At 45.2% G+C, this 144179-nt stretch overlaps 1 protein-coding gene, 1 long non-coding RNA gene and 1 pseudogene across 2 annotated transcripts; 2 read left to right on the top strand and 1 right to left on the bottom strand.

Annotated features, from left to right (window-relative positions):
- The first annotated feature begins 42634 nt into the window (after positions 1-42634).
- LOC123039102 (phosphoribosylformylglycinamidine cyclo-ligase, chloroplastic/mitochondrial-like) lies at positions 42635-105377 on the top strand (annotated as a pseudogene).
- Positions 105378-106176: 799 nt separating this feature from the next.
- LOC123043852 (cis-zeatin O-glucosyltransferase 1) lies at positions 106177-108189 on the top strand. The gene has a single exon (XM_044466441.1). The coding sequence runs from the start codon at positions 106353-106355 to the stop codon at positions 107784-107786; it is 1434 nt and encodes a 477-aa protein (XP_044322376.1). The 5' UTR covers positions 106177-106352; the 3' UTR covers positions 107787-108189.
- Positions 108190-109800: 1611 nt separating this feature from the next.
- Positions 109801-114913, bottom strand: LOC123043853 (uncharacterized). The gene is made up of 5 exons (XR_006419656.1): positions 114045-114913; positions 113399-113516; positions 112611-113170; positions 110962-112279; positions 109801-110532 (listed from the first exon to the last, which is right to left on the bottom strand). It is a non-coding gene; the product is annotated as an uncharacterized lncRNA (long non-coding RNA).
- Positions 114914-144179: the final 29266 nt, after the last annotated feature.

Here is a 144179-nt window from a genome sequence, read left to right as displayed (position 1 = left end):
GGAGGGCTGGCCCGTTGGTGGCACAACGCGGTGAGGGTGCCCGTCGCGGCAGAGCCCCCTGGTGATACCTTCTTCCCTTGTTTGGGCATCTCCGCCTCCAAGTCTTTGGAAGCGGCCCTCTTCCTCCCGCACGGAGAGGAGGCTTTAACCTCCCCTTCCCGACTATCCTCCATAGGAGAGGTAGCAATTCCCCCGGTCTGGATGCGCAGTGTGTGAAGTTTGGCTTCACTGCACTTTCCTTCGCCTTTCCCCTAGGGGATTTTGCTGAGCACCCGGCCAAGCATCTTGGCAACGGTCGGACCAAGCGAGCCTTCAGGAAGTGGTGCCGGAGACCTGATTATCTCCGCCTTGTTGAGCCATTCCTGGCCACGAAGGGATTTTCAGAATAATAGTTATGGTAAATATAAATGAAGTGTCCAGCTTTAAGGTTACTCACTTGGGCATCTAGGCAATTGCAGCTTAGGCCCGCATCCTCGGTGGTGTACGGACAATTTACTTGTGGTCCGAAGAATAATTTACACGTCCCTTCGAGCTTCAGGCCGAAGAAGTGCTTAATAGTCCGCGGACCCTCCAGATTAAACTCCCACATCCGGAGAGGCCGACGTTTGCACGGCAACTTCCGTCGGATTAGCATCACTTGCATTATGCTGACAAGATTTATGTCCCTCTCAATAAGCTCCCGAATGCGATTCTGCAGGTCTGGTACATCACCAGCGGCCCAAAATTCCGTCCTACGTTGGTCCAAGACACTAACTGTGATGGAGGGCCTGAGCGGAACTCAGGGGCAGCTACCCACTTTGTGCCTCTGGGAGCTGTAACATAAAACCACCTCTGTTGCCATACATCGGATACTTCCGAGAAAGAACCCTCTGGCCATGGGGCATCAGCATTCCTACTTATTATGGCACCTCTGCACTCCGCATGTCGCCCCTCGATCATCCTCAGCGTCACATTGAAGGTCTTGAGCCATAAGCCGAAGTGTGGGGTGACGTGGAGAAAAGCCTCGCACACAATAATGAATGACGAGATATGGAGGATAGCATCTGGAGCCAGATCATGAAAATCCAACCCATAGTAGAACATGAGACCCCTCACAAAGGGGTCGAGGGCGAGGCTCAGGCCTCGGAGGAAGTGTGGGACAAACACAACGCTCTCGTTGGGCTCCGGTGTAGGGATGACTTGCCCTGGAGCAGGAAGCCTATGCTGGATATCGGCGGTCAGGTATCCGACCTCCCTAAGCTTCGTAATGTCCTCCTCTTGGATCGAGGAGGCCACCCACCGGCCTTTTGCGTCGGATCCGGACATACTGGAGGATCTGGGGTGTTGGAGCTTGGGTCTTGGGTGTTAGAACTCGAGGTGTGAGAAGGAGCAAGGGAGGTGGAAAAGAGGCGTAGGCCTCGACCCCTTTATAAAAGGGATGAATATCAAGAGTCCTCAGCGTGGCTGCTTGAGACTTATCTAAAATACACGGAGTCATGCCAACGGTCGCCGTGGGGTCACACACGCCCATATTGATGAAAGATCCCGTAATAAGAGGAACACGATCTCTGCTTTGGCAGGACGTGCCAATAAAACCGCCTCGCAACGCAAGTCGAGGTGGAGCAGGAAACGCCGGTTCGTGTTGGACCAGGCCACGATGCAAGGGCACGACGTACAAAGATTGCCCGCAGAATGGATTTATGCTATGTTCCCTACAATGGTGTGTGAAGATCATCTTGCAGATCCGGACATGGTCTACGTGTTCGATAATTACCTTGGAGTATTCGGAGAAGGAACCCGCCTTGCAATGCCGAAGAGAAGACTGCGTGCCAGACTCATCGTCATTGAAGCCTGGTTCAGGGGCTACTGAGGGAGTCCTAGATTAGGGGGTATCCGAACAACTGGACTATATACATCGTCCGGACTATTGAAGCGTGAAGATACAAGACACAAGACTCTGGCCCGTGTCCGGATGGGACTCTCCTTTGTGTGGAAGACAAGCTTGGCAATCTGGATATTATATTTCCTTCCTTGTAACCGACCCCATGTAAACCCTAGCTCTCTCCGGTGTCTATATAAACCAGAGGGGATGGTCCTTCGAAGGCCGATCACAATTACAATCATACCATCATAGGCTAGCTCCTAGGGTTTAGCCTCTACGATCTCGTGGTAGATCTACTCTTGTACTACTCATATCTTCAATATTAATCAAGCAGGAAGTAGGATTTTACCTCCATCGAGAGGGCCCGGACCTGGGTAAACATTGTGTCCCTTGCTTCTTGTTACCATCAGCCTAAGACGCATAGATCGGAACCCCCTACCCGAGATCCGCCGGTTTTGACACCGACAGGAGGCAACCCAATTTTATTTTAGTTTTGTTGTTTTTGCTTCTGTTTAGTAATAAATTTTCATCCAATTTCTGTTTAGATGTGTTTTCTTGTTTTAATTAGTGTTTGTGCCAAGTAGAACCTATAGGATAACCTATGGTAAGAGTTAATTTGATTCTGCTGAAAAACAGAAACTTTGCGCTCAGAGAAACAATTCAATAAATCACAGAAACATGCTTTTGCGTTGATTATTTTTTCTGTAGCTCAATAGACAAATTGCCTTGGACTTTCTATTTTGGTAGAATTTTTGGAGTTCTAGAAGTATTCGAAAGTTACAGATTTCTACAGACTGTTCTGTTTTTGACAGATTCTGCTTTTAGTGTGTTGTTTGCTTATTTGATGCATCTATGGCTAGTATGTGGGGGTATGAACCATAGATAAGTTGGAATACAGTAGGTTTAACACCAATATAAATAAAGAATTAGTTCATTATAGTACCTTATGTGGTAGTTTTTCTTTCTTGCACTAACGGAGCTTATGAGATTTCCTGTTGAGTTTTGTGTTGTGAAGTTTTCAAGTTTTGGGTAAAGATTTGATGGACTATGGAATAAACGGTGGCAAAAGTCTAAGTTTGGGGATGCCCATGGCACCCCAAGATATTCAAGGACAACCAAAATCCTAAGCTTGGGGATGCCCCGGAAGGCATCCCCTCTTTCGTCTCCGTCTATCGTTAACTTTACTTGGAGCTATATTTTTATTCGTCACATGATATGTGTTTTGCTTGGAGCGTCGTGTATGATACTAGTCTTTGATTTTTAGTTTATAACAATCATCCTTGCTTTACACACCTATTGGGAGAGAAATACTTGATTTCAAATTTATTAGAATACTCTACGTGCTTCACTTATATCTTTTGAGCTAGATAATTTTTGCTCTAGTACTTCACTTATATCTTTTAGAGCACGGCGGTGGCTTAATTTTGTAGAAATTGTTGATCTCTCATGCTTCACTTATATTATTTTGAGAGTCTCTTAGAACAGCATGGTATTTGCTATGGTTATAAAATTGGTCCTAGAATGATGGGCATCCAAGTTGGGTATAATAAAAACTATCATAGAAAGTGAATTGGATGCTATGATCAATTTGATACTTGATAATTGTTTTGAGATATAGAGGTGGTGATATTAGAGTCATGCTAGTTTGTTAACTATGAATTTAAATAATACTTGTGTTGAAGTTTGTGATTCCCGTAGCATGCACGTATGGTGAACCGCTTTGTGATGAAGTTGGAGAACAATTTTATTTATTGATTGTCTTCCTTATGAGTGGCGGTCGGGGACGAGCGATGGTCTTTTCCTACCAATATATCCACCTAGGAGCATGCGCGTAGTACTTTGTTTTCAATGGCTTGTAGATTTTGCAATAAGTATATGAGTTCTTTATGACTAATGTTGAGTCCATGGATTATACGCACTCTCACCCTTCCACCATTGCTAGCCTCTCTTGTGCCGCGCAACTTTCGCCGGTACCATACACCCACCATATACCTTGCTCAAAACAGCCACCATACCTACCTATTATGGCATTTCCATAGCCATTCCGAGATATATTGCCATGCAACTTTCCACTGTTTCGTTTATTATGACACGCATCATCATTGTCATATTTCTCTTTGCATGATCATGTAGTTGACATCGTATTTGTGGCAAAGCCACCTCATAATTTTTCATACATGTCACTCTTGATTCATTGCATATCCCGATACACCGCCGGAGGCATCAATATAGAGTCATATCTTGTTCTAAGTATCGAGTTGTAATTTTGAGTTGTAAATAAATAAAAGTGTGATGATCTTCATTATTAGAGCATTGTCCTAGTGAGGAAAGGATGATGGAGACTACGATTCCCACACAAGTCGGGATGAGACTTCGGACTTTGAATAAAAGAAAGAAAGAGAAAGGCCAAATGAAAAAAGGCCAAATAAGAAGAAAGAGAAAAAAAGAAAAAAATTGAGAGAAAAAGAGAGAAGGGACAATGCTACTATCCTTTTTACCACACTTGTGCTTCAAAGTAGCACCATGATCTTCATGATAGAGAGTCTCCTATGTTGTCACTTTCATATACTAGTGGGGATTTTTCATTATAGAACTTGGCTTGTATATTCCAATGATGGGCTTCCTCAAAATGCCCTAGGTCTTCGTGAGCAAGCAAGTTGGATGCACACCCATTTAGTTTCTTTTGTTGAGCTTTCATACATTTATAGCTCTAGTGCATCCGTTGCATGGCAATCCCTACTCACTCACATTGATATCTATTCATGGGCATCTCCATAGCCCAATGATACGCCTAGTTGATGTGAGACTATCTTCTCCCTTTTGTCTTCTCCACAACCACCATTCTATTCCACATATAGTGATATGTCCATGGCTCACGCTCATGTATTGCGTGAAAATTGAAAAAGTTTGAGATTACTAAAGTATGAAACAATTTCTTGGATTGTCATCGGGGTTGTGCATGATTAAATACTTTGTGTGATGAAGATAAAGCAACAGCCAGACTATATGATTTTGTAGGGATAACTTTCTTTAGCCATGTTATTTTGAGAAGACATGATTGCTTTATTAGTATGCTTGAAGTATTACTATTTCTTATGTCAATATGAACTTTTATTTTGAATCATTTCGATCTGAACATTCATGCCACAATAAAGAATATTATATTGAAAAATATGCTAGGTAGCATTCCACATCAAAAATTCTGTTTTTATCATTTACCTACTCAAGGACGAGCATGAATTAAGCTTGGGGATGCTTGATACGTCTCCAACGTATCTATAATTTTTGATTGTTCCATGCTATTATATTACCCGTTTTGGATGTTTATGGGCTTTACTTTACACCTTTATATCATTTTTGGGACTAACCTACTAACCGGAGGCCCAACCCGAATTGCTGTTTTTTTGCCTATTTCAGTGTTTCGAAGAAAAGGAATATCAAACGGAGTCCAAACGGAATGAAACCTTCGGGAGCGATCTTTTTGGAACAAACGTGATCCAGAGGACTTGGAGTGGAAGTCAAGAAACAAGCAAGGCGGCCACGAGGGTGCCCGGCGCGCCCCCTACAGGTGGGCGCGCCCCCACCCTCGTGGGCCCCTCGAGCATCCACCGACCTACTTCTTCCTCCTACATATACCCATGTACTCCGAAAGCATCAGAAGCGACCATGAAAAACTATATCCACCGCCGTAACCTTCTGTATCCGCGAGATCCCATCTTGGAGCCTTTGTCGGCGCTCCACCGGAGGGGGAATCGATCACGGAGGGCCTCTACATCATCTCCAAGGCCTCTCCGATGAGTTGTGAGTAGTTTACCATAGACCTTCGGGTCCATAGTTATTAGCTAGATGGCTTCTTCTCTCTCTTTGATTCTCAATACAAAGTTCTCCTTCCTCTTCTTGGAGATCTATTCGATGTAACTCTTTTTGCGGTGTGTTTGTCGAGATCCAGTGAATTGTGGGTTTATGATCAAGTTTATCTATTAGAAATATTTGAATCTCCTCCGAATTCTTTTATGTGTGATTAAGTTATCTTTGCACGTATTGTATTGTTGCCATCAAGGATAAAAAGATGGGGTTTATATCATATTGCATGAGTTTATCCCTCTACACCATGTCATCTTTCTTAATGTGTTACTCTGTTCTTCATGAACTTAATACTCTAGATGCATGCTGGATAGCGGTCGATGTGTGGAGTAATAGTAGTAGATGCAGGCAGGAGTCAGTCTACTTGTTACGGAGGTGATGTTATATACATGATCATGCCTAGATAATCTCATAACTATGCGCTTTTCTATCAATTGCTCGACAATAATTTGTTCACCCACCATAATAATTCTATCTTGAGAGAAGCCACTAGTGAAACCTATGGCCCCCGGGTCTATCTCTTATCATATATGCTTTCAGTCTACTTTTATTTGCATCTTTACTTTTCCAATCTATATCATAAAATACCAAAAATATATTTATCTTATCATATTATCTCTATCAGATCTCCCTTTCGCAAGTGGCCGTGAAGGAATTGACAACCCCTTTATTGCGTTGGTTGCAAGTTCTTGTTTGTTTGTGTAGGTGCGTGGGACTTGTGAGGAGCCTCCTACTGGATTCATACCTTGGTTCTCAAAAACTGAAGGAAATACTTACGCTACTATTGCTGCATCACCCTTTCCACTTCAAGGAAAACCAACACAAGCTCAATACGTAGCAGCGCACTAAGCCACTGAAGTTTGGAACCGTGGGCCCCAAGAGGGAAATGTAACTCCTTCGGCAGGCCTTGTGGTGCTCCCCCAGTACGAGCTCATGCCAAACCCGGAATTTGTTTCTTACTACTACCAACTATTAAGGTACATGTGCATTGCACGCATGAGATTCTGGTGGTTTGTGCATTATGCTTGGCCATTATGTATCCACACTTTTTGTGGCAGACACACTTTGCCTAAGCTTAGTTGTGGCAAAGTTAGTCATGAACCAAACAGACCCTAAGGGGATGTTTGTTTCCTAGCCACACCTTGCCACACTTTGCCACACCTAACCTTAAGAAAGTTTGACCAAGTTAGGTAGATGTTTGGTTCTAGCCACACCTAAGGCAAGGATATTTTTATGAGTAGTGAGCCCCACATGTCATAGACACAGAAAGTGTGGCAAGATTCCCTCAGGCAAGCCAAAGTGTGGCTAACAATTTGAGCAACTCAACTAAGGCAAGTGTGGCAAAAATCATGTGGCAATATATGGCAAAGATAGTCACAATCCAAACAGCCCCTAAGTTCAACCATGGAGTCTTCTAGATTCTACATGTGGCAGAATCTGGTGGAATGTAGATGATATCCAACAGCCAGTATTGCCCGGATTTGCCATCTTTGTACTATCGGATTGGCTTCATCCAACGACCAACTTTTAAAGTTATTCACACACTATATAGGGGTATAGATGTTTGGTTTGCAACCTAAGGTTGCCACGCCTAAGCTTAGGCATGCCACAATATCTTAGGCATGTGTTTGGTTCATTGCTACACTTGTGGCTTGCCACACTTTTCTAGCTACATGGTCCACATGTCATAGACTCAACTTCTTGCCAAATCTTGCCACACTTGTGGTGGCCATTTTGTTAGCCACATTTTTTGTGGCAGACACACTTTGCCTAAGCTTAATTGCGGCAAAGTTAGTCATGAACCAAACAGACCCTTAAGTTCAACCATGGAGTCTTCTAGATTCTACATGTGACAGAATCTCGTGGAATGTAGATGATATCCAACGGCCAGTAGTGCTCGGATTTGCCATCTTTGTACCGTCGGATTGGCTTCATCCAACGACCAACTTTCAAAGTTTTTCACACACTATATAGGGGGTATAGATATAGATGTGTCGGCCCGTTACAATGGGTCCAAAGTATATCTATTTAGTGGAGTGCACTCTAAACACATTATCTATTTATTTTTCTCTAACCTTTCGTAGCCATGCAACCAAGCCACATAAGCTTCATGGGTGCCCTCCACATCATATTATTCATACTATGTTGACTGATAAAAAGATAAATCACCCAAAATAAGATCTTCCCGTTTTTTGTTTCTACGATGTTGTGACGTGTACGTACCTACTAGTTGTATAGTGGTAGTACTAGTTGTATAGTACAAACTTGGTACTAGTAGGAGTAGTTGTACGAAATGCTCCTACTCTATCAACGAGCCCCATTTGACGCCAAATTTCTTGGCTTTCATGGTGCAACTAGATCTTCCCCTCGTTTCTGTTTTCCAATCCGGTGGTGGGTGGGGTGCGGTTTGCCAATAGTCGGTTTGCTCAACGGCGGTCCCACATGAAAGTGAAAATGCTAGGCAACACGCCTTCCCTAAGCTATGTGTCGTGCCTGATGGGCCGTGGAGTACTCCCGATTCCCGGGCGTGTGGGGGTGCGACGTGAATGCGGCAAGCCTGTTCCTTTTACTAGCAATGTGCCCGTGCACTGCGACGGATCCAAAGTAGTAGAACAGTAGTACTTGTTCACAAACTTGAAAGAAATCACTCTTGTTTTGATATACTCCTAATATATTACTTTTCACTCAAAATATATTTCTCAAGCTGTTTTGATGAGGTGAGGGAGGGATGTGGTTTCTTTCAAGATAATAAGGGGTTTTCTGCGAATTGTAGCAGAGAAGTGGGCTATTGTTGCAAAAATGCCACAACTTACCTCACAACCGTTAGATGCAGATCTAATGGTCAGAAATGGCGGATGGCAGACACACCACCATCACCAACTGAGTCTTTTATAGGAGTAGGAGTAGAGAAGCATGTATAAATTGTAACATTTGGTTCTGCTCCTTGGCACGATCGATAGATAGAAATAACAATTGGAAACACTAGGGCGGGGCTATTTCTGCCAGATAAGCAGGGTACATAGTAGCTAGGTTGGCACATCGTCGGTTTGGTCACACGCGGTATGACATGTTTTACCGTTTCTAGCAAGATGCCCACGCGTTGCACGAAGTTGATGGAAAAGGTAAGCACACCTTATAAATTGACGGATGGAGTACTAGTTACAGTGATGCATATAATTAAGCAAAGGGATCACACATGTCGGTATTGACTAGAACGAGAAGGCAACAGCACAATAAGAATTAAGGCCACGATGATGCGATCGCAGTGGTGGTTACAGAAGGCAAGAAGAAAGATGCATCCATCAACGTACGACCTCCTCCTCCTCAACTTAGTGCGCCGGGCCACCGACCGGCGGCTAAGGAGCGGCGGCTTTTGTGGCGAGGTCGAGGTGCTTCTCAGCAAAGGCATCCAAGGCTTCCAGCCGGTTGTGGAAGTCCAACGTCGTAGCGTCCTCACTGGCCTTGTAGATACCTATGTACACGATTTGCTCGTACACGTGGATGTGTAGGTCGACGAATTATTGCAAGGCAAGGTGCCTCGCAGCGAGCGCGACCTCCAGGTGGACATTCTTCATGGCGTCGGTGGGCAGTCGTAGGGCCACCAGTGCTTGAAAGAGGTTCCGACCATGGAGGCCGATTAGGGTGGCAGGCAATGAGGAGCCCGGGCGTGCAGGATGGAGGAGTATGGCGATGTCGTCCGCGAGCTTCTTGAGGACATGAACTTGTTGGTGGTGGCATCGATCATCTGGTCCAATTGAGAGTCGTAGTTGGCATCAACGGCGGCCATCCACCAGCCGGTCTCCAACACCGTCTGGAGACGATCCTTGACGCCATGCCGCAGTCCGGCGTCGTGGACCATTTGGCATAGCCGCTGGCCGCTCGCGCGCATCGCCGCCATGGGTTTGGAGTGAGCTCTTTTGCGCTTAGGGTAGGTGCTTAGGCAAATGCTTAGGTGCGTACGATGTGGTAGATGAATTGGAATGGAGGGGCGCCTATATATGAGGGCAAACTGTGTTGCATTCACATCATGCAGCCTCTTTTCCCGGTCCTCCTCCCATTACTTCCCGCATGCATTAATTGAAGGAGGATGCATTGGCCGTTCAACATTTCAGGAACCGCTACTCCCTCCCTCGTTGGCACTAAAGCCGTATAGGGAACTACGCCGCCCGCTGCAGTCCCGACCGAACACGCTTCCTCGCCTCCATCAAACCCCTATGTTAAACCCGCATGCAAACCGAGAAACCTACTCTAGCCACACGTCCATTCATGAGCGTGCCAGAATTAAACGCAACACCGGCCGAGCTCCTCCTGTCCGCCCTCAGTTTAAACGAGGCCAGACGCCGGCCAAGCTCCTACGGTCCACCCTCTATTTACACGAGGCCAGACAGACAGCGGACAAGAATCGCACCCCTCCGCCGCTCCCCATCTCCTCCTTCACCATTTTCTACACTCTTGCGATGACTTCCAAGGAGCCGTTCTCCGGCATATTACCCGGCTGGGTGGCCCGCCAAGCCCTCCGGATACGGGCGAGGCCGCTCGGTGCTTCACCAACCTCGCTTGGCCCGATGGAGCCAGTTGCCGCCCCAAGCAGGCGCGTGATTCAGCAACTCACCGCTCCAGTTCAGCTCGATGAGGAGTGGCGAGTTGCTCCAGTCGGCACGGTGGCGAGCACGCCGGTACGGGCGTTGTGTTGCCGCGTTGTACAGCGCCACCAGTGTCTGTGGTGGCCGCGCCTCCCATGTCTGTGGGCGCGCCTCCCGTGCCTGCGGTCGTGCCTCCCGTGCCTGCGGCAACATCATGCAAACAGAGACAAAAGCTGGGTGCATGGAGAGCGACGAGTCGGTGGCCAGCTTCTTCGTGTCCGCCGCTATCATCGAGGAGAAGTAGAACACGGGAGGCCGCCGCCACTTGGGTCCCATGAAGGCCACTGCCGAGGCGACGACTGTGCCTTCAGGTGGTTTCTTTGCTGCTTCGTCTCTTCCTAGGACCTTCGTCAACCCCGCAAGTGTCTGCCGGACATGAGGAAGACAAAGGGATCTGCGGGCAACCATTTAGATTATGTACCCCCTCTCCAGCTGGCGGGAAATATTTGTTCTAAGAATGGATAAATTTTATGTATCTATAACTAAAGTAAGTCTAGATACATCCATTTCTACGACAAGTATTTCCGGACGGAGGGAGTATTAATTATACCAAGAGAGCCGGATTGGCACCGCTTAGTTCAGATAAATGTAATAAAATCAATCATGTTTGTGTGAAGATCCGGCTTTTTTATACGAAATCCTTCATGCTTATATGAAATCAGTCCGTGTTTGCACGAATTTTATCTGGTTGGTTAGAGTTGTGAAAATGTATGCCGCTCGCGTTTGATGTCATCCTCTGCAAAAGGAAGCGGGAGGAAATTTGTTGGCTGCCGTTGGAGATGCTCTTATGCTGGAAATAATAGAGTGACATCCAATCCATTTGAGTCAATTGCGTGTATGATTGTCCCTCTATAAAAAGTTGATTGCGTGTACAGTGTACACATGACTTGCAGGGTAGCTACAGCTTCGTACATAAAGTTAAAAAGAAACAAGTGCATCCTTAATCTTGTATTCTAAGTACTCTGTGGGTTCCACTGTCAGTACAGTAGAGAAAGAAGTATATATTAAATAAGTAATATATATTATAAAAAATCTAAAGTTAAAGACAGAATTTGAACTCATGTCATCACGTTGCGAGCATCCGATGCTAACCAGTCCGACACATTTTTGTTGTAAACCATGCTGGAGATATATCTCCATGTCTACTCTTATACTCCATCCGTTCCTAAATATTTGTCTTTTTTAGATTTCAAATGGACTACCACATGCGGATGTGTATGTAGACATATTTTAGAGTGTAGATTCACTCATTTTGCTCTGTATGTAGTCACTTGTTAAAATCTCTAAAAAGCAAATATTTTGGAACGGAGGGAGTAGAAAACAGAGTTGGTGATGATGGTGTGCGTGCCATCCTGCAATATAGGCTGTCGGGTTTATATCTAACGAATAGGAAGGAAACTATGGCAATTTTGCAAAAATATACCCACGCCCCTCTCCACATTCTCAAATAAGGCCTTCCCTTGTTCATCCTTTTCTCTCACAAGATAAACTACTCATACAAATGCATCTTGATGTTCCGTGCAATGCACGGGCATCAGCTAGTTTCTTTTAAAATAGTTACTGCGATAATTGAGTTGAAGTGATATATTTTATGTCTGCCTCGAATGATTTCAGATTCACTAGTAGTAATAGAGAAAAGGTTGCCTTGTTAATTAACAGAAAACAGGGTGAAAACTATCACATGAGGCCGGTAAAAATGAGGCACACTGGGTTCAGCGTCATCGTCACTACAGCTGTGCGCGCTCGAGAAGTCTACATATCGAGCGGGCTACTGGGTGAGGCAGAGACACAATGTTTGAGAGAGAAACCAATTGACAGATTACGATCAGATCAAGTTGTCACCCTTCTGCTGTCATTGTTGGGGTGGGGGAAGGGGGAGGGAGAGAAAGACGTATCGAGAGTGTGCGCGGTAGGCACAAAGGCACAACTAGTGAGTGTGTGTGTATGTGTGTGTGTTTGAAAGAGGAGTAGATATATTACTATCAAGATCGAGGTGCCACCCTACTCCTTCGGTGTCGGGTAGTGTGTGTGTGTGTGTGTTTGAGAGAGAAGCCAGTCGATAGACTAGTATCAAGATCGAGGTGTCACCCTACCCCTTTGGTGTTGGGAAGTGTGTGTGTGTGTGTGTGGGTGTGTGGGTGTGTGTTGGGGGGCAGTGACACTTACATATCTCTACTCTTATAAAAAACAGAGTTGGTGATGATGGTGTTCCTGCCATCCTGCGATATAGGCCATCCGATTTATATCCAATAGATAGGAAGGAAACTATGGCAATTTTGCAAAAAGATACCCACACCACTATCCACATTTGCAAATAAGGCATTCCCTCGTTCATCCTTTTCTCCCACAAGATAAACTACTCATACCAATGCATCTTGATGTTCCGTGCAACGCATGGGCATCTTGCTAGTAGGGAGAAGGAGTTTATGTAACACATATCTAGCTATATTAAGGGATAGGTAGATAGCATGTGTGCGAGGTATACTTAAAGCATCACGAAGATAAACAAACAGTGTGCATGCAAGTGCCGGAAAAAATGAAGAGAGAAACAATGTGTATGCATGCGCGCGTGCGCACGCGTGTGTGTGTGTGTCTGTCTGTCTGTGTGTGTGTGTGTGAGAGAGAGAGAGAGATAGAGAGAGTGAAATCTCAAAACAAAAGGTGCTCTGTTGGAATCCCATTGTATGTATTCATATGGTTCCGGAACTCGAGTTAACCTTAGGCATATGTGTGAGAGACATAATTATCCTTTGAGACATTAGTGGCTGTGGGTGGGCAGAATTGAAGGGGTGGGCGTGTTCGACAAAGAGAGCGTGTGCGTTTCTGTGTGAGAGACTTGTAGGACGGGGTAGAAAGACAAATTTTAACCTTGACAGATGGAGATAAATACACAAAGTGCACGTGTGTGATTCCGATGCCCACAGGGAAATGAGATATGTATGTGTGTGAGAGATATTGCACAATTCATTCACGTATCACTATCTAGCGATCGTGGACATGCATCGCTTCAACATAAATCAATATCTACTTCATATCATGGCCAAAGGTACAATATCGATTCAATGCAACAAAGATTGGATACTCACATATCATATTTTTTCTATTTAAATAAACCTTTTCAGTTGTGCATGCCAAAGTTACAGTGATGTTTCTTCAAACAACCAATGTAGCTATCATGTACATGAACCATTGTTACTCTTGCATTCAAATTAATTCGTCTTGGGTGATTTAAGGTTCTATTATGAAGTAATATATCTAATATTCATATATGAATTCAACGGGTACGCAATTTATGAAATGGAGGCTACGTAATCATATGAGGTAACACTTTTAAGTAGCGGACTACACTATCCATTTCTTTTTGTGCGCCTCTACACTAACACGTCAATGCATTATGTTTAAAGTAAATAACCAATGGTACTAAATTATTTATTTACCCGAGAAATACACAGGCTGAGTGTTTGATCCCTTTTTTTGTGAACGCGCCTCTACCCGTACGATTGGTCGCGCCCATGTGAACGTCCAAGTTATCGGCGCATCATCCCGAGTTATTGTCTTTTTCTGGGGTGGACTTCACACCAGTTATTAAATGCTGACGCGTGCCCCGTGTACACAGTCTCGCATGACCTTCCCGCTAGCACAGTCCAAAATTAGTTGAAACTGGATACGAACGATCCCACGGGCGGCAAAATCTCCCGCCTCCTTCTAAAATTTCCGCCACCTAGTCTTTAGCATGCGAAATTCCCCTTTTGTCATTGGTGAACGGAGACCAACAGTTACAATACCGCCCTCATCTACATAATAGGTTGGGGCTGCTTTGGTAACTTCCGGTCCCCCCCACTACACGGCACCCCATTTCCTCTCCCCCTCCCAAAAAAACGACTAACTCCACAGCACCAGAGCATCTTATATCACGCCGTCCGTACTTCATCGACCTTTCTCCCCTCCCCTCTCGAAACCCTATACTGCTCATCCACTGGCGTACCATAGCCCATTCACTGCTAGCGGCGTCCACCTTGTCGGATCTGCTTTTGCGGCCGCATCTACCCCTCCCACCTCCCCTAGAAACAAGTAGACTACTCATCCACCACTGTACCACAGCCCATTCAGTGCCGGCCTTGTCCACGGCGTTGGATCTGCTTCACCGGTACTCTCGTCAACCGCAACGAATCTAGAGTGGCTCATTCGTACTCCCCATCGGAGACGCTTCATCCACCCCCCCGGAGCTGCCCCACCGACGCCCACGTCGACGGCCTCTGATCCTCTTCGCTGACACCTCCCTCAACCCTACCGGATCTGCTTCGCCGACATCATCGTCAACCCTACCGGAGTAGCTTCGCCTATACCATTCTCAACCCTATCGGGGCTGCTTTGCCAACTCACAAGTCCACGGCCTCAGGTCCGCTTCCTCACACCCTCATCCAACCTACCGGAGCAGCTTCTGACGCCCCGTCCACGGCCGCAGATTCGCATCATCGACACCATACTTAACCCAACCACCGGAGTAGCTTCACCTACGCCCTCGTCCACGGCCACAGATCCGCTTCTCCCACACCTTAGTCCACCCTACCGGAGTCGCTCCATAAACACCCTACTCGATGGTTCTAGATCTCCTTACCGGACCCCGACAGCTAGCGCAGCATCATCACTCTTGAGGTTTCTAACCTGATTCCCACCGTCTGGCAAGATGCCAAGCACCCGCCACAGCCTAGGTACTTGTCACCTTTAAACCCGTCCAACATCACCTGCCCGATGTACTTCAAATATACTAAAAGGTCACTGTTACCTGTTATGCAGCTGGCAAAAACTACAAGGATGATGTTTCTTCTGGATCTAACAGCTTGGCCAACCAAGATCCTGGACTGAGGCATTGCTATGATCTTGTAAGTGCGTCTCTCTCTCTCTCTTGTATTGTTCTGTGCCTGCCAGCATGCTTTGCTAGGATTTTCAACCAGTAATCATTTTGTGCAGACAATGATTTCTACTACTGGCTGCTAAATTAGATATGTAGATGTCATACATGATACTACCTCGTACCTCCGTTCCTAAATACAAGTCTTTCTAGAGATTCCACTATAGGCTACATATGGAGCAAAATGAGTGAATCTACACCGGGAAATGCATCTATATACATATGTGTGTGGTCCATACTAGAATCTCTACAAAGACATATATTTAGGAACAGAGGCAGTACATTACACAAAATCGTAGGTGGCATGTAGGAATTCCAGTGCACTACTTTAGGCTCCCTTAGAGTGCCTGCTAGTCCAGCATACAGAGTCATGGCTAGTTTATGCTACACAGACAATCATTAATTGGTGGTTTAAATATGCACAAGGGATATGCAAAGTATTATCATGTAGAGATGTCTGAAATTAGCCGTGTCAACTTGCAGATAGGGTTACACAATGAAAAAGTACAAGATGTACGTGGCAATTTCATGGAACATCACAAAAAAAGGAGAGGCAACGGTAAGCCTATACATTGTGCTATGGTACGTCACTCCTCCATTGCAATCATCGTGACATGTTATTTGTATGTCAGTTCTATTGGCCAAGTCTCTTAGGGACAGTTATTACGAGTTATCCTAAGAAAATAAGCACCTATGAATATAAGCTCCATGTAATAAGACAACCAGTTCTTTTCATTGCCTTTTCAGCTTATCTTTGGCATGATCAGCGAAAAGTCTAGATTGCATTATATTTTTTCATTTTGCTGCCCATATGAAAATTAATTTGACTTGCAAACATCACAAATTGAACCCAGTGCAGTAATTAATATGATAGGAAAACAGACCATCACTATTTGCTCAAAATGCAAATACAAAAATACCATCTACTTGGCACAATCTGCTTTGGTCAATGTTTTCCATAGAGATCCCATTGCCTAATTTAAACAAAGAACGCATGACCCACATTTAAACGAAGAACAATTATTTATTGAAATTTGATGGTCCAAGTGGCTGGTTATTATCATATAGCAGCATCACCTGAAAGCATCATATAGCAGCAGAACAGCTCATAGCAACTCATCATACAGCAGTAGCAGCAGTGTGCAATTCATCATATACCACCAGCAGCTCATAGCAATTCATCATATAGCAGCAGCAGGAGCAGCTCATAGCAATTCATCATATAGCAGCAGTAGGAACAGCTCATAGCAATTCATCGTACAGCGGCAGCAGGAGCAGCTTATAGCAACTCATCATATAGCAGGAGCAGCTCATAGCAATTCATCATATAGCAGCAGCAGCTCATAGTAATTCATCATATAGCAGCAGCATGAGCAGCTCATAGCAATGCATCATATAGCAGCAGCATCAACAACTCATAGCAATTCATCGTGTAGTGGATCATAATGAAAATTTGGCAAAAAATCAGAGGAGATCCTCACCTTGTTGGATGAGCTCATCCTTTAATAGCACCTCAAGGCCACGACCTGGGAGGAGGGGAGGGGGAATAAGGTGCCTTCTGCCGCAGTGTGGCATTAGCCGTAGTTGTGCAGTGCCTGCCGGAGTAGTGCATTGGACGAACCACAGTGGAGCAGTTGCTAGAGACCATGAGAATGAGGGGCAGTGCTAGAGGGAGGAGCAGCCAGGGAGATTTTCCCCTACCCATCGGCCATGTAGCCTAGTTGGACAGAGCATCATCGAGGACCGGGCCAGATGGGACCAGTTGCGATGGCTCACCGGAGGACCCCTAGTGCTGCAGGCAGGGGATCAACGTATAGGGAAAGGGGAGAGGAGATGCAAGCGGGAAGGGCAATGAACGCTTGCATGTTTGTTTTTACTTGAGGGTCAGGTGTGACACGAGTGCCAGCAATTTATTTTGTGTGTAATATAGGCAGACAACAGAATCATTTCACTATTCCCCTTCCCTTCAATTTTTAGTGAGGTTCTACCCGAAACACCCCCCTCCAAAGCGAAATAAGTTAAGCCCAAGCCCATAACTCAAAAATGACTTCTTTACATCTTCTATGGCTTATTTTGACATAAGCCCTAAAAAGGCGGAATCAAACTGGCCCTTAACCTGCAATTCAATTGTGCGTGCAATGATGAATCACTCCTGCCTGCTATAGTGTACATTGAGGCATCATCATACATGGCATAACCTAATACATGTGCATTCCGTTGTAGAATCTGGAATCTGGAATATGCAATGTTTATGTTAGTTCATACGTTGCACATGATGTTTAAATGCCCCTTAAATCAGGTCAGTCAAGTGATGGTCTTTAAGCCTCCTTCTTTGCTTCTTTTCTTGATATGTAAGATTTGCTCACACATCTATTCAATTGCTTGTTTGCATTAGCCAGCCATACTAGGACTGTTTGCTTTGATTACTTGTTGTTCTTGACCTAACACTATAATATAGCTTGTCAACGATTTAAACACTAAGGGATGCTGTAGTGGGGCCTTGTCCAACTCATAGGTGACATAAAGATTTGGCCTTGTCCAACTCATAGGTGACCTAACACTCTAATATAGTTTGAAGGTATGCCTAGTTTTTACATAGTGCACACATACTAAATGCTCATTTCATTGTGTGCAAGTGCAAGAGATGCGACATGTTTCATTATGTGGTGTTTTTGTTATAATCTCATCCTTTTGTGTTCACAGACTGGAAAGTATGCATATTTATCTTCAAAGGAGACGAGTAACTAGTTTGTGTCACCTTGCAAAGGGGGTGTGATACATCTCCAACGTATCTACTTTTCCAAACACTTTTGCCCTTGTTTTGGACTCGAACTTGCATGATTTGAATGAAACTAACCCGGACTGATGTTGTTTTCAGCAGAACTGCCATGATGTTATTTTATGTGTAGAAAACAAAAGTTCTTTGAACGACCTGAAAATCCTCGAAGACAAGTTTCAGAAAATATAAAAAATACTCGCAAAAGATGAAGACCAGGGGCCCACACCCTGTCCACGAGGGTGGGGGCGCGCCCACCCCCTCTAGGCGCGCCCCCTGTCTCGTGGGCCCCCTGGAGCTCCACCGACCTCAACTCCAACTCCATATATTCTGTTTCATGGAGAAAAAAATCAGAGAGGAAGTTTCATCGCATTTTACGATACAGAGCCACCGCCAAGCCCTAATCTCTCTCGAGAGGGCTGATCTGGAGTCCGTTCGGGGCTCTGGAGAGGGGGATTTGTCGCCGTCGTCATCATCAACCATCCTCCATCACCAATTTCATGATGCTCACCGCCATGCGTGAGTAATTCCATCGTAGGCTTGCTGGACGGTGATGGGTTGGATAAGATTTTGTTGGGGAATGTTGCATAACATAAATTTTTTCCTACGTTCACCAAGATCAATCTATGAGTTCATCTAGCAACGAGAGAGAGGAGTGCATCTACATACCCTTGTAGATTGCGAGCGGAAGCGTTCAAGAGAATGGGGTTGAGGGAGTCGTACTCGTCGTGATCCAAATCACCGGAGATCCTAGCGCCGAACGGACGGCACCTCTGCATTCAAGACACGTACGGTCAGCGTGACGTCTCCTCCTTCTTGATCCAGCAAGGGGGAAGGAGTGGTTGATGAAGATCCAGCAGCACAACGGCGTGGTGGTGGATGCAGCAGGGTTCCGGCAGGGCTTCGCCAAGCGACTACGGGAGGAGGAGGTGTAGCAAGGGGGGTAGGGAGGAGCCAGATGTCAGGGTCCGGCTGCCCTCCCAACCCCCCTCTTTATATAGGGCACCGGCCCTGGAGATGGGATCTCCCAAGGGGGCGGCGGCCAGGGGGGTGGAGTGCCCCCCAAGGCAAGTGGAGGCGCCCCCTCCCCAAGGGTTCCCAACCCTAGGCACAGAGGGGGGCCCAGGGGGGAGCGCACCAGCCCACCAGGGGCTGGTTCCCCTCCCACTTCAGCCCATGGGGCCCTCCGGGATGGGTGGCCCCACCCAGTGGACCCCCGGGACCCTTTCGGTGGTCCCGGTACAATACCGGTGACCCCCAAAACTTTCCCGATGGCCAAAACTCGACTTACCATATATAATTCTTTACCTCCGGACCATTCTGGAACTCCTCGTGACGTCCGGGATCTCATCCGGGACTCCGAACAACTTTCGGTTTGCTGCATACTCATATTCATACAACCCTAGCGTCACCGAACCTTAAGTGTGTAGACCCTACGGGTTCGGGAGACATGTGGGCATGACCGAGACGGCTCTCCGGTCAATAACCAACAGCGGGATCTGGATACCCATGTTGGCTCCCACATGCTCCTCGATGATCTCATCAGATGAATCATGATGTCGAGGATTTAAGCAACCCCGTATACAATTCCCTTTGTCAATCGGTACGTTACTTGCCCAAGATTCTATCGTCGGTATCCCAATACCTCGTTCAATCTCATTACCGGCAAGTCACTTTACTCGTACCGTAATGCATGATCCCGTGACCAGACACTTGGTCACTCTGAGCTCATTATGATGATGCATTACCGAGTGGGCCCAGAGATACCTCTCTGTCATACGGAGTGACAAATCCCAGTCTCGATTCGTGTCAACCCAACAGACACTTTCGGAGATACCTGTAGTGCACCTTTATAGTCACCCAGTTACGTTGTGACGTTTGGTACACCCAAAGCACTCCTACAGTATCCTGGAGTTACACGATCTCATGGTATAAGGAAAAGATACTTGACATTGGAAAAGCTCTAGCAAACGAACTACATGATCTTTGTGCTATGCTTAGGATTGGGTCTTGTCCATCACATCATTCCCCTAATGATGTGATCCTGTTATCAATGACATCCAATGTCCATAGTCAGGAAACCATGACTATCTGTTGATCAACGAGCTAGTCAACTAGAGGCTCACTAGGGACATATTGTGGTCTATGTATTCACACGTGTATTACGATTTCCGGATAATACAATTATAGCATGAATAAAAGACAATTATCATGAACAAGGAAATATAATAATAATCCTTTTATTATTGCCTCTAGGGCATATTTCCAACAGATTTACCATGTAATCAAGTTAGTTTTGTTAGGGTTTGATCCCTAGTATCCACTATGTTCTGAGATTGATGTTGCTATGACTTTGCTATGCTTAATGCTTGTCACGAGGGCCCGAGTGCCATGATTTCAGATCTGAACCTATTATGTTTTCATGAATATATGTGAGTTCTTGATCCTATCTTGCAAGTCTGTAGTCACCTATTATTTGTTATGATCCGACAACCCCAAAGTGACATTAATCGGGATACTTCTCAGTGATGACCATAGTTTGAGGAGTTCATGTATTCACTATGTGTTAATGCTTTGGTCCGGTTCTCTATTAAAAGGAGGCCTTAATATCCCTTAGTTTCCGCTAGGACCCCGCTGCCACGGGAGGGTAGGACAAAAGATGTCATGCAAGTTCTTTTCCATAAGCACATATGACTATATTCAGAATACAAGCCTACATTACATTGATGAATTGGAGTTAGTTCCGTGTCACCCTATGTTATAGCTATTAAATGAGGAATTGCATCTGACATAATTATCCATCACTAATCCAATGCCTACGAGCTTTTCATATATTGTGCTTCGCTTATTTACTTTTCTGTTGCTATTGTTACAATCACTACAAAACCCAAAAATATTACTTTTGCTATCATTACCATTACTATCATACTACTTTGCTACTAAATACTTTGCTGCAGATACTAAGTTATCCAGGTGTGGTTGAATTGACAACTCAACTGCTAATACTTAAGAATATTCTTTGGCTCCCCTTGTGTCGAATCAATAAATTTGGGTTGAATACTCTACCCTCGAAAGTTGTTGTGATCCCCTACACTTGTGGGTTATCAAGACTAATTTCTGGCGCCGTTGCCGGGGAGCATAGCTCTATTCTCTAAGTCACTTGGGATTTATATCTGCTAATCACTATGAAGAACTTGAAAGATCAAAGAACTAAAATTTATCCCTCAACAACGAGGGGAGGTAAGGAACTGCCATCTAGATCTGCACTAGATTCTCCTTCTGTTATGAATAAGCTTGCGACACCTAAACCTGCTACTGCTATGAATTCTGATATGTCGCATGTTATGGATGATGCCACTTCTGCTATGCATGATACTTATGATGAAACTACTTCTATGCTTGATACTACTGTGCCATTAGGTGAATTTCTTGATGAACAACATACTAAGGCTAGGGAGAATGAAATTATTGAAAATGAAATTATTGATGAAAGTGACGATGAAGGTTCTCCTCCTAATTATGAATTGCCTGTTGTTCCTGAAGGTTATGTTATGGATGAAGAAACTACTAGAGATTTTCTTGCTTGCAATGACAGGTCAGATCTTAAGAAATTGTTAGCTAAGATGAAACAAAAGACTCTAAATGCTAGAATAAAACATGACCCTGCTTTTGCCACTTCACCTATCTTTGTTACTGATAAGGATTATGAATTCTCTGTTGATCCTAAGATTATTACTTTAGTTGAATCCGATCCTTTCTATGGCACTGAATCTGAAACTGTTGTGGCACATCTCACCAAGTAAAATGATATAGCCACCCTATTTACTAATGATGAGAAGTCTCGCTATTATTATATTCTTAAGATATTTCTGTTCTCATTAAAGGGTGATGCTAAGACTTGGTTTAATTCTCTTGATCCTGGTTGTGTGTGTAGTCCCCGGGATATGATTTACTACTTCTCTGCTAAATATTTCCCTGCTCATAAGAAACAAGCTGCCTTGCGGGAAATATATAACTTTGTGCAAATCGAAGAAGAGAGTCTCCCACAAGCTTGCGGGAGGCTTCTCTGATTACTTAATGCTTTGCCTGATCATCCTCTTAAGAAAAATGAAATACTTGATATCTTTTATAATGGACTAACTGATGCTTCCAAGGACCACTTGGATAGTTGTGCTGGTTGTGTTTTCAGGGAAAGAACAGTCGACCAAGCTGAATTATTATTGAACAATATGTTGGCAAATGAAAATAATTGGACTCTTCCTGAGTCAATTCCTGAGGCAATTCCTGAACTGTTTGAGCCAACTCCTGAGCCTATTCCTAAACCTACTCCGAAGAAGAGAGGTGTTCTATTTCTCAGTCCTGAGGATATGCAAGAGGCAAAGAAATCAATGAAAGAAAAAGGTATAAAAGCTGAATACATTAAGAATTTACCACCTATTGAAGAAATACATGGTCTTAATATACCACCTGCTGAAGAACCACATTGTCTTGATAACCCGACACAGGTAGTGAAGGTAAATTCTCTCTGTAGATATGATAAAGTTGAAATTCCCTCTACTAAATTTCATAGCCCATGCTTAGATGAATTTGATGATTTTATGGATAGACAAGCAAATTTCAATCATTATGTTAGTAGACAATTTAAAAATAATGCTTATATGATAGGATGCTTGAGTGATTATATATCTAGAGTTAAGGATGAACTTAAACTCACTAGTAAACATGCTTCTATGGTTGCCACTCAAGCTGAACAAGTACTTAAGGCTCAGAATGAATTGCTAGATGAACTAAATAATAAACATGATTTTGCTGTTAGAGTGGCTAATAGAACTGGTAAAATGACTCCGGAACCTTTGTATCCTGAAGGCTACCCTAAGAGAATTGAACAAGATTTTCAGAATAATAATCTAGATGCTCCTAGTTCTTCTAAGAAGAAGAAAAAGAAAATGACAGTACTTTGCATGCTTCTAGTGAACCTAATGTAGAAACACCTGAGAATCCTAATAATACTTCTATCTATGATGCTGAAACACAATCCGGAGATGAACATGAACCTGATGATAATGTTAATAATGATGTTCATGTTGATGCTCAACCTAGTAATAACAATGATATAGAAATTGAACCTGCTGCGGGTCTTGATAACCCACAATCAAGAAACCAACGTTATGATAAGAGAGATTTTGTTGCTAGGAAGCATGGTAGAGAAAGAGAACCATGGGTTCAGAAACCCATGCCCTTTCCCCCTAAACCATCCAAGACAAAGGATGACGAGGACTTTGAGCATTTTGTTGAAATGATTAGACCTATTTTCTTACGCATGCGCTTAACCGATATGCTTAAAACAAACCCTTATGCTAAATATATGAAAGATATCATTACAAATAAGAGGAAAATACCTGAAGCTGAGATTTCCACCATGCTTGCCAACTATACCTTTAAGGGTGGAATACCTAAGAAACTTGGTGATCCCGGAGTACCCACTATACCTTGCTCTATTAAAAGAAATTATGTTGAAACTGCTTTATGTGATATAGGAGTCGGTGTTAGTGTTATGCCTCTTTCCTTGTACCGTAGACTTGAATTAAGTAAGTTGACACCCACTGAGATATCCTTGCAAATGGTTGATAAATCAACTGCTATACCTGTCGGCATTTGTGAGGATGTGCTTGTTGTTGTTGCGAATGTTACTATCTTAACAGACTTCGTCATTCTTGATATTCCCGAGGACGATAATATGTCTATTATCCTTGGTAGACCCTTTTTAAATACTGAAGGAGCTATTATTGATTGCAACAAAGGCAATGTCACCTTTCATGTTAATGGAAATGAGCTCACGGTACATTTTCTGAGGAAACAACCTCAAGTTCACAACATAAATTCTATTGAGAAAATTCCATCAATTATTATTGGAGGTTTTGAATTTCCTCTCCCCCACTGTCAAGAAAAAATATGATATTCTTATTGCTGGGGATGTTCATATCCCCGTTGAGGTAACTTAGTGTTATTCGAAATTTCTCCAGTTCCGTGTTATTCGGAATGAGTTTGTTAACAAGACTTGATCAACCTTGTTAGTGGATTCATTTTGATGATCATGAGATGGATGAAAGTAGAAGGCACAACCTTTTGTACCCTCTTTTTACTTTCTGTTATTTAAAATAAATAAAGCAAAAATAGTATTATCTGTCTGTTTTCTGAATTATCCATGCAATAAAAAATATCCCGAAAATAAAATTGCTCCAAATGCCCCGCAAATTTAGTATGATTTTTTATGAAATATTTGAGGATTTTAGGCACTGAAATCACTGGAGGAGGGGCAATCACCAGGCCACGAGAGTGGAGGGCGCGCCCACCCCCTCTGGGCGTGCCCCCTATCTCGTGGGCCCCTGGTGGACCCCCTCCACTTATGCCAGCACCCACACACTCCATGTTCTTCCCAAAAAAATCCCCATCCAGCTCAAGCACGAGTTCTAGCTCATTTTGCTGCGAGTTTCGATCTCCTTGCTCAAAGCTCCATTCACAAAACTATTTGGGGAGATTGTTGCTTGGTATGTGACTCCTCCATTGGTCCAATTAGTTTTTGGTCTAGTGCTTTATTCATTGCAAATCCTTGCTGTCTTGGTGACCCTATTCTTGAGCTTGCATGTTAAATTTATGAGGTCCCAAGTAATTCCAATGCATGATATAGGCTCTAGGCACTTGTAGGAGTAGTTGCTACCAATCTTGTTTAATTTTATTTACTTTTATTTTGAAGTTATTAAAAATTTCAGAAATATTGCAAAAAATAAATATGTTCAGGAAAATGTACCAAAGTGGTTCCTCAGTAAAGAAAGGACCCATGATTGCTATGCGTGAGCAAGACGATGAACCACCAAGGGAAGCTGAAGTGCGGTCTTGTGAATGGCCGTCAGAAGAGTTTATGGTCAATGCAGGCATTAAGGATGAATTTGATACATATGTGCGTAATGCCGATCTTGAGGACTTCATGCAAGATAATATCCTCAGTACTACTATCTAACTGATTCGTTTGTGAGAAGGTTTAAATTTTCACCTTCGCGTAATTCTCAAAGTGTCTTGTCAAGTGTTGGAATTAGGGCACCAACCACGTTTGATATTTATGATCAATCTTATACCATGGACTTAGAAGATTTTACAACTGCTTGCAAACTTCCGCAGTGGGGCAATGTTAATGATCCCCACAAATCTGAATTTAGAGATTTTCTTGCTAGTATTACTGTGGGAGAATCTAGGGATATTGCACAAGCTACCATAGGGAGCATTCATTTTCCTGCTATACATTATTTTGCTCTCTTCATTGGTAGATGCATTAACGGTAAACATGAGGCATGTCATATGTGTGTCCCTGATCATTGTGTCCTCAAGAGTGTTGTGTTAGGTTATAAAGATCATAACTTGGGGGCAATAGTTGCACGTAAGTTGCATAAAAATGGTAGAGCTGGAGATTTATTTGGAGGAATTTATGCGACCCATGTGGCAAATTATCTTGGTATAGCCCCACGAGAGGGGCATATGATGTTACCTTGAGACAGCCTGGTTTTTGCCCTCTTTTCTTTGCTTGATTTTCAGCTGAGTTGGTTTTGGGTTTGGAGTTTTGAATCATTTCATTTGGACTTAACCACTTGGGTATCCCTTGATTTTCGCCCAAGTGTTCCCTCTCCTCCTCAAAGCCATCATTTCACCCCTGGCCAACCCAACAATATTGCTTGGAATATTTTTCTTAAATGAAACATATTCATTTTGGCCTCTGATGACCCACAAGTGTAGGGGATCTATCGTAGTCCTTTTGATAAGTAAGAGTGTCGAACCCAACGAGGAGCAGAAGGAAATGATAAGCGGTTTTCAGTAAGGTTTTCTGTGCAAGCACTGAAATTGTAGGTAATAGATAGTTTTGTGATAAGATAAATAGTAACGAGCAACAAGTAAATAAAGTAAATAAAGTGCAGGAAGGTGGCCCAATCCTTTATGTAGCAAAGGATAAGCCTGGAAAATTTCTAATAATAATAAAGGAGCTCCCGAGGACACATTGGGAATTATCGTCAAGCTAGTTTTCATCACGTTCATATGATTCACATTCGGTACTTTGATAATTTGATATGTGGGTGGACCGGTACTTGGGTACTGTCCTTACTTGGACAAGCATCCCACTTATGATTAACCCTTATTGCAAGCGTCCGCAACTACAAAAGAAGTATTAAGGTAAACCTAACCACATCATTAAACATATGGATCAATATCAGCCCCTAACGAAGCAACGCATAAACTAGGGTTTAAGCTTCTGTCACTCTAGCAACCCATCATCTACTTATTACTTCCCCATGCCTTCCTCTAGGCCCAAATAATGGTGAAGTATCATGTAGTCGACGTTCACATAACACCACTAGAGGAAAACACAACATACATCTCATCAAAATATCGGACGAATACCAAATTCACATGACTACTAATAGCAAGACTTCACCCATGTCCTCGGGAACAAATGTAACTACTCACAAAGCATATTCATGTTCATAATCATAGGAGTTATAATATGCATAAAGGATCTGAACATATGATCTTCCACCAAGTAAACCAATTAGCATCAACTACAAGGAGTAATCAACACTACTAGCAACCCACAGGTACCAATTTGTGGTTTTGATACAAGATTGGATACAAGAGATGAACTAGGATTTTGAGAGGAGATGGTGCTGGTGAAGATGTTGATGGAGATTGACCCCCTCCCGATGAGAGGATCGTTGGTGATGACGTTGGTGATGATTTCCCCCTCCCGGAGGGAAGTGTCCCCGGCAGAACAGCTCCACCAGAGCCTTAGATTGATTCCGCCAAGGTTCCGCCTCGAGGCGGCGGAGTTTCGTACCATAAGCTTGCCCACGATTTTTTCCAGGGTAAAAGTGATGATATAGCAGAAGATGGACACCGGAGGCCCACCAGGGGGCCCAAGAGATAGGGGCGCGCCCTATAGGGGGGCATGCCCCCTGTCTCCTGGACAGGGTGTGGGCCCCCTGGCCTATTTCTTTCGCTCAGAAATTTTTAATAATTCCAAAAACTTGTTTCGTGGAGTTGTGCAGAATAGGTTCCCAACGTTTGCTCCTTTTCCAGCCAGAATTCCAGCTGTCGGCATTCCCCCTGTTCATGGTAAACCTTGTAAAATAAGAGAGAATAGCCATAAGTAATGAGATATATTGTGTAATAACAGCCTGTAATGCAATAAATATTGATATAAAAGCATGATGCAAAATGGACGTATCAGCCTCCAAAACCCTAGCTATCTCTTTGAGCTCCAAAGCAACCCTAATATTTCTTGCCCCAAAAATCCTGAGAAAAATCCCTAATATTCTTTGGACCCTAGGGCACATTTTTGAGCAAAAATATTTCACCACTCTTTGGAATATTTTGGCTACAGAAAATTAAATCACTTCTGGGCTGAACTGGTAGTTTCTACAACAACTACTTTTTTACTAGCTCCAATGTAGCTGGTTTTCTCTGAGCTTATTTACCTTAGTAAGAGACAGTAAAACCCCAAAGCTCAGCCCTTGTATCCCTGAGGTTTGACCATAGTAACTCCCCAAAGTTTCCGTCCAGTAACTGAACCTCATCACCATTTCACTTCTACTGCACCTGGAACCAAACCGAGCCATGTTAACACCTCAGTTTACTAAGGACTACATGCCAGACATCCTTGTTAGTGCGTAGGTGGCCTGATGTCACGGTCCATGCGGTGACCGCATTCGTCCGAGCGTGATGGCATGCCAAACGCGCGCTCTGCGTGTCGCCAGCGCCTCTGTTGAGCGTGTGCTCGCTGCTCGGCCAGCCAGAGCGTGTCCCCCTCGCCATCATCCTCGTCTCCACCTCCATAACTCCACTCTGCCACTTGCCGACGCCAGAGCTCGCCGCAGCGAGCACGGGCACGGTCCGGCCAACGGCACAGTGCGCGCGGACTGTGTTCGTCTCTTTCCCCCCTTGATCCTGTGCTCGTCCGCACCCGCATACAGTGGTTGTGTGACCTCCGTTGCCTTCTCCATCGCTCTCTGGCACCGCTCGTCACCGGGCGCCGGGGACAGGTGTCCTCCGACGGAGCCCGAGCCCTCCTCGCCGCCCCGCCTATAAAAGCCCCCCTCCGCAGCCTCCTGGAGCATCGCAAACCCACTCTCACTCCCTCCTAGAACCACTAGAAGCCGCAGCCTGGCCGGGTAGGCCGTGGGCTGCCGTCCCAAAGCCGAGCTCGCCGGCGATCCCCTCTAGATCGTTCCCGCAGCTCCGGCCCCTCCCAAGCCAAGGCGACCCCGCCAGGGCCTCCGCCTCTCCTCCGTGAAGCCAACGCACCTAGCTAGAGCCCCTGGAGCCGCCCAAGCCGCCGTCTTCTCCAACTCCGGCAACCTCCGCCCTTTGTCGCCGCTGGAGAGGTCAAATCCGACGCTGTCCAGCCACCGTTAGCCATGCTACGGGTACGGGTAGGTGTGCAATCGTCTTCTCCGTTGATCCCTCCCTCTCGTTCGCCTCCAAGAAGTCTCAACGCCGGCGTGAGCTCCAGCGAAGCGCTGCGCCTCTCTGTTTCCCTCTCCCCTTCCTCCGGCCTGACTAGCGGGGCCCGCTAGTCAGCCACTCATTACGTGCGCGAAGCGGTATGAGTGGTGGTGCCCTGGGAGTTTACGCATTCGACGTCACCCCCTCTGTTTATTATTTCAAATTCATTTAAATTCCAGTAGCATTCAAACAGCCACAACTTTTTACCTGAAACTCCAAATGCATTGATTCTTTTTGCATCGTGTTCTGTGTCCATAAATCTAACAGCACCCAAAGGATGGGATTTTTCCTTGCTGTCTGGATTTTCTGGCATTTTTTTAGAAGGTTTCTTGATATTTTCTTTTTGTGGTTTCGAATATTTTCTGCAGAACCAGCTTGTCTTGAGGATCACCAGGAGCTTTGTGAACCTCACCAGTACTAAGGCAAGCCACAATAACATTTTCATGGTGCCACTTCAATATTTATGATTTTCATACTTGAACCTATGAATATTGATGCATTTAAATTAGTTATATAATAAATATATTCTATTATATGCTTGATGTGTTGGAATACTTGAACTTTAGAATGTTTGAAGTAAATGTGGTTGGCAAGATAAGGAGAACTTAGTTGTAAGTAATAAATAAATAATATGGTCATAGAATTTTGATGAGTAGTTTAAATATTATTTTGCATGATGAATAATGATGAGAATGCTAGAAATGGTTCTGGTGTAAGTAAAGTGAGATTTTAACCAGAATGGTAGTATGTGTTGATGATGGCTCCGTAGGAGCGTGGTTTGTGCAGTTGTTTGCATGATTATGTGATGCATATGTTAAGTGATGCATAGTATGGCATTATGACACCGGTTATTTTTTTTACATTAAGTTGAACCTGATTAATAATTCAACTTGAACATGTTGTTGACCGGGTCGTGGTGTCACTGAAACGAGTCTTCCCAGTGCAACCACATTTGCCGGTATGGGACGGCCTTAATGTGTTTCATTGTCATGCCTCTGGTCAGTGCCTCCATTTAGGGAAGGTTATGGGCGTGATGTACCCTGGCCCGGTAGGCAAGTATAACCTTGTGAGCCTGTAGTTAAGTTAATTTTGGTACCGGGTCCCAGAGTGGATCGTGGCCACGACGGTGGTCGAGGTGTTTGGAGGTAGACACGGGGCCACCCAGGACTAGCCCATTGGGGTCTGAGTCGGAAGGGCCGGGAGAGTGTCATGACAATGAAATTGTTTCGTCGGAACGCTGTTGGTCCACCCGAATGGGAGTGCGAGGCCATGGATTTCGTAGTGTGGGTACAGTGTACTAACCTCTGTAGAGTGTTTTTAATCTATCGATAGCCGAGTCCACGGTTACGGACACACTCGAAAGTAGGGTACACCATGGGTCATCCCTTAATAAATATGCACACTAAATTGCACTAAGGATGGCAGTGAGGCCATCGTGTTGAGTTGGCCACGAGGTGGTCGGGTTGTGATCGCCATAAAGATCATGGGCCACGAGTTGGTCGGGTTGTGATCATCATAAGGATCACGGGCCACGAGTTGGTTGGGTTGTGATTGCCGTAAGGATCACGAGCCACGAGTTGGTCGGGTTGTGATCGCCGTAAGGATCACGAGTGTGTTTTGGTATTATCATGTTTATTGGTCACATCTGGTAAGCCAGTCAGGAGAATGAGTACATGTTGAGCATAATTACAACATGTTGGATATATGGTTGCATTGTTGTTTAATTGGTTAAATATCACGATATTGTCTGTCATTATGTTTATGCTTATTGTGAGCTTGCAAGTACATTCAACGTATTGACCTGGCGTGTCATGCCAGATTTCAGGAAAGTCCCGTTGGAAAGGAGTGCTGTCCGAGTCTAGACCGTGTCCACGTCGGTGTCCTTGTGCTATGGAGTCCCGCTACGATGTTGTTCCGCTGCCGAGTACTTTTCATGATCGAGGCCCCCTTTATGTTCACTAAATAATGTACATATTGTTCAGTCGCACCGTGTGTGCCGCTTGGCCTCGCTAACTGTTGTAATATGAGTTATGCTCCACTAGCATGAATAAAGCGGTTGTTTTCTGTACCCTATTGTTGTGTGTTGCCAGAAGACAAGGTCTCTGGGCTGGCAATGCAAGGTAAACCGGTCGCTCTGAGCCGGGGTGCAACAATGCTTGGTGTCAGAGCCGCGCTGACTGTAGGCCACGCTAGACTAAGCCGAGTTAACTGGACGCTAGATACGAGTTGTAGCTGAGTGTCGGTAATAACTGTAGCTGGTTGTTGCATTGCTTGCACTAATTATATATTTCTATGCTAACCTGCTAATGGTTGTGAGTGTAGATGGCTCCGGTGCTGTATCTGTGCCAGTTGCAGCTGATGCTGTACACGTCGCCGCATCTCCTTCGTAACGTGTGGTGATGGCTGTACCCTCACGGAGACGATCCAGTCTATCGAGTGTACCGGGAGCGCCTAGCTGACTCAGTGTATGAGTATCACGCCGTGGTTACTCTGCGCACCAGTTCCGATTCCGGCTCTTACACTTGTACCTCTCGTAGCGGCTACGCTTCTTCCGCTTCTCAGGTTGTCCAGTTTGCTGCGTTCGAGGTACTTGTTGAGCTTCGCTACAACGAGGTCCGGATGCAGAATCACCTAGCTTTCCATTACTACCCTTCTCTCCACGATAATGGTCATGTTCGTTTCCCTATCATTGATCCGGAGTCTGATAGTGTAGCTAGCCACCTTTCTCGCTACATCACTACTAGCTATCTTCTGAACTGCGAGCTGGCTCGTGAGCTAAGTCGTAGTCGTACCCGTACTGCTTTAGCCGCTACTTTAGTCTCTGCTCGCTCAGCCACTACTTCTCCATCCGTAGGATTTATTCCCTACGTTCCTGCCAGTTCTAGATCCCCTGTTTCTCCGGTTACTCCCCCGAGTAACTCGGGCACCAGGACTGCGAGTCTACCTAGTTCTCCGGCCGAGTGGGTTTCACTCCTCGCCACTCCTGCAGCCCCGATGGTCCACCCTCCACCTGCCCTAGAGGGAGAGCCCTCGAGGCAGCGTCGTCGTGTCACTTTTAACCCGGAGGTCTTTGTTAACCCCGTCAGTTCTGGATCCGAGTCTGCTTCAGGAGAGGACCCTGCAGCGCCAGCCGAGCAGTAGAGCTTTCGAGTATTCTCAGTCATCGAGATGGAGTACGGATGTAGTAGTACGAGTTATGATGTTTCATTTCAGGTATGAGGGTAGTTGGACCTGGCATGTTGTTATCTTTCATGTATGAGTCTATGTATAATTATGCTGGACTTTATTTTATTTGCCATATTTTTCTTCGTCTTTTCAGTTTTGCTTGGTTTTGTTGCTGGCTTCTCCCCAGTTTTTGTTGAATGCTTCTCATCTCAGTTGCGTTGACTTGGGAAAAATCATATTAGGATGATGCGGGGAGGCTGCAGTAGCAACGTTCGTGAGGGTTCCCCTGTTCGGCATTCCGCATGACAGGTAGGACAATCACCCGAGCCATACATTCCACCACCGCCTCCACCGAGCAAATTATGCGTATGTTTGAGGAACGATGAAACAATGATCTAATGGAAATATTCAGAACTATCCAAGCAATGGTGGGACAGAATGGAAATCATCCCGCCCTTCACTCTAAGCTATCGGATTTTCAGAGGACTAAGCCTCCCAGTTTCAGTCAGACCATTGATCCCTTGGATGCAGATGATTGGTTAAGAACTATGGAAAAGAAACTTGAGGTTGCTCGAACTGATGAAGAGGATAAAGTGCCATTTGTAACACATTATCTGGAAGGTGCTGCTACTATATGGTGGGAAAAATGAGAAAGCCATAGGGACTGAGAATGAAGCAATTACCTGGTCGAGATTCAAGGAGCAATTCCGGAAATATCACATCCCTGCGGGAATTCTGAAGACTAAGCAGCGTGAATTTCTCGCGCTCCTCCAAGGAAGTCAGTCAGTGGGAGAATATTTGCAAAAATTCAATCACCTGTCACGTTAGTCTCAATATGACGTGGCCACTGAAGAAAGGAAGATGGACAGATTTCTTGGTGGATTAAACCCGCAACTTCGCTGTGCTCTTAGTGTGTTCAATTTCTAGATTTCCAAACCCTGGTGAACAAGGCTTTCATGGCTGAAAGGGAACACAAACTTGCATCAGACAATAAGTCTGCCCATAATGATCACAGGCGCAAGTTTGAGCCCAAGAAGGAAATACAACTAGTGCAGAAGGTTCATACCTGGCAGCCAACGCCAGTGGCATACTAGCCTAGTTGGCAACAAAATGTTAACAAGACCACCACCCAAGTCAAGAATGACGTGCTCAACCCAGTTATGGAAAATCGATTGCGCAACAATTCCTGTTACAGTTGCGGACAAACCGGACATTATGCAAAATAGTGTCCTAAGAACAACTGGACCAATGCTACGTTCAAGCCTCAAATCCATTATCTGGAAGCCGGTCCGAGTCAGCACGACGTCACGGTATACGTTCATCATATTTCAGCCGACGAAGCCCAAGAAAATCCCGAAGTCGTCATTGGTATGTTCCCTATTAATAGCATACATGCAGTAATTTTATTTGACTCTGAGGCTTCCCACTCTTTTATTTCTCGGAGTTTTGTTGCCCAAAACAATTTCCCTTGCTCACTTTTGGGCAAGAATATGCTGGTACAAACCCCGGGATCTCTTATCCAAAGCAATCTTGTCTGCCGCAATCTGGAAGTCAGTATCAACGGAATCCGTTTCCCAACATCTTTGATACTTATTGAGTCTGATAAATTGGATGTTATCTTGGGTATGAATTGGCTGACTCAGTACCAAGTATGCATAAATTTTGCGACACGAGAAGTCAACTTGACCGGACAAGATGGGCAAGCCACCAAGTTTATTGCTCGTAGAAGCATACCCTCCAAGGAAATGGTTTTTACAGCAATAGCAGAAATTGAATTAATTCCGGTGGTCAGTGAGTTTCCTGATGTATTCCCAGAAGAACTGCCAGGCATGCCACCTAACCGAGAGCTTGAGTTTGCAATAGAACTTGTGCCCGGAACCACACCAATACACAAGAAATATTATGAAATGTCGTCATCCGAATTGGTGGAGCTAAAGAAACAGCTCGATGAAATGCTCCAAAAAGGATACATCCGCCCCAGTTCCTCGCCATGGGGATCACCCACTATTTTTGTGGAGAAGAAAGAGGGCAGCCTTCGTATGTGTGTGGACTACCGACAGTTGAATGATGTCACGATCAAAAACAAGTACCCCCTGCCAAGAATTGATGATTTGTTTGATCAGCTCAGTGGAGCCAAGGTATTCTCAAAGATTGATTTGCGGACTGGATATTACCAGCTCATAATTAAAAAGTAGGATATTCCCAAGACCGCGTTCACCACTCGCTACGGTCTCTATGAATATACCGTCATGTCCTTCGGCCTCACCAACACCCCCGCCTTCTTCATACACATGATGAATAAAGTATCCATGGATTTCCTCGATAAGTTCGTGGTCGTCTTCATCGATGATATACTTATTTACTCAAGAAGTGAAGAAGAGCATAAAGGACACCTCCGCGCAGTGTTACAACGACTCCGTGAGCACCAGTTATATGCCAAATTCAATAAATGCGAGTTTTGGCTCAAGCAAGTTGTATTCCTCGGGCATGTGCTATCCGCTGAAGGTATAGCCGTGGACCCAAGCAAGGTAAAAGATGTGCTCGACTGGTTGCCACCCGCCACCGTATCTCAGATTCGGAGTTTTCTTGGATTAGCCGGATACTACCATCATTTCATTGAAGGGTTCTCCAAGATTGCTAAGCCCATGACGGAGCTGCTCAAAAAGGATAAGAAGTTTGAATGGACTTCAGACTGTGAGAAAAGTTTCACCAAGTTAAAGAAACGCTTGACAACTGCGCCAGTGTTAACACTTCCAGATATCTACCGCAGCTTTGACGTGTGCTGCGACACTTCCCGGCAAGGAGTTGGATGCGTGCTTATGCAAGATGGTAAGGTAGTAGCTTATGCCTCACGGCAGCTACAACCTCACGAAGGAAATTACCCCACTCATGATTTGGAATTGGCCGCGGTAGTCCATGCTTTAAAAATTTGGAGACACTACCTCATTGGAAAAAGGTGCCAAATTTTTACCGATCACAAAAGTCTCAAATATATATTTACTCAGTCGGATTTAGATCTCCATCAATGAAGATGGCTTGAGTTGGTCAAGGATTATGGTCTTGGAATAAATTATCATCCGGGTAAGGCCAACATGGTGGCCGATGCACTTAGTCGAAAGCCCGTCAGTTTAAACGTCATGTTGGAATTGTTGCCTTCCGAACTTAAAGAAGAGATTGCTCAGCTCAACCTGGTCATAGCTAAGGCTGGCCATGCCAATATCCTAATGGTTACCCCTACTCTTGAGGAAGAAATCCATAAGGCCCAGTCAGGTGATGCCGATATGCAGAAACGCATCAATTCATCCGATTTCTCGAAGGATCAGTGCGGTACCCTCCGATTCACGGGAAGGATTTGTGTGCCTAATCAAGCTGACCTAAAGCAGAAAATTTTGTAGAAGCCCATGAATCCTCGTATTCAATCCACCCAGGAGGTACAAAAATGTATGAATACCTTCAACAAATATTCTGGTGGGATGGAATGAAGAAAGACATTGCATATTTCATGGCATGTTGCGACATATGCAACAAAGTTAAGGCAGAACATCAGAAACCAGCCAGACTTCTCCAACCACTGCCCATGTCACAATGGAAATGGGATGATGTATGTATGGATTTCATCACAGGACTACCCAGGACTGGATGAGGCAATAATGTGATATGGGTCATAGTGGATACATTAACCAAGGTAGCCCACTTCCTCCCAGTCAAAACCTCATACCGAGCAGAAGAACTTGCCCGACTGTATGTATCCAGGATTGTCAGTTTGCATGGAGTTCCCGGAACCATCACTTCTGACCGAGGTTCACTTTTCACATCTGCTTTCTGGTCCCGTCTCCATCAGGCCCTCGGGACAAAGTTAAAATACAGTACTGCTTATCATCCTCAGACGGATGGGCAAACAGAAAGAATAAATTAGATACTCGAAGATATGCTCCAGCCTGTGTTTTGGCCCAAGGATCCCAATGGGAAGACTACTTGCCGTATGCCGAGTTCTCGTATAACAATGGGTTCCGTAGTGTGGGTACAGTGTACTAACCTCTGCAGAGTGTTTTTAATCTATCGATAGCCGAGTCCACGGTTACAGACACGCTCGAAAGTAGGGTACACCATGGGTCAACACTTAATAAATATGCACACTAAATTGCACTAAGGATGGCAGTGAGGCCATCGTGTTGAGTTGGCCACGAGGTGGTCGGGTTGTGATCGACGTAAGGATCACGGGCCACGAGTTGGTCGGGTTGTGATCGCCGTAAGGATCACGGGCCACGAGTTGGTCGGGTTGTGATTGTTGTAAGGATCACGTGACACGAGTTGGTCGGGTTGTGACCGCCGTAAGGATCACGAGTGTGTTTTGGTATTATCATGTTTATTGGTCATATCTGGTAAGCCAGTCAGGAGAATGAGTACCTGTTGAGCATAATTACAGCATGTTGGATATATGGTTTCATTGTTGTTTAATTGGTTAAATATCATGATTTTGTCTGTCATCATGTTTATGCTTATTGTGAGCTTGCAAGTACATTCATAGTACTGACCAGGCGTGTCATGCCAGATTTTAGGAAAGTCCCATTGGAAAGGAGTGCTTTCCGAGTCTAGACCGTGTCCACGTCGGTGTTCTTGTGCTATGGAGTCCTGCTACGACGTTGTTCCTCTGCTGAGTAGTTGTCATGATCGAGGCCCCCTTTATGTTCACTAAATAATGTACATATTGTTCAGCCACATTGTGTGTGCCGCTTGGCCTCGCTAACTGTTGTAATATGAGCTATGCTCCGCTAGCATGAATAAAGCAGTTGTTTTCTGTACCATGTTGTTGTGTGTTGCCAGAAGACAAGGTCTCTGGGCTGGCAATGCAAGGTAAACCGATCGCTCTGAGCCGGGGTGCCACAATGCTTGGTATTGGTTTGTGACAGCCTGGTTTTTGCCCTCTTTTCTTTGCTTGATTTTCAGCTGAGTTGGTCTTGGGTTTGGAGTTTTGAATCATTTCATTTGGACTTAACCACTTGGGTATCCCTTGATTTTCACCCAAGTGTTCCCTCTCCTCCTCAAAGCCATCATTTCACCCCTGGTCAACCCAACAATATTGCTTGGAATATTTTTCTTAAATGAAAAATGTTCATTTTGGCCTCCAAAACCCTAGCTATCTCTTTGAGCTCCAAAGCAACCCTAATATTTCTTGCCCCAAAAATACTGAGAAAAATCCCAAATATTCTTTGGACCCTAGGGCACATTTCTGAGAAAATATATTTCACCACTCTTTGGAATATTTTGGCTACAGAAAATTAAATCACTTCTGGGCTGAACTGGTAGTTTCTACATCAACTACCTTTTTACTAGCTCCAATGTAGCTGGTTTTCCCTAAGCTTATTTACCTTAGTAAGAGACAGTAAAACCCCAAAGCTCAGCCCTTGAATCCCTATGGTTTGTCCATAGTAACTCCCCAAAGTTTCTGTCCAGTAACTTAACCTCGTCACCATTTCACTTCTACTGCACCTGGAACCAAACCGAGCCATGGTAACACCCCAGTTTACTAAGGACTACACGCCAGACATCCTTGTTCGTGCGTAGGTGGCCTGATGTCACAGTCCACTCGGTGACCGCATTCGTCCGAGCATGTTGGCATGCCAAACGCGCGCTCTGCGCGTCGCCAGCGCATCTGTTGAGCGCGTGATCGCTGCTCGGCCAGCTAGAGCGTGTTCCCCTTCGCCACCATCCTCTTCTCCACCTCCATAACTCCACCCTGCCGCTCGCCGACGCTGGAGCTCGCCGCAGCCAGCACGGGCACGGTCCAGCCAACGGCATAGTGCACGCGCACTGTGTTCGTCTCTTTCCCCCTCGATCATGTGCTCGTCCGCGCCCGTGTACAGTGGCTGGATGACCTCCGTCGCCTTCTCCATTGCTCCCTAGCACCGTTCGTCACCGGGCACCGGGGACAGGTGTCCTCTGGCAGAACCCGAGCCCTCCTCGCCGCCCCGCCTATAAAAGCCCCCTCCGCAGCCTCTTGGAGCATTGCAAAGCCACTCTCGCTCCCTCCTAGAGCCACTAGAAGCCGCAGCCCAGCCGGGCAGGCCACGGGCTGCCGTCCCAGAGCCGAGCTCGCCGACAATCCCCTCTGGATCGTTCCCGCAGCTCCGGCCCCTCCCAAGCCAATGCAACCCCGCCAGGGCCTCCGCCTCTCCTCCGCGAAGCCAAGGCACCTAGCTAGAGCCCTTGGAGCCGCCCCAAGCCGCCGTCTTCTCCAACTCCGGCAACCTCCGCCCTCTGTCGCCGCTGGAGAGGTCAAATCCGACGCCGTCCGGCCACCGTTAGACACGCTACGGGTACGGGCAGGTGCGCAATCGTCTTCTCCTTCGATCCCTCCCTCTTGTTCACCTCCAAGAAGTCTCAACGCCGGTGTGAGCTCCGACGAAGCGCCGCGCCTCTCTGTTTCCCTCTCCCCTCCCTCTGGCCTGACTAGCAGGGCCCACTAGTCAGCCACTCATTACGCGTGCGAAGCAGTATGAGTGGTGGCGCCCCGGGAGATTACGCCTTCGACGTCACCCCCTCTGTTTATTATTTCAAATTCATTTAAATTCCAGTAGCATTCAAACAGCCACAACTTTTTACCTAAAAGTCCAAATGCATTGATTCTTTTTGCATCGTGTTCTGTGTCCAAAAATCTAACGGCACCCAAAGTGTCGTGGAAATATCACGTCAGATGTCCTCATGAAAGGACTTAGTCGTGGAGCCATCGCGACGGGTTAGCTTGAAGGGGTTAAACCGGACAAAGGACACGAGAGTTATACTAGTTCGGCCCCTTCGATGAAGGTAAAAGCCTACGTGTAGTTGTGATGGAATTATTGGGGTTTCGATTACCAGGGAGCAAACACGCTATGCCTGGCTTTCGAGTTGTTGTTTCTTGTCCCTGAACCACCGCCGGGTCGTCCCTTTATATACATAGGTTGACGCCCAGCCGGTTTACAGAGTTCCGAGGCCGGCTCATACAAGTGTCCGGCTCGGTCTCTACCTCCCTAACTTACAATACAAGTTATACAACTATGGTGGTTTACAGTTATGGGCCCTAATCCGCCCTTGGGCTTCAGGCCTCTAAGCTTCATTAGTAAAGCGCCATCTTCCTGGTCTTCATGGGCTTCAATATAGTTGAGGGTGAACCGGCCCCTCCTAGGCGGTTTACACTCAGTAGTTATATCCCCAACATTGGGCCCTAGATTGATTTAAACCAGTTCATGTCAATCTTCAATACTTAGAAAAACTCTGTGAACATCTTCTTACACTTTTTGTAAACCACCATGATGTCTTCTCCTATAAACTTTGTTAAACCGCCATGACGTCATCCTCTAGACACAGCAGCAGATCATCATGATGTCATCTCTGTATAAAAAGACTAAAAAATTCCCTTCATTAATGGTATCCCGAAGATCAAGGCAACAGCTGCGCCCTCTTTTGCCGCTTTAGGCTCCTCGATTTTCGCGCCTGCCACTTATCCCCTTTCTTTATAAATAGGGCCAGGGTCTTTACATTCTCTCCCCTTGCCTCTTCGCCTCGTCTTCCTCCTCGCGCCCGATGAACTCAAGCGTCGCCGCCGCCGTCAACCTTCAACTCTGCACCGACCAGGCCGCTGCATCAACCTGAGACACGCCGGAAATCCGCACTCTCCTCTGCTGCTCCTGAGAACCCGACGAGTTTTCTTCCCTTAACCCTAGATCTCCATTAGGGCGTCATGTTCATCTGTGTTCGTCTGTGTTCATCAGTGTTCATTAGTGCTTCTCCACCTTTCCCTTAGCCTCTTTATTGAATCTAGCTAGACTTGATAGTTTTTTCTTGCGGCTAAATCCATAGTTTTAATCTGCCATTTGTAGCATCTTACTGTTTCTGAACAAATCCCATCGGAATCTTCTCTGTTCTGCTTAGCGCCATTGTAGGGCTTCAGAAATATTTCGTTACTGAGCCACGATAGATCTAAAATTATATCCTTATTTTGTGAAACTTGTTTCTGCAACACTTAACAAAATTTCAGCTTTGCTGCTTCCTTCATAGGCGGTTTAACTTGTAGAAAATCATAATCCACCTGGCACCATTAGCCCTCAATTAAACTGCCATCTAACTTGAGTAGCATTAGCCGGTTTAACATGCATAATTACCCGGTTTAACTCTGGTTGGTATACATCAACTTTAAATCGTAAACCGGCCTTCGTGCTTTTTTTAGTTTACTTTCCAATATGACCAAGCAATTCGCCGCATGCAACTAGGTTCCTTCTGGGATCACCGAAATGCAGCTCAATGGATATGTTTTGACTGGCGCTTTGGCCAAGAAAGATGTCCTCCATTGGCGAGTTCCTGGCCCTGAATGCCCTCCAGAACCTCAAGCTGGGGAAGTGGTGGTGTTTATGCAACATCTAGACCAGGATTTTAGCCCTCCCGGTTCAAAGTTTTTCCGGGATGTGCTTGCCAGCTTCCAACTCCATCCTCAAGACATTGGACCAAATTTTGTGTCCAATATATGTAACTTTCAAGTGTTCTGCGAAGCTTACCTTCAATAAGAACAAACTGTTGAGCTCTTTAGAGACTTTTTTCATTTAAACCGCCGGACCGAATTCTCTGATAGCCCCAACACTGAACTTGGCGGCGTATCAATTCAAAAAAGGAAAGAAGTTGACTTCCCTCATGCAAAACACCACAACCATCCAAAGGACTGGAATCAAACCTGGTTTTACTATCTGAACACTGCACCTGCTGATGAAAACCCTCTGTCGGGTTACCGTGCTCACCGGCTCAGCAACAGCCATCCTCTGCCCTCACGGCTCACAGCCAGAGAACGACAATATTACGCACCTCAACTTGCTAAGCTCCGGGCCCTTCTAGCCAATGGCTTAACCGGCATCGACCTTGTTCGATGCTGGGTTTCATGGAGTATCCTTCCCTTAAGCCGCCGCTCTGGTTTGATGTATGAGTATACCAGCAACATCAAAGACCCTCAACGGTCTCATGAGATATAAAAGACTGATGAGGAAGTTATTGAAGCCGTGAAGAAGATGTTGGATGAACCGATCGCTCAATGCAGCAAGACCGGATTGGCTCCTTTTTATGCCTCCAACAAATCGCCGGGAGTAAGAAATTTACCATTTTGTACTTTTATTGATTTGTCTCTGCTTTAACATTGTTCTGATAATCCCTTGTTTGATTTTACAGGCCAAGGATTCTTTCTAGAAGAGGAAAACTTCAGATAAACCGGTGAGGGCTCCTCGTCCAAAAAGCAAAGTCATAAAGAAAGCGGCCAAGAAGAAAACTGCCGAGTCTTCTGATCCGCCTGAAGATGTTGATGAGTCGGATCCAGAGGTAGAACTTGACTCCCTTGGTTCATTTTTCATACGCCTTATTGACAATGACTATTCATAGGATGATGCGGAGGCCAGCCGTGCGGACCATGTAGAGGTAATCTCTCTTTCCTCCGATTCTGACGTTGTACCGGTTCAAAGATTTCGCCGTGCCGTTCGGAAAGTAAAACACTCTCGCTCTCTTGCTCATTTGGATCCGCAATTTTCTTTGAAGACACAGCAAACTAAAGGTCGTCGCATAACCCGGCACAGTGGCCAGCAAGTCACTTCCTCCGGTTTACCGGATACACCAACCCGGAAGCGTCATCCAGAGGTTTCTTGTTCTCCCGAAAAAATTTATCCCTTGAAGGGTTGCTTCCGATACCCACTTAATCCGTCTGATCCGAATTACCAGGTGTCTTCGAATTCATCATCTGGCGGTTCATCAACCACTCAAATGCCTCCCCGCAAGACTGTCCCTTGGTAAGGATACTGTCCTTAACTTTGTCTTCTTGCACCGGTTTACCAACTGACCTCTTGTTCTAATATCACAGTGCCAAAGCTCGTCTGAGCAAGAAAGCAAAGACCACTGTCCCTACTGAAGAAGTTGAACCAGACAGAATTTCAGAAGGTGCTGACCAAGAAGCTAACATTGCCATTGATGATCATGTACCTCAAAGTCAGGATACATATGTTGAAGCGCCAGAAGTCAATCCGGCCAGTCCCCATGCTGATCCTCCAAGCCCAGCCAAGGGCGACGACGTGCCAAGCCCGGCCAGGGATACTGTCAATCCGCCAACCCCCTCAAAAGGTGGTGATGATGATGTTGTTATCACTAGTCATGGTTACACTGCCCCTGGCAACCTAGTTGCCTTGTCAAAGCATACTGCTAAGGAGGAATTTGATGCTATGGCCAAGGGAAAAGGGAAGGCCGATTTATCCAACTTTATTAACCTTAGCGCCGACGAGCTCCATTCCGGATTCTTAAACCGCCTCTATACAAGCCGGGATTATGAGGCCGGTTTAGTGAACTTAATGAACGAACATTATGAGGTAATCTTCAAAACACTTTAAATTTGCCTTGTTCTGTATAAAACCTCCATTGTAGCCCCCAAGGGCCGGTTTATCCCCTGAAGATAAACCGGGACTTTTTCAAGATCAAGAGTACTTCAACTGAGTAGCCACCAAGGGTCGGTTTGTCTCTTGAAGACAAACCGGGACTTTCTGTTAAGCATTTTATCCTTGTCAATTGCCTTCACCTTGAACTGATCAATTGTGCATTAGCCCCCAAGTGCCAAGCTTAATATTGTGTTTTGAGCCATGGGACTTGAAGATCTCTATGTTAAGAAGCAATCCGCATTAGCCCCCAAGTGCCAAGTGTATAACTTGTTATGTGCTTGGGACTTTGAGAGTAATTTTAATAGCTTCCTCTTCTGATTTTTGCAGACTGATATAAATAACAAAGAATCTCAAATCACCGATCTTCAAGAAAACATCAAGTCCTAGCAAGAAGATACCTCTAAAGCCAAAGAGGAGCTCAAGGGCGCTTTGACAACCATGGAACAATTGAAGGATGGCTTCAAAAATGAATGCACCAACTGGGAAACCGAAAGGGCTGCTTTGTTGAAGCGGGCTGAAGACGCCGAAGCAGCTCTTAAACTGGTGGAGGAAGAGATGGCTGGGCTAAAACATCAAGTGAATGCCATGATAGCTGCAGTTTTTGGTAAGTACTTTATAATATCCTGTTCTGAAGTATCTTCAACTCTGCCAGTTTAACATTTAAGTTTCAAAACCGTTTCAAGAAATCGCATTGCTAATCTAGGCGCAGATATGCGGATGAAGTTGAAGGCAGCATACACATTGATTGAGCAATTGTATACTGGTGCACAACGAGTCATTTCTGCAGCTTCGTACAACAAACCGGCACCCACCATGATCAAGGATACCTTGGCTAGGCTCTCAATGACTCCTGCTCGGATAGAGGAGTTGAAGCGATCGGCTGCCAGAGTGGGCGCTTTGCTAGCGCTGACTCGTGCCAAATCATGGATAGCTGACCTGGATCCAGTTGATATCGCCAAGGGCTATCCGGATGAACAAGAAAATGGATTAACATTCGATAATGAAGCCCTCAAGGCCCTGACCAAGGAGATGCGTCCGGTAGCAAGTCAGTTGGCTGAAGAGGTGAATTTGACTTCGCACCGGTCCTTCTATGATGCCAACAACCATCGAGTTGACACTGCTATGAAGGAAGTACAGAATCTTATTCCGCCAATTCGTAAGCACACTTATGCTCCTGACGTTGAACCGTCGAATCTTATAAGTGAAGAGGTTGTCTTTCAAGCTTTACCCCGGATTGACTAGACCACCGTTGACTTCCAGCCACTGGGTTGAGAGGAGGGGGTTGAACCGACGCCTGAAGATCCATCAACATCACGTCAACCCGATGATGAATCTTGATTCGGCAATCTGGTTATTGTCACAGACTTTGTTCTGTGTAAAAACAATCATTATTTTGGGCCTCAAAGCGCCTTGTAATAGGCTAGTTAAAATACTTTGATCTATGGTACTGATGCATGACTTTATTGATCCGCCAGGATATTTGCTGTGCTTAAATATACTTTGATAATTTCATGCATTCCGGATATCTGCATAAAAAGAATTGTCCGAGCGGTTTGCCGCCGGACGGGTCATAATGCCAAGACAAAGCCTGGTTTATTACTAAGGCTGAATAGAAATATGAAATAAATCATACCTGTGATATTAAATCACTTAGTTCGTTTACCAACTATGATTGGATGAAGGGTGAAAACCCAAATCTTGAGTATTGATAACTCCCACTGTCGGTGTCAAAACCGGTGGATCTCGGGTAGGGGGTCTCGAACTGTGCCTCTAGGCGGATGGTAACAGGAGACAAGGGACACGATGTTTTAACCCAGGTTCGGGCCCTCTTGATGGAGGTAAAACCCTACGTCCTGCTTGATTAATATTGATGATGTGTGTTACAAGAGTAGATCTACCACGAGATCAAGGAGGCTAAACCCTAGAAGCTAGCCTATGGTATGATTGTTGTTCATCCTACAAACTAAAGCCATCTGGTTTATATAGACACCGGAGAGGGCTAGGGTTACACAGAGTCGGTTACAATGGTAGGAGATCTACATATCCGTATCGCCAAGCTTGCCTTCCACGCCAAGGAAAGTCCCATCCGGACACGGGACGAAGTCTTCAATCTTGTATCTTCATAGTCTTGGAGTCTGGCCGATGATGATAGTTCGGCTATCCGGACACCCCCTAGTCCGGAACTCCCTCAGTAGGTAAAAAATAAAAGGTAAAAAGAAAAAAAAAGAACGACACACTTGAGAGCCCCTGGTGTGGTTGAGCCGCAGTCTGGGCTTATCGTGGTCGTGCCCCTCTCCCCATGCCCATGGTATCTTCAAAGCGTAATGGTGTACGCGAAGGACCTGTTTTGACGTTTTGCAGGGGCTGGGGTTGGGGCCGCACTGCTACGCGTGCTCGGAACGTGCCAGGTGGTCTTGTTGTAGGTTACTCCGGGCGCGCTTAGCTATGTCCGACCGCTTAACAGACGGACTCGAGAATTGCCTTAAGAGGCTGCATTGTACTTCTGCCGCGAGAGCCGCTGTATGTTCCTCCGTTCGGAGAGAACGTTCAGTGTTTCCGTTGACCATGATGACTCCTTGAGGGCCTGGCATCTTGAGCTTGAGGTATGCGTAGTGCGGCACCGCGTTGAACTTTGCAAACGCGGTACGTCCGAGCAAGGCATGATAGCCGCTGCGGAACGGGACTATGTCGAAGATTAACTCCTTGCTTCAGAAGTTATCCGGGGATCCGAAGACCACTTCCAGTGTAACTGAGCCTGTACAATTGGCTTCTACACCTGGTATGACGCCTTTAAAGGTCGTCTTGGTAGGTTTAATCCTTGAGGGGTCTATGCTCATTTTGCGCACTATAGCCTGATAGAGCAGGTTCAGGCTGCTGCCGCCGTCCATCAGGACTCTGGTGAGGTGAAATCCATCGAAGATTGGGTCTAAGACCAATGCGGCGAATCCGACGTGGCGGATGCTGGTGGGGTGGTCCCTTCGGTCAAAAGTGATCGGGCAGGAGGACCATGGATTGAACTTTGGGGCGACTGGCTCCATCGCGTATACATCCCTGAGTGCATGCTTCCGCTCCCTTTTGGGTATGTGTGTTGCGTATATCATGTTCACCGTCCGCACCTGTGGGGGGAAACCCTTCTGTCCTCTATTGTTCGGCGGTCGGGTCTCTTCCTCGTCATCGCTATGCAGCCCCTTGTCATTGTTTTCGGCAATTAACTTGCCTGCCTGCTTGAATACCCAACAGTCCCTGTTGGTGTGGTTGGCTGGTTTTTCGGGGGTGCCGTGTATCTGGCACGAGCGGTCGAGTATTTGGTCCAAATTGGACGGACCCGGAGTAGTTCTTTTGAATGGCTTTTTCCGCTGACCGGGTTTAGAGCCTTTGAATCCGGCATTGACTGTCGTATCCTCACTATTGTCGCCATTGATGCGGCGCTTGTTTTTGTTACGACGCGACCTGCCATTTCGGTCCTTGAAATCCGGACTGCCAAAATTTTTGCTGAGGTTGTTGCTGCGTGCTAGCCAGCTATCCTCACCCGTGCAGAAGCGGGTCATGAGTGATGTGAGGGCTGCCATGGATTTCGGCTTTTCCTATCCCAGGTGTCGGGCCAGCCACTCGTCGCGGATGTTATGCTTGAAGGCCGCGAGGGCCTCCGCATCCGGACAGTCGACGATTTGGTTTTTCTTGGTTAAGAACCGTGTCCAGAATTGTCTGGCCAATTCATCTGGCTGCTGAATTATGTGGCTTAGGTCATCAGCGTCTGGTGGTCGCACATACGTGCCTTGGAAGTTATCGAGGAATGCGGCTTCCAGGTCTTCCCAACTCCCAATTGACTCTGCTGGCAAGCTGTTAAGCCAATGCCGGGCTGGTTCTTTAAGCTTGAGGGGGAGATATTTGATGGCGTGAAGATCGTCACCGCGGGCCATGTGGATGTGAAGAAGATAGTGTTCGATCCAAACCGCGGGGTCTGTTGTGCCATCGTAAGATTCGATATTCACGGGTTTAAACCCTTCGGGGATTTGATGATCCATTACTTCATCTGTACTGGGCGATATCACGACGGAGCTCAAAAGAACTTTGTCTGTTTTGTTCGACCCGGCCGGACTTACTGTGTCCGGCGCGACGGCTGTTGTCACGTACCGTGGGGCGCCCACGCGATCCACAGATCGATCTTGATTGTCTTTCCTTATCCTCCAATATATCTCGCAAGTCCGGAGCGTTCCCCTGTGGCCTTGTGCTTTTCGAGCGATGCCGGGGTACGGGTCTAGTGAAGGGCCTAGAGGCCTCTCTGTCGCGACCACGGGGTGGTCGGTCAGCCGTATTGTCTTTTGGTGATGCGGGTTCATACGCTTCCTCCTCTAATCGGGGGAGCAGCTTGCGTTTAGGGTAGCTTTTGGAGGGGCATTCGAGCTCATGCTCTTCGGCCGCGAGGACTTCAGTCCATCTGTCGGCTAGCAGATCTTGATCAGCTCTAAGTTGTTGCTGCATTTTCTTGAGGCTGTTCGTCGTGGCCATAAGCCTGCGTTTAAAACGCTCTTGTTCGGCGGGATCCTCAGGCACGACGAATTCATCGTCGTCGAGGCTTGCCTCGTCTCCGGAGGGAGGCATATAATCCTCTACCTCTTCTTCTGCCGCTCTCTCATGAGGGCTGGCGTCTCCGTCCTCCTGCGCTGCATCTTGCTGGAGTGGGTTGTCTTCGGCACTGTCCGGTGTATTATTATCTCTGGTGCCGGAGTCTTCATTCTTGCTGTGGCGGGATTTAGAGCGGCACCGCTGACGCCGGCGCTTGGGCTGCTTCTTGGAGGGGTCATCCTCCGCTGTTTCTTCGCCATTCCCATCCTTTGGGATATCCACCATGTATATGTCATATGATGAGGTGGCTTTCCAGTGCCCAGTAGGCGCTGGTTCTTGGTCATCTCCGGCATCTTCGTCCATACCGTCGATGTCTTCGGAGTCGTAGTCTAGCATGTCGGTTAGATCATCGACAGCGGCTACCAAGTGGGTGGGTGGGTGGGCTTTGAATTTCTTCGTCGTCCGCATCCCAACCGTCCTCACCGCAGTCCGGCCAGGGCTCTCCTGATAACGAGAGATACTTTAGCGAACTCAAGATTTCGCCAAAAGGTGAGAGTTGAAAGATGTCCGCTGCGGTGAACTCCATGATCGGCGCCCAATCGGATTCGACTGGAGGGGGCGTGGGAGGTTCGGAGTCCGGCAAGGAGTCCGGCGCCTCGGAGTCACGGGCTTCATGAGGGACAAGGTCATTGTTCGGCTCTATCGCCGTAGAGGTTGCAGCTCCCGAGGCGGTGTCTAGCCATCCGTCCTCGACCTGCGCCGCCGGCTCCGAATTGATGATCGGAGCGGGCTCGAGTGCGGCCTCCAGGGTACTGTCCGGCTGCAGAGCTAAATCATGCTCGCCGTGACAGTGCGGCACGCTCGGCTGTGGCTCGAATCCATCGAGGATCAAGTCCCTGTGGATGTCAGCCGTGAAGTTCAAACTTCCAAATCTGACCTGACGGCCAGGGGCGTAGCTTTCGATCTGCTCCAGACGGCCAAGCAAATTGGCCTGCAGTGCGAAGCCGCCGAATACGAAGATCTGTCCGGGGAAAAAGGTCTCACCCCGGACTGCGTCGTTGATGATGGTCGAAGAAGCCATCGAGCCTATCGGTGACGACACAGAGGAACTCTCAATGAAAGCACCATTGTCGGTGTCAAAACCGGCGGATCTCGGGTAGGGGGTCCCGAACTGTGCGTCTAGGCGGATGGTAACAGGAGACAAGGGACACGATGTTTTTACCCAGGTTCGGGCCCTCGTGATGGAGGTAAAACCCTACGTCCTGCTTGATTAATATAGATGATGTGTGTTACAAGAGTAGATCTACCACGAGATCAAGGAGGCTAAACCCTAGAAGCTAGCCTATGGTATGATTGTTGTTCGTCCTACGGACTAAAGCCATCCGGTTTATATAGACACCGGAGAGGGCTAGGGTTACACAGAGTCGGTTACAATGGTAGGAGATCTACATATCCGTATCACCAAGCTTGCCTTCCACGCCAAGGAAAGTCCCATCCGGACACGGGATGAAGTCTTCAATCTTGTATCTTCATAGTCTTGGAGTCCGGCCGATGATGATAGTTCGGCTATCCGGACACCCCCTAGTCCGGAACTCCCTCACCCACCATGCAGTGCTGGTGTGTAATAATTCATGCCAGGTTACGATGAACACCAGATGATCAAACTGGCGATGTGTAGTCAAAGCCAGACCGGGTTTTGTAACACCGGTTTGATAATGAATATGGTCAGACAACTTGTAGTTGAAAGCCAAGCCGGGTTAACAAACACCGCTTTAATAATGAGTATGGTATGACAACTTGTAGTTGAAAACCAAGCCGGGTTAACAAACACCGGGTTATTATGATGACTGAAAAGCCCCACCGGGTCAATAGACACCGGTTCAAGACAAGTTTGTCAAAGAGTAAAAACTTGGCAAAAAGCAAATAAAAACCATGTAGTCGAGGCTTTTCAAGGGCTGCCAGGCCCAAATTCGAGGCTTTTCATGGGCTGCCAGGCCACTAAGTTAAACCATTTTGCAAAGCCTTTTAAGATGGACCTCCAACTAACCAATCGTCGTTTTAACTTTGACAAGTTCAGGGTCTGTATAAGATTGACTTGTCAAACATTCGGTGGGTCGTGCCAGGATTACCTGGATAGGAGTGGCTTACTTGATGAAGGTAGGTTAACCCGGGGTTTTAGGTGAATACACTAGGCTTCCAAGCCGTGCTTGATAGTAGTTTACAAGGGTCTTTTCAAACTCTATGTTGCAGGGCAAAAAGAGCCCCCAAGTAACTTTGTGAGCTGTGCTCATTGGGTGCCTATGTTTGAGCTGTGCATAGCATCCAGACTCTCTTTGGCCCCTTGGGTGTGAAGCTCCCAAGCTGTATTGTGGCATGATAGCCGGTTTAACAGGTAGTACTCTGCTTTGTCAACTGAAGCACCCATGTAACTCAAAGGATATTTGAGAAAAAACAGCAAAGGCCCTGCTTATAGAAAGGATGCCGGTTTATTATGTTGATCATAATATATACATTGTCGAAATATGTACATAAGAGAAGCTTATGGCTCAGGTATAGTAAGGCCGGAGGAGAGCTATATTCCACGGCCGCCGGTTCTCCTCCTCAGAACTGTGTGAGTTGTCTCGAACGTCAATGAGGTAGTATGATCCGTTGTGCAGATTTTTGCTGACCACAAAGGGCCATTCCCATGGTGGGGATAACTTGTGCATATCGGTCTGATCCTGGATGAGTCGGAGCACCAAGTCGCCTTCTTGAAAGGTTCTTGTTTTAACCCGGCGGCTGTGATAACGCCGCAGGTCTTGCTGATAAACCACCGAACGAGCCAAAGCCATGTCTCGTTTTTCGTCTAACAGGTCCAACGCCTCCTGACGTGCTTGCTCGTTGTCCGCTTCAACATAATTGGCAAGCCGGGGCGAATCATGACGAATATCACTTGGGAGGACCGGCTCTGCCCCATAAACCATGAAGAAAGGTGTCTAGCCTGTTGATCTGTTGGGGGTGGTGTTAATGCTCCATAACACAGAAGGTAATTCTTTGACCCAACAACCCGGCGTCCGCTTTAAGGGAACCATGAGCCGGGGCTTGATACCCTTCAAAATTTCTTGATTAGCTCTCTCCGCTTGACCATCGGACTAGGGGTGAGCCACGGATGCTATATCAAGTCAGATGTGCTCTCTCTGACAGAAGTCCTCCATCTCACCTTTAGAAAGGTTTGTGCCATTGTCCGTGATGATGTTGTGTGGAAAGCCAAAGCGGAAGATGATCTTCTTGAGAAATTGAACCGCCGTAGCTGCATCACACTTGCTTACAAGCTCCGCTTCAACCCATTTAGTGAACTTGTCAACCGCCACCAACAGGTGGGTCTTCTTATCCTTGGATCGCTTAAAAGGTCCTACCATATCAAGCCCCCAAGTAGCAAACGGCCAAGTGATAGGAATCATCCGTAGTTCCTGAGCCGGAACATGAGCTCGGCGTGAAAATTTCTGACAAGCATCACACCGCTTTACCAGATCCTCCGCATCAGCATGAGCTGTCAACCAGTAGAACCCATGACGAAAAGCTTTAGCCACCAGAGACTTTGAACCGGCATGGTGACCACAATCCCCTTCATGAATCTCACGTAGAATCTCTTGACCTTCCTCGGGGGAGACACAACGCTGGAATACGCCTGACACACTGCAATGGTGTAACTCGCCATTGTGAATAACCATAGACTTGGATCGCCGGACTATCTGTCGGGCTAAAACTTCATCATCTGGTAGTCGCCCCGGTTCATATACGCCAGATATGGAACCGTCCAATCCGGAATGTCATGTAAAGCGGCGACCAACTGGGTCTCCGGATCAGGAGCAACTAAATCTTCCTCTGTAGGCAACTTAACAGATGGGTTATGCAAGATATCTAAAAAGGTATTGGGTGGTACCGGTTTACGCTGAGATCCCAGTCGGCTTAAAGCGTCTGTTGCTTCATTTTTGTGCCGGTCAATGTGCTCAACCTGATAACCCTTAAAGTGACCCGCCACAATATCCACCTCACGTCTATAAGCCGCCATGAGTGGATCCTTTGAATCCCAAGTGCCAGAAACTTGCTGGGCCACCAGATCAGAATCTCCAAAGCATCGTACTCGGCTTAAATTCATTTTCTTGGCTACACGGAGACCGTGGAGTAACGCTTCGTACTCAGCTGCATTGTTAGTACAAGGAAACATTAAGCGGAGAACATAACAAATTTTATCACCTCGGGGGGAAGTAAGGACAACTCCAGCCCCCGAGCCCTCCAATTGCCTGGATCCATCAAAGTGAATCATCCAGTATGTGTTATCCGGTTTGTCCTCTGGTGCCTATAACTCGGTCCAATCATTGATGAAGTCAACAGGCCCCTGAGATTTGATGGCCGTTCGAGGCATATACTTCAACCCGTGTGGACCAAGCTCAATTGCCCACTTTGCAACCCGGCCAGTTGCCTCCTTGTTCTGAATTATATCGCCCAAAGGAGCAAAACTGACCACTGTGATGGGATGGCCTAGAAAGTACTGCTTGAGCTTCCGACTTGCCATAAAAACTCCATATACCAGCTTCTGCCAATGCGGATATCTTTGCTTTGACTCGATAAGCACCTCGCTGATATAGTAAACCGGTCGTTGAACCGGATATTCCTTCCCAGCCTCCTTGCGCTCAACCACAATGGCCACACTGATAGCACGGGCATTAGCAGCCACGTATAATAACAAGGGCTCCTTGTCAACCGGAGCAGCAAGGATCGGCGGTTCAGCCAACTGCCGCTTCAAGTCTTCAAATGTCGCATCAGCCGCATCACTCCAGACAAAAGTGTCTGTTTTCTTCAACATCTGATATAGAGGGATCGCCTTCTCTCCCAAGCGGCTAATAAACCGGCTTAGGGCTGCGATTCGACCCGCCAGATGCTGAACATCATTAATACAAGCCGGTTTAGCCAAAGATGTAATCGCCTTGATCTTTTCCAGATTAGCTTCAATGCCTCTATTGGACACCAGAAAGCCTAAGAGCTTGCCTGCCGGAACACCGAAGACACACTTGTCCGAATTAAGCATGATCTTATAAACCTGAAGATTGTCAAAGGTCTCCTTGAGATCATCTATCAATGTCTCCTTCTTCCTAGATTTTACTACAATGTCATCAACATAGGCATGAACATTGCGCCCAATCTGAATGTGAAGACAATTCTGTACACAGCGTTGATAAGTGGCCTGGGCACTCTTAAGCCCAAAAGGCATAGAAACATAACAGAAGGCTCCAAAGGGAGTGATGAAGGTTGTCTTCTCCTGGTCCTTAACTTCCATTTTGATTTGATGATAACCTGAATAGGCATCCAAGAAACTTAAACGCTCACAACCCGCCGTCGCATCAATGATCTGATCAATGCGTGGGAGAGCAAAAGGATCTTGAAAGTGCTAGTTATCAACTAGAGGGGGGTGAATAGGCGATTTTTATCAAAGTCTTCAAAACATGGAAGTTTCGAAGACAAACAATAGAAATGACCTAATTGATATGCAGTGGAAGATAAACTACAACAAGCAAACCATAGTCAAGTATGCAATAATGTGAAAGTACAAAGACTAATAGTAGCTTGGTAGTAAGGATTAGGATGGAAGATAGTATGAAGCCAACCAACGATAGTCGTCAAGCAATGAAGTCAAACAGGTATGACAAATAGGCAATGACTTCACGAAGACAAACTCAAGGTAAAGGGAGGTAGAGGATAGAACCAGTCACTTGTTGAAGACACAGGATTTGTTGGACCAGTTCCAGTTGCTGTGACAACTGTACGTCTGGTTAGGGAGGCTGAGATTCAACTCAGAAGACCGCGTCTTCACCTTATTCCCCTTGAGCTAAGGACACACAGTCCTCGCCCAATCACTCTGGTAAGTCTTCAAGGTAGACTTCCGAACCTTCACAGACTTCGTTCACCGGCGATCCACAATGACTCTTGGATGCTCAGAACGCGACGCCTAACCGGCTGGAGGATACACAGTCCTCAAGTGTAATAAGTCTTCAGGTCACTCAGACAGAAAGACTTCAGTGATGCCTAACACTCTTTGGCTCTGGGTGTTTGGGCTTTGTCCTCGCAAGGATTTCTCTCTCTCAAAGGCTTCGAGGTGGGTTGCTCTCAAACGACAAAAGCCGTAAACTAACTCTGAGCAGCCACCAATTTATGGTGTAGGGGGTGGGCTATTTATAGCCACAAGGCAACCCGACCTGATATGTCCGAAATGACCCTGGGTCACTAAGGAACTGACACGTGTTCCAACGGTCAGATTTCAAACACACACGGCAACTTTACTTGGGCTACAAGCAAAGCTGACTCATCCAGCTCTGGATAAGATTTGCTCTCATTGTCTTCGCTCGAAGACATAGGATTTGGGTTGAGCATCACTTCAGTCATTCTGACTTTGTTCACTTGGACCCCACTTAACAGTACGGTGGTTCCTATGACTCAACAAAGAAGAAAAGGAAACAACGAAACAACACAGTCTTCGCGCTCCATAGTCTTCACTCAATGTCTTCTCATGTCATAGTCTTCAATATGAATATCTTCACATACCACCATTGTCGTCAATGTCTTCATACATTTTTAGGGGTCATCTCCGGTAGGTAAACCGAATCAATGAGGGACACTACCTGCGTTATCCTGCAATTCTCACAAACGCATTAGTCCCTCAACCAACTTTGTCGTCAATACTCCAAAACCAACTAGGGGTGGCACTAGATGCACTTACAATCTCCCCCTTTTTGGTGATTAATGACAAACTAGTTGAAGTTTTCAACGGGGATAAAGTATGTGAAATTGTAAAGGATAGGGTATTGTCTTCATAAGTGGCAAAGGCTCCCCCTGAAGATGTGCATATAAGTAATTTGCTTTTGGAATGCCAATGCACATGGCAGGTTGTACTTGTGGAGATCCTCTTCAACTTATGAAGATAATTCATCATGCATGAAATGATATAACTAAGAGAGTGACATGCATAATGAAAAATGGACGTCTGCAGAATGATCTAAGTGCGGAAGTTATCATCGCACATGGAAAAGAAAATAAGTAGCAGACAACCATCGAGTTTAAGTGTTACAACTTAAAGAATGAAATGTATCAAAAGCAAGAGTTGTAATCACTAGGCAAAATATAAAGCAACCGCCCATATGAACCCGCTTGAAGACTATCAAACTCATATGCTTCTCCCCCTTTTGTCAGTAATGACCAAAAAGGTTTGAAGACATAGAGCATCTACTCGTCCTCATGAGGAGTAGCTGAAGCAGCTGGGTTGTCGTTACTTGGTGCAGTGTCGATGCGTGCAGAAGTAGGGGGCGGTGAAGTAGCATCGTCTTCATCATCGATCACTTTGGCATTCATAGTTGCCGCGGAGGAAGAATAGTCAGAGTCTTCAAGGGATGGAGTTCGACGTAGGACAGCATTCCGTGGAGGAGTGCAGTAAAACTTGAATCTTTCAGTGAAGCCATTGTCTTGAAGATCTGCTTCAGCACTGAGCAGTGTCAAACTCTTCCATGATCACTGACAGGTCTCGTGAGTGACAAAGGCATTCTTGGTGGCAAGATTTCGAATGCGATTGACGTCCACCAAGAGGCTTTGCATCTGTCGCTTGAGCCAGAAGTGATGCTTGTCTTGTTTCTGATGCAGGGCCAAAAGAAGTTCTCGGTCATTTAGGACGCGAGAACGCTTCTTAGGCCTTTGGGCAATTGTGCTCTCAGTAGCTTCAGTTTGCGCACGATGAGGCAGACGAGTGTTCCCAGCCATTGGATAGACACGAGTTACTGCTTGGACTCCTTCCATGGGCTAAGTGAAGCTTTGGTGTTCAGCATTTTGAAGACAAAGAGGCTTCTTGGCAGGCTCAGGGTATATGGCTTCAACTGACATATCAACCTCTGGTAGAAAGATCAGATGATTGCGAGCAGAGGGCTGATAGTTGATAGCAGAGTGTAGCTTGATGAGGCGCATGACCCATGGAGCATAGAATTTCAGGCCAAAAAGGTCAGATCCAGACGCAGCCAGTTGCCGGAGGAAGAATTCTTGTGCATTGAAGCTGATGCCATTGAGGATGTAAAAGACCAATGTCTTCATGGCTCCTTCAAGTTTTGCAGCTGATGAATGCCCTTTGATAGGCCATAGAGTCCGCCTGATGATGTGATATATTGTGCGAGGCAGATACTCAAGGTCATCAACAAAGAACTCCTTTGGGTATTCAGCGTCATGTGGCAAAGGCTTCATCATGCTCAACATCTGGCTCATGTTGGGTTCTGGCTTATGGAAGATGCTCTCCAGTGCATTGCGGTGGAGTTGACAATCAGGTTCGTACAGCTCTCCGGGAGTGGATAAGCCTGTAAGCTCAATGATGTCAAGAGCTTTGGCTTCATGATGAACATTTCCTGTCATCCACTCGAGAACCCATGTCTTTGTATCCCTGTTGTAGCCGCGAATGTGGAGGGTAGCATAGAATTGAAGCAAAAGTTCCTCATTCCAATGTTCTTTGTCTGTCACAAAGCTGAGCAGACCTGCATCACGAAAGCAGTCAAGTGCTTCTTCTAAGCATGGCAGTCCAGCAATGGCTTCAGTGTCGAGGCGCATATGAGGGAAAATGCGCCCTTGATCATACAGAACGCAGGAGTAATAGCTTCGCTGCTGATGACTCCAGAAACGATCAGATGATATTCTTGGCCTTGAGTAGGGGTTCTTTGCGCTGTCAAAGAAGGTGTTGTGGCTTTTGAAGCCATTTGCATTGAAGGACCCTGTAGAGGTGGCAGTACCTGGGAACCTTGGCAGTCTTGGCTTTGGTTTCTGGACCTGAGGCCTATGCTCAATATGATAATCAAACTGAGGACCAGAGACATTAGGCGGAGGGACCAGAACGGGCCATCTGACAGTGATTAGCTGGCCATGGTTGTATGCTTGCTCAATTGTATGGGGCCTTGGTGGCGGAACAGGAGCAGTGGCAACAACAGTGGCTTCAGGCTGCACAACAGAAGCTTCAGGAGCAGTTGCAGCATTGACTTCTGGCATATTGGTTGGTGCAGGCTCCACACTTGCTTCAGCCATGACTACGTCATGGGCTTCATATGTGTTGGTGGTGGCAGCCTCAAGATTTTCAACCTCCACTTGATGAGCTGGAGGGTCTGGCACTGGCACGTTCACTTCAGGAACAACTTCTTCAGTAATGGGGGGAGTAGGGACACGTTCTTCTTCTTGTTCGTCATCGGCTGATGCAGCCGGATTGTCTTCAGCAGCTTTGGCTTCAGACACGGAGACATTCACAGTTGGAGTGGCTTCTGGAAACACTTGACGTGCAACAGATTGGTGGTGCACTTCTCCTTCTGGAACGCTCGGAAGAGGGACTTGAGGCCTTGGTCCTTTGCGAAGCCTTTGTAATACAGGCGACGCCTTTGGAGATGGAGTTGGCTGGGCCTCATCCTCTTCTTCTTGCACAGGTGGTGTGACTTGTTGTTGTTGGGGAGTACTCGGGGAGTCTTGTTGTTGTGGGTGATCAGCCCATGATGCATCCTGAGCAATTGGCGTCAGAGGACGACCAATGCTGATGATTTCGCTGTTCGTGAGAACAGGCGATGATACCAAGTTGTGTTCGATCTGAGGAAGAACTTCATCATCTTCAACATTGTCATGGTGACCAATGTCTTCAGCAGCGATGGGATCAACTGCTGGAATGTCTTCAGCTTCATAAGCCTCTGTGGAAGCAGGCTCATGAACTATCATCCGTCGTTCTTGGTGTTCAGATGCAGGGCGAACCATTGAGATAGGTTCAACAACTAAGGGCTCTGTGGGAGCAACCCGATTCTTCTTGGTTTTGCGCTTCTTCTTGGAGGGAGCAACATCAGAGGCTTCTGTGTTTTTCCTTTTTCTGGCTTCAGCCTCGGCAGCCCTCGTCTTCTTCAGTTCAGAAGCGGTTGACATGACCTTTGGCTTCGAGCCAGTCATGCTGCTTGGGAAGACTATGCGAGGTTCATCCTGCCTTGAAGGTGCAGATTGGACAGTTGATAGCTTCTTCTTCTTTGCAGCCATTCTGGGGTCAATGCCAGGACGACCAAGAGCCTTTCGCTTCTCAGCCTCATTGTATGCTAGCACACACTTGTCAGCCAGACTCTTCATGCGCTCTCGAGAGCCTCGAGCTTCTTCGCGCTTCTTGTGAAAGGCTTCTTTGAGCTCGTGCAGCATGATCTTGAAGTTTTTGACATCTTGCACGCTGAGCTTGGCCACATGCTTCTTGAACTGAGCTTTCTCATAGTCGATCTTGTGCTTCAGTTCAACGATGCGCTGAGCAAGAGCTAGCTCAGAAGCAATGGCGCCATTGAAGGAGACGCTGAGGCCAATGGGAAGTTGCAGATCATCAAAGCTGAGATTTGGGGTGTCAAACCACTCATCAATGAAGTTATGGATGATTGCCACATCAAAGAGAGGCAAATTATTGAAGATCTCTGCTTCTTCCTTGCTCTTGATCAGTTGCTCAAGAGCATCATCTGCAAGATCGTCATCGCTGGACAGATCAATGTGCTCTTCACGCAGAATGGCAGCAGGAGTCAATGTCTGATCAGTATTCTTGACGATTTTCTTTTTCTTCTCCGTCTTCTTGGAGATGCGTGATAGATCTTCAGACTGCACACTGTCTTCAGGAGGTGCAGTGGCCAGTGGCTTCGCACGTGAAGCTTTTGGAGGTGCAGCTGATTGTGAAGCCTTAGTCTTCTTTAGCTTATGCGGCTTTGGAGGAGGAGCTGGGGCTTCATCAGTGTCAGCATCATTATCAGAATGATCCACTCTGGCACCTTGGACCAAGATGTAAGTGATGAGGCCATCAAGGTTTGAAAAGGGGCCGATGACATTGGGTTCTGCATCACGTGAGCCGTCAGCACGGGGAGCAGAGGGACCAGGGTTGAAGTCTAATCCCAATGACTTCTTGTTTTCCTTGGCCGATGCCTTTGCATGCTGGAAGTTGCGCTTGAAGAGATTATCGTCACGACACCAGAGCAATGATGATGGGTCGGCATTTTCAGGCTGAGGTCCACGGACCATACAAGGATAGAAATCCTGTGCAATAGCTTCAGCTCTGTTCTTGGGTGGAAGGCCTCGATAGAGAATATCACCCCAAGGACTTTTGATAGCATTCTTCTCAGCGTATTCCTGGGTCACGAACTTGTATTTGAACCATTGTTCAGCCCAATATCGTCGAATCCATTGGATTCGTGTCTTGCGCTGATTATAATCCTCTTCAGGATCTGTCTTGTAAATTTCTGCGAGGTCATCAGGCAAATCTTTTGATGTTCCCCCTCGACGCTGTCTGCCACCCTTCCTTACTGATTTCTCTGCAGCCATGAACTTCAAACTGAATGGCTTCAATACGTTCAAAGGCTTCAAAGGCTTTCGCTTGCTGGACAAACAGGAACTAGCTTCAGGAGAGTTAATGTGTTGCTGTAAGAATTCTGCAAACGAATGCAGACTATGAGAACCAAGGGATTCTCCCACGGACATGTACCTGTGACAGCATTAGAGATGCGAGGGAAGGGGAAGAGGTCATATGCATTCTCAGAAGATTTTGAAGATAAATCAGTTTGAAGACATTGACCTCATGATGCGAAGACATTCACTTATATGTTGAGAGTTGGTTCCAGATTTGTACGAATCCGTGAATAAGTACAAGTGAGGAATCTAACTAGATATGAAGCTTAAGTGAATATACTAGGCAGTATGAGATGCAGACAGAATAGATCTAACATTGTATAGGCAGAAACCAATTTTGGTAAATAGGATGAATCATTGAGGATCAAAAAGATGGTAAAAATAGAGTTATATTTACCACACGAAGAACTGCTAGATGGGATGAATAGGAGACCGAGCAGTTCAATCCACCGTGCCCTAACTTGGCGACGGAGGACACCTACGGCGGCGGCGGAGAGGACGATGTCCGCGGCCGGCGTGAGGACGGCGTCGGAGAAGTCGCGGCAGCTAAGCGCTTCGTCGCCGGCGTCGTCGAGAGCTAGCGGTGGCGCTAGGGTTTTGACGAGGTGGAGAGGTGGAAGAAGGTTTTCTTTACCGCAGGGGACATGTATTTATAAGGAAGTGTGCGGCATAGTGCAATTACGCAGGTGCCCCTGGCGGTTCACATCTGAGGGGCACGTGGCAAGCATACAACATACTCAGAGTTGTCCCACGTTCCCACGCCCGCCAGGTTTGTCGGATGGTTGTTCCGGCTTCTCCGGATTTCAAACAATAAGGATGAATCATTTAAAACAGACTTAATGTTTGTCTCTGTGTCTTCTGCTGACAAGGATGCAGAGAAGACATTCGACAGTTTCAATAGAATGCATATGATTTGGAGAGATAGAGTTTGAGATAGAAAGCATAGAGAGATTAGGGTCCGATCACATTCACTTAGTTCAAAAGATTCAACAAGGAAGACATAGCTATAAGTGAATGCTGTAGAGGACAGAATACTAGTATATATATATCAGAAAGCAATCAAATCACATAGTGAAGTAAATCATGAAGATAAGTTGAAATTGAAGACAAACCAAATGCGAAGACATTGCAACAATAACGCCATGAGTGAAACACTTCAAACCAAGAAATTTGGTGGTGGCGTTACCCACCGTATAGGAAGTATTAGACCCAGACACGGCGCACAATTATCGTGGCGCTCCGAAGTCAAATTCCACGTTAATGTATTCACACTCAGAATGTAAGTCTTCATTGATTGAAGATATACTTTACTTCGTGTGTTGCACATCTAAGTCATCAACATGCATAAGTGTTAGGATGTGTGCCTGATTACAGGACATTTGAGGATTCCAAGATATTTAGCTCACACCGTAACTTGCAAAACCTTTTCTCATCCAAGGGCTTTGTGAAGATATCTGCCAGTTGCTCTTCAGTGTTGACGTGAATGATGTCAATATCTTTCTTCATGACATGATCTCTGAGAAAGTGATGACGAATTTCAATGTGCTTTGTCTTCGAGTGCTGGACTGGATTGTTGGCAATCTTGATGGCGCTTTCGTTGTCGCAGAAGAGAGGTACTTGTTTCAGATTGATGCCATAGTCCTTGAGAGTTTGCTTCATCCACAGAAGCTGAGCGCAGCAAGATCCAGCAGCAATGTATTCAGATTCAGCAGTTGAGAGTGATACACAGTTTTGCTTCTTTGAAGACCAACAGACAAGTGATCGTCCCAGAAAGTGACATGTGCCTGATGTAGACTTGCGATCCACCTTGTCTCCAGCATAATCAGCATCCGAGAATCCAACCAGATCAAATTTTGAGCCCTTTGGATACCATAATCCGAGTGTTGGGGTGTAAGCCAAATATCGAAGAATTCGCTTCACAGCTAAGTGATGCGATTCCTTTGGTGCCGCTTGGAATCGAGCACACATGCAAACACTAAGCATAATATCTGGCCTAGATGCACATAGGTAAAGTAAGGAACCAATCATGGAGCGGTATACCTTTTGATCGAACTCTTTACCATTGTCGTCGGGACCAAGATGGTGTTTGGCTGGCATTGGCGTCGTGTAACCTTTGCAATCTTGCATTCCAAACTTCTTCAGACAGTCTTTGAGATATTTTTCTTGAGATATGAAGATGCCATTCCTTTGCTGACGAATTTGAAGACCAAGGAAGAACTTCAGCTCACCCATCATGGACATCTGATATTGCTCTTGCATCATGTATCCAAACTCATCACTATACTTCTGGTTGGTGCAGCCGAAGATAATGTCATCCACATATATTTGGCACACAAACAGTTCACCATCATATGTCTTCGTGAAGAGTGTGGGATCGAGGGATCCAGGTTTGAAGCCTTTGCTCTTCAGGAAGTCTTTGATCGTATCATACCAAGCGCGAGGAGCTTGTTTGAGGCCATACAGTGCTTTGTTTAGCTTGTACACCATATCAGGATGTTTTGGATCTTCAAAGCCAGGTGGTTGAGCAACGTACACTTCTTCTTCAATCTTGCCGTTGAGGAATGCACTCTTCACATCCATTTGATATAGTAAGATGTTGTGGTGGTTAGCATAGGCTAGCAGTATGCGAATAGCTTCAAGCCTAGCCACAGGAGCAAATGTTTCATCGAAGTCAATTCCTTCAACTTGAGTATATCCTTGAGCCACAAGACGTGCTTTGTTTCTGACGACTTGACCATGCTCATCTTGCTTGTTTCGATATATCCATTTTGTGCCAATAATGTTATGCTTGCGAGGGTCAGGACGCTTGACAAGTTCCCAAACATTGTTCAGCTTGAACTGTTGAAGTTCTTCTTGCATAGCTTGAATCCATTCAGGTTCCATAAAGGCTTCAGCAACTTTCTTGGGTTCTGATATTGACACAAACGAAAAGTGCCCACAGAAATTTGCTAACTGTGTTGCTCTTGAGCGAGTAAGTGGACCAGGTGCATTGATGCTATCAATTATCTTCTCAATTTGTACTTCATTTGCAACACGAGGATGAACTGGACGAAGACCTTGCTCTTGCTGATCATTGTCATCATTGGGAGGATTGTCTTCGGTCTGAGCATTGTCTTCAGGTTGGTTTGGTGCAGAAATGATAAGTTCCTCTTCAGGCTGTGCTTCAGAAGGCATGATTTCACCAGTTCCCATCAGCTTGATAGATTCGCTGGACGGAGCTTCATCTAGTGTACTTGGCAGGAGCTCTCTTTGTGAACCATTGGTTTCATCAAATCGCACGTCCACAGTTTCAACGATTTTGTAGTGATAGAGGTTGAAGACTCTGTAAGAGTGCGAGTCCTTTCCATAACCGAGCATGAAGCCTTCGTGAGCTTTAGGTGCAAATTTTGACTTGTGATGGGGATCCTTGATCCAGCACCTAGCACCAAATACTCTGAAGTAGCTGACATTTGGCTTCTTGCCAGTAAGGAGCTCATAGGATGTTTTGTTCAGAAGCTTATGGATGTAAACACGGTTGATGATGTGACATGCTGTATCAATAGCTTCAGGCCAGAACTTTCTTGGTGTCTTGTACTCGTCGAGCATTGTTCGAGCCATCTCAATGAGGGTTCTGTTCTTGCGCTCTACAATGCCATTTTGCTGAGGTGTGTATGGAGCAGAAAACTCATGAGTGATTCCCATTGTATCCAGATAAAGATCAAGCCCGGTGTTCTTGAATTCAGTGCCGTTGTCACTTCTGATATGCTTGATCTTGACGCCATAATTGTTCATGGCTCGATTGGCGAAGCGTCTGAAGACATCTTGTACTTCAGTCTTGTAGAGAATTATGTGCACCCATGTATATCTTGAGTAGTCATCAACAATGACGAAGCCATAGAGACAAGCTGTTGTTGTGAGGGTAGAGTAGTGAGTAGGGCCAAATAAGTCCATGTGTAACAGCTCGAAGGGTTGAGATGTCGTCATGATTGTCTTCGAGGGGTGCTTTGCCCTAGTCATCTTTCCAGCTTCGCAGGCACCACACAAATGATCCTTCTTGAACTTGACACCCTCGATGCCTATGACATGCTTCTTCTTGACGAGTGTGTGTAAGTTCCTCATGCCAGCATGCCCCAGCCTCCGATGCCAGAGCCAGCATTCTGAAGCTTTTGCAAGAAGACATACGGCAAGCTGTGGACCTGCTGAGAAATCTACCATGTATAGATCATCTTTCCGATACCCTTCAAAGACTAGAGACTTGTCAGATTCCATTAGTACAAGGCAACGATATTTTCCGAATAGCACAATCATGTTCAAGTCACAAAGCATTGAGACAGACATTAAGTTGAACCCAAGGGATTCAACAAGCATCACTTTATCCATGTGTTGATCCTTTGAGATTGCAACTCTACCTAGACCCAATACCTTGCTTTTACCAGTGTCAGCAAATGTGATGTGACTCTTGTCTGATGGACGTAAGGTTGAGTCCATGAGAAGACTTCGATCACCAGTCATATGATTAGTGCATCCGCTGTCCATAATCCATTCTGAAGCATGAGGTGTCATACCCTACAGTGCAGTTAGGAGGATAGGCTTCACAAAGTATGTTGTGAAGCATAAGCATTTGACGCACACAAGGATTATCACAGCTTAGATCAAGGTTAGAATTCATAGTATGACTGGTAAGCGATTCATATGTGAAATACATAGTAAGACCATTTTATCATGCGTCCCTTAATGTGTTTTAGGTCCCCAGCAATAGTATCGGACGCCTTTGATTGCAGGCTGGAGACCTTATTCTGCAAAAGAAAGTTAATTCTTCTTCACCACCCACATCTTCAGGGGTGGCTTAGAAGCAATGAGTCTAAGTGCAGCATCTGAGAACTTTCGGCTTTGAAGCCCTAGCAAATAGCCTTGCAGGAGATGAATGATACTCATATGAATAAGCAGAAAAGTTCTTAGTTCTATGAACATAGCGGTTTGAAGACACACGCTCATATTCATAAGTTTGAGTATGATTTCCCTGCAAAACATTGGCGTTAGGGTGACTCAGGTGAGTCCTGTATCTGTATGAAGCCTTTGGACCATATGACGCCTTAGGTCTGGGGTTTGTCTTCTTCCCTGGTGGTGTCATGATGACATTCACTGGAAGATTCTCAAGACAGCTTTTGGGAACCCAGATCTTCTTCATAGGTGGTCCATTCCTGCAGTTAGTACCAATATACCTGGCAAACACTTCACCATTCTGATTTTTGAACAGTTTATAGTTTGCATCAAAGGATTCATCAATGATAATAGGATTAGCACAGGTAAAGCCAGATAAGGTGGATGGATCCACTGAAGGTTCCTTTGCAGCAACCCATGTGGTTTTGGGATACTGCTCAGGCTTCCAGTAGGAACCATCAACATTCATTTTCCTCTCGAACCCAACACCCTCTTTCCTAGGGTTTCGGTTCAGAATCTGCTTTTTGAGGACATCGCAAAGTGTCTGATGTCCTTTCAGACTTTTATACATCCCTGTTTCAAGCAATGTCTTCAACCTAGCATTTTCATCAGCAATAGTAGTGGTATCCTCCGTAGAGGGGTTAGTTTCCACATCAGTAGTTGAAGACAATGCAACAGTAGCAGCAGTGGAACATTCAGCAACAGAGGTAGCGTTATCACGCTCAATGCATTTTAGACATGGTGGTTCAAATCCATCCTGTGTAACGCTGATTTGTTGAGCAAGTAATGAATCGCGCTCCTTCTGAAGATCTCCATAGTCCACTCTTATCTTTTCAAGATCTTGCTTTCTTTGAAGACATTCAGAAGAAAGCTTCTCGTGATCAGACAAGAGAGCATTATGTTGATCTTGAAGGGCGTCAAACTTGGAATGAAGTCTCTGAAGACTCTCAGCCAATGCTTTTGACTGATCCATTTCTTCACCCAACATATCATCGCTCTTACTAAGCATGTTTTGAACCTTTTCCAAGGCTCTTTGTTGTTTAGTGGCAAGGGAAGCAAGTTTGACATAGCTGGGGCCAAATTCATCACCTGATTCATCATCACTAGTTTCAGAGAGGTAGCATTCAGTTACCTTAGCACCCCCTGCCATGAGGCATGGTGAAGATGAAGACGATTCAGGTGGAAAGGTCATCTCTTTAAGAGACTCCTTGTAGTCATCAAGCCAAGGATCATGACGATTAAGATGACCTTCATAGACCTCAGAAAGCCGGTCCCAGATTAGCTTCGCGTGATTGAGGTGCATGACGTTCCTGAACTGATTTCGGGACAGACAGGAGCAGATGACATCCTTCGCTGTGAGGTTCAGTAGAGTGTACTTGCGAATGTCATCAGCCTCTGCCATCTTGCATAGATCGGTAAGACCAATCTCAGTGACGGTCCACAGTTCGCTATCCATAGCCATGAGTCGCTTCTTCATCATGGCCTTCCACCGAGGATACTCATGACCGTCAAAGGTGGGGCAAGATACATTCCTCAATCCTGCAGTCGACATAGCTAAACTCCAGGTGGTTAAACCGAATCACACAGAACAAGGGAGTACCTTGCTCTGATACCAATTGAAAGTGCTAGTTATCGACTAGAGGGGGGGTGAATAGGCGATTTTTATCAAAGTCTTCAAAACGTGGAAGTTTCGAAGACAAACAATAGAAATGACCTAATTGATATGCAGCGGAAGATAAACTACAACAAGCAAACCATAGTCAAGTATGCAATAATGTGAAAGTACAAAGACTAATGGCAGCTTGGCAGTAAGGATCAGGATGGAAGATAGTATGAAGCCAATCAACGATAGTAGTCAAGCAATGAAGTCAAACAGGTATGACAAATAGGCAATGACTTCACGAAGACAAACTTAAGGTAAAGGGAGTTAGAGGATAGAACCAGTCACTTGTTGAAGACACAGGATTTGTTGGACCAGTTCCAGTTGCTGTGACAACTGTACGTCTGGTTAGGGAGGCTGAGATTCAACTCAGAAGACCGCGTCTTCACCTTATTCCCCTTGAGCTAAGGACACACAGTCCTCGCCCAATCACTCTGGTAAGTCTTCAAGGTAGACTTCCGAACCTTCACAGACTTCGTTCACCGGCGATCCACAATGACTCTTGGATGCTCAGAACGCGACGCCTAACCGGCTGGAGGATACACAGTCCTCAAGTGTAATAAGTCTTCAGGTCACTCAGACAGAAAGACTTCAGTGATGCCTAACACTCTTTGGCTCTGGGTGTTTGGGCTTTGTCCTCGCAAGGATTTCTCTCTCTCAAAGGCTTCGAGGTGGGTTGCTCTCAAACGACAAAAGCCGTAAACTAACTCTGAGCAGCCACCAATTTATGGTGTAGGGGGTGGGCTATTTATAGCCACAAGGCAACCCGACCTGATATGTCCGAAATGACCCTGGGTCACTAAGGAACTGACACGTGTTCCAACGGTCAGATTTCAAACACACACGGCAACTTTACTTGGGCTACAAGCAAAGCTGACTCATCCAGCTCTGGATAAGATTTGCTCTCATTGTCTTCGCTCGAAGACATAGGATTTGGGTTGAGCATCACTTCAGTCATTCTGACTTTGTTCACTTGGACCCCACTTAACAGTACGGTGGTTCCTATGACTCAACAAAGAAGAAAAGGAAACAACGAAACAACACAGTCTTCGCGCTCCATAGTCTTCACTCAATGTCTTCTCATGTCATAGTCTTCAATATGAATATCTTCACATACCACCATTGTCGTCAATGTCTTCATACATTTTTAGGGGTCATCTCCGGTAGGTAAACCGAATCAATGAGGGACACTACCTGCATTATCCTGCAATTCTCACAAACGCATTAGCCCCTCAACCAACTTTGTCGTCAATACTCAAAAACCAACTAGGGGTGGCACTAGATGCACTTACAGATCTGCTGGACAAGCTTTGTTCAAATCTGTGTAGTCCACACACATGCGCCAAGTGTCGTTTTTCTTAAGGACTAGCACCGGATTAGCCAACCACTCAGGGTGAAACACTTCGACGATAAATCTCGCAGCCAACAGTCAGGCTACCTCCTCACCAATAGTCTTGCGTCTTTCCTCGTTAAAGCGGTGAAGAAACTGCTTGACTGGTTTAAACTTAGGATCAATATTGAAAGTGTGCTCAGCAAGTTCCCTCGGTACACCTGGCATGTCAGAAGGCTTCCATGTAAAAATGTCCCGGTTCTCACGGATGAACTCGATGAGCGCGCTTTCCTATTTCGGATCCAGATTGCTGCTGATGCTAAACTATTTTGATGAATCGCCAGGAACAAAGTCAACAAGTTTAGTCTCATCTGCCGGTTTGAACTTCAGGGTCGGGTCATGCTGAGTGGTGGGCTTCTTCAGAGGGGTCATGTCTGTCGGATCAACATTGTCCTTATAGAACTTCAACTCCTCAGTAGCACAAACCGACTCAGCATAGGCTGCATCACCTTCCTCGCAATCCAAAGCAATCTTACGACTTTCGTGAACTGTGATGGTCCCCTTATGACCCGGCATCTTGAGTTGTAAATAAATGTAACAGGGCCTTGCCATGAACTTCGCGTAAGCCGGCCGTCCAAACAGTGCATGATATGGTCTCTGGATTTTTACTACTTCAAAGGTCAATGTTTTAGACCTGAAATCATGTTCATCCCCAAACACAACCTCCAAAGCGATCTTGCCAACAGGATACGCCGATTTACCTGGTACTACACCATGAAAAATAGTGTTTGACGGTTTAAGACTCTTGTCTGTCAACCCCATGCGACGGAAAGTTTCGTAGTACAAGATGTTGATACTGCTCCCTCCATCCATCAGTACCTTGGTAAATTTATAACCTCCCACCTGAGGTGCCACCACCAAAGCCAGATGACCCGGATTGCCAACCCGGGGCGGATGATCCTCTCTGCTCCACACAATGGGCTGCTCGGACCACCACAAGTAACGTGGCACTGCTGGTTCAACAACATTAACTGCTCTCTTGTGAAGCTTCTGATCACGCTTGCACAAACTAGTAGTGAACACATGATACTGCCCACCATTCAACTGCTTTGGGTGACTCTGATAAGCTGACTGCTGTTGATTCCCTTGATTATTTTGTTGGTTATTACCACCTTGGTTGTTCTGGTTGCCCTGATTATTCTGAGATCCAGAGTTTGCACCGCCGCCACCATGAAAACCTGTACCTGAACTGCCTGATGGACCTTCATCATACCGGAAGAGATCAGAGTTTTTGAACTCCTTAATAATGTGACAATCTTTCCAAAGATGTGTTGCTGGAACCTCCTTGGTCCTGTGCTTTGGGCAGGGCTGGTTTAACAAACGCTCCAGATTCATCCCTCCACTGCGCTGGGCCGGTTTACCTTTTCGACGCTGCATATTGGTGTTAGCCACAAAATCTGAACTATCTGCTTTGTGCTTACCATTATTCCCATGGCTTCCTTAGTTGTGATGATGTCCCTTTGCACCACCATTCTTCTTTCCCTTCTCCGGTTTCTCCTCATTAGAATTGGGATCCTTGGTATTATCAGAATCAGCATACTTTACCAAGGCTGCCATAAGGGTTCCCATGTCATTGCAGTGGCGCTTGAGCCATCCCAACTTCATATTCAGTGACTTAAACCGGCAATTACGCTCCAGCGTTATGATTGCTTGGCCAGCGTTAATGCGGTCTGACGAGTGCAAAACTTCTGAAACCCAGTGCACCCAATGAGTTGTTGACTCGTTCTCTCCTTGAACACAGGCATACAGATCCACAATGGACATAGGCTATTTGCATGTATCCTTGAAATTTGCTATAAACCGGGCCTTCAATTGATCCCAAGACTCAATGGAGTTAGCTGGCAGGTTCTTCAACCAGGTGCGGGCTGTCCCTTCCAACATCATTGTAAAGTATTTTGCACAGGCCGCTTCATCCACATCTAGCATCTCCATTGCCATCTCATAACTTTCAACCCACGCCTCAGGCGGCTGATCAGCGGTGTAATTAGGCACTTTACGTGGACCCTTGAAATCCTTGGGCAGTCGCACATTACGGAGAGTCGGAATCAGACACGGTACTCCCCAGGAACTGAAGGCAAGCCCGGTGCCTCGGTCTACTGACGTTGTTGGCTGAACCGGGGCGGGTTGATAATGACCCGCATATTGTGCTGCTAAAGCGGCCTCCCTTTGTGCTCTGCCATTATCCACCACGTCCTGAGCGTTCACTTCACCACACGCCGGATTAGGTCCTTGAGGGACAGTACGACGCCGCGCACTGCTGGACACCTCCGGTTCATCTATGCGCCTGCTATAGCTTTTGCTCGGACGGGGGGTCATGTGAATCCTGTCTCGCCTATATGAGTAAGCCTGCTGCTGCACCATAGCAGTTTGAAGAAGATCCCTGGCCCGCCATGTCTCAACCGCCGCCGGCGATTCACCCTCCATCGGAATAGCTGCCAGCCAGGATGTTGCTGCTATCATGTTATCCAAAGGGGTAGAAAAGTGACCCGGCGGGGGTGTTGTGTACCACGGCAGGTTATCGATTCGTCGAGGTGGACCCATCATCCGGGGTTGATCCGGCGCTCCGGTCCTTGGCACGACAGTCCGGTTTACTGCTGATGGGTTGCTGGTTCCGGCCCCTGGCATACTGAAGAGGTTCATTGCATTATAATCCGCCGGCAGGCGAGACTGATGTCTCCTCCTCAACACTTTGTTCGAGGCGTTTTGATCCAGCAAAAGTCGAAAATTATCTGCTTGAATCCTCTGCGCCTGGGCATCTAAAGCGGCCCGTTCCTCAGCCATCCTGGTCTTCTCAGCTGCCAAGTCCTCTTTGGCCTGAGTTATCTGATCCCGTAACTTAGCGACCTCTGTGTTATGCCGATCTTGAGTCTCCGGGGTAACTGTTGTGGCCAATAACGTTGTCCAGGCATCCAACAAACCGGACAGAACTTGAGTCGGCCGACGCGCGGGGCCTCCTGCCCAGCTGCTGGTCCGGATGCCGCCGCCGTAGAATTTTGCAAAGTTGGATGTGTTCCGGCCATGAAGATTTCGACTCGGTTTGGCGGTTCAAGAAATTCCGAAATACTGGTGCCATCGGAATACCCTTCGAACACACCGTCCTGAACTTGGTACAGGGACTCGGTTTCGCCGGTGGATGATTCACCATCAGAATAAGCGACCGTCTCACCTTCGGACACCGGTTCAGATCCAATCCCGTGGACACGTCCTACGAACGCATGCTTCATGGTGGGCTGAATCCGAGCAGGGCTTGCACGCTGAGCCGTCTCGATGAGGTCGGTGCAGATGTCCGGCTCAGGGCCCGGTTTGCCGATCTTGCCGATGAAAACATGAATTCCGCCAAAGGGGACCCGATACCCGTACTCAATTGAGCTGGCCTCGGGGCCCCACCCTGTATCATCGATGTAGAGCTTGCCACGACGACTCTTGGTCATCCGGCCAACCGCGTACCCTTTGAGTCCTTCAAAGTTGCCCTTCAAGAACTCGAAATCATCGTGCGATAGCCCCACAGTGGGTGCCAACTGTCGTGGAAATATCATGTCAGATGTCCTCATGAAAGGACTTAGTCGTGGAGCCATCGTGACGGGTTAGCTTGAAGGGGTTAAACTGGACAAAGGACATGAGAGTTATACTAGTTCGGCCCCTTCGATGAAGGTAAAAGCCTACGTCTAGTTGTGATGGAATTATTGGGGTTTCGATTACCAGGGAGCAAACACGCTATGCCTGGCTTTCGAGTTGTTGTTTCTTGTCCCTGAACCGCCGTCGGGTCGTCCCTTTATATACACAGGTAGACGCCCGGCCAGTTTACAGAGTTCCGAGGCCGGCTCATACAAGTGTCCGGCTCGGTCTCTACCTCTCTAACTTACAATACAAGTTATACAACTATGGCGGTTTACAGTTATGGGCCCTAATCCGCCCTTGGGCTTCAGGCCTCTAAGCTTCATTAGTAAAGCGCTATCTTCCTGGTCTTTACGGGCTTCAATATAGTTGAGGGTGAACCGGCCCCTCCTGGGCGGTTTACACTCAGTAGTTATATCCCCAACACAAAGGATGGGATTTTTCCTTGCTGTCTGGATTTTCTGGCATTTTTTCAGAAGGTTTCTTGATATTTTCTTTTTGTGGTTTTCAATATTTTCTGCAGAACCAGCTTGTCTTGAGGATCACCAGGAGCTTTGTGAACCTCACCAGTACTAAGGCAAGCCCTAGTAACATTTTCATGGTGCCACTTCAATATTTATGATTTTCATACTTGAACCTATGAATATTGATGCATTTAAATTAGTTATAATAAATATATTCTGTTATATGCTTGATGTGTTGGAATACTTGAACTTCAGAATGTTTGAAGTAAATATGGTTGGCAAGATAAGGAGAACTTAGTTGCAAGTAATAAATAAATAATATGGTCATAGAGTTTTGATGAGTAGTTTAAATATTATTTTGCATGATGAATAATGATGAGAATGCTAGAAATGGTTCTGGTGTAAGTAAAGTGAGATTTTAACCAGAATAGTAGCATGTGTTGATGATGGCTCCGTAGGAGCGTGGTTGGTGCAGTTGTTTGCATGATTATGTGATGCATATGTTAAGTGATGCATAGTATGGCATTATGACACCGGTTATTTTTTTCACATTAAGTTGAACCTGATTAATAATTCAACTTGAACATGTTGTTGACCGGGTCATGGTGCCGCTGAAACGAGTCTTCCCAATGCAACCACATTTTCCGGTATGGGACGGACTTAATGCATTTCATTGTCGTGCCTCTGGTCGGTGCCTCCATTTAGGGAAGGTTATGGGCGTGTTGTACCCTGGCCCGGTAGGCAAGCATAACCTTGTGAGCCGCAGTTAAGTTAATTTTGGTACCGGGTCCCAGAGTGGATCGTGGCCACGACGGTGGTCGAGGTGTCTGGAGGTAGACACGGGGCCACCCAGGACTAGCCCGTTGGGGTCTAAGTCGGAAGGGCCGGGAGAGTGTCATGACAATGAAATGGTTTCGTCGGAACACCGTTGGTCCATCCGAATGGGAGTGCGAGGCCATGGGTTCCGTAGTGTGGGTACAGTGTAGTAACCTCTGCAGAGTGGTTTTAATCTATCGATAGCCGAGTCCACGGTTATGGACACGCTCGTAAGTAGGGTACACCATGGGTCAACACTTAATAAATATGCACACTAAATTGCACTAAGGATGGCAGTGAGGCCATCGTGTTGAGTTGGCCACGAGGTGGTCGGGTTGTGATCACCGTAAGGATCACGGGCCACGAGTTGGTCGGGTTGTGATCGCCGTAAGGATCACGGGCCACGAGTTGGTCAGGTTGTGATCACCGTAAGGATCACGGGCCACGAGTTGGTCGGGTTGTGATCGCCGTAAGGATCACGAGTGTGTTTTGGTATTATCATGTTTATTGGTCACATCTGGTAAGCCAGTCAGGAGAATGAGTACCTGTTGAGCATAATTACAGCATGTTGGATATATGGTTGCATTGTTGTTTAATTGGTTAAATATCACAATATTGTCTGTCATCATGTTTATGCTTATTGTGAGCTTGCAAGTACATTCAATGTACTGACCTGGCGTGTCATGCCAGATTTCAGGAAAGTCCCGTTGGAAAGGAGTGTTGTCCGAGTCTAGACCGTGTCCACGTTGGTGTCCTTGTGCTATGGAGTCCTGCTACGACGTTGTTCCGCTGCCGAGTAGTTGTCATGATCGAGGCCCCCTTTATGTTCACTAAATAATGTACATATTGTTCAGCAGCACCGTGTGTGCCGCTTGGCCTCGCTAACTGTTATAATATGAGCTATGCTCCGCTAGAATGAATAAAGCGGTTGTTTTCTGTACCCTGTTGTTGTCTGTTGCCAGAAGACAAGGTCTCTGGGCTGGCAATGCAAGGTAAACCGGTCGCTCTGAGCCGGGGTGCCACATACCTCCTGCTTATTTAGATTATGACGCTATGGTCCAACATCATTTTCTTAAGAGGAATGAACAATTCCTCCAGTATCGACTAATCTTTGACAAACATATCGTTGTCCATGTTACTCTTCCTGCTCCTTTCCTTTTTGATTACTAGGCAAAAGGAAGATATGTTGTTACCAGGAAGGAAGAAGCTGAACACGAGGGGAGAGCGGAAGCGGCTCGCCAACATGCCGCAGCTCAGGAGGCATTTGCTGTTGCATCTCAATACGACCCCAGTTACAACTACAGATATCAGCCAGGCTACCCTTGGCATTAGACCAACTTAGGCCAAAAGCCTAAGCTTGGGGGAGTACGTATTTCTCACCGATTTTACATTCATGTTCACACACTATTCTAGTCGTCGGTGCTCATACTCTTTCATTGTATTATCCATGCTAGTTTAATTTCAGGATGAAGTGACATCAACACAAAGATCTGCGAGCACTGCGGCATGGCCGTTACCGAATGATTATGGATTGGAATTGGAATGTGCTGATGTTCTCGAGCATCAACTAGAGGTGGCAAGACAACGTGTACATGATTCTCAACGTACAATCAACAAGTTGAGACCGGACATGCAGGTATTAGATGCATGAGTCAAAAAATGAAACAAGACACTGAGGTAACCATGAAGGAATTGGAGATTTTGCAAACAGAAACTTGTGCTATCTGAATCCGGCCAATCCTATTTTCTGAAGAGATTATAGTTCAAACGGTAAGTTCTGTTGATGCGTGTCCATGATGTATGAGCTTTATTTGTCCAGTGTATGTAATTTGTTGTTTATGTATGCTTTATTATTATTGGTGCCAAACTATAATGCCCAGTGGGTATATTCGGCTATAATTTCTTTATTGTATAGTGTAGGATTATTCTATGTTTCTATGTTATCTTTTTATTTTATAGTGTATGTTTTTTAGAGGCAATAGTATAGAGTAGGATATTTCTTGAATATGCCATATCGTTGAAACGGGGCCCAACACGCCCAAACATTTCCTTGACGCCATACAAACGAACAAACAGGTGTACTCAAAGCGGGCCTTAATTGGGCTGGTCAAAATAATATTAAGTGGATCCCAAATGATGTGGCCCACCGTAACAACGGCTCTTAGCAGACCGTCAACAGGCCTAAAGCTCGATAGGGCCGTATAAATGGAAATGGCCCACGGGCCTTTAGCACACCAAAATAAATGTTAATTGTGTCTCGACCCTTTTACTTTACGGGCCAGTAAGAGGTCGAAAGTGTTATGGGCCAGAGAAGGCCCAATTTGCAAACTAGGCTTTTAACAGGGTGAAAGTCTCGTTGGGCTAAAATGATGCCCTGCGAAACATGGGCCCCTAATGGAGCTTTGCCCTATGGAACGTGGGCCCCTAATGGACCTAAAGTCAAATGCCCAACTGTTGTGCGGGCCGTTAACAGGCCGAGGGACAAAATGGGCTAAGATTTGGCCCATTTACCGAATGGGCCGATGACAGGCCTAAAGTCACAGCGGGCTAGAATTGTCCCAACTGCAAAATGGGCCGATAAGCGGCCGAAAGACGTTTCGGGCCGTTAACAGGATGGAACTAACGATGGGTTGCTAACAGGCCGAAATAAGCTCGGGCCGCAATTGGGCCCAAAGACATAGCGGGTCGTTAACGGGCTTAAACTGACGACGGGCTGGAAATTGTAGAATCTAGAATGGGCCTTTGATGGGCTGATTCTATGTAACTTGTATGGGCCATACTTGTAAATGGGCCTGAATCATGTAGGCCGCTAATGGGTCGGCCTGCTTATTTTGACAGGCCCGGCCTTTTCATCGGAATGGGCCTCTCTTGGGTCGTGCCACGTGTCGACGTATCATAGGCGGCTCCTGTCCAATGAGTGGATGACATCTGTCCCAACTGTGAGGCAACACGTGTTTCCTCTGGCCAATGAGAATTTTACACGTGGAAAATCCCCATTGGTCGTGGCTGTTAGCGGGTTATCGGCGTTCCGTTATGGTGGATGCCCTGTGTCGGTCACCCTTGACAAAAGCACTTCTATGATGCGCGATTTATCGTCATGGAAGTGGACACTTCTGTGATGATAATTTTGGTAATGTCATGGAACACTTCTATGACAGCACATGTATGACTATCTTGATTCTGTCATAAAATCGTCATGGATGTACATGCATGACAGAAAACGTGACCTACTGTGACAAACACGTATCATCATGGAAGTGTTTTTTATAGTGATGCATCCTTGCATACAAAGGATTTTTTCTATAGTTTTCTAATATTGAGCATTCTTCTGTTAAGCGAGCTGCTACCATCTTTTTGGCACACGAGTTTAGATTCATAACAAAAGAGGCTAATGAATTTTTTGCACATTATAGGGTGGACGCCGGTCGTCCTCCCATAGAAGCAATTCTTTTTAATCAAGAAGACATAATGCATTTACGATCCTTAGATCATGTTGCTTACAATGAAAAAATTAGAAAGAGGGTTCCTATCGATGTTCTAGTTGATAGAATTTCTGAACTTAATGATAATTTTGCTATTCAGAACAACGGGTTGGGTTTTCCTCTTGAACAAAGGCTCATGAATTTTTGCCAAAAGAACGCTTACAATGATGAGTTGGTTGTACAATATGAAGGGCCAAAGGAGGAACCAATTCCTCCCGAGCTTGATCTTGGGGACTTTTGTCCCATTAAATTTAGCCCTTTTGATTACTTTTTCTTGCCTCAAAGAAAACTTGCTACTGAACGTAGGGAGTATGAAATGAGTTTTTGAGATTTACCCTATCACTATTATGGAAACACCTATATCTATTCTTGTTTTTATGCCTAGCTAGGGGCGTTAAACGATAGCGCTTGTTGGGAGGCAACCCAATTTTATTTTTATTCTTTACTTTTTGCTCCTGTTTAGTAATAAATAATTCATCTAGCCTCTGGTTAGATGTGGTTTTATGTTTTAATTACTGTTTGTGCCAAGTAGAACCTTTGGGAAGACTTGGGTGAAGTCTTTGCGATCTTGCTGTAAAAAACAGAAACTTTTGCGCTCACGAGAATAGCTGTCATTTTTTACAGAAGAGTGCTTCTTTTTACAGAAGATTAATAGAAAAATTCCTCACGTCACCAATTTATTTCAGAATTTTTGGAGTTACAGAAGTATTCGAAAGTTACAGATTACTACAGATTGTTCTGTTTTTGACAGATTCGGTTTTTGCGTGTGTTGTTTGCTTATTTTGATGAATCTATGAGTAGTATCGGGGGGTTTGATCCATAGAGAAGTTGGAATACATTAGGTTTAACACCAATACAAATAAAGAATGAGTTCATTACAGTACCTTGAGGTGGTGATTTATTTTCTTATACTAACGGAGCTCATGAGATTTTTTGTTGAAGTTTCGTGTTGTGAAGTTTTCAAGTTTTGGGTAAGGATTTGATGGATTTGGGAATAAGGAGTGGCAAGAGCCTAAGATTGGGGATGCCCAAGGCACCCCAAGGTAAAATTCAAGTACAACCAAAATCCTAAGCTTGGGGATGCCCCAGAAGGCATCCCCTCTTTTGTCTTCATCTATCGGAAACTTTACTTAAGGCTATGTTTTTATTGACCACATAATATGTGTTTTGCTTGAAGCGTCTTGTATGATTTGAGTCTTTGATTTTTAGTTTACCACAATCATCCTTGTTGTACACACCTTTTGAGCGAGACACGCATGATTCGTGATTTATTAGAATACTCTATGTGCTTCACTTATATCTTTTGAGCTAGACAATATCGCTCTAGTGCTTCACTTATATCTTTTTAGAGCATGACGGTGGTTTTATTTTATAGAAATTGTTGATCTCTCATGCTTCACTTATATTATTTTGAGAGTCTTTTAGAATAGCATGGTAATTTCCTTTGGTTATAAATTTAGTCCTAATATGATGGGCATCCAAGATGGGCATAATAAAAACTTTCCATATGAAGTGCGTTGAATACTATGAGAAGTTTGATTCTTTATGATTTTTTTGAGATATGAAGATGGGGATATTAGAGTCATGCTAGTAGAGTAGTTGTGAATTTGATAGATACTTGTGTTAAAGTTTGTGATTCTCGTAGCATGCACGTATGGTGAACCGTTATGTGATGAAGTTGTAGCATGATTTATTTATTGATTGTCTTCCTTATGAGTGGCGGTCGAGGACGAGCGATGGTCTTTTCCTACCAATCTATCCCCCTAGGAGCATGCGCGTAGTACTTTGTTTCGATAACCAATAGATTTTTGCAATAAGTATGTGAGTTCTTTATGACTAATGTTGAGTCCATGGATTATACGCACTCTCACCCTTCCACCATTGCTAGCCTCTCTTGTGCCGCGCAACTTTCGCCGGTACCATACACCCACCTTATACCTTCCTCAAAATAGCCACAATACCTACCTATTATGGCATTTCCATAGCCATTCCGAGATATATTGCCATGCAACTTTCTACCGTTCCATTTATTATGACACGCTCCTTCATCGTCATATTGCTTTGCATGATCATGTAGTTGACATCGTATTTGTGGCAAATCCACCATTCATAATTTTTCATACATGTCACCTTGAATCATTGCACATCCCGGTACACCACCGGAGGCATTCACATAGAGTCATATTTTGTTCTAAGTATCGAGTTGTAATTCTTGAGTTGTAAAGTAAATAAAAGTGTGATCATCTTCATTATTAGAGCTTTGTCCCAGTGAGGAAAGGATGATGGAGACTATGATTCCCCCACAAGTCAGGATGATACTCCGGATGAAAAAAAATGAGGCCATAAAAAAGAGAAAAGGCCCAAATAAAAAAATGAGAGAAAAAGAGAGAAGGGGCAATGCTACTATCCTTTTTACACACTTGTGCTTCAAAGTAGCACCATGATCTTCATGATAGAGAGTCTTCTATGTTGTCACTTTCATATACTAGTGGGAGTTTTTCATTATAGAACTTGGCTTGTATATCCAATGATGGGCTTCCTCAAAGTGCCCTAGGTCTTCGTGAGCAAGCAAGTTGGATGCACACCCACTCAGTTTCTTTTGTTGAGCTTTCATACACATATAGCTCTAGTGCATCCGTTGCATGGCAATCCCTACTCACTCACATTGATATCTATTGATGGGCATCTCCATAGCCCGTTGATACGCCTAGTTGATGTGAGACTATCTTCCTCCTTTTTGTGTTCTCCAGAACCACTCTTCTATTCCACCTATAGTGCTATGTCCATGGCTCACGCTCATGTATTGCGTGAAGATTGAAAAAGTTTGAGAACATCAAAAGTATGAAACAATTGCTTGGCTTGTCATCAGGGTTGTGCATGATTAAATACTTTGTGTGATGAAGATAGAGCATAGCCAGACTATATGATTTTGTAGGGATAGCTTTCTTTGGCCATGTTATTTTGAGAAGACATGATTGCTTTGTTAGTATGCTTGAAGTATTATTGTTTTTATGTCAATATTAAACTTTTTTCTTGAATCTTTTGGATCTGAACATTCATGCCACAATAAAGAAAATTACATTGGTAAATATGTTAGGTAGCATTCCACATCAAAAGGTTTGTTTTTATCATTTCCCACTCGAGGACGAGCAGGAATTAAGATTGGGGATGCTTGGTACGTCTCCAACGTATCTATAATTTTTTATTGTTCCATGCTATTATATTATCTGTTTTGGATGTTTAATGGGCTTTAATAAGCTATTTTATATTATTTTTGGGACTAACCTATTAACCGAGGGCCCGGTGCCAATTTCTGTTTTTTTGCCTATTTTAGAGTTTTGCTGAAAAGGAATACCAAACGGAGTCCAAACGGAATGAAACCCTCGCAATGATCTTTCTTGGACCAAAAGCAAACCAGAAGACTTGGAGATGAAGCCGGAGACATAACAAGGAGTCCACGAGGAAGGAGGGCGCACCCAGGGGGTAGGCACGCCCCCCACCCTCGTGGGCCCCTCGTAGCTCCACCGACTTAGTTCTTTTGCCTATATATACTCTTATACCCTAAAAACATCAGGGGGAGCCACGAAACCACTTTTCCACCGCCTCAACCTTCTGTACCCAGATCCCATCTTGGGGTCTTTCCTGGTGATCTGCCGGAGGGGGATTCGATCACAGAGGGCTTCTATGTGGCACCCGGCTCAGAGAAAACCGGGACGCCACGTATTCCAGCCTAGAGATCGAGGAGAAGTCTTCTAGAATACGGCACTGCTTAGCATAGAACAAACCAGCTTTCTATTATTACACGAATATGAATACAAGGTCTCCGATATTACAATGAATAACATTGGTACGGCGACACTACGCCATCCTCAGTTGCTCTATGCAAGCAGCAGAACAACACGATGCAGCTGAAGAACTCTAGCAGCAGGACAACAACGACGGTGGTGAACTCCACTTCGCAGGGACTCTGGCTGGAACGCTTATCCTAGCTCGCACGAACAGAAACCACAACAAGCAAGCAACCAAATCCGGCGTGACCTGCAAGCTGGCATGACACGCCAGGTCAGTACATTGAATGTACTTGCAAGCTCACAATAACCAGAAGCATTCAAGACAGACAACAACATGGCAATTACAGGTTTAATAGGAATTAACATGAGATCATCAGAATAACATGGCATGACCAACATAAACATGATACAGCTAGAACAATATGAGCATATTAATCCAACAATACTAGCATGCAACATGATGCCACTATATGCACCACTTATCCTGCTCGGGCTACCTCGTAACCAACACATACATCACTTACCAACCTCAGACATCACATGATCATCTCAGGATCAAATCAAGCTTGGTATAAACAATACCGTAGCGATCATTAAATGACCACAAGAAGCTTGGTTTTTACCCATGACTCTCGCACAACATCACGAATATACAACAACTCGGTATCCTTGATACCATCGTGATCCTTACGGCGATCACAACCCCAACCAACACTTGGTTTCAAACTGTGATCCTTACGGCAATCACAACCCGACCAACACTTGGCCCGTGACCCTTACGGCGATCACAACCCGACCAATACATGGCCCGTGACCCTTACGGCGATCACAACCCGACCAATATATGGCCCGTGATCCTTACGGCGATCACAACCAACTTATCTCATCGTTATTAAGCATATTATTCTTATTACTGTTGACTCATGGTGTGACCTACTTTCGACCTGGGCCCTTATCCGCGGGCGCGGCTATCGATAGATTTAATATACACTCTGCAGAGGTTAGTACACTGTACCCACACTACGGAACCCATGGCCTCGCACTCCCATTCGGGTGGACCAACGGCGTTCCGACAAAACCGTCCTACTGCCATGACACTCTCCCGGCCACTCCAACTCACTCCCCTCTGGGCTAAGTCATGGGTGGCACCGTGTCTACCTCAAGACACAACGACCACCGTCGTGGCCCAAAACAATAAACCGTCCCACACGGGGACATGTGCACATAACAACAACAATGGGCACACAAGGCTTATGTCCGCCTACCTGATCATGGTAGCGCGCGCCCATAACCTTCCCTCGTTGGAGGCACCGGCGAGAGGCACAACAATAGACCCAGTTAGGACCGTACCATACCGGTAAGCGTGGTTGCACTGGTCAGCATCGATTCAGCAGCACCATGACTCAGCCAACAGTTGTTCAAGTTCAATTTAATCCGGTTTACTTGAATGCAAATATGTTGAGCCATGATAAAATGCATGAACATGATATCAACATAATCATGAGGGTATCACATAACTGTCCACCATATCAACAATAAATCATATCCGCTGAGCATGGCATACTAACTAGCCTGACCATCTCCAACATCAACATGTACTACTAGCAATCATAAACATATGAGAGGAAATACTAGTAGGTAGAACATGATAACAGAGTACAAGACAACATAGCACAAAACTGAACATGCAACTCTAAACATCACTGGAACAACGATAACCATCTTTTCAACAAGCAAACATTCAATAAAGATTCAAGTTGAAAACCATGGCTACTGCATGACTATCATGCAAGTGGGTATTGTGGCTTGCCTGCGGATGAAGAAGGCACCGGGGAGAAGTGCAGTGAAGCCGTGGAAAGATTTGCCGGAAAATGTTCTCTCTCGGAGGGGCTGTTTACGCGCAAGGGCAAAAAGGTTATTTTCACAGTGTCAAATCATAGTGAAAATGAAACCAACAGAACCGGCTCGACGAAACAAAGAAGTGAGCGTTGGATTCACCTCATTTGGAGGTACGGTTAAAAAGATATGGATGTTTTTCTGCCAGGGACCTATCTGCAATGAAAAGATTTTCAAACAGGGGCCTGGACAGAAAAACAGAACGCGTAATAGAGAAATACGCTTTCGGAAAGCAAAGACGTAATCAGTGGATTACGCCTCCACTTATCGACGTCAACGTACCTGGGTCAACGCGGGGCTGGCTCGGTCGCTTACAGGCGGGGTCCACGCGCAGGGGCCAGGCTGGCGTCAGGCATCGTCTTCCTCCTCTCGCCCTGTTCCTCGCGTTGAACAAGGGAGGCAGCAGAGGAGAAGGGCGCCGGAGCCCGGCCAGCTCAGGCCGACTCCGGCCAGGGCGAGGCCACCGGCGGGTGCGGGCGGCCGAGCCGCACCCGCTCCCGGGCAGGGCTGCCACTGGGGAGGGGAGGGGAGGCGGCGATGGGAGGAGGCAGGAGGAGGCAGAGGCGGGCGGCCGGTGATGGAACGAGCTGCTCCGGCCACCTTAGGCCAAGGTGCAGGCACCGGAGGGTTCAGGGCGGAGCACCGCATCCATTCAGAGGCAAAGGAGGCGCCGGAGAGTGGTGGAGAGGCGGGGAGGCACGGCGACCAGGGAAGCTACAGAGAGCTCAGGCGGTGAAGGTACTCGGCGAAGCAGCGGCTCCGGCGAGAGTGCAAGGGGTGGGGGCGAACTACGGCAACGAGGAGAACGCGGCGGACAGCTCGGGAGGAGAGGGGAGGGGCTAGGCTGCTCGGAACTGAGGAGGAACCGAGGCGGCCGTGGCGGTCAGAGGCGAACTCCGGCGAGATGTCGTTGCTCCGGTGGACTAGGAGGGACTAGGAGGGGCTTGGGAGCTGCGGGAGAGTCTAGGGGTCCTTATATAGGCCGAGGGGAGGCTTCTGGAGCTCACGGGCGAGCTCCCGACCAAGCATTAATGGAGAGCAGAGGCTGGGCATGGCACGGGCATGGCATTTGCGACGCATTCATGGAGAACGACGACGCGCCATCGATGCAGGGAGATGCCGGGCATCACGGGAGAGCTCTAGGACATGAATGGAGGTCGAGACGACAAGGGAGACGACGGGCATAGGGACAAGAAGAAGCCAGAGCGCGCAATGTGGATGACATCGGCGTGATCACCACGCGCACTGGAGACAAATCCAGGTTTTGGCCAGGCCGACCATGTCTAGTGGATTGACCCTAGTGACCTTAGTATAAATGAGGAAACAAATCGTTCCAGGGGCAAAGAAGTGATTTTCAATTAGCTCCAAAGCAAATCAGTAGCCAAGTGTTTGTGCTGTGCAGTGGGGACACCAGCTAGGTGACTCAGTAAATAGCTTGTTTGGGAGGTTTATCTATCGAAGGACTTTCATTCTGGAGGTTTTGAGGGTAAATGGATCAAGATTTACTGCAGTTGCTTCACAACCACATAATCTGGTCAGAAATGAAGATCATGATGATGCACTCACATGGTTGATTGGATTGAGCTGAGTTTGAGCAAGGAAGGGTTATTTGATCATATAAAGATGATGAGAAAGGTTTCATACCATTTGAATAAACCAAAATGATACTTCCTTCACAAGCATCTCCTCTGGACAGAAACTTGGAAAACTTCTAGAGGGATAATGGCTTAATGAAATAATTCCAAATTGTGTGGAGAGATGTTTTATGGGTATAAGAATGATCTGGTAATTTATCAGGATTTTTGAAGCAATATAAAATACACTTGCTTCACAACCTAAAAATATTGCCAGAATCAAAAATTTGCTCCTGTGCTCACATAGATGATTGGATGGATCTGCAAATAGGTGGAGGGGATTAATATGAGCACATTAAGGAGTGTGCAAAAGTTAAACATATTTGGCCACTCCTAGCTATTACTTCCTTCACAAGACTTTCCGTTTGATAGAAACTTTGAGAAATCACTGAGGAAGATTGGCTAGGCAAATAAAGTTGAACTTGTGCATGAGGCAATTATTTGGACATGTAAACATGCCCAAAAAGGTTGGGAGCCACTAGGAGAAATATAAATGACACTTCCTTCACACAGTGCCACTTAGGGCAGAATAGAAAAAGGAATATTGGGGAATTATTTTTGAACATGGCAATGAAAAGTTTTGCCATATTTGATCAAGATATGACCCAAACAATTTTTGAGAATTATTTATAAAATTTTGGAGTGATGGAAATATAGGTTGCTTCACAACCTAGGGCAATCTGAGTTATTCCTTTAATAGAAAAGGAATATTCCCAATAAAAAGAATATTGGGATTTGGGCTAGGATGAAAATGACAGGGTCTAGGGAAAGATTTGGGAATGACAAGCCACTCTGGAAACAAAGAAGAGGGCATCTTCTTCAGTTTCCAGACCACAAAGCCACGAAAAAAAAAACTCAGGCAAAAACCTCGGAAAAACAAAAGAAAAAGAAAGGGCCAAAAATCAGGCTGTCACAAACCTTTTCCCCTTAAAGAAATCTCATCCTCGAGATTTGGTTGCTCAGGGAACAAGTATGATTATCTGACTTAAGGAAACCGTTTCCAGCTCGGGTATCCTTTTTCCTTTATTGTTGTTCCCAGCTAAATTTTTATCTGACTGGCCCTGGGTGGTTTGATTCATTGTATCCACATTCTGACAGATCTTACCTTGCTTGTTCATGCTTATATAGGCTCCAATTTCTTTTTAGATCTGCTGACTAGCTGAGTGTGATTTGATTATCACGACTAAAATATATGTCCGTCTCACAAATCCAAAAGTGATTTCCGCTGGGTGTGCCACCCGGCACTGACAAACTTTCATGTAATGATGATGAGAATTTTCTGATGAAAACTCAAGCTCTAACTCATTGCATTGGGTTTCTCCACTAAATGCAGGTCCTTTCGTTCCAAATAGTGAGTTAAAACATAACCGTCTCCTGACAGATTCTGACTCATCGCAGAAGTTTCTGAATCATCTTAACTGGTTCCATTGTCGTGAGTATCGGATCCATACCAAATAGTTGATTGTCTCCTGTCGCGGCCAGCATAAAGGGTTTGGCCTGTATGATGATATTTGTCCTGTCCGTACCAAATATTTGCAGACTTGACTTGTTCACGGCAGGCTATCCATGATGATTCATATAAGTGAGGACTCAGGCTTCCAGACTGTTATTCCTCATGCCGGTTACTCATGATGTAGGCATATCCATGTGGATTAATACTGACTTAGACTGTCCGGGGGATCTGCACCATGGGGGTCGTGTACAATTTTCATACTTGCATCACTGGTCTTGCTCCTTCATTATTGTTTTCTTGGTCTGGATCCTTGGCTGAAAGAGTTGGGCCATATTGTTTCTTTGTATGACCATAGGTATTACCGGTGCAATTTTTCGGCAATCGATGTTTATCCTCATTTTTCTGATAAGGTAACCCATTAAATGGCAGGTTCAACACCTCTCAAGTTCTGAGTGTTGGGATACACTGCCATATGCTGTCAATTCACATCGTACTACCTTGTACCCATGTCTTACTGAGGAAGATGGGATGGCTTGTGCTCGAAACTTTCATCGGACAGCTTGCTGAAGAAGACTAAATATCGTGCTTCAGAAGCTTACCCCCTTAAAGACTTTGCTGGGGGAAAACTCAGTACATTATGCTGGAAGCTTTTGCGTTTGCTCACTAAAGAAGATAGGGTACCTTGCACTGGAAATCATCTACGTATCGTACTGAGGAAGATAGATGAATCTTGCCTTGGAAGCCTCTTGGATATCTTACGAGGGAAGATTGGGTTGCTTCCACCAGAAGCTTCTTATTGTGATATGCGGACCGATTTCCAGATATATAACCACCTGAATATTTTTGCTTTTTGATTTCTTGCATGAAACGGGGTTTGCAGGACTATTTTCCTTTCCGAGTATATGCCATATTTTTGTTTGCTTCCAGGTACATCGAGTTCCAAAATCATCCTCAACAAAGAATTAAACTTGTATCTGAGCCATACCTTTGATAATATTCTGTCAACCTTACACACAATTTATCTTCTTGCTGATTTAATCATTTTGTTGTGATGAGTGCATGCTAATGCAAACTTGATACTGACGGTCCATCCAGGATTTCTTTTGCATTCAGACGAGATATTCCAATTTCCATTGCAGTCTGCTGCTAATTCCATTTTGTTTAGTTGAGTTTCCAAATATATGCATTTCTTGCTGACTCTTCGGGTCCAGTATCGGCTGACGAGCAACTTTAATAGGGGAAAAATTTGTAACACCGAAGGCCCAAAGAAAGAAACAACAGAAATGACTAAAACAAAAGCACACAAGCATTCTACTAATATAATAAATCAAGCAATCATCACATATTACTGCTAGTCACACAATATGCATGCCTAAATAAGCACACAAATTTCACGGAATCTTCGGTACTACGATCTAGCATGTTGTGACGATATGCACGAGGACGAATAAATTTGTGGAAGAATTGGTGTAAACAGGGCTACACCAAGTGCTAGCTTAGCCAGGTAGCAACCTGAACTAGCTCGGAGGCGAGGACGCACTCGGTAATCATGTAGTGGGACACGAAGGTTGCAACCACATTATTATCAAGCGGACGGAAAAGGATCCGTACTCGTCCAAGAAATAGGATTCCGGGGAAAAACTAAGGCTGCTGACATTGCCCTTTCTTGATAACTAAGATCATTAAGGGTTGCCAACACGACAAAATAAAAGAACGATCCAAGATAGACGCATGTCCATCACCGAAATGATAGACAGGACTGAAGGAAAGACATTGGTGCGATACCTGAGTACCATTTTTGCAAACAGTGTCGGGATCACTTGGCATCACTCTGCTGGGACAGAAACGACACCAAACACCAAAAGAAAAAGGAACTAGAGAAATGCAAAGGTCGAGCTGTAGTGGATCCGAACCGATGCCAGCTACACTCATCATTTTATAGTCATTTATATCATTATTTGGTACTAACCTATTGACATAGTGCCTAGTGCCAGTTGTTGTTTTCTGCATGTTTTTTACATCGCGGGAAATGAATATCAAACGAAGTCCAAACGCAACAAAACAATCCTGGAGGATTTTTTTGGACCAGAAGACATCCAGTGGGCCAAGGAAGCACCTGGGGGGTGGCTCGAGGGGAGCAGCACCCACCAGGGCGCACCAGGAGGCCCAAGCGCGCCCTGGTGGGTTGTGCCCACCTTGGGTGCCCCCTGAATCGCCTCTTTGCTCTATAAATACCCCAATATTCTAGAAACCCTAGGGGAGTCGACGAAAATCAATTCCAGCCACCGCAGAGTCCAGAACCACCAGATCCAATCTAGACACCATCATGGAGGGGTTCACCACTTCCATTGGTGCCTCTCCGATGATGTGTGAGTAGTTCTTTGTAGACCTACAGGTCCGTAGTTAGTAGCTAGATGGCTTCCTCTCCCTCTCTTTATTATCAATAGAATGGTCTCTTGGAGATCCATATGATGTAAGTCTTTTTGCGGTGTGTTCGTTGGGATCCGACGAACTTTGAGTTTATGATCAGATCTATGTTTTTATCCATGGAAGTTATTTGAGCCTTCTTTGATCTCTTATATGTATGATTTCTTATAGCCTTGTATTTCTTCTCTGATATTTGGGTTTTGGTTGGCAACTTGATCTATTTATCTTGCAATGGGAAGAGGTGCTTTGAAGTGGGTTCGATCTTGCAGTGCTTGATCCCAGTGACAGAAGGGGAACCAACACGTATGTATCATTGCTGGATAACAACATGAGATCTATATCTCCACAATAGATAAATGGATCTCGTCTACATCATGACATCGTTTTTATTGCATTACTCTATTTTCTCTTGAACTTAATACACTAATTGCATGTTGGATAGCAGTCGATGTGTGGAGTAATAGTAGTAGATGCAGGTAGGAGTCGGTCTACTAATCTTGGACGTGATGCCTATATAATGATCATTGCCTGGATATCGTCATGATTATTTGAAGTTCTATCAATTGCCCAACAGTAATTGTTTTCCCACCATTTGCTATTTTTCTCGAGAGAAGCCACTAGTGAAACCTGCATCCCCCGGGTCTCTTTTCATCAAATTTTCCTTTGCAATCTATTTTCTCTTGCATTTATTTTCAGATCTATTAAACCAAAAATACAAAAATAACTTGCTGCAATTTACTTGTTCCGCGATCTATTTATCCTATCTACCACTTTTACCTAACGTTATTTGCCTATCTTGAGGCACCATACCCGAAAGGGATTGACAACCCCTTTAACACACGTCGGGTTGCGAGTATTTGTTATTTGTGTGCAGGTGTTGTTTACATGGTGTGAGGAGATTCTCCTACTAGTTCGATAACCTTGGTCTCATCACTGAGGGAAATACCTACCGTCGCTATACTGCATCATCTCTTCCTCTTTGGGGAAATATCGACGTAGTTCTAGGCTTCTAGCAGACATTAGCGGGGAGGTAGATATTTCCGCGGAAGCCGAAAATTTGGAATCGCTTCAGCGAATAAACTAGCGCGCAAAGTGTCATCAGACATGGTCCCTTATTCAGAGCGGGCTGTGGACTATAGCCGTCGCACCTTCTCGCGTAAGGCGTATGCGTACTATACACCTACGATGCTCCAAGATATTTGTGCTACATCTCAAACGGTAGGTTATAATAAACTGTGTGGGATCTACTTGATTTTTCTTCTTGATTTGAATTACATAATGGGGTCACAGCGGCAATGGACGGTGTTTGAATTACTAGACCTTTTATCTGCAGTGAACATGCAACTATATGTGTGTCGTAAAAGAATTGGAATTATTCAGGGTTCATTTGGACATTTTATACATTAAATTGGTTTTCTAGCCATTTCAGTTGCACAATTCAAAATTAAAATACATGCACATGCTTCGGTGCACCAACATGGGTTGTAAAATCGTATATGTGTCCATGGGTTTATGCTTATGTCCCATGCAAGAAATGGGGATGAATTTCGAACACCACGGCACCGTGGCTCTCCGGCAAACGTCGACGTACTTGCTTTTGTAATTCTAGTAAATCCAAAAATCGTCCAAAATTCATGAAACTTAGTATGCTATCATGGAGCGGCATTAATATGTTGTGGTAAATTTTTTGTCCCATTTGGGGCAGGTTTGGATATAGGCTTCTCATAAACCAGAGCTTCTCACAACAAGTGTGATGATTTCGGTAGGGAACGTTTCACCTTTCTGGATGAAACGATATCCGTTGCCTCTTCTCGATTTCAATTTTTTCCTAGTGTCAACATAGAAAAATAGGAGTATTGTGTCAATTTTTGTGATTTTTCGGGGTTCGCTTGGACATTTTTATACATTAACTGAGTTTTCTATGCATTCATGTGCATAATTCAAATTTGAACTACATGCAAATGCTCTAATGTATATAAATTGTTGAAAATTCAAATATGTGTCTTTGGTTGTATGCTTAGGTCCCATGCAAGAAATGAGAATGAATATCAAACACCCTGCCACTGTCACTCGGCCGCAAACATTGACATACCTGGTTTCTAATTTTAGTAAATCCAAAGCTCGTCTGAAATACATGAAACTTGGCATATTGTCATGGAGCGGCATTAACATGTTGTGGTAAATTTTTTGTCCCATTTGGGGCAGGTTTGGGGATATGCTTCTCACAAACCAGAGCTTCTCACAACAAGCCCGATGGTTTTGGTTGGGAACGTTTCACCTTTCTAGATGAAACGATATCCATTTCCTCTTCTCGATTTCAATTTTTTTCCTAGTGTCGACATAGAACAACAGGAGTGTTGTGTCATTTTTTTAGGATTTTTGGGGGTTCGCTTGGACATTTTTATACATTAACTGAGTTTTCTATGCATTCATGTGCATAATTGAAATGTGAACTACAGGCACATGCTATAATGCATATAAATTGGTTGAAAATTCAAATCTGTGTCGTTAGTTGCATGCTTAGGTCCCATGCAAGAAATGAGAATGAATGTCAAACACCCTGCCAAGTCACTCGGCCGCAAACATTGAGATATCTGGTTTCTAAATTCTAGTAAATGCAAAACTCGTCTGAAATTCATGAAACTTGGCATGCTATCATGGAGCGGCATCAACATGTCGTGGTAAAAATTTTGTCCCATTTGGGGAAGGTTTGGGGATATGCTTCTCACAAACCAGACCTTCTCACAACAAGCCTGATGGTTTCGGTAGGGAACGTCCCACCTTTGGGGACGAAACAATATCCATTGCCTCTTATTGCTTTCAAAAAAATTCTCGTGTCAACATAGAACAACATGAGTGTTGTGTCAATTTTTGGGATTTTTCGGGGTTTGTTTGGACATTTTTATGCATTAATTGAGTTTTTCAATGCATTTATGTACATAATTCAAACTTAAACTACATGTACATACTCTAATGCATATAAATTGGTTGAAAATTCAAATCTGTGGCTTTGGTTGCATGCTTAGGTCCCATGCAAGAAATGAGAATGAATGTCAAACACCCTGCCACCGTCACTCGGCCGTAAACATTGCGATACCTGATTTTTAAATTCTAGAAATTCCAAAACTCATCTGAAATTCATGAGTTTTCTATGCATTTATGTGATTGATTTTATGTAAATTTTGGTATTTTTTTGGGGTTCATTTGGACATTTTTATACATTAATTGAGTTTTCAATGCATTTATGTGCATAATTCAAATTTTAACCATTCACATGACGCCATGTGTCTTGTTTTTAATGGCTCTTGATCGCAAACGTTTTAGATATAACACCCGTATGCAAAGTGAGAACATGATTTGTGCATCTCTTTAATGCAAACGGTTCTTTTGGATGACCCGTGTGCAGCCACTTACAAACAATTTGGTAAGATTTGCATCTGTCATATTGGGTATGTTACCATTTGTCAAACTGGAAAGATTGACATTTGTTGATCTAGTAACATTGCCATTTGTCATTGTAACACTGCGATTTGTCAAAATATGAAGCTAAAAATCACTAGCAGTATCTAATTTTTGCAACTAAAATTCACTAATTAAGCATAGATGGAGGCGAGGACGCGTGTTCAGCTGGGCGTGCAGCGGGCGGCGCAGTACTATTCGATTTGACAGTGGGCGGCGTAATTCCTGATACGGCTTTAATGCAGACGAGGGAGAGGGTAGCAATTCCTGAAATATTGAACGGCCAATGATGCATCCGCCTTCAATTAGCATCATGAATGCATGAGGGAAGTAATGGGAGGAGGACCAGGAAAAGAGGCAGCACGATGTGAATGCAACGCACTTTGTACTCATATAGCCCCTCCATTCCAATGCATCTACCACATCGTACGCACCTAAGAATTTGCCTAAGCATCTACACTAAGCGCAAAAGTGTTCACTCCAGACCCATGGCGGTGATGCGCGCGAGCCGCCAGCGGCTGTGCCAGACGGTCCACGCGCCGGCCTGCGGCATGGCACCGAGGATCATCTCCAGACGGTGTTGACGACCAGCTGGTGGTGGCCGCCGTCGATGCCAGCTATGACTCTCAGTTAGACCAGATGATCGTTACCACCACCAACAAGTTCACTGTCGTCAAGAAGCTCACGGACGACATCGTCGTACTCCTCCAGCCCGCGCCCCCAGGCTCCTCATTGCCTTCCACCCTAATCGGCCTCCATGGTCGGAACCTCTTTCAAGCACTCGTGGCCCTGCGACTTCCCGCCGATGCCATGAAGAATGTCCACCTGGTGGTTGCTCTTGCCACAAGGCACCTCGCCATGCAAGAATTCGTCGACCTACACATCCACGTGTACGAGCAAATCATGTACATAGGTGTCTACAAGGCCAATGAGGATGCTACGACATTGGACTTCTTCAACCGTCTGGATTCCTTGGATGCCTTTGCTGAGAAGCACCTTGATCTCGCCACAAAAGCCATCGCTCCTTAGCCGCCGGTCGGTCGCCCGGCACACTAAGTTAAGGAGGAGGAGGTCGTATGTTGATGGATGCATCTTTCTTCTTGCCTCCTATAACTGTTGGGGAACATAGCAGAAATTCAAAATTTTCTACGCATCACCAAGATCAATCTATGGAGATACTAGGAACGAGAGAGAGAGGGAGTGCATCTTCATACCCTTGAAGATCACTAAGCAGAAGCGTTACAAGAACGCGGTCAGTGGAGTCGTTCATGAAGTGATTCAGATCGCGGCCGAATCCGATCTAAGCACCGAACAACGGTGCCTCCGTGTTCAACACACGTATAGCCCGGGGACGTCTCCTCCTTCTTGATCCAGCAAGGGGAGAGGATAAGTTGAGGGAGAACTCCGACAGCACGACAGCATGGTGGTGATGGAGCTCGTGGTTCTCCGGCAGGGCTTCACCATGCACTATGGAGGAGGAGGAGGTGTTGGAGGAGGAAGAGGGCTGCGCCAGGGGAAGGGTGCGGCTGCCCTCTCTCTCCCTCACTATATATAGGGGGAAGGGAGGAGGGGGAGGCGCCCTAGGGTTCCCTAGGGGAGGGGCGGCGGCCACAGGGGAAACCCTAGATGGGTTTGGGCGCCCCCACCCCCTAGGAAACTTGCCCCCCAAGCCGGGAGGGGCGGCTGCCCTAGGGGTGGCGCCCCCACCTCTCCTGGTTACGTGAGATGGGGTGGGAGGGGCGCTCAGCCCCTTAGTGGGCTGATGTGCCCTCTCCCCTTGGCCCATAAGGCCCCAACGCTTGCCGGGGCCTCCGGAACCACTTTCGGACACGCTGGTCATCACCTGGTACCCCGGAACAATTCCGGACTCCAATACCCTTCGTCCAATATACCGATCTTCACCTCCGGACCATTCCGGAGCTCCTCGTCATGTCCGGGATCTCATCCAGGACTCCGAACAACCTTCGGTAACCACATACTATTTCCCATAACAACTCTAGCATCACCGAACCTTAAGTGTGTAGACCCTACGGGTTCGGGAACCATGCAGACATGACCGAGACGTTCTCCGGTCAATAACCAACAGTGGGATCTGGATACCCATGTTGGCTCCCACATGTTCCACGATGATCTCATCGGATGAACCACGATGTCAAGGATTCAAGCAATCCCGTATGCAATTCCCTTTGTCAATCGGTATGTTACTTGCCCGAGATTCGATCGTCGGTATCCCAATACCTCGTTCAATCTCGTTACCGGAAAGTCACTTTACTCATTCCGTAATGCATGATCCCGTGACTAACTACTTAGTCACATTGAGCTCATTATGATGATGCATTACCGAGTGGGCCCAGAGATACCTCTCCGTCATACGGAGTGACAAATCCCAGTCTCGATTCGTGCCAACCCAACAGACACTTTCGGAGATACCCGTAGTGCACCTTTATAGCCACCCCGTTACGTTGTGACGTTTGGCACACCTAAAGCATTCCTACGGTATCCGGGAGTTGCACAATCTCATGGTCAAAGGAAATGATACTTGACATTAGAAAAGCTTTAGCAAACGAACTACACGATCGTGTGCTATGCTTAGGATTGGGTCTTGTCCATCACATCATTCTCCTAATGATGTGATCCCGTTATCAATGACATCTAATGTCCATGGTCAGGAAACCATAAACATCTATTGATCAACGAGCTAGTCAACTAGAGGCTCACTAGGGACATGTTGTGGTCTATGTATTCACACATGAATTACGGTTTCCAGTTAATACAATTATAGCATGAACAATAGACAATTATCATGAACAAGGAAATACAATAATAACCATTTTATTATTGCCTCTAGGGCATATTTCTAACAGTCTCCCACTTGCACCAGAGTCAATAATCTAGTTCACATCACTATGTGATTGTAATGAATCAACACCCATGGGGTTTGATCATATCTCGCTTGTGAGAGAGGTTATTAGTCAACGGATCTGAACCTTTCAGATCCGTGTGTGCTTTGCAAATCTCTATGTCATCTCCTAGATGCAGCTACCACGCTCTATTTGGAGCTATTCCAAATAACTGTTCTACTATACGAATCCGTTTTACTACTCAGAATAATCCGGATTAGTGTCAAAGTTTGCATCGGCGTAACCCTTTACGACGAACTCTTTTACCACCTCCATAATCGAGAAAATTCCTTAGTCCACTAGTTACTAAGGATAACCTTGACTGCTGTCGTGTGATCCATTCCTGGATCACACTTGTACCCCTTGACTGACTCATGGCAATGCACACTTCAGGTGCGGTACACAGCATAGCATATTGTAGAGCTTACGTCTAAAGCATAGGGGACGGCCTTCGTCCTTTCTCTCTTTTCTGCCATGGTCAGATCTTGAGTGTTTCTCAATACTCATACCTTATAACACAGCCAAGAACTCCTTCTTTGCCGATCTATTTTGAACTCCTTCAAAATCTTGTCACGGTATGTATTTATTTGAAAGTACTATTAAGCATTTTTTATCTATCTTTATAGATCTTGATGCTCAATGTTCAAGTAGCTTAATCCAGGTTTTCCATTGAAAAACACTTTTCAAATAACCCTATATGTTGTCTAGAAATTCTACATCATTTCTGATCAACAATATGTCAATAACATATACTCATCAGAAATTCTATAGTGCTCCCACTCACTTCTTTGGAAATACAAGTTTCTCATAAACATTGTATAAACCCAAAATCTTTGATCATCTCATCAAAGCATATATTCCAACTCCGAGATGCTTACTCCAGTCCTTAGAAGGATTGCCGGAGCTTTGCATACTTGTTAGCATCTTTCAGGATTGACAAAACCTTCTGGTTGTATCACATACAACCTTTCCTCAAGAATATCGTCGAGGAAATAATGTTTTGACATCCTATCTGCAAGATTTCATAAATCATGCAGTAATTGCTAATATAATTCCAACAGATTCTTAGCATCGCTACGAGTGAGAAAGTCTCATCGTAGTCAACTCCTTGAACTTGTCAGAAAACATCTTAACGACAAGTCGAGCTTTCTTAATGGTGATACTTACCATCATTGTCCGTCTTCCTTTTAAAATCCATCTGTACCCAACAGCCTTACGACCATCAAGTAGTTCTTCCAAAGTCTACACTTTGTTTTCATACATGGATCCTCTCTCGGATTTTATGGCCTCGAGCCATTTGTCAGATTCCGGGCCCACCATCGCTTCTCCATAGCTCGTAGGTTCATTGATGTCTAGCAACATGACCTCCAAGACAGGATTACCGTACCACTCTGAAGCAGTACCTGTCCTTTTCGTCCTACGAGGTTTGGTAGTGACTTGATCCGAAGTTTAATGATCACTATCATCAACTTCCACTTCAATTGGTGTAGGTGCCACAAGAACAACTTCCTGTGCCCTGCTACACACTGGTTGAAGTGATGGTTCAATAACCTTATCAAGTCTCCACCATCATCCCACTCAATTCTTTCGAGAGAAACTTTTCCTCGAGAAAGGACACGTTTCTAGAAACAATCACTTTTGCTTCCGGATCTGAAATAGGAGGTATACCCAACTGTTTTGGGTGTCCTATGAAGACGTATGTATCCGCTTTGGTTCGAGCTTATCAGGATGAAACTTTTTCACATAAGCGTTGCAGCCCCAAACTTTCAAGAAATGACAGCTTAGGTTTCTCTAAACCATAGTTCATACGCTGTCATCTCAACGGAATTACATGGTACCCTATTAAAGTGAATGTGGTTGTCTCTAATGCCTAATCCATAAACGATAGTGGTAATTCGATAAGAGACATCATGGTATGCCCCATATCCAATAGGGTGCATCTATGATGTTCGGACACACCATCACACTATGGTGTTCCAGGCGGCGTTAGTTGTGAAACAATTTCCATAATGTCTTAATTGTGTACCAAGCTCGCAACCCAGATATTCATCTCTATGATCATATCAGACATTTTATCCTCTTGTCACGAAGATCTTCAACTTCACTCTAAAATTACTTTAACCTTTCAATAATTCAGACTTGTGTTTCATCAAGTAAATATTCTCAGCATCTACTCAAATCATCTGTGAAGTAAGAGCATAACGATATCCACTGCGTGCCTCGGCACTCATTGGACATCACACATCAAAATGTATTACTTCCAACAAGTTGCTCTCTTGTTCCATCTTACTGAAAACGAGGCTTTTCAGTCATCTTGCCCATGTGGTATGATTTGCATGTCTCAAGTGATTTAGAATCAACTGAGTCCAAACGATCCATCTGCATGGAGTTTCTTCATGCACACATACGAATAGACATGGTTCGCATGTCTCAAAATTTTCAAAAATGAGTGAGTCCAGAGATCCATCAACATGGAGCTTCTTCATGCGTTTTATACCAATATGACTCAAATGGCAGCGCCACAAGCAGGTGGTACTATCATTACTATCTTATATCTTTTGGCATGAACATGTGTATCGCTACGATAGAGATTCAATAAACCATTCATTTTAGGCGCAAGACCATTGAAGGTATTATTCAAATAAAAAGAGTAACCATTATTCTCCTTAAATGAATAATCGTATTGCGATAGACATAATCCAATCATGTCTATGCTCAACGCAAACACCAAATAACAATTATTTAGGTTTAACACCGATCCCGATGGTAGAGGGAGCGTGCAATGTTTGATCACATCAACCTTGGAAATACTTCCAACACATATCGTCACCTCGCCTTTAGCTAGTCTCCGTTTATTTCGTAGCCTTTTTATTTCGAGTTACTAACACTTAGAAACCGAACCGGTATCTATGACCATGGTGATACTAGGAGTACTAGTATAGTACACATTAATACAATCTATATCCAATATACTTCTATCGACCTTGCCTGCCTTCTTATCTACCAAGTATCTAGGGTAATTCTGCTCTAGTGACCGTTCCCCTTATGACAGAAGCACTTAGTCTTGGGTTTGGGTTCAACGTTGGGTTTCTTCACTAGAGCAGCAACTAATTTGCCGTTTCATGAAGTATCCCTTCTTGCCCTTGCCCTTCTTGAAACTAGTGGTTTCACTAACCATCAACAATTGATGCTCCTACTTGATTTGTACTTTTGCGGTGTCAAACATCGCGAATAGCTCAAGGATCATCATATCTATCCCTGATATGTTATAGTTCATCACGAAGCTCTAGCAGCTTGGTGGCAATGACTTTGGAGAAACATCACTATCTCATCTGGAAGATTAACTCCCACTCGATTCAAGTGATTGTAGTACCCAGACAATCTGAACACGTGCTCAACGATTGAGCTTTTCTCCCTTAGTTTGTAGGCTAAGAAACTCGTCGGAGGTCTTATACCTCTTGACGTGGGCACGAGCGTGAAATCCCAATTTCAGCCCTTGGAACATCTCATATGTTCCGCGATGTTTCTAAAACGTCTTTAGCGCCTCAATTCTAAACTGTTTAACATTACTGAACTATCACATAGTCATCAAAACGTGTATGTCAGATGTTTGCAACATCCACAGACGACGTTCGAGGTTCAGCACACCGAGCGGTGCATTAAGGACATAAGCCTTCTGCGCAGTAATGAGGACAATCCTCAGTTTACGGACCCAGTCCGCATAATTGCTACTATCAACTTTCAACTAAATTTTCTCTAGGAACATATCAAAAATAGTAGAACTAAAACGCGAGCTACGACATAATTAAGTTCATCTAATGAACTCCCACTCAGATAGACATCCCTCTAGTCATCTAAGTGATACATGATCCGAGTCAACTAGGTCGTGTCCGATCATCACGTGAGACGGACTAGTCATCATCGATGAACATCTTCATGTTGATCGTATCTACTATATGACTCATGCTCGACCTTTCGGTCTCTTGTGTTCTGAGGCCATGTCTGTACATGCTAGGCTCGTCAAGTCAACCTAAGTGTTTCGCGTGTGTAAATCTGGCTTACACCCGTTGTATGTGAACGTTAGAATCTATCACACCCGATCATCACGTGGTGCTTCGAAACAACAAACTTTCGCAACGGTGCACAGTTAGGGGGAACAGTTTCTTGAAATTTTAATGAGGAATCATCTTATTTACTACCGTCGTTCTAAGCAAATAAGATGCATAAACATGATAAACATCACATGCAATCAAATAGTGACATGATATGGCCAATATCATTTTTCTCCTTTTGATCTCCATCTTCGGGGCTCCGTGATCATCATCGTCACCGGCATGACACCATGATCTCCATCATCATGATCTCCATCATCATGATCTCCATCATCATGATCTCCATCATCGTGTCTCCATGAAGTTGTCTCACCAACTTATTACTTCTACTACTATGGCTAACGGTTTAGCAATGAAGTAAAGTAATTACATGGCGTTATTCAGTGACACGTAGGTCATACAATAAATAAAGACAACTCCTATGGCTCCTGCCGGTTGTCATACTCATCGACATGCAAGTCGTGATTCCTATTACAAGAATATGATCAATCTCATACATCACATATATTTCATTCATCACATCCTTCTTGGCCATATCACATCACACGGCATATGCTGCAAAAACAAGTTAGACGTCCTCTAATTGTTGTTGCAAGTTTTTACGTGGCTGCTATAGGTTTCTAGCAAGAACGCTTCTTACCTACGCCAAAACCACAACGTGATATGCCAATTTCCATTTACCCTTCATAAGGACCCTTTTCATCGAATCCGATCCGACTAAAGTGGGAGAGACAGACACCCGCTAGCCACCTTATGCAACAAGTGCATGTCAGTCGGTGGAACCTGTCTCACGTAAGTGTACGTGTAAGGTCGGTTCGGGCCGCTTCATCCCACAATACCGTCGAAACAAGATAGGACTAGTAACGGTAAGCATATTGAACAAAATCAACGCCCACAACAACTTGTGTTCTACTCGTGCATAGAATCTATGCAATAGACCTAGCTCATGATGCCACTGTTGGGGAACGTAGCAGAAATTCAAAATTTTCTATGCATCACCAAGATCAATCTATGGAGAGACTAGCAACAAGAGAGAGAGAGGGAGTGCATCTTCATACCCTTGAAGATCGCTAAGAGGAAGCGTTACAAGAACGCGGTCGGTGGAGTCGTTCATGAAGCGATTCAGATCGCGGCCGAATCCGATCTAAGCACCGAACAACGGTGCCTCCGCGTTTAACACACGTACAACCCGGGGATGTATCCTACTTCTTGATCCAGCAAGGGGAGAGTAGTAGTTGAGGGAGAACTCCGACAGCACGACGGCATGGTGGTGATGGAGCTCGTGGTTCTCCGGCAGGGCTTCGCCAAGCACTACGGAGGAGGAGGAGGTGTTGGAGGAGGGAGAGGGCTCCACTAGGGGAAGGGTGCGGCTGCCCTCTCTCTCCCTCACTATATATAGGGGGAAGGGAGGAGGGGGAGGTGCCCTAGGGTTCCCTAGGGGAGGGGCGGCGGCCACAGGGGAAACCCTAGATGGGTTTGGGCGCCCCCACCCCCTAGGAAACTTACCTCCCAAGTCGGGAGGGGCGGCTGCCCTAGGGGTGGCGCCCCCACCTCTCCTGGTTACGTGAGATGGGGTGGGAGGGGCGCTCAGCCCCTTAGTGGGCTGATGTGCCCTCTCCCCTTGGCCCATAAGGCCCCCCAACGCTTCCCGGGGCCTCCGAAACCCCTTTCGGACACGCTGGTCATCACCTGGTACCCCCGAAACAATTCCAGACTCCAATACCCTTCGTCCAATATACCGATCTTCACCTCTGGACCATTCCGGAGCTCCTCGTCATGTCCGGGATCTCATCCGGGACTCCGAACAACCTTCGGTAACCACATACTATTTCCCATAACAACTCTAGCATCACCGAACCTTAAGTGTGTAGACCCTACGGGTTCGGGAACCATGCAGACATGACCGAGACGTTCTCCGGTCAATAACCAACAGCGGGATCTGGATACCCATGTTGGCTCCCACATGTTCCACGATGATCTCATCGGATGAACCACGATGTCAAGGATTCAAGCAATCCCGTATGCAATTCCCTTTGTCAATCGGTATGTTACTTGCCCGAGATTCGATCGTCGGTATCCCAATACCTCGTTCAATCTCGTTACCGGCAAGTCACTTTACTCGTTCCGTAATGCATGATCCCGTGACTAACTACTTAGTCACATTGAGCTCATTATGATGATGCATTACCGAGTGGGCCCAAAGATACCTCTCCGTCTCACGGAGTGACAAATCCCAGTCTCGATTCGTGCCAACCCAACAGACACTTTCGGAGATACCCGTAGTGCACCTTTATAGCCACCCAGTTACATTGTGACGTTTGGCACACCCAAAGCATTCCTATGGTATCGAGGAGTTGCACAATCTCATGGTCTAAGGAAATGATACTTGACATTAGAAAAGCTTTAGCAAACGAACTACATGATCTTGTGCTATGCTTAGGATTGGGTCTTGTCCATCACATCATTCTCCTAATGATGTGATCCAGTTATCAATGACATCTAATGTCCATGGTCAGGAAACCATAACCATCTATTGATCAACGAGCTAGTCAACTAGAGGCTCACTAGGGACATGTTGTGGTCTATGTATTCACACATGTATTACGGTTTCCAGTTAATACAATTATAGCATGAACAATAGACAATTATCATGAACAAGGAAATACAAATAATCATTTTATTATTGCCTCTAGGGCATATTTCTAACAGTAACCACCACTGTGATCGCATCATCGTTGCCTTAATTCTTATTGTGCCATTGCATTCTCGTTTCAGTCAATACAGACATGTGTGATCCCTTTTGTTAAATTTTTTTGAACACATGTTGATTGTCTTGAAGAAGGTCTATCTCGTTACTTTTTGATAAAAAAATTTGAACACATGTTGATTGGCTTGAATGAAGGTCTATCCCGTTACTTTACGACATGTTTCCAAAACATGGACCTCAAGGTTAATGCAACTAATAGGACGGAGCACTTTATACATTCAACACAATTAAATGTTTTCCAAAAAAAGTGATATGATTTATGTGAAACTTATAAGTCATGTATGTCAAATTAATCTCTGTGTACTTGTTCTCGAATTAACCTCCAGGCCGTTTTGCCGCGTATCACACACATCTTGTTAAGTTGAACCGTTTATGTTCTCTTCCCTAATCAAAAACATTTCACTCGACTGAACCATATGTCGTATATCATACACACCTTGATCTGGCTGACCGTTTCTGTTGCTTTCCCTAATAGAAAACAGTTCATCAGAGCAAAGTGTATGCCATATATTGCACACACATTGATATGGCTGCCCGTTTCTGTTGTTCTGTCTAATCGCAAACAGTTCGTTTGTATCAATCGTATGCCCTGCTTCGCACACGCAACTAAAATTTGAACCGTGTTTGATGCATCCGTCATTGCAAATGTTTTGCACCTTTTTTGATGGTTTTTTACATCACCGTTTGCGATTATTGCATCGCACACAATTTTGTCGAAGGGTCTCTAATCGTAGTGTCGCATTAGCAGCAACCTGCAGTAGTGTTTGTATGCTTGAAGTATTATCATTCTTATGTCAATATTAAACTTTTGTTTTGAATCTTATGGATCTGAATATTCTTGCCACAATAAAGAAGATTACATTGATAAATATGTTAGGTAGCATTCCACATCAAAAATTCATTTTTTATCATTTACCTACTCGAGGACGAGCACGAATTAAGCTTGGGGATGCTTGATATGTATCCAACGTATCTATAATTTTTTATTGTTCCATGATATTATATTATCCATCTTGGATGTTTTATATGCATTTATATGCTATTTTATATGATTTTTGGGACTAACCTATTAACCTAGAGCCCAGTGCCAGTTTCTGTTTTTCCCTTGTTTTTGAGTTTTACAGAAAAGGAATACCAAACGGAGTCCAATTGACCTGCCAATTTACGGAGATTTTTTATGGACCAGAAGAAGCCCCCGAAGCAAAAGAGTTGGGCCGGAAGAGTCCCGAGTCATCCACGAGGGTGGAGGGCGCGCCCTACCCCCTGGGCGCGCCCCCTACCTCGTGGCTGACTCGGAGACTCCCTGACGTGAAACCGATGCCAATTTTTTTTTATAAATACAGAAACCCCTGAAAGGAAACCAAGATCGGGAGTTCCGCCGCCTCAAGCCTATGTAGCCACCAAAAACCAATCGGGAGCCTGTTTCCGGCACCCTGCCGGAGGGGGATCCATCATCGGTGGCCATCTTCATCATCCCGACACTCTCCATGACGAGGAGGGAGTAGTTCACCCTCGGGGTTGAGGGTATGTACCAGTAGCTATGTTTTTTATCTCTCTCTCTCTCTCTCTCTCTCTCTCTCGTGTTCTTGATTTGGCACGATCTTAATGTACCGTGAGCTTTGCTATTATAGTTGGATCTTATGATGTTTCTCCCCCTCTACCTTCTTGTAATGGATTGAGTTTTTCCTTTGAAGTTATCTTATCGGATTGAGTCTTTAAGGATTGGAGAACACTTGATGTATGTCTTGCATATGATACCCTTGGTGACAATGGGGTGTTCTATTGATCCACTTGGTGTATGTTTTGGTGATCAACTTGTGGGTTCTGTGACCTTGTGAACTTATGCATAGGGGTTGGCAGACGTTTTCGTCTTGACTCTCCGGTAGAAACTTTGGGGCACTCTTTGAAGTTCTTTGTGTTGGTTTGAATAGATGAATCTGAGATTGTGTAATGCATATCGTATAATCAAACCGATGGATACTTGTGGTGACATTGGAGTATTTAGGTGACATTAGGGTTTTGGTTGATGTGTGTCTTAAGGTGTTATTTTAGTACGAAGTCTAGGGCTGTTTGTGACACTTATAGGAATAGCCCAATAGATCGATCAGAAAGAATAACTTTGAGGTGGTTTCGTACCCTACAATAATCTCTGAAAGAATAACTTTGAGGTGGTTTCGTACCCTACAATAATCTCTTTGTTTGTTCTCCGCTATTAGTGACTTTGGAGTGACTCTTTGTTGCACGTTGAGGGATTGTTATATGATCCAAATATGTTATCATTGTTGAGAGAACTTGCACTAGTGAAAGTATGAATCCTATGCCTTGTTTCGAAGCATTGCAATACCATTTTCACTCACTTTTGTTACTTGCTACCTTGCTGTTTTTATATTTTCAGATTACAAAAACCTATATCTACCATCCATATTGCACTTGTATCACCATCTCTTCGCCTAACTAGTGCACCTATACAATTTACCATTGTATTGGGTGTGTTGTGGACACAAGAGACTCTTTGTTATTTGGTTGCAGGGTTGTTTGAGAGAGATCATCCTCATCCTACGCCTCCCACAGATTGATAAAACCGAGGTCATCCACTTGAGGGAAATTTGCTACTGTCCTACAAACCTCTGCACTTGGAGGCCCAACAACATCTACAAGAAGAAGGTTGCGTAGTAGACATCAACAACCCCCTTGCCAAGTTGGGTACAAGTATTATTTTTGTTTATGTGCATGCACTTTGACCTCATTAGCTTGGTGATTCCTATTGGTTCGATTAATCATTGGTTCTCAATCAAACAAAACACTTTGTTTCTGTGTTATATCACCCTTCCTCTTTAGGGAAAAACTCGACAACTCCTACGGGAGTAGCAGCGCAAAGTATTCACCCACCCCCGATGTGTTGATTATCCGGTCTTCTACAACACGGAATAGTGTGATATGTATCCAACGTATCTATAATTTTTTATTATTTTGTGCAATTATATTATAACTTTTGTATGCTTTATATGCCATTTTATATTATTTTTATGGACTAACCTATTAACTTAGTACCCAATGCCAGTTTCTGTTTTTGCATTTTATTTACTTCGCAGAAAAACCGTACCAAACAAACTCCAAAGACAATAAAAATTTACACTGATTTTTATGGACTATGAGAGACCCTAGAAGCTTCAGGGAGAGACCACAAGATGCACGACGGAGCGACAAGCTCACCTGACGCGCCATCAGCACTTGTGGGGCCCACATGGCTCTATTTGACCTAATTCCTAGCCTATAAATTCCATAATATTCTAAAAATATATAAAGCGAGACCAGAAACAATTCTTCCACCGCCGCATGCCAGTGTTCTTCCGTGATCCCATCTGGAGGCCTTCTTCGATACTCTGCCGGAGGAACCATTGCGGAGGCAATCTTCATCAACATTGCTACCTTCATGATGATGTGTGAGTATTTCTTTCAGGACCTACGTAGTAGGTGGGGAAGAACCTGACACTCCGACACCATGATGAAGATCATGCGTAGAAGGTGTGGGGACCATACTTAGGGAGGCGACACAATGGTATAGAAGATATCTTTGCGCGGGGGATAACAAAGATGACTGCGTGTAGTGACATTATGGCCCGAGTCGTTGCAATGGCAGGAGATGCATCTAATGATGTACGTGCCTAGAAATACTTTGACAACTAGAAGCGAGGACCAAGGTCGTCAAAGTTGCAGCCCAGAGGTAACACATCAGCAGACCAATGCTCGACTAGTGTTGATGCGCGCGTGCTCACACATGTTTGGTTGATCGCAATGTGTGTGTTCAGTAGATCAGACCGAGGCGCCCATGGTGTAGACCATGTTGAGTTGATGGCCCACTTTTGTGGACGAAGCAGCTCACATGGGAGTCACGACGGTGTTGTCGAAGTCGTCACGATGATTGGGGCAATGATTGACCAGCGATGGACAAGGCATGGACTAGAGAAGCCAACTATGATGCATGAAGACATCCCTCGAATGACACATGATGACTTGACGCATAGTTCATGACGAGGAGCCGGTCGGTGTCGAGTTGACACCGATGTCGAAGTACATGCGTGTGAGGCCAGTAGGCCATGGGTGAAGCAAACCTTTTATGTTCGGGGAACCAAAAAAGAAAGACCCCAGTCAAACGACCGACGGAGAGAACCGCCGATGAATCGATAGGAAAAAAGACTTTCAGGGACAGTCGACGGATACCATGGAGATCAATCTCCCGGGAGCAGGGCGATGCGGAAGTTGGGGTGGATCTAGGTTTAGGATCTTGCGATATCATGCTAGAGGATGAGAATTGAGAGGATGTGATTTGTGTCATATATTGAACCTCTCAGATGAGTATATGTAGAGGTCCTTAAGACTTAGAGTATAAAAAGCCCACTAAATATAATATGTAAACAATTCCTATCTAATTTCATCTAACTACCAAATATAACTCTGACAGATATGTGGCTCGCGCGCAAAGAGAGCATTGTTGTCTTGATTGTAGTTGTGCTACCTTTTTTTAGAAGTTTAAGATCCGTTGTGTGGGTCAGATCTTGTATTTCTTGTTTACTCAGGTTGGGCACAAGAATGTAATGCCATACTCATGATATTTTTGTTTCCTGTGGTTGGATTGAATAGAGGATGAATACCTTATGTTTAGTGTTGATGGTGTTGGGACAAAGCTGAAGCTTGCATTTGAAACTACTTCCTCCGTCCCATAATATAAGAACGTTTTTGACACTAGTGTAGTGTTAAAAATGTTCTTATATTTTGGGACAGAAGGAGTAGTATTGATGATACAGATTGATCTGGTACGTGAGTAATTGCTATATATATGCGCTCTTTGTCACATCTATCATGTGGAGTGAATCAATCCCTATATTTTTTGGTCATCATTGTAGGTAGCAATTAGTGTCAATGCCATCCTAACATCAGGCGCAAAACCATTGGTCTTCTCGGATTACTATGCTACGGGCAAGCTTGATGTCGATCTTGCGGAGAAGGTAATGTCGGTGTTGTTGTTTACTTAACGCATCATTTGTTACTTATTGTAATCTTATTTTCCGCACATGATGTGGTGTCTATTTATACTTGAATTGTATAGGTTATCAAGGGAATTATGGATGGATGCGAACAATCAGGCTGTAATCTGATAGGAGGAGAGGCGAGACCTCTCATGAGATAAGTTTTTTTTTCATAATGAATCTTATCAAGTCATTTGAATAATCTCTCATATATGAACATCAGTATAACTGCAACGATATGTATTGAGTGCTTATTTTTATCTTTGGTGCATGGGCAAATTTTTAACTAAAAATCCGTGATATTTGTCATTGTTCATTTCTTTGTAAATTTGGTATTTACTCTCCATAAACATTCCATATGGACTATGCCCTTTTTTGTATAATGAACAATACAAAAGGACATTCCCAATTAAGTAATTGATTATGACAGACTGCAGAGATGCATGCTTTCTATGCGGAAGGTGAATAGGATCTTGGTGGTTTAGCCATGGTGTTGTGGACAAGGATAAGCTCATCGATGGTAAAAACATCGTGGAGGGAGATATCCTCATTGGTTTTCCTTCAAATGGGGTTCATTCAACCAGGTTCTCTCTCCTTAGAAGGTATATTACACTTACCTAGTTCGATTTGTCTCAAATTCAAATAGATGATTCATAGTTCAACTTTTACCCGTTTGTTTTCTAGTCTTTTTCTCCAATTTGTTTATGTTAATGATAGCCAAAAAGATTCTTGTTTCTAGAGTATTGGACAAAAGTGGGCTCTCCTTGACTGACCAGTTCCCAGGAAACGACGTGAAAACAAGTACCGTCGGTGAAATTCTCATGACACCAACTGCCATCTATGTTAAGCAAGTTAGTTTTTATCGATGAATGACCCTATTTCCCATGGTTTTATTTCTGTGCCCAAAGTTGTAACTCAATCATGTTGGATGAAAAAGGTGCTTGAGATCATTAGGAAGGGTGGTGTGAAGGACTAGCCCATACCACTGGTGGTGGCTTCACTGATAACATCCCAAGAGTATTTCCCACCGGACCCGGTGCGAAAATCTTCACTAGATCGTGGGAAGTGCCACCTGCGTTCAAGTGGCTTCAACAGGTAAATATCTAACTAACAAACTTGGCTTGAACATTCTCTACCAATATATCCACTCTCTTTGTACTCAACTATTGGATTATTTGGTATACGTTTATAGGTTGGAAAAATTGAAGATGCCGAGATGATGCGGACGTTCAACATGGGCGTCGGGATGGTCCTTATGGTGAGCGAGGATGCAATTGACACGATTATCAAGGAATCAAGCCCTGCTTATCGCATTGGAGAGGTGATCCAGGGCAAGGGTGTTCACTATGTCTGATGCCCTGCGATAAGCTTTCAACTCAAATTTGGAGTGATTTGAGATTTGTTTTGTCGCGTGGACTTTATCTTAAGCGAGCTTTGAGTGTTAAGTTAAACTTGTTTCTTAATGGAGAAGTTGAGAATCGTTTCGTACTTTTGTACTGACATTTTTACATATATAAAATTAGATATTTCCATACTAAAGACCTTGTCTGCTTGTCATGGTTTTAGGTCTCTTCTTTTCAAGTGTACCGCCCGGTAAATTTCCACACTTTTAATCAGCTTGACAGCTACCGCATTTTATAGATGAACGAAATGTCTCAAAGAACAACTCAACAAGTAGGACTCAAAACTGAAAGTGTTTCACGCCTTGGGTGTTATTTTAAGATACGAAAGTTGCAAATACCAAATGTTACAAACTGTTTCTTATAGTCTTCATCATCCCATCACACCATTTGAGCAGAATTCTCCCAAGATGGAGCTGAGCCTGCGCGGATTGAAATGATCCCGGCATAACAACTGAAGCTAACCTGAACGAAGTTTTTCTTTTTCTTTTTAGGAACCTGAACAAAGATAACGATTATCAGAATCATCATCTCGTCAGCTGGCGTCTGGCATCTTAAATTGCAGAGTAACATTTGCAATTTCAGGTGGAAATTCGGGAACATGTTAATGTGAACGAGAAGAGCAGACGGAGCAATAATTTAATCAGCACTGCTATACAGACGACAGTAGGTAGACGATTATTGAACGACAATCCATTTAAGCCGTCCATGCATGGCAACAGTTGTCTGCAAACCGCTGGATGGACCATCGTGCAAGGGTCGTTCACCCTATATGTCGTGTGTACAGCAGTTTCGTAATTTAATCTGGCGTCACGCCGGCGAGTGGCGACTAGTGCGCCTCCTCTCGCGAAAGCTCTGTCTTTTCCCTAGAGTCAAAAGCGAGCCCGTGAGCCGCCGCCGCTGCATTCCGATCTGGATCACCCGCGGCGATGGAATCCCTTCCCGTCGCCGTGGTCACCGTGCCGTTCCCGGCGCAGGGCCACCTGAACCAGCTCCTGCACGTGTCGCTGCTGCTCGCGGGCCGGGGGATCCCCGTGCACTTCGCCGCGCCGGAGCCGCACCTCCGGGAGGCCCGCGCGCGCGTGCACGGCTGGGACGCCGGCTCCTTCCTCGCCCTCCGCTTCCGCGCCCTCGACGTCCCGGCGCACGCGTCCCCGGACCCCGACCCGTCCTCGCCGTTCCCGACGCACATGCAGCCCCTGTTCGAGGCCTTCTGCGACGGCGGCGCCGCCCGGGCCTCGCTGTCCGCGCTCCTGCACGAGCTCTCGGCGTCCCACCGCCGCGTCGTGGTCCTGCACGACCGCATGGCGGCGTTCGCGGCCGGCGAAGCAGCCCGGCTGCCCAACGGGGAGGCGCTCGGGGTGCACTGCCTCGCTGCGTCCTACAACGTCGGGTGGATGGACCCCGGCCACCGCCTCCTGCGGGACCACGGGATGGTGTTCCACCCGGCAGACGCCTGCGCGACCAAGGAGTTCGTGGCGCTCGCCAAGCGGATGGGCCAGGAGCGCCGCCGCGCGCCCGGGGCCGGCATGGTCGTGAACACCTGCCGCGCGCTCGAGGGCGAGTTCCTCGACGTGCTCGCCGCCCAGAGCGCTTCCTCCTCCGACGGCCACACGCTGTTCGCCATCGGGCCTCTGAACCCGGTGCTGCCCGCCACCGATGCGGCCGCGGCCGCACAGGCTCCGGCGGAGCGACACGAGTGCCTGGAATGGCTCGACAGGCAGCCGCCGTTGTCGGTGCTGTACATTTCGTTCGGCACGACGTCGTCTCTCCGGACAGAGCAGGCGAGGGAGCTGGCCGCAGCGCTGCGCGACACCAACCAGCGGTTCGTCTGGGTGCTGCGCGACGCCGACCGGGCGGACATGCGCGAGTCCGGCGGCGCGCGCGGGCTCGCGGACGCGGCGGCGTCCCTGCTCGGCGACGCAGCGGCGTCCCTGCTCGGCGACGCAGCGGCTCAGGGGACGGGCGTGGTGGTCACCGGGTGGGCGCCGCAGCTGGAGATCCTGGCGCACGTCGCGACGGCGGCTTTCATGAGCCACTGCGGGTGGAACTCGACGGTGGAGGGGCTGAGCCACGGGAAGGCCATCCTGGCGTGGCCGATGCACAGCGACCAGCCATGGGACGCGGAGCTGGTGTGCAAATACCTCGGGGCCGGCGTCCTCGTGCGGCCATGGGAGGAGCGCGGGCAAGTCACGCCGGCGGCCGCCATCCGCGAGGCCACCGAGAGGGCGATGCGATCGGAGGAAGGGGCGACAGTCCGGGAGCGGGCGAGGGCGCTCGGGCAGGCCATTCGCGCCGCCGTGGCCGACGGCGGGTCCTCGCGCCGGGACCTGGACGACCTCGTGGCGTACGTGACGAGGTGACCCACCGATCGACGCCTCGACGGCGCGGCAAGCCGGCGTTAGATGCGCAACGTGGAGCTGTGAAAGTTAAAGATCCATGGCTGTTTAACCGCTCTTGAAGAGTGACATGACCGTCCTTGACTCGAGCTAACCAGTGTTATCACATACTAGATGACTCGTTGCGCCAATGGCGCAAAGGCCGAGAGGGAGCCAAGTATTGTGAGAATATTTAGACACCCAAGTTAAAAATCAAATGTGGCCAACACTCCCACATCCTCTGCTTGGAAGCCGCATTTTCTCACCAAATCTAACATGGATACATGATTCTTCAAGAGCAAATTTCAGAGAAAATGTAAAGCATGGAAAGCTTTAAGTTGTACTATTGAGACCATACCACCATATCTTCATTTAGTTTTTTTGGAAATCTAAAGGTCCAAGAGAATGGTACATGTGAGAAGCTGTGAATCCACAACAAAAAACTAAACTAACTTCCAAAAAACATTTCAAGTTTGGAAGCCACAAAGAAGCAGCCCAGATCACTCATTGTAGTGCAGGTACATGTCCTTAATCCTGCATCCATAGCCCATGATGTTTCAACACCTAAATCCATGAAATCCAACCGAAGGAAATCATGGCAGAAACATGCGCCGTGGCTTACGTCTAGGAGAAGGACTACATTCTTGTGCAGGTTGGGCACAGCAATCCTCGCTGCGAGACCATAATTTCAGTCTTCTTTAATCTCTAACTGAACCAAATAACAAAAGCTTAAGCTTAAGCATCCACACACACAGAAAATGCAAAACAAATCTCACATAAAACTGTCCCAAGTCAGATACAGGGGAAACCAAGGTGAGATGATCATGTTTCTTATAGGAAACAATAACCATAGGTAAATACATACATTATTGTCATGTCAGAAGGTACTTAGTTGTACTTCAAGTGGTACCGGGACATGAAACTAAGCCATTGAAATTTTTGAAACAGAATAGATGATAACACCAGTGTAGGCCATGAAAAAAATACAAAGAACATAATCAAGCATAATCCACCTCGACCGAAGCAACGGTCGATCAATAGCAGTTACCTGAACCTTGTGATGCTAGACCATATATCTATGGTCACCCTTTTTATTTCTCCCGCCTAACCTGAAGTAGCTATCCGGACAAAATAGGGAGCCACAATTCAACAAATCAGTTCTTAGTAATTATAGAATGCCCTGTATTAAAGGAAGTAAAATCAAGCATGTATGTGCTCTAACTTCCATAACTGCATGTAAACTCAGCAACTAACTGTGTATACCAGTGTACAATTCTCAAGTTTAGCTACAGAGACTAAAACAGGGACAGAGGGCGTGCACCTGAAACCTGATGGAGTTTGCTTCGGCCTCCCTCTCAATGGCCAACCCAGAACATAATCATCAACCATGCGCGCCCCCACCGTGTACTTCACAAGCATCTATAAAGATGGAATTGACATAAGCCATAAATCACAAGTTCTTGGCACCAACGGCAATAGGGTGTCGTTTTAAACAATGTTCAGAATGATGGCTAAGAAGAATCTACTAATGCCTACAACAGACACATCTAAACTGAATTTTGTTTGTTTTTTCTGTAACTAAGAATTTGGAAATTGGCAATCACGTATATAGATCAAGGAAAAGTAGAGTAAAAAATGGATCACAATTATGCTAGCAGCAAAGTATTCTGGAAATGAAAAAAAGAAGAGAAACACAAGTTAGTTCATTCCAGTCAAGTGTTGCAAGTATATCTTTCAAGCTTCGAAAAAATAGATACGGATCAAAAGAGGCTATCGCATCATCCTGGTCGTTAACATCAGAACCATAATTTTGGATTTCTGAAGTTGCAAAATACTTTCTGGAAGCTGTTGTACAATTGTGTTTCAAGCTTCAAAAGAACCAAACTTTAAATATTTCATATTTTCCTAGGCACACACGACAACCGCAACAAAAGAGGAAACAGATCAGCCATAGTACAATTGTGTTTGTATAGGCCTACTAAAAGAACACATGAGTAATAAAGTCCATGAACTGAAATCTAAATAATTCCAGAGCAGCCCAAGCATAATGCAAGCAGCACAACTACGGCACCGAGTTGCGGCCATCAGTTGTGCGCAGCCTTCTACCGTGACAGTCTATTTCCACGTGTGGAGCTTAATGCCCTAGTAATCCGGTGGGGAGCCAGCGAGACATGTAGATTTTCAGATGGGCCACGGTCAACCACCGTAAATGATAAATGGCTACTGTTGTAAAGCCTACACATTTGGTACAAAAAATATGGCAACGAAGCTTAAAAAATATGTGCATAATCTCATACCATGTACCTGACATAGGAGACAAATGTTAGACTTGCAAGCATGTACAACAAGACTCACCGAATATGAAACTTACAAATTAATTGTTATTTAATAGTTTTAATGGAGAAGGTGGGGAAATACACTAGAAAAACATTCTCCAAGGGCATCTTTTCAGCTGAAGTACCAAGAAAAAAGGACTTGGGAAGGACAAAGAATAACTATATTAATAGTCTATAGATACTTGACTAACCAGTTTGCTATAATTAATTGCAATGTAAATCCAAATTTAAAATGGGTTCAATTTATATTAGCCTCATGCTTTCAGTAGCTAGAAACAAAAATATCGCATCCAGAACAACTGAAATATCACAAGAGAATAGCTTACAAAGACAATAAAACAGAACCCACATAAGAACTCTTTTCAACAGTGAGACATCAATAAGAAGACCATGACCTGAAACATAAACAAAGGAGGAAAAATCCATCAGAAAAAATCGTCCTAAGATCTTCCTAAATTTGTACAAAAGAGATATTCTAGCAAAAGAAAGAGAAATATTAATGCAGTATCACTTATCAATGTTGGTAACTTGTATGAATTACAACCTTTTTATTGCAATGTTTGTAATTTTAGTCTAAAAATTGAGCTCTTGTTTTTTTTTCAGCTTCCTAATTTTCAAGTGCAGTTGGAAAATATCCTACAACACTGAATAATGGAAGAGATAAAAGTTTTAAACGGTAAATTTCCTCGCAGAGTAACAACGAAGCTCTAACTAAGTGGATTTGCTCTTCTTTGGGGATATGCTAATTCATCTATCACGGAAAATAACACAAATTATGCTAGTGTGCACTATTTCAAAATAGCTTCAATATCACTGGAAAATACCTGCGGTCGCTTGAATTGCCCAAAGGTGAATGCCACTCAAGATACAAGAGCTCTGAATCAACCGATTAATGCATAATCCAGTTCACTGTATGGATATACCTGTGGTTTTAGAGAAGAATGAAGCAGTCAAATATAAATGACAAATTTCAATTTAATGAAACACCACAGTTTTACCTTCCCGGGAGCTTTATGCATTTAGGAATCTGCACTGTCACTGGTAAGGAACAAAATAGGAGCGAAAAAAACATGAATTCTGATTTAAGGGTAAGATGGTTCATTGCCTAGAGGTAAAGAAAAATAAGATTCACAATTAAAATAATGGTCTCAGATAGCAACAAATCAGTTATATGTGCATCTATATAACTGGTGCAGTTGCAGGTTAGGGAGAATGTCTCTTCCATTAAGTATGGCAGTTATCTAATACCTCAGTTTGGACACTTCTCAAGTGAAACCTTCCATCATACATATAGTGCACATGCAATAGTTTCACAATTCGGGCAAATTCACATATAGCACCATCGCCGGATTGGCGGGTGCAGAGCAAGAGCCCGCCAGCCTCTGTGTCGCAGAGGGCTTTGAGCCAGCACAATGATTTGGGTGGACAGTTATTGTGTCTCACTTGGCTTTTCAATGATTTTTTTTCATGTAGGCACCTTTTTAATAAATAGAATGTCAACTCGGAATCCATAACTTTTCTTGCAAGCTGAAGAAACCAGGGGGGAATGCTTTACTGGGCCTAAACTACGTGTAAATGTGGATGTTATCATGCAGCGCAGTAGGATACCAAATAAAAGTGTAAAACCTTCAAAGTGTGTGGCTGACATTGATTATGGCTATTGGAAAATAAATGCAGGAACTTCTGATAGATATGAAATGAACAATGTGCATTTACTCAAGCCCTTTCTTTTTACTGTGTACCAGCTAGAAAAGTATGTACATCTAGTAGGTTGTTGTCAACCTGTACTTTAGAATATAATTCACATAGCGTACGGGATAATTGAACAATGATGAATCACATACACAATTCATAGGTATTGACTTGAAGCTGTGAAAATTGGAGAAATGCAACCCTACTAGAAGCAGGCAGGCAGAGGCGAAAAAGTGTGACTACTCTAGATTGGAATTTGAAATAAACTTGATCAGATTCATCCGCATGAAGGAGGGTAAAATAGACCTGCTTTGACTGACGACCTGTCGAAGTGGATGTAGGTGCAGAGGTTGATCCGTTGCTGAGGCGAGGCATGCGGCAGCGGTCCGAACGGGTTTCTTCACGTTGATCCGATCGGTGGCCTTTGTGCGCCTGGAAGCAAAATCTGTTCTGAATAACATAGGTAGGTCCATTTAGAGAAAGGAACACATAGTGGCATGATAGCATCATTGTCAGACTGAATTCCTTTAACTCACCACCCAAGATAAAGACATACTGTAAGACCTATGATCCCATCTTTACATAAATTGAGAGACATATACCTATGACATAACTACAAGCTCTACATCCGAGATGACTGCTCAGAGTTTCTTCCATTTCATCGCAATTGTTTTGAATACGAATAAGAGAAACTTGTTGCACTAACTTTTTTAAATGAATAAAAGAACTCGTGCCATTCGATAGAATAGAACCTAAATAGTCAAATTTGGTTGGTACATACACTTTTCAGTTTCCAGAGTCGTCCATGTTCTGGACAACATTGTCATAGTGGATGCTAAGACCATCTCCCTTGATCCGTCAGTAGAACGGATTTTTAGATGTGGGCCTCTTCATGCCTTCTCCACTACTGCTGTTGCCACCTTGTGCTGGTCAGACCTAAACTATGATACACAAAATAACACGTATTAATAGAGCAAGCTCCAAAAATCTACAACAGGAAAGCATAGATGACCAGAGCATTGAATCAAAGCGGATTTTGCTGCCGCGACGCAGTTCGGTCAGAAGGCAGCCTTAAACGTATAGATGAACTGGATCTCCATCGTCGCTTCATGGTTAGTTGCTGCAACTGCCTCTGACTCCTCATGGATTTGGCTACAAGGTCACGCCTGATAGGAATGTCCCAGCTTCACATTGCCTGGAGTACACCACTGTCAGGCTTTACTTGCACCAGAAAAACCAGTGCCATTTACAAGGACTAAATCATAACCCATTTCTCTGGTATCCTGATAACCTCGCAGTCTATTTGCTTTAGCTCCCGCGTCTTCATATGTCGACCCAGCTCTGCATACAACGTTAAGTTACCCTTCTGTATCCATGTAAAAATTAGACAATATCATGGTGATAAGAGATCTACTCGATGGTAAAATATAGCTCATATAATAAGTATGAACAGACACCAAAGGATGCATCCTTTTAAATAATTCTGAGGGCATCATGAGTATTGCAAAAGCATGTACAAATAAATACATAGCTAAGAGGAATGAATATTTCCTCTTGGGAGTTTCATACCTCTAGTTCTTCTGGTTCATAGATGTAATGTGACCTTCGGGATGTGAGAAATAAGGAATTAAAATGCATTATGTGCAAGGCGGTACAACTCCTCTCCTTTAATTATAATATGGGTATACTGCATAACAAAGGAAACCTTATTTAGAGCTACAGCTAGGAAATTAATACTCCAATTGACCACTGAACCTTACAACATAGGCCTTAAGTACAGGGAGACAGATAAAAACCTAGATCTGTTACAAAGATGGTTCTTGTGCGATTAGCTGAATATATAGTAATAAACGCCAAGTGCAACTGTGCAAGCTTTTATCTACCAATCACAAAAATACAAATGGCAAACTAAATGATATTAAGAAAAAGATGAAGAGTTCATGAAGGGGAGAAGTAGGAAACTTGTTTGGTCTGAAATTTCGACATATCTAGAAAATGACAATACAGACTTTACAATGTTCATTTGAATAAAATCTGGCGCAACCTTATTCCAAAATAGAATAGGTCAAGAGGAGCATTTACCCTGCACCTTGCTATGGCATAAATGCTATGAAACTGAATCACAAAATACAATGATGCTCTATCTCATGCATAAGCTTTGTCAGTGTCACTATGAAAAAACCTTATTTACATAACAAGTATGTGTTTTATTCACCTTCGTTGCCAAGGCTGGCTGCTCCAAGCCCGTGCAGCCCCCATATCCAAAACTGAGCAGCCCCCAAATCCTCCCATTGTTTACTGCTATGTGTGTTTCTTCGTGTGAGAAAGGAGGAGAAACAACATAGAGAGATACATACGGGAGAAGGGGAGAAAAGGGACGTGGTCATTTGTAGACTGTAGTCAAGCCGCCCTATAAGCCAGGTCGCGCCTGACCTCGCCGGTGCAGGCCGACGCCGGCGGAGACCCTCTCCAGTTAGAAGCCACACCTCCCTCCCTCTCTCTCTCTCTCTCTCTCTCTCCTACAGATCAAACCCAGCAGCGCCGGGAATGTCGCATCCACACCCGAGGCAGACGAGATGCGGGAGGGGGAGGGGGGGAGAGGGTAAGGGGGAGGGGGAGGCGGCTGAGGTGGGAGGAAGAGGATGAGGCGGCGGGGGCGGCAAGGAACTTGTGGGGAACGAAGGCGAGGCCGGTGTTGGCCCTTGTGAGGGCGTCGGTGTCGGGGATGGCAAGGAAGGGCTTGACGGTGGTGGCGGGGTGAGGAGACGAGGGAGGATTCTGGGGAGGGGGCGGAGGCGCGCGGGTGGCGGCCCTTGGTCTTGGCCCAGACCAACTCCCCGGCGGCTAGGGCCTGGGGCCGGGGCTCGGGATCCTCGATCTCCATCGCGGGTGCGCGACCAAGAGGAGGGGATTGGAATTGGCAGAGGATGGAGGAGCGGTGGCGGCGCGGCAGTAGGAGGAGAGGTGGTCCAGCACGGGGCAGAGGAGAGCGGTGGTGGCGGCGGCAGGCGGATCCGGCGCGGGGCAGAGGGGAGGGGTGGCAGCAGCAAGGGGGGCTCGGGGGGACGCGGGTCGCTCTCGCGTGGGGGCGGGCGACGGCTAGGGTTTCTCCATTGCAGTGGATAAGTTTTATACACCTATACGTGAAATTACTAAAATGCCCTTGGCGGGGCACCGAATTAACAGGCGGTGGCACGAGTGATTTAAAGGTGACGTGGCCACCTTGGTCCTGCCTAGCGGTTCTCCAGGGTTTATAGGTTAAATTGAGATCTTCTTTGCCCCCGACAATGCTTCCCTGCTACCCAGATGTATATCCACAACCAGATAAATACTGACATAGTTGGAGAAAATTTGACCATATTGATATTACCTAAATTTTTAAAAGCAAAGCTTTGTTGTTTAGTCTTCCCGAGCAACACTAAAAAAAGACACATCCGTGACATTTTGGGCCGAACGAAACTGTTTTCTATCATACATATTACACTTCTATGACGATAATTGTGACAAAACCCGGTATCATCATAGATGTGGTGGGCTCCTACTTCTATGACAAAAAATCATGACAGAAAATAGGCTTTTCGTCCTGGCCGGGCCGGAGACGCAACTGCATGACATTCTTTTGGCCATCCATGATGGAAAAAACCGTGGTAGAAGCGAGGGCGAGGAAAATTTCAGGGAGTTCCCGGTTACGGTGGGTGGTCGGGAGCCGAACGATGCGCGTTTCTCTCGTACATGTACGCGCGTGTGTGCGAGGCGTTGGCTCTAACTGAACCCGAGCGAGGCGTTGGGCTCTAACTGAACCCGAGCGATTGCACTGCAGGCTACGCGTTACTGAATCCGAGCGATCGATCGATGGCTGTTAACTGAACCCGATCGAGCAATTCTTTCGCTACTGCTGCTAACTGAAGCCGATCGATGCTGCCTCTCTGGATAAACAGTGAGCGTTGCGGGGGGGGGGGGGGGGGTTGGATGAACAGTGAGCAGTGGGAGTGGATGAACAGGACCCATGGCGTTGCCTCTAGATGAACAGGACCCCGATCGATCGAGACGGTTGGGGCTGGATGAACAGGACCCCGTGGAGGGCTGGATGAACAGGACGACCCCATGGAGGGCAGGATGAACAGTAGACGGTGGAGGGGTGGATGAACAGTAGCCTATGGAGGGGTGGTTGAACAGGAGCCCGTGGAGAGGGGTGGTCGAACAGTAGCCGGTGGAGTAGCGCACGGTGGAGGCTGGATGAACATGAGCCCGTGGATGAACAGTCGTAGGTGGAGGCTGGAGGAGGTCGACGGTGGATGAACAGTAGCCCGTGGAGGCTGGAGGTGGTCGATGGTGGAGATGAACAGTATCCCGTGGAGTCCCGTTTTGCGGTACGCCACACCCCTCCCGATGAACAGGACCCCGTTTCGACCGTAGCACTCCAACACAAGTCCGTTTCGTCCGTTTTGCGGTACGTCACACCCCTCCCGATCAACAGGACCCCCGTTTCGACCGTAGGAGGTCCGTTTCCTCTGTTTTGCGGTACATCACACCCCTCCCGATGAACAGGATCTCGTTTCGAACGTGGCCGGTTGAATACAAGGCCGTTTCCTCTGTTCTGCGGTACGCCAGGCCTCGTTTCCATCACCTGTTCCGTCCAAGCCCTCTCGATGAACACGACCACGCATTCCGTTCTGACCTAGCCGGTTGGCTCCCCATGAATACGACGACGACGTTGTTTCTCAGTTCCGACCCAGCCATGTACACGAACCCTGACCGTACGTATATATGCGCGAGTAGGCGTTTGAGACCCCGCCCGTATGTACACATACGTGGCCGTATTTTCTTTCTTGCGCACTGGCCGTTGTACGTACGTGTACATGCTACGTGCGTGTCTCTACTATGACACTTGCACGCCTCTACTTCGACATGTGCGCATCTCTACATCCACCAGTATATATGTACGTACACGTTCGCGATCAGAATGACAACGCTACGTACGCTTCGATCGGGTGGGTCCCGACTGTCAGGCACTTCCTTGCATCCGAAGATGTCGCTGGTGGGTCCCAGCAGTCAGGGGGTCAAATCGTTTTTTTGCCCGGACGCACTTCCTTGCGTGCGAAGATGTAGCTGGTGGGTCACAGCAGTCAGGAGGGAAACGTTTTTTTCGCGAAAAATGGTGGCATGTCAGGTGGGTCCCTGCTGTCAGGTGGAGGAATAATTATTTTGTGCGTAATAAGGAGGCACTTCCTTGCTGCGGCCGTGGACCCAACTGTTAGCCTCTCCACGTACAGTCCATTTCAGATGCATGTCGGTCGTTGACCACGTTGACCAGGCCGCGCCGAGAGCACCAGGGCGGTGGACGACGGCAAGGCCTAGGAAGGGAACGACACGGAGGCAGGGAAGACTCAGCAGTTGTTTCCCAAGCGGAGGGGGGTACGACTGTACGAGGGTTTACTGGTTCGTCTGCCGTCGCCGGAGAATAACAGCAGGTGTGGGTGAGTAGAGGGATGGCTAGGCCAGTGATGGGAGTACGGTGGGGCGATGAGGCCTACGCGGCAGCACAGCCGACCGCGGGGAGGAGGGAGCAGGCAGTCCCGCCGGCGCTTGTTTAAGCGGCTGGAGCAGGAAGAGCAGAGATTGAAGAAGCACGACAGCCGTTGGATGGAAATCCAACTGTTACTGCTTGTGCGTCAACCTTTTTTTAGGAAAGCCTCAAATCTGTGGAAAATAGCATACATCCCATCTGCCATTATTTCTAATAATTTACAACCCATTTGCTAATTTTTAAGGTTTTTTGAGCCCATATTCTTTTTGTTAGCATTACAGCCCATATTGTGGCCACGGTTAAAAAATTATACAAAATTTTGCATATTTCGGTGCAGTCTGAACTGTTTTTAATCCCGAAATTTCGAGTCACGTTCAAACTGATTTTAAAAATAAATGTATATCAATATAAAATCCAACAAATTGTCCACGCATAAAAATCAATGCTATTTAAAATCTCGAAATAAAAAAAAGAAATTTGAAATTAATTGCCGATTTGATGTGTTTTAAAAATGTACAGCCCATTTCTCATTACTGATAGGCCATTTTCTTGGCCAGCCGAATGAAGTTCTGCTCGTCTTGAAAGATTTGTAGCCCAACAGGCCTAACAAAGCGACTTACTTGGCAAATCACAAAAAAAACTGGGCTGTGGCCGTGGACCCAGCTGTCAGCCTCTCCACGTACAGTACTCTTCCGATGGAAGTCGGTCATTGACCACATTAACCATGTCGCACCAAGAACACCAAGGCGGTGGATGACGGCGAGGCCTAGGAAGGGGAAGACACGGAGCCGGGGAAGACATGGCAGTGGATGCCCACGCGGAGAGGAGTACGAGAGTTCACTAGTTCGGCTGCGGCATGAGGCTGCCATCGCCACAGAATAACAGGGGGTGTGGGTGAGTAGAGGGATGCCCTGGGCCAGCGGTGGGAGTAGTAAGGGGCGGTGAGGCCTCCGTGGCATCACAACAGGCCACGAGAGGCAGGAGCACGCGGCACGACCGACGCTGCTTTGGGCGGCTGGAGCAAGAAGACCAGAGGTTGAAGAAGCACTATGGCTGTTGGATGGACATCGTACGGTCACTGTAGTTACTATCGTTTATATTGACTAAGTTGACAAAGCCCTTGGTACGCGTCAACTTAGTAGGCCCACAGCTCGGATTTGGCAGAGAACATATAGCCCATTTGCGATTTGTAAGAATGTACAACCCATTTTTTAATTCTAATGGAATTTACTACAGCCCATTTATAGTTTGTTAAAAGTACAATCCAACTTCTAGCTAGGACAACGATTAATAATTTCAAACAACCGCTCAAAACAGAATTAAAAAAAAATCAAAGAATAAACTGGAGAGGCACATTTTTATATATAATTAACAAATTAGCGAGTTATTGCTCAAAATAAAAATGAGCGCGTTATTATTAAATTGGTCCTTAAAATCTTCGCAAGCTTTTGTACGCAATCACCAGGATTTTCCTTGCCTGTGAGTCAAAAACAACCAGGATTTTCCTTGCCAACTTCCGTGAAACATTTACTTTTATAAGTTAATGACACGTGGGATGTTTTTATAATGTATATATAAGTCTCTATAAAATATACGATAATAGTAATAATATAAATATATATAATGTGGTTAGAAGGCAAAACATAAATTGGACACATCATTATTATACTTATATATAGATAAATAGAACAGAGACATGCATTTTATTAAAAAATACATTGGGCTACCGATCTTTAAGAAAAAGCCCATAGGCCGGTGTGGACCTCAAAAAATAAGTTGAAACCACTATCTCAGTATGTCGTGGGCTAGAAATGTTAAAATACAAAACATAGGCCTAGCTGATACTTGTTCGCCCTCTAGAAAAAAATGATACCAGATCCCCGAGCGAACTGGATTAAAGAGGGGGCCGGCGGCACGACTGAAGAAGCACATTAGGAGCAATTTTTTTTCTTCAGTGGATGGCTCTCGATAGCGTTTTTACTTGCCTCTGCACCATACAACTTGTATTTTTAGCCTCCCAGTCTGTCGTGGTGGACCAGCAGCCCTGAAAGTGCAACTATCCCTAGGTGGTTTTGGTAATTCATAACAACATATAGCTCATTGAGCTAATGCTATTCCAAGACATATATTTCAGGAAAGCTCAATGAATGGCATGGCATGGATGATGAAAGTGGATCCCTCAAAATATCAAGGACAAAGGATTGGCTCAAGCTCAAAAGCTCAAGACTCTTCATTTTATATTTCAGTGATCCAAGATCACATTGAGTCTATAGGAAAAGCCAATACTATCAAGGAGGGATGAGGTGTTGCTTAATGAGCCTCTTGCTTCATGTGCTTAGTGATATGCTCCAAAACCCTCAACTACTTTCTCACATCCACATATGACCTAAACCTAAACACTACAGGAATCAGCTAATTTGCTGTTAGTACTGCACTTTGCCGTCAGCTTTTCATCGGGGCAGACGGCAAAGACATACTTTGCCGTCAGTGGCGGACGACAAAGAACAACCGACGACAAAGATATACTTTGCCGTCTATTTTTGTTTTGCTGACAGCAAATGCATACTTTGCCGTCTGTGTTTGTTTCCAACTGACGGCAAAGACAGATGTTAGCTAACGACAAAGATTTGAAGACGGCAAAATGAGTGCAGGTGACGGTGGGAAAACGGGAGCCCGTCTTTGCCGTCTGTGCGTTACTGGGGACTGACGGCAAAGGCCATATGGGCCACTGGGCCTCGGCACTCTGGCCCACCAGCCTATCCACTGAGGAGGCAAAGCCTCTGCCCGAGCCGGCCCTCTCTCTTATTCTCTCCTCTCTGCCTCGATTCCTCTGGTGGCCTCCCCCCACGCCCGCCGCCGCTAGCCCGAAACCCTAGCTCACTCCCTCCCTCACGCGCTCAGATCCGCCCACCCTCCCTCACTCTTCGCACTCAGATCCGCCCGCCCTCCCTCACTCCTCGCGCTGGAAACCCTAGCCGCCGGGCCATGGTGACAGACGGCGACGACAATGACGGTGGCTACCTCGACGACGGCGGTACGGTGTTACTTCCCCTTCTCTTCTCCGACTCTTTCTTTGACCCCCCGTCTCTCGTCGTCTCTGTAGGTGCGGCCAGCAGCAGAAGCACCACCATGGCCTCCCTTCCTCCAACCCTAGCCGTCCGGCCATGTTGGCGGCGGCCAGATCCGCGCCGGGACAGGACCTGCTTGTGCTCGTTAGGAGAGGCACGCCATGGAGCAGCTCGTCAAGGACAGGTCCGACCCTTCCCTTCCCTTCATTCTATGCAGTTAATCCTAGGGTTGTATGTTCTATGTTGGAGTACTCTGCATTCAAATTATTTCCTGTGTTATATTATGAGATTGATGTTCTTAAAATATGTATTCTCAATAATGGTACAAAATACATGTTTGGGCACAACAATTACGACTGCTCCTTCTATTAAATAATAATAATTTATGACTGCTCCCTTCTACTATTTGTTTCTGGCAAGAGGATGTTCATGTTTTGGCAGGGGCATTAAACAACCATACTCTTCTCTTTATCAATGCATAGTTATTACTTTGGTTGTATCCAGGTATGTCTGCAGTTCAAATCCACACAACTAATTATATGTAACACCTATCACAACACCTCTCTACAAGGTTACACATTATATGTTTGTCGTCTGTGCTCCCATGGATCCAGGAAGTATAAGATGAACTCGATAATCTCCAATTGGTGTCTTTATTGCTGTCCAGGTTCTCATGAGCGGGTAATCTTTCTACAACGAGTAGATGGGGGTACATGGTTTGGGTTGCTCTACAGAACTGAAATAGTTTTCCGATTACACACTTTATCAGAACTGAGACACGGGTAGGCTCTGGGTTGTGCCATCACTTTAGTGAAAATAAATGTACAATGCCAATTAGTATTTTGTCATCCCTCACAGACTTTCAGGTTTGGTATTCCTGCTTTTATGATATACTTAATGATTGAGGAAGGATCTATGCGATCGAAACAGATGCCTTATTCTCATTGATGTCATGATACACTGTGAGGCAATTCCTTGCCATTGGCCATGTTAGGTCTTATTATCTATGCACGTAGGAGGCTTCTATTTTTATTTTAATATTTATGGGTTGATTAATTATGGGCTTTGGGGTTAGTATCCTTTTGGAAAATGCACTGTATTTCAATTCCTGTTTTGTATCATTCAAGCTTCTTCCTTTGATGTTATTTTGCTGCTGGTCATGCTCCTAATGGCATTTGTTAATACATGTATCCATGGTTTTCTTGTGTTATGATTTATCTTTCCTACAGCCAACACATTTTTTCTCTTGGCCGACCTGCTGCTTGCATGCATGACAGATATGCATCCATGGTGAAGTTACTATATAAGTATAGGGTCAAACACTGCCCAGACATACATCCGATTTTGAGTTTTTCCTCAAAGTCCCATGGCCGTGTTGCTGGTAGAGTTGGAAGGTATATACTGCTGTGATCTTACTTCTATATGGCCATGTAAACCTCACTGCTTTGCACTTTTTTGATAAACCGGCATATGAGTTTGTAACTTCTTTCTCTTCTCTCTTGAACTATTTATTTGCAGCACTGCCCTTGATTGTGAAATTGGAGAAGGAAGACGGAGAGTTCAGTACAGTAAGGATGCTCTATAATATAGGAATCCAGGTGAATATTCTTGCTTCTAAGGTCTCCTGTGTTGGATGTGTTCTCAGTTTGCCTCTTTATTTCCCTCTTTATTTCTCCTTTTGCCTCTGCACTACTGCCAAAACTTCATTTATTTATCTCCTTGAGTGAAATAATAATAGAAGACAGTATTAACTACTGATTCAAGCAGTAATGGGTATGAAGCAAATGGCTCTTGCATATGTTCACTGTTTATCCAATACAAAAACCAGAATATGAATTGTTATGAGAAAATTGCAGTTGATTCTATTTGATAACATGCAGCAACCATGGATTCAAGATCATGTAATCTTGGCTACTTTTCATCTCATGCAACAGTTTCACTAGTTTGTGTACGGTTTGTGTTGCATGTTATTACATAACCAGTTATCTTAATATTCTTTTTGTTTTACTATTTTGGAAGTTTTTTCTTTGGGCCTCTGATTTCTCAAGATTTAGATGATAAGGGGGTGTCTTATTTAGAGTGTCAAGTTCTTGATAGTTTATTTGTTTGACATAAAAAAATGGGTTTGGTACGATGAATTTCAAAGTCTGAACCTTTTTCCTTTTTGGTTAATTGCTGTGGGTGGGCGCTGTCCATGAACAAAATAGACAAGGAAGATGAGCAGTACACGACCCCACGACCGAGCCGATGATCAACCACCAGGTAAGGTTGATCCCTCCCTCTCGACTCGGTTTTATTTCCCCAACTTATGCATGCTCTGCTCTAGTTTCTATTCTTGTGGTTGATATACTGCTTGATTGAATTGTATGAGGCCACTAGGTTCCTCTCATATTGCTCTTTTTCCTGACGAGCAGTTGTACATGTATGTGGCTAGTTCAGATTTGGTTCTAACAAATATTTAATTTGCTCCTGCTGCTCTGCATGTAAATACTTGCTCATGTTTTGCATGTCATGTTTGCTCCTGCTAAATGATGTGTACTAGGATCTGTAGCCGTACTAGGAGATGTTGTACATGTCATATTTATTCCTGTACCAGGCTAGTTCAGATTTGGTGTCAATAGGTTCTTGTCTATTAGGATGCTGTTATATGCTTGACAAGTTTATTTGACTGAAAAAATCCCTTTAGTATGATGAATGATGCTCTTGAGTCTGAAGCTATTTGATATGATAAATCTATGTCTGAACCTCTTTTTTGTTCGGTTAATTGCAGTGGGCATGCGAATAAGGGATGGAGCAGCAACAATGATTGGTTGCACGGAGCTACAGTCAACCTGATGTGGTGTTTGAATCTCCTCGACATAGCAAGTAGTTGTGTGTGGTTTCCTTTCCAGTAGCATAGTTGGAGTTTAGCATGTGTGTGTAGAGCTGATGGTCGTGAGGCTAATTCCTGGAGTAGTACATGACTTGAAGATGCCTAGCTAGATGTGATACTTTGTGATGGTTTAGTCTACTTTGTGATCTCATATGCAACACTTTGTGACACCCTATGATATATATATGGACATTTGCTATGGTTTCTTTTGTTTCTATGGAACATTGCTGTTATATTTGTGATATATATGGTCTATTGAATTGTTGAGGTAAGTTTTTTTTTTAAATCTGTACAGAATTTTGCCATCAGCAAATGAGTACTTTGCCGTCTGTCTGCTGATGGCAAAGTGCTCAGCTCTTTGCCGTCTGTAGACTGACTGCTACTAACAGCAAAGTGCTCAGCTCTTTGCCGTCTGCAGGCTGACAACAAAGTATCTAACGCCGTTCGTTAGGATGTCAAGCCGTCAAGTGCTTTTCTTTGCCGTCAGGCTATAATGAGTGACGGTGAAGTGTGAAAACTGACGGCAAAGCCTTTGTCGTCAGCCTGACATAAAGCTAACGGCAAAGTATGGCTTTGCCGATTTACCCTTTGCCGACACACTTTGCCATCTGCTGTTGACGACAAACTCTTTGCCGTCATGTATTCTGTCTTTGCCGTCTATGAAGCACAAACGGAAAATTACCTGATTCCTGTAGTGAAAGCCAAAATCGGTCACACCGATTCTTTCTATCTGGCTCCACCGAGTTCAGATGTCATAGCCACTACCACAAACCCTAGGCAAATCGGTCTCACCGATAGGGATCTCGATCTCACCGAGATGGGATTGTAATCTCTCTATTTCCCTTCGTAACGTTTCGGTCTAACCGAAGTGAGCGATCGGTCCCACGAAGATTGCAATGTAAACTATCTGTTTCCCTTTTGTAACATTTCGGTCTCACCAAAAAGAGCAAATCGGTCCCACCGAGTTTACCTGACCAACTCTCTGGTTAGCTAATTACCAAAAATCGGTCATACCGAGTTTTTGTAATCGGTCTCACCAAGATTACGTTATGCCCTAACCCTAATCATATCGGTCCTACCGAGTTGCATGTCGGTCCCACCGAAAATCCTAACGGTCACTAGGTTTACTAAATCGGTCTGACCGAGTTTATTGATTCGGTCCCACCGAGATTGGTAAATTGTGTGTAACGCTTAGATTTTGTGTGGAGGCTATATATACCCCTCCACCTCCTATTCATTCATGGAGAGAGCCATCAGAACAAACCTACACTTCCAACTTACCAGTTCTAAGAGAGAACCACCTACTCATGTGTTAAGGCCAAGATATTCCATTCCTACCATATGAATCTTGATCTCTAGCCTTCCCCAAGTTGCTTTCCACTCAAATCTTCTTTCCACCAGATCCAAGTTCTATGAGAGAGAGTTGAGTGTTGGGGAGACTATCATTTGAAGCACAAGAGCAAGGAGTTCATCATCAACGCACCATTTGTTACTTCTTGGAGAGTGGTGTCTCCTAGATTGGCTAGGTGTCACTTGGGAGCCTCCGACAAAGATTGTGGAGTTGAACCAAGGAGTTTGTAAGGGCAAGGAGATCGCCTACTTCGTGAAGATCTACCGCTAGTGAGGCAAGTCCTTCGTGGGCGACGACCATGGTGGGATAGACAAGGTTGCTTCTTCGTGGACCCTTCGTGGGTGGAGCCCTCCATGGACTCGCGCAACTGTTACCCTTCATGGGTTGAAGTCTCCATCAACGTGGATGTACGATAGCACCACCTATCGGAACCACGCCAAAAACATCCGTGTCTACAACTACGTTTGAATCCTCCAAACCCTTCCCTTTACTTTCTTGCAAGTTGCATGCTTTAATTTCCGCTGCCTATATACTCTTTGCATGCTTGCTTGATTTGTGTGATGATTGCTTGACTTGTTCAAAGATGGTTAAATCTGTTAAACTCTAAAATTGGGAAAAGGTTAAGTTTTTAATTGGTCAAGTAGTCTAATCACCCCCCCTCTAGACATAATTCAAGGTCCTACAAGTGGTATCAGAGCCTTGGTCTCCATTTGCTTTGATTTCCATAGCTTTTGGTGGTCATAGCCTTGGTTTCACAACCTAGGAGAGTATGGTGTCTAGCGAGGGAAATTATCACCGTAGAGGTCCTTACTTTGATGGAACTAATTTTGCTAGTTGGAAGCATAAGATGAAAATGCAGATTCTTGGACATAACCCCGCCATTTGGGCTATTATTTGTATTGGCTTGCAAGGTGAATTCTTTGATGGGAGAGAGCCGAACCGTGAAGCTAATGCGGAAGAATTGAAGATGCTGCAATACAATGCTCAAGCATATGATATCATCTTCAACGGATTGTGCCCTGAAGAATTCAACAAAATCAGCCGTCTTGAGAATGCAAAGGAAATTTGGGACACTTTGATTGATATGCATGAAGGTACCAACTCCATCAAGGAATCCAAGTTGGATGGGCTCCAAAGTCAGCTTGACAAGTTCAAAATGAAGGATGGTGAAGGTGTCGCTGAAATGTACTCTAGGCTTGCTCTTATCACAAATGAGATTGTCGGCTTAGGGAGTGAAGAGATGACCGACATATTCATCATCAAGAAGATCCTAAGAGCATTGGATGGAAAATATGATACCATGTGCACGTTGATTCAAATGATGCCCAGTTACAAGAATCTCAAGCCAACGGAGGTCATTGGTAGAATTGTTGCTCATGAGATGTCACTCAAGGATAAGGAGGAACTTCACAACAAGTCAAGTGGTGCTTACAAAGCCTCATGTGAAGCCCCCACATCATCAAGTGAGAAACAAACCTTCAATGAAGAATTGAGCTTAATGGTGAAAAATTTCAACAAATTCTACAAGAGTAGAAGCAAAAAAAGAAGCTCTAAGTCAAGGTCCTACAATGACAAAAGGTCCTACAATGACAAAAGAAGCTCTAAGCAACTACTACAATTGTGGGAGACCCGGACACTATTCCAATGAGTGTACGGCACCCTACAAAAGAAGAGAAGATTATCCAAAAAGAAGAAGTAGAAGAGAAGAATCACCACCAAGAGAGAGAAGGAGTTGAGATGATCGTTATGAACGAAGACCCTCACGGAGAAGCAAAGATTCGGAAAGGAAGGACAAGTCATCAAAGAGCTACCCAAAACAAAGACATCAAGCTCATGTTGGTGAATGGGTATCCGGTTCCGAATCTGAACATCACTCCGAAAGAAGTTATCACTCCGACTCTGAACATACTCAAGGTGAAGGTGTTGCCAGTCTAGCACTTGTGTCAACCAACTCCTACGACATATTTGACTCACCAAATGAAGGAATTGGAAGATGCTTCATGGCCAAAGGTCCAAAGGTAACACATCCCGAGTATGTTGATTTCAATAGTGATGAAGATGACTTGCTAGGTGATGATGATTTACTTATTGACAACTCTAGTGATGAATACTATGATGAAACGTCAATTAATCATGCTAAACAAGATAAAATGAATGACAATGAGAAGGAGAAAATTGAGCTTCTAACTAAAGAACTAAACACTCTTAAGTTAGCTCATGAAACTATCTTCGAAAATCATCGAAAACTTTTAAGCGCTCATGAGAAGTTACGCTTTGAAAAGCTCAATCTTGAGCAAGAACATGAGTTCTTAAAGGCAATCAATGATGATCTTTGCAAGAAAAGTTCTTATTATATTGCCAAGCGTTTACTCTTATCTACTTACATGCCTCAAGTCAAGTCTAGTAACAAGAACAAGAAAGATTCTTCCTCTAGTAGTAACAATAACTATGCTAAATCCAATATTGTTGCTTCTAGTAGTTCTCTTGATTCCACTAATGATTCTCTTAGCCAAGTTACACTTGAGCAAGAAAATAGCTTATTGAAGGGAATTATAGAGAAAGGTGTATACAAGAGCCTTGCCGGGAGTAAGCAATTCGAGGAAATTGTACGCAAGCAAGGAAGGCACCAAAAGAATCAAGGTGTTGGTTTTGAACGAAAGTTCAATGCCAATGGAGTTGAGTGAGAAGAAGATCAATACCCCAAGACGAAGTTTGTTCCTCAACAAGATAAGTATGATCCTACTTATTTCAAGGGGACACAAGCTCAAGATGATCTTCCACCACAAGACCATAAAGGCAAGGACAAGCTTCAAGAGGAGATTGATGCATTTGAAGAAGCACCTAAGGCCTTGGTCAAGTGGGTTCCCAAGACTACGTCAAGTTCTACTTCATCAAGTACAACTACAACTCCAAGGATTCCCATCAAGATGATGTGGATCCCAAAGAAGAAGAACTAGAGAGTTCTTGAGGGTGACTCCGCCAACATTCTTTACTCATATCTTTATGGCAAGAACAAGTGCAATCAACCTCCACATCTTGCACTAGTTCAAGGAGTCACAAACCCTCATGTTGGTAAGGCAAGGGACAAGGTAACCAAATGATTTCATGGACATCATCTTGTGTGTGCATCACTCTATGTCTATGGATATTCTTGTTTTGTTCCTTGTGGGACTAACCCGTGTAGGTATTGAAAGTGCAACTCACTCCAAAGGATTGCTCCAAAAGATCTACATCAACATTGAGCATCCACATCTTCAATACCTACATGAAGTCATCATCGACAAAACCCAAGGTTAGTTCATCCCTCTAAGGGGGATCTCACATCTAGGGGGAGCTTAACTCTAAGAATTGAGTCAAAGCAACTCTAATGATGTGAACACATCAATGCATTATGTAAAAGTGGTAACCCCACTTGAGCTTAAATGATGAGTATGACCTATGATCAAATGTTCTCATTTGACTCCTAAGTCAATATACTCATATATAGATGACCTAGTCATCGCCAATTGTTTGATAGATGCTAGAATTGGTTGTGCATGCTTTGCCACATATTTCATTTGTCACTTTATTGTGTGAGCATGCTGGTTGCATATTTTACTCATTCGAGGACATCCACTTGTTGTTTTGATTGATTGGTTTCCTTTTTCTTTGACCAAGTGGATGGACAAGATTGCCTAAGAACCTTCTCTAGCTATCTATGCTTTTCTCGTCTCAAACTCTATTCATGCTACATCACAAAATTTGATCAAGTCAGATTCGAACCACTCTGTGTGAGGAGCACTCGGAGTCCCCGATTCGTCATAGACTTAAACTTCCAAAACTTCTTTGTGATTCTCGGTCTGACCGATTCCTCCATTTCGGTCCCACCGAGATCACTAAGTTGATCTAGGTTTTCCATCTTGGTGCAACCAATATGAACTTTTCGGTCACACCGAGTTGCTGTAACTGTTAACAGTTATGCATCTCGGTGCCACCGAGTTGTTCAACTCGGTCACACCGACAATGTCGGGCTATATATAGACACGGGCAAAAATTTGGAAATTCCTCCAAACCCCTTCGCCCGCGCGTAGCTCGCTCTGCCTACTATGTCTACGGATCGTCAACTTTGTCGCCAGCCGCCTCCTGTCGCTGGTCTCCGCCGCCGTCAACGGATTTCTTCTCCGCCGTTGCCGCCGTAGCGAGTTCACCGCTGAACTAGGGTATGAACTCAATCACAGTGCTTTGCTCATCTGATTCTCAGCACATTATGTTCGTAATGCATCTTGCCACGATTGTAACACTCCTATCTAGCCAATGTGATCCTTAGAATAGATGTGATTCAAAAATTTAGGGTTAGGTTTCCGCCGAAACCATCTCGGACCCACCGAGTTGAAAAACTTGGTCCCACCGATTTGGCTAACGCCATTGCACTAGTAAGTCTCGTTCTGACCGAGAATTACAAATCGGTGTGACCGATTTTAGAACTTTGTGAAACCCTAGCAGTCTTGGTGCCACCGAACTGTGACTCGGTCTGACCGAGATCACTAGTTTAGGTTCCAAAACTGCTTCGGTATCACTGAGTTTGAAAATCGGTAGATCCGAAATGCTTTCTGTGGAAACTAAAACTAAGTTTTTAAATCATTCTTTTGCAAAAATCTCTGCATTTTGTGATGCTCATTCACTCTGTCTCAACTATAACTATTCACAGGGTCAGCAGTCAATGATTAGCAGCATGTCAGACCATAGTGACAGTCAGAACAGGGAAGAAGAGCAGATTCACATGAGTGAGGGCACTAGTCCCTCAAGTACTTCAGATGAAGGGAGCAGAAGCACTCCAAGCAACTTGCCCAAAGCAGCCACAAGAGCTAGAAGGAAGAGAACCTCAGACTCAGAGGATGAGGACTATGTGGCAGCAGAAGATGAGGCTACTTCCAAGAAGGTAGTGCTCAAGAAGGTGCTCAGTTCACCTGCAGTAAAGACAGGCATGAAGATCAAAAGGCTAGCAGGGAGACAGCCAATGTCTAAAGCCAGAGGATCAACTCAAGTACCTGAGATGCTTGAAGAGCCAGTTGTAGAAGGAAAGAAAAGGAAGGAAAGGGTCAAGAAGACCATGGCCAGAGTTGTTGGTCAACCTTCCATGATGGAAGAGGAGAAGAGATTGTTGCACCAACACCAAAGGCACAAAAGCTTATGGGTGATACAATAAAGTCAGGGGCTGCAACATCAAAGCCCAAAGAAGCACCCAAAGCTGCCCCCAAGCCCAAGATTGCACCAAAGAGAAATACCAGGAGTATACCAGCAGCTGAGAAGAACAAGGCCCCAATGCCTGAGGTTGCTGCTGAGGAAGATGAAGAAGGGCAGGTCCTAAGAAAGCTCAAACCCAAGATTCCAGACCACAATGATGCTCATCCTGTGGCTGAGAACATGAAGATCAGGAAAGACTCAGGTTTGAGGCTATGGAGATTGTCTGATCCATATGCCACCAGGACAAGGACTGCTGTAGATTACAGGTTCCACACCAAGGAGCAGCAGGACTTCTATGAGACAATCTTGTTGGACAAGAAGCCTATAGTGTGTGATATGAGATGGGTCGACTGGACCCACATAAAGGAAAATGAAGAACACTATCCTGGAGTGCAAGACAGTTTCATTGCTTGTGGAGTTGCAGATTTTGTTGGGCAGAAGCTCACCAACTGGAATGATGAACTCATTATGCAATTCTACTCCACAACACACTTCTATCCAGATGGTAGGATAGTTTGGATGTCTGAAGGAACAAGATATCAGTCAACCATAGAGGAATGCGCAAAACTGATCAATGCCCCAAAAGAGAGTGAAGATGATTTGGATATATATGCCAAGAAGAAGATGTGACACAATTCTATGTCACATATGTACAAAGAGATCCCAGACAAAGCCCTTGAGACTTTCTCATTTGGGTCAGTCCATTTTCTTCTGTCAGGGCTGCCTACGATCAACTGGATCTTAAGGCACACTCTTTTGCCCAAATCAGGTGACCACAACATGATAAGAGGTCATGCAATTAACATGCTTCACATTTTTGATGTGCCCCAAAAATTCAAGGTCATGAGCCTTATGGTAGAAACCATTAAGAGGACTGCAGCAGATCAGAAGAGAAGTTGTGGATATGCCCCACAGATTCAGGAGTTGATAAACTCAAAGATGGGCACAGGAAAGTATCAGTTGGATAAGGAACATTTTCCTCTCTATCCAGACTTTGAGGACAATCAAGTTGTCATGAATGAGAATGATCCATCATCAGTGCAAGCTCAAGAGAAGAAGGAGAAAGCAAGGAAAGAGAAGGCTGCCAAGATGCCAACTCAAGAGGAGGCATCTGAGTATTTCTTGAAGAACAAACAGGAGCAGCTTGGTTACTTGATAGCATCAACACTGAGGATTGAGAAGGGGTTGGCCACCCTAACTCAAAACCAGGAGAGCCTGGAAAGGATCATGGAACAAAAATTCTATGATCTTGATGTCAAAGTAACTAAGATTCAGTCAGTTGTGGAGCAGCTGCAGGATGACATGCAGGAGAGGAAGGGCAAGACAACCACAGATGCATTTGCCAGAGTGCCTAGAGCTCAGAGGTCAGCTACATTGCCTGTGTCAGACACAAGAGCTACATCATCTGCACCAGCTACAGCTCTTATAGCTCCAGGGCAACCAGCTCCAGCACCAACTCCTCCAGCTCCCTCTACATCAATTGAAGCCTTCATTCTTGGAGTTATCCAGACACCACCACCAACTGAAGACCAAGCCTGAGAGACGATCTAGCACTATGCATTTTCTATGAACTGTTTGGTAACTTGTTGCCAAAGGGGGAGAAAAATGTATAGATCATAGGCTTCGAGAGAGAGATTTGCTGTTTTTTGTTCTCTCTTGTCTTCTTGGTTAAACTTGTTTGCTTTTGATTGCTTGAGATACTATGCATTACCTGTGAGATATTGATGATCATGTGTTTGATCATAAGCTACACTTATGCTTGATTATATGTTATTATCTTACCTATCCTTATATGATCATTCACTTTGCTTGGTGATGAGTGCATGTATTCAATCTTTATTATTTTGAGCGCTCCACCAAGATGTATGTGACATGGAAGAGTAACCCATGAGCCTAATTCCTTGTGCATTTGCAGTCCAAAGCAAATCTTAAACTATGCACAAATTTAGGGGGAGCTCTTGCTTATCACATACTTCTCAAAGCGATGATGTTTTTCAATCTTATTATCATATGTCGAAGCTTTGATCTATATGTTGTCATCAATTACCAAAAAGGGGGACATTGAAAGTGCAACTATCCCTGAGTAGTTTTGGTAATTCATAACAACATATAGCTCATTGAGCTAATGCTATTCCAAGACATATATTTTAGGAAAGCTCAATGAATGGCATGACATGGATGATGAAAGTGGATCCCTCAAAATATCAAGGACAAAGGATTGGCTCAAGCTCAAAAGCTCAAGACTCTTCATTTTATATTTCAGTGATCCAAGATCACATTGAGTCTATAGGAAAAGCCAATACTATCAAGGAGGGATGAGGTGTTGCTTAATGAGCCTCTTGCTTCATGTGCTTAGTGATATGCTCCAAAACCCTCAACTACTTTCTCACATCCACATATGACCTAAACCTAAAGCCAAAATCGGTCACACCGATTCTTTCTATCCGGCGCCACCGAGTTCAGATGTCATAGCCACTACCACAAACCCTAGGCAAATCGGTCTCACCGATAGGGATCTCGGTCTCACCGAGATGGGATTGTAACCTCTCTGTTTCCCTTCATAACGTTTCGGTCTAACCGAAGTGAGCGATCGGTCCCACCGAGATTGCAATGTAAACTCTCTGTTTCCCTTTTGTAACATTTCGGTCTCACCGAAAAGAGCAAATCGGTCCCACCGAGTTTACCTGACCAACTCTCTGGTTTACTAATTACCAAAATCGGTCCTACCGAGTTTGTGTAATCGGTCTCACCAAGATTACGTTATGCCCTAACCCTAATCATATCGGTCCTACCGAGTTGCATGTCGGTCCCACCGAAAATCCTAACGGTCACTAGGTTTACTAAATCGGTCTGACCGAGTTTATTGATTTGGTCCCACGAGATTGGTAAATTGTGTGTAACAGTTAGATTTTGTGTGGAGGCTATATATACCCCTCCACCTCCTCTTCATTCGTGGAGAGAGCCATCAGAACAAACCCACACTTCCAACTTACCAGTTCTAAGAGAGAACCACCTACTCATGTGTTGAGGCTAAGATATTCCATTCCTACCATATGAATCTTGATCTCTAGCCTTCCCCAAGTTGCTTTCCACTCAAATCTTCTTTCCACCAGATCCAAATCCTATGAGAGAGAGTTGAGTGTTGGGGAGACTATCATTTGAAGCACAAGAGCAAGGAGTTCATCATCAACGCACCATTTGTTACTTCTTGGAGAGTGGTGTCTCCTAGATTGGCTAGGTGTCACTTGGGAGCCTCCGACAAAGATTGTGGAGTTGAACCAAGGAGTTTGTAAGGGCAAGGAGATCGCCTACTTCGTGAAGATCTACCGCTAGTGAGGCAAGTCCTTCATGGGCGACGGCCATGGTGGGATAGACAAGGTTGCTTCTTCGTGGACCCTTCGTGGGTGGAGCCCTCCATGGACTCGCGCAACCATTACCCTTCGTGGGTTGAAGTCTCCATCAACGTGGATGTACGATAGCACCACCTATCAGAACCACGCCAAAAACATCCGTGTCTCCAACTGCGTTTGAATCCTCCAAACCCTTCCCTTTACTTTCTTGCAAGTTGCATGCTTTAATTTCCGCTGCCTATATACTCTTTGCATGCTTGCTTGGTTTGTGTGATGATTGCTTGACTTGTTCAAAGATGCTAAAATCCATCAAACTCTAAAATTGGGAAAAGGTTAAGTTTTTAATTGGTCAAGTAGTCTAATCACCCCCCTCTAGACATACTTCAAGGTCCTACAAGCCCATTTGCTGGGCGGGCCAACCTACAGAAACCAGCACTCGATTTTTCATCGAGCCCCAAAAACAACGCAGTACTATGTTTGTTTTGAGGCCGAAAACATTACACCAGGGGTTGAGCGGGGGAGAGTGGAAGACAGAGTAATAAAAAGATTAAAAAGAGCTAATGCGCCATTGCTACCCTAACAAAGCAGGTGCAATTCTTCTCAGGAAGAAGGTGTGCCGTTGACACCCACACGTCACATACCCCACAGTAGGCATACTAACAAGTTCACACACAAATACAACAGAAAAGGTAAACATTCGTATCAAACTCAGGTTCACAGGACATGTTCATATTCATAGCCAACATTCACTATCAACAACTCAAAAGATTCATATATACACAAGCTCAGCATATCTATGCATCCAAATTATTGTTAGATCACACGACAATATTCATGCACAATTCACAAAAAGATTCAGATATGCACATGTTCAGTATGTTGTGCATCCAAATGATTGAGATCACAACCAATATGATCCATGGACGAACTTTAATTACCTAGGGTACAGACTGGTAAATGGTGTTCAGTCGGAGGTACTTCTTGCTAAATTTAGTTCTTGTACGAGTAAACTTTCGAGTACATAAGAGGCAGCACAGACAATCTGAACTTTGCTTATAGGTTTATCCTCAAATAGTGGCCTCGTGCCGAGCGAGGTTTGAGAAACTTGGCCACTACTTTCATCCAACTAGTTTACTGGCTCATCTTGGTCCTGTAGCTCGCCAAAATTCTACATTGCAGACGAGAAAGGAGGCGGTTGAGAAAATGAACCACCCAATTTTTTTGTGCAGTTCAACTGAAATGGAGCATCCCTGGCGTGCAGACTGATTAAGTGCCAGATGAACCACCCAGATGAATAGACGCATCAACCAACTTGTCTAGAATCTTTAGACTCCATGCCATACAGTTCGCTACCATATCTGCCGATAACCAAAAGGCACAAGTTGGCACCAAAGACTGGACTGCGTTCTTCTGGGCTATGCGCCAAGCAATATTTTTGGCGTTCACTCTCCTAATACTTGGGAGTTTGACAATTGGTTGACGTCAGTTGATACTCGAATGAATATAGGCACATCGATGCTTGTCTGAGTGAACTTTGGAGTACATGGTAGCAGCATAAGTATCTGTCCATCTGATCATTTTGTGCAGTTCTACTGAAATCACCCAATGCAATGATTTGCCTGCGAGTTCAGGCTCCAAGTTACTCCTTTATAAAATCGGCAAACAGTAGCATAATACTAAATTACCAATACATGACAAGCACAATAATCAGGATAAAGACCAGTACCAACCTGTGTGAGGTAGGATATCAATTACTATTTCCTTTGACTGGAAGCCGAGATAAGCGAAGCGACTGACAACGAAGGAAGAAAGCAAGCCGAGATTAGCGACTGACAGGAAAGGATGGAAGCCGTCGAGGCAATGAAGCACCCAAATTTTTTGTGCAGTTCCACCAAAATCAAGCATCCCTGTTGGCACATATATTGAGAGAGTGAGATTACTATAATAGTGGGACTAGTTGATGAAACATACACTAACAAATAGAAGCACCCTCATTATCTTAATGGGTAAAGTTAGCAACATAGTAGTCTTGCTTAAAGAGAGGTATTAGTTTATTTAATTAGTGCCAATTAGCTCAACACTCAAAGCATTGCCATTTATCATAGGTTGCAATGCAAAGATAAAGGAGTTTCTCAGGACAGTAGCACGATACAAATAGAGATGACAACAAACTAATATGGATGAAGGCCTTAGGCCCGTACCAACCTAAGAAAAAAAGCTTATTCATGTAGTCCCATAAGAGATGATAAAGCACTCATGAAATCACACAATAGTATATATTTTTGTGCACTTCAAATGTATGGTTGAAATCACTCTTGTTTACCAGTGCTGAGATTATATCGAAAGATTATCAAGAACTTCCAGCAGAGTTAAAACACTGGCTAGGATACAGTTCATTGTATTGTCTTGTGTAGTTCCACTAAAATGTATGATTGGCACAACATGATCCTTGTTTGCACAAGTAGGAACAAGGTGAAACCTTCATTAGCTTAGTGAGAAAGGATAGGAAGACATTAGCATATTACTCAAACAGTAGCATCAAATTCATGATGGACAATACGCAAAACATTGCCTCATTGAACCAATGGCAATAAATTGACATGCAAAACAATAGCACTATTATGTCATGGCACTAATAATATTCCATCCCTGCTCCACCACATGATTCACCTCCATAGACAAACATACACACGTACTCCCTCCGTCCGAAAATACTTGTCATCAAAATGGACAAAAAAGGATGTATCTAAAACTAAAATACATCTAAATACATCCCCTTTTATTCATTTTGATGACAAGTATTTCCGTACGGAGGGAGTACATGATTCAGCATAGGGTCCTACTAAAGAGTTGTTTAACTCCGACAGGAAAGTAGGCAGCAATAAATTAGTGGTACTTAAGTACTCCTAATTAATTAAGTGAGACAACAGAAGTGTAAGGGCTCCCTGGAGGATCGTATCACATGTAAGGTAGTCGTTGCCGGAGCCCTAGAATGGCCTCGACTGAGGCCTCTGGCTTCAGCAAGATTGCCTTGGCACTGTTTCTTCTTCTTCTTCTTCCTCTTCATGCTCTGTTTCTCTTTATCCTCACCAGTTGGTGAAACCAAGTACATGATTGGCCATCTAGTTCAGAATTGGTTTTGTCAGTGAGGGAGTACAAGTGTACTAGTAAAAAATAGCATTATTTTCTCATGACAGTCGGAAAATAGAGATGAACACATGCATTAAATATCATTCTTACCTAAAGGAAGGTTATGACACCAATATGGATGATGAGGATTGGAACACAGATCTCCCTTTGTGCAGTTCCACCAAAATGAACCAACTGTTCCATTCTGACATTCCAGTTAAACAGCACAAAAGTCACTTCTTTTAAGAAGAGTTTTGTGCAGTGCACCAAAAGGTCACAACAACAACCGGGTGAATTGGATATCCCTGTTTGCACAAAAAGGTACAGAGGAAACAATCAGAGTCTCAAACAATTACAGGCAAAAACATTTGGCTAAACTTGTCATGGCTTATAACAGTGGCATGGCTTCATTTTTACCAGGGACATTAGATTAAGAACGACTAAATATTTGGTATAAGGGCATGGGACAGTGGGTGCACCAGCAGTCCAGCACCATGTACGTAAATAGGGGCATAAAGTGGTGATTCATAGTTTGTTCCCCCGAGAAACAAACATCCAAGAAACATATCTATGTCGGTCCCATTTTTGTTCACTCTAGCCACCTACTCCTATGTGTGGATATCAAATCTAGTCCTGGTCATACCACTGTGTACAGCGTTATCCCTATATTTCCCTTTTCGACCAAGATACCGGTTGGATGACCAGTCTGTACTACTTTCACCCCCTTTCCTTCCTGTTCGTACCAAGTCTGATGTACATACTAAATTCCCCCACCCCCACTTTATTTCTTGTTTGAACAAAGTACTCCCTCCGTCCGGAATTACTTGTCATCAAAATGGATGTGTCTAGAACTAAAATACATCTAGATACATCCATTTCAATGACAAGTATTTTTGGACGGAGGGAGTACAAGATTCGACTCCATGAAGTAGCTTTACCTCTAACAATAGAAGAAGAAAAATAGTAGGTGACGTTGGACCATCCGATCGAGAGGGGCTAAGAGGTAGAAAATTATGCACATGCAGCGACGTAGCGAGCTGGGGAAGTAGAGCTAAGGCGGTTTCGACCGAAGATATACCTAAAGGTTGTCCGGATGTGGATAGGTGGGCGGCGGGAGGCCGGATCCGCCCATAGGCAACGACGAAGGGATCAGAGGACCTCCCACGCCGGCGCTCGGCCAGAGATAACGGTGCGGCCGGCAGTGGGTCTCCTCCCTCGCTATCGACGATGACCTAAATGCTGCCCCTCCTCCCCTTCACCGGCGGAGGGGGATACGTCCAGATCTGTAACCAGCGGTGAGGATAGAAAGACAGTGTTTTTTGAAGGGAGAAAGACAGTGTTACTACCCCTATCTTGTTTAGATCCGGAGAGGATGAGAGTGTGGGAATAGAGCAACCGTAGCAAGCAAGCGCGGAGGCTCCGACCTATATATACGTAGTGGGGTAGTTTTACTTTTTCACTCCATCAAAACAATCGTTTAAAATTGTGTACTACTACATGCGAGGTCGCGGTTTTTTTAGTTGTTGATTGTTTTTTGAGATAGCTACCCGCTTGTTCCAAGTGGTGTTATGGTGTGCCAGGTCACACTTTGTATCATTCAAGTCTGGTATACTACAAGTCCCTCCATTAAATGAACAACCACCCCCTCGTAAAAATTGTGAACAAGCCCACGGCTAAAATTATCTGAAACATGGGTTGCCCCAACATGCATTATTATTTATATTTTCTACTCCCTCCGTTCCTAAATATAAGTCTTTTTTATTATCCACACCTAAGACAAGAATTTTTTTATTAGCAGTGAACCCCACATGTCATAGACACAAAAATTGTGGCAAGATTCCCTTAGGCAAGCCAAAGTGTGTCTAACAATTTGAGCAACTCAAGTTAGGCAAGTGTGGCAAGTGTGGGAAAACTAATGTGGCAACATAAGACAAACATAGTCACAATCCAAATAGCCCCGTAATTTTTGTGACATGCATGAAAATTTGGTTAGTTAAATTATAGTAAAAATTTGGCAAGGTGCATCAAATCAACACATGCAAGCATCAAAAGGAAAGTCACGGCATGCATGCATGCGTTGTACTCCCTCCGTTTCCAAATATAAGTCTTTTTAGAGATTGCAACAAGTGACTACATACGAAGCAGAATATGTCTACATCCGTATGTTGTAGTCCATTTGAAATGTGTAAAAAGACTTATATCAAGTGCAGTGCTTTGATGTGTCGCGTCAACTCGTACAAGACCGAGAAATTTGATTACTACAACACCCTCTCCCTCGCGGACTGAGCTTCGGTGCCTTAACTGCACCTGCCTTTAGCTGCATGATAGGAGAGCCAACCACCTGTTGGGCCCACCTGTCATAGACGCAAAGGCAGGAGCAGTAAGTAGAAGCTTTCGATACACGCTATCCCTCCCGCACGAGGTGGACGGACATGAAGCAGTGGATTCGATACTGTAGAAGTAGGAGTAACATCATTGTTCGTCTTCTCGAAGAGGCGAAGAGCCAAGCGCAACCCGAACGTCGCAGTTGCAAACGCTCGCGTGGTGCGGTGCCTTGGAGCACGCATATAGTAGCCATGTGTGACACCCTGATAATTAAGCTACAGTGAACCTATGCTAATCATGCCACATCACCTCGGTAACTGTTGCTAACCTCGCAATGTTTCGAAACTGTTTCAAAATTTAAATTCTAAATATGTCAAACAACAAACATTTTCAAAAGTTGAAACAAAAATGTTCGATGGGTGCCGAATATTACAAGGGTAATTATAATACAGAAAACATATTTTTAGAAAGTGCCTGAATATTTTAAAATGAATTAAAACAGAAAAGATAAATAATAAAAGAAAATGCAAAACAGAAAACAAAATAGAAAAAAGGAAGAACTCCCCCCCACTGGGCTACGGCCCAACAGACCACCGTGCTCCCCCCTTTTGGGCCTCAACCCACCAGGCCGCCAGGCTGGCCCACCCCGCCGCCATAACCTCCCCCACTCCCCCAGTACACCACCGACACACCCCCACCCCCCGCAAAATATCTCCTCCCCCCTCTCTCTCCCCCAATTGGATCGGGATCGAGAGGAGGAGGTCGCTGCGACGCCCCGACCCCGCCTCGCTGGATGCCCCCGCCGCCTCGACGCCGCACCCCTGCCTCAGGTCGTCGTCCACCTGTCGCCTTGCCGGCGCTGCCCGACCCGCGCCACCTCGTCCGCGTCGTGCTCGCCGCCCCGACGCCGACTCGCCGTCGCCCCGCAGCTCTGGCCCTGCCCGAGCACACCCATGCACCTCAACAGGGCCGGTGAGGACCTCTCCGTCTGACCCCATCTTCCCTCCCTCCGATCACCGTGCTCCCGCTCACGCGCCGCTAGCTCGACGTCGACCGTGCCTCGCAGGGCTATGCACCACCCGCACCCTGCCTCGCCTAGTCCACCCCCTGGATGTGGCCTGCGCCCTCAAGCGCGCGCGCCCGCGCGTGCTTGGCCGTGCCCTACACCGCTCGCCGAAGCCCTGTCGAACCCGTGACATCGCCGCCGACGGCCATCGTCGTTGTGGCCTTCTCCGGCCACCCCCAGGCCCCAACTGCACCACCAGTGGATGCGACCAAGCCACAACTACTCGTAGTTGTGCTCGACTTGCCGAACCATCGCCAGATGCTCCTCCACCGTGCCTGGACGTCACCGGTGGTTACCTCCGGCCAGCTGACGTGTCCGGTTAATTAGGGGCACTAATTACCCTATTAGTTGCCCCTGTCACTATGACATGTGGGCCCCAACTAATTAGGAATAACTAAACAGCTCTTTGATTAAAACCTGAGTCTATTACATGTGGGACCCGTGTACTGTTTAAAAGGATAAGTTTTGGTTAAACTAACGGCCAATGACAGTCGAGGCCCGCCCCTGGAAAGAAATTAACAAAAGTTAATAAAATAAATAAATAAATAAACATTAATGAATTAGTGGATTAATTAAGTTAATCAATACTGTTTAGCTAAGCTAATTAAAATTAGTTAACCTAATCAATGTAATTAAGCTAATTAACATGTTTAGTTAATCTAAGTCAATGACATATGGACCCACGCGTCAGCTTGACCCAGTCAACACCTCTGTTGACTGATGATGTCATGCTGACGTCATACTGATGCAGTAATGCCATTTTCGAATTAAATTAATAATAATAATTTATAAATTGAATTAAATCTTTAAAAATTAATATAAAACAAACCGTAGCTAAGATGGAAAAACTTTGTACATGAAAGTTGCTCAGAACGACGAGGCGAATCCAGAAACGCAGCCCGTTCGTCCGCCACACATCCCTAACCTATCGAACTCGCAACTTTCCCCCTCCGGCTCCTCTGCCCAGAAGCACGAAACACCGGGGATACTTTCTCGGATGTTTCCCCCCTTCACCGGCATCACCTCATACCGCGTTAGGGCACGCCTAGCATCACATTTTGCTTTGTCATGCATCGTCATGCATCTGTTTGCATTGTATTCATTGTTTCTTCCCCCTCTTCTTCCGCTAGACACCGAGACCGACGCCGCTGCTACCCAGTACGACTACGGAGTTGACGACCCCTCTCTCTTGCCAGAGCAACCAGGCAAGCCCCCCCCCCTTGATCACCAGATATCGCCTATTCTCCTCTATACTGCTCGCATTAGAGTAGTGTAGCATGTTACTGCTTTCCGTTAATCCTATTTTGATGCATAGCCTGACATTGTTGCTACATATGTTGATACCTTACCTGCAATCCTAAATACTTAGTATAGGATGCTAGTTTATCATCATTGGCCCTACATTCTTGTCAGTCTGCCTTGCTATACTATTGGGCCGTGATCACTCGGGAGGTGATCACGGGTATATACTATACATACATACATACTATATAGATGGTGACTAAAGTCGGGTCAGCTCGTTGAGTACCCGCAAGTGATTCTGATGAGGGGGCTGAAAGGACAGGTGGCTCCATCCCGGTAGAGGTGGGCCTGGGTTCCCGACGGCCCCCGATTGTTACTTTGTGGCGGAGCGACAGGGCAGGTTGAGACCACCTAGGAGACAGGTGGGCCTGGCCCTATTCGGCGTTCGCGGATACTTAACCCGCTTAACGAGATCTTGGTATTTGATTTGAGTCTGGCTACTGGCCTATACGCACTAACCAACTACACGGGAACAGTTATGGGCACTCGACGTAGTGGTATCAGCCGAAGCCTTCTTGACGTCAGTGACGGAGCAGCGCGCGCCGGATTGGACCGCGTAACGTGACTTCCTTTGTAATGGAGGTTGCTAGGTCTGCTTCCGGCCGCCCTCTCAACGTGTAGGTGTGCAATGGGCGATGGGCCCAGACCCCTGCGCGCATAGGATTTAGACCGGCGGGCTGACCTCTCTGTTGTGCCTAGGTGGGGCTGCGACGTGTTGATCTTCCGAGGCCGGGCATGACCTAGGAAAGTGTGTCCGGCCAAATGGGATCGAGCGTGTTGGGTTATGTGGTGCACCCCTGCAGGGAAGTTAATCTATTCGAATAGCCGTGATCTTCGGTAACAGGATGACTTGGAGTTGTACCTTGACCTTATGACAACTAGAACCGGATACTTAATAAAACACACCTTTCCAAGTGTAGATACAACCCGGTGATCACTCTCTAACAGGGCGACAAGGAGAGGATCGCTGGGTAGGATTATGCTATGCGATGCTACTTGGAGGACTTCAGTCTACTCTCTTCTTCATGCTGCAAGACGGAGGCTGCCAGAAGCGTAGTCTTCGATAGGATTAGTTATCCCCCTCTTATTCTGGCATTCTGCAGTTCAGTCCACTGATATGGCCTTCTTACACATATACCCATGCATATGTAGTGTAGTTCCTTGCTTGCGAGTACTTTGGATGAGTACTCACGGTTGCTTTCTCCCCCCTTTTCCCCCTTTCCTTTCTTTCTGGTTGTCGCAACCAGATGCTGGAGTCTAGGAGCCAGACGCCACCGTCGACGACGACTCCTACTACACCGGAGGTGCCTATTACTACGTGCAGCCCGCTGACGACGACCAGGAGTAGTTAGGAGGATCCCAGGCAGGAGGCCTACGCCTCTTTCGATTGTATCCCAGTTTGTGCTAGCCATCTTATGGCAAACTTGTTTAACTTATGTCTATACTCAGATATTGTTGCTTCCGCTGACTCGTCTATGATCGAGCACTTGTATTCGAGCCCTTGAGGCCCCTGGCTTGTATTATGATGCTTGTATGACTTATTTATATTTTTAGAGTTGTGTTGTGATATCTTCCCGTGAGTCCCTGATCTTGATCGTACACGTTTGCGTGCATGATTAGTGTACGATTGAATCGGGGGCGTCACAAGTTGGTATCAGAGCCGACTGCCTGTAGGAATCACCCTTCCATGCTCTTTGGCCGAAGTTGAGTCTAGTCGATGAAAACTGTTTTACTAACATGGCTGTGCGGCCCATGGGCCCACGTCGCCATTGGGTGGTATTAGGATCTTTTACTCCTTGTCTATACTCTGGGGCTCTGATCTCTCTTCTATGCGGGTTAAATGATTTTACTAAATCTAACTCTGGGTTCTCGTAACTACTTCCTCCCGGAGAGCCACTCGATACAGGTGATCGCCTGCTGCACTAGAAGATTCCGAAGTTACTCTCCGATGTTCCCTCGATACTTTGTGCCATCGCTTTTGCAATTCCCTTCCATCGAGAAACCCCTATGGATAACCACGTATACTCTCCATTCATACAATGTTTCCCAGTTGATCTTGTTACTGCAAGATACCCCGAAATTCTCTCTGTTGTTCCGAGAATCCTTTGAGCTTAGTGCCTTGCTGTTCTTTGTCACCTGAATACCCCTACGGATAATACCCGCACTTACCGAGTATCCACTCATCCCAGTTGATTCATGTATGTCACCAATCTTCGAAATACCATTTGATCTTCCGAAAATCCTCAGGAGCCTATTGCTCTTGAAATTCTTGCTTGCTTACATTATGGTTAATCCCATAAGTCTAGTAATCTTATTGGCATCCCTTGTCACTATCATTTTGAGTCTGTTGATTCAATATGCTGCGAATGTTCACCATCATCAGTCGAATCCTAGGATTATCCTTCCGGCTCAGACGTCATTTTTGAACATGAGCTGGTTCTCGACCAATCAATTGCCGTAGGTTGTACCCCTAAGTCTATTCAGTTTACCCATCCTTAATCAGAGCGTTTGCTTCTGATCCCTTGAATCAGAAATCATGATTCTTTACATTGAGCTTTGAATTAGTCAGCTGTTTCTATAATCCAATACATTTGTATTGTTTCTTCCTCTGATTGTGTGCCGGTGCTCACATCAGCTCCATTATGGACCGTCGGATCCTTTGTTGAATTATCAACCAACAATGTCCTTTGTATACAAAACCTCGAGATGTTCTTTCACTGATACATAATTCCATTGGTAAATCCTATTCTCTGATTTGGCCAAACCATGCTCTGCTTTTGAGCTGGTGATAATTACTCTTGAAACTTGTGGTATATGTTTCCAAGATGCCCCAATGGGTTGAAGCTATACCTTCCCAAAAACCGTATGAACCTCAAGGGTTTCATAAGTCATACCCTTCTGGTGTTTTACCAGATAATTTTCTACCATACAACTTCTTTGAAGACGAGAAGTGAATGAAAGGTCATGCATTAAAGAAGTGGGAGTCGACCTTGAACTTTGTGTTCATGCCCATGGACCCGGTGTGGAACTTATCATGGAAGCTTCTTGCAAAATATTTAATCATTTGGTTAATTGTTTCGGTGACATTAAATTGGATCCCTTGCAAATATGGTTCCGACCATATTGTTTTCCTTTGA

The sequence above is a fragment of the Triticum aestivum genome, chromosome 2B, assembly GCF_018294505.1.
Source record: "Triticum aestivum cultivar Chinese Spring chromosome 2B, IWGSC CS RefSeq v2.1, whole genome shotgun sequence".
Lineage (NCBI taxonomy): Eukaryota > Viridiplantae > Streptophyta > Magnoliopsida > Poales > Poaceae > Triticum > Triticum aestivum.
Note: the sequence above shows the minus strand (reverse complement) of the source record. Positions and strands in the feature narration are given on the sequence as shown.

Coding starts and splice junctions, on each gene's coding strand:
- LOC123043852 (XM_044466441.1), top strand. CDS start 106,353: ATGGAATCCCTTCCCGTCGCCGTGGTCACCGTGCCGTTCCCGGCGCAG.